This window comes from Lygodium microphyllum, chromosome 5 (assembly GCF_053477565.2).
Source record: "Lygodium microphyllum isolate KBCC chromosome 5, Lygodium_microphyllum_v1.1.10, whole genome shotgun sequence".
NCBI classification, from domain to species: Eukaryota; Viridiplantae; Streptophyta; class Polypodiopsida; order Schizaeales; family Lygodiaceae; genus Lygodium; species Lygodium microphyllum.
The window spans coordinates 27,331,397-27,475,575 of record NC_141139.1 but is presented as its reverse complement, the minus strand read 5'-3'; the positions used below and the strand labels follow the sequence as shown (position 1 = coordinate 27,475,575).

The following is a 144,179-nucleotide window of genomic DNA, read 5'->3' as shown; positions in this document are numbered from 1 at the left end:
AAAACCCAAACTTCCTACCTACCTCAAGCTCCGGTTCGGGGATGAATCCCTTACTTCGATGCTCATATGAGGCGCGCAAGTGCTCAAGCTTAAATCTGTTGGTCCCGGCAACAGAACCAAAATGTGGGAGCTCTCGCTCAACCGCCAAGACCCACAGACCACTTATTGCTTCAAGCATTCCAAGCGAGCTCTCATGGCTATCTCTCACCTAGCCGATGCGCCGTCGATCCTCTCGAGGCGTAGTGAGCTTACCTTGATGTCGAAATGAGTTGTCTCCTCCCTCACACAAGCCGATAGCTCCATGATCCTAGATGCTAGCTCAAGCATCCTCAAGCTTCCTCCATCTCTAAGCTCCATCCACCATAGCTGTGTGTGAGACAAGAAAAGAGAAGAGAAGAGAGAAGAAGAGAGAAGAGGAGATGGTGAAGAGCTTCACCCTCTTGATCCCTCACACTCTCACACTCCGTCCCTCAAGAGCACATGCACAAGCAAGATGAAAAGAAGAAGAGAGAACTCTTGTTAGCCTCACACCAAATAATGAGCTTCCATTCACTTTTTAAACTTTATATATACAAACCCTTAAACCCCCATGAGCGCCCATCCCTTTTTACATGACCGGCCATTGTGGTAAGGTCTCTTTTTCTAATTCCCTCTCCTTGCTTCATGCCCTAAGCCTATACCTGCCTATTCTTTTACAAGTGGCACAAGAGAGAGCTTGGAGCTCTTTTACAGGAGTTTTTAAAGTTTTTGAGGTGCATTTCCTTTAAATTTGCTCTTTTTGTCTCAGTTTAGCTTTAGAGGCCACCTCTATGCCTTTGCTCTTTTTCCATTCTTTTTCCTCTTTTTCCTTCATTTTTCTGCCATTTTGATTTGAGGTTAACAGATTGTTAGGTCTTTAGGAACCCTTTCAGGTCAATCCTCATGGGATGAGGCAATATGCTTTGCTGTGAGGTGGATCTAGGGTCATTTGGTCTGATAAAAGTCCAAATATTCCACTCAAGTATGGATTGTAGCTACGAAAAGTCCCTAGACGACAAACACTAAGCATTACCTTCTCCATAAGCGATGGGTACATCATACTATGCCAATTCTATGTAGGCGCAACAAACTAGATATAATGGGTCCGTCCTACAGAAGGGTGGTCCCGGTTAGGAGAGAACTTTTCTCAAAAGATGAGATAACGAGACTATGAAGACCTAGCGTCAGTAGAGTTAGAATCCCAATTTATGTTGTTTTGGGAGAAAGGAATGGGACTATGCCTTGTGGCAGAGAGGTTGAGCTTTGCATCCCTCTCATTTCCCATTCTCCATGAACCAAGTGCAGCATGAATCCGCTTTGATTCTGTTGTTCCTACACAAAGTGGTTCATCTGGAGCTCAACGCTAGCTACTTCCTAGAGACCTTGCTGATAGGAAAGGAACCCTGACTTCAGGTCGATCCCAAGAGGGAATAGCCGGACACTTCCTCTCGGGGCAGACTCGAGAAGTCCTAGATCGCAAACCCTGTGACATTCCTTATGAGTGCCAGGCGGAGCTTTCTAGACCCTCTTCACGATGGGCTACTAAGACGTGTCCCATAAGTGGATGAACGGACACGTTACAGTTGGTATCAGCTCTTAGTGCGGTACTATACAGAATTTTCCAATCAAGCTTACCCATCATGCACATGGTGCATTTAATATATTAGTACCTCCTAAACGACCTTTAATTCTCTTCATATGTGGCAACGAGTACTTAATCCTAATGCACCGGACCTCTTCCGTATATGAAAGTCTAGGTTTCTATCCATCGGTACAATTGCATCTTATGAACGGAAACTAACATTTCATGTGTTTATTTCAATCATGATTTCGAAGCATGAATTCTAGATGACTATTCATGCGCTGAACTGGTTTTAAAAATATTATTTTATGTGAAATAATGCAAAAACATTATCATTTTATGTGTGTAAAAGTTATCATTCTATGCATATAAACTTATCCGAACTCCATGCTCTACCGTTTCATGCATGCAACCTATCACTTGGAGTAGACAAAAATCCTAAGGCTCGTTCTTGTTCCATGCATGTAACTACCCCTTTTTTCTTCTTCTTGAAATAATACAGAATATGCTTAACCAAAATTAATTATAAAGCCTAGAATATCAAAAGAATCTGGGTTTGATTCGTGATCATAGGGGCATTTGTTGCGTTGGTCGCTTCGCTTGCCTCTCCCGCATTACCGGTACCATTGATAGCTCTGGCAATTACACTTCCCACAAATCTCTTTTTGGGAGCCATTTACCACGTGGAGTTTGGATAGTACAAGACCTTAATGGGCCTTCAAGATAACAGGCTTGGGAAGGAAAGGTCGTGAGTAAGGTGACCTTCGCCCATGAGGGGGTGGCTTGAAAAAAAATGGCTTCTCGAACCGGCTCCTCAAACACGGCCCTCGACACCTTCTCTACTCACCAACTCTCTCTCTCTCTCTCTCTCTCTCTCTCTCTCTCTCTCTCTCTCTCTCTCTCTCTCTCTCTCTCTCTCTCTCTCTCTCTCTCTCTCTCTCTCTCTCTCTCTCTCTCTCTCTCTCTCTCTCTCTACGAAGGGGGGGTTCTACCTACGGACAACCAGGGGGAGGGGTTCCTGACGAAAGCCCAGGGGGGTGCTGCTGCTGTTGCCGCAATGGGGGGGGGGGGATTTCCACCTGATGACGAGGAGGGGGGAGGTTCATGACGAAGCCTAGGGGGGCTGCTGCAGTCCGCAAACGGAGGGGGGAATGTGACGAAGCACAAGGGGGGGGAGGATTTGCCGTTCGATGCAAGGAGGGGGCGTTGTTTGACGCAGGGAGGGGGACACTTGGATGCCAGGGGAGGCTCTAACTGTAAATTCCTTGCCTCTGAATCCAACACAAGAGGCTGATGTGACTCGAGATGGGATCTCGAGGCCCATGTACTAGTCTACGGGCGAAACTTGGAGCAGCAATCCTGTAGGTTTCTGGGATAGCCTTCGGGCATGATACTTGATGTACTCCAAGATTATGATAAATAAAGATCAGATATTTGAGAAAAAATAAACTTGCTTGACATTGTTTTTGTGTCAGTGCCTAAGTTACGTGAAGGAACTAGTGATTAAATGGATTAATTAAGGAAACTACTTTTGCATGTCAAACGTAATGTGGTAAGTAATTAGATAACTAAGCAAACTGAGGAAAGTGCGGTGGATGTGACTTGGGTCCATCCTACAGAAGGGTGGTCCCGGTTAGCTGGGAACTTTTCTCAAAAGACGAGATAGCGAGACTATGAAGACCTAGCATCGGTAGATTTAGAATCCCGATTTACGCTGTTTTAGGGGAAAGGAATGGGACTATGCCCTATGGCAGAGAGGTTGAGCTTCGCATCCTTCTCATTTCCCATTCTCCATGAACCAAGTGCAGCATGAATCCGCTTCGACTCTGTTGTTCCCACGCAAAGTGGTTCATATCTGGAGCTCATTGCTAGCTACTTCTTGGAGACCTTACTGATAGGAAAGAAACCCTGACTTTAGGCCGATCCTAAGTGGGAACGGCCGGACACTTCCGCTCGGGGCAAACTCGGGAAGACCTAGATCGCAAACCCTGTGACATTCCTTGCGAGGCGGAGCTTTCTAGACCCTCTTCCTGATGGGCTGCTAAGACATGTCCCACAAGTGAATGAGCGGACACGTTACAGTTAGTAAGAAGTGATAAGTGAGTGGCCATGTGAGAATCTTCATGATCGCTGATATGCTAAGTATAGATGTGTGGACCCATCTAACCAGGTGGTCCATCATTAATGTTCGCAATGTTGAGCTTGCCATCTCAAAAATTTGTAGGCAAGCTACCTCACATGTTGCCACAACATCACACTTGTATTCTACCTTTGTACTTGACAATGCAAACAATGGGCTATTTCTAACTACTTCAAGTCATAGCCCTACTTCCAAAGGAAAATAGATAGCCACTAGTGGGTTTCCTGTTAAACACACTACTTGCCCAATCCACATTAGTATAATCAAATAATTGTACCACTAAATCAACTACATAAATAATCCAATATAGCATTAAGGTATCACAAGGTACGTCTCACAATATCCAAATGAGATGTACAAGGCACCTGCGTAAACTAACTCTCCAAATCAATTGTGCAGTTACCATCTAGCCCAGTGATATTAGTGAAGATTAAACTTTCCATCATCTTCTTGGGTGTTGTGAGATCCTCCAATATCTCACCCATATTAGCACTTAACTTCACATATTGATCTAATGGCACTAAGATTGGCTTATAATCAGTCATATCATACTCCATCAGCACATCTAAGATAGATTGTCTTTTTGAGTGCCATATCCCCTTTAATGTCCTAATCACCTCAATGCCAATAAAATTCTTTAGCTCATCCAAATATTTCACATTAAACTTGAGAAGACTCTTCACATGCTCCATCTATTGCACATTGTTACCCCCAACAATCAAATAATCCACATATAAGGTAATCATAATGATAGGCCTATCACTTTGATGCCCATACAGTGAGTGATATGCAATTCCAACCTGAAAACTAATAGATACGGCTCATAAGACATGTGAACATATAAAATGCATCTAGATACTTTAACATGTGACAAATTTTATTTCTTGCGAGTAAACTTCTCCTTTGGTGTCACATCATCCAATGTAGCAATGGGAGTCCTATTTATCATATACCAACTATAGAGAGAACTTTAGCCCAATAATAATAGGGCATGTTCCTTTTAGCCACCATCAAGGCCCATATCATTTATGCAATGTGCCTATTTTTCCTTTCAGCAATACCATTTTTTAAAGGAGTATACCTAATGTGAATATCTATGAACTCCATATTGTTTTAGATAATTATTGAATTCATTGGAGAGGTACTCTCCCCCTCCATCTCACCTTAGGTACTTACTCTATAGATTTTTTTAATTTGCAACAATATTTTTAAAAAATATTGAAAGTGAGAGAACATCTCACTTTTCTTCTTTATGAAATGCACCCATAGCTTCCTTGTATGATCATCAATAAAGGTTGCATAATACTTACATCCAGCCCTTGATGTTCTTCACTTTCACGCGTAACTAAATATTCTTCAACCACTACACATTTACATGGCCAATACATTTATATCAAATGTCAATATTAGTCACACCTCATGCACCTTATGCAAACATACCAGCCTTCAACTTGGGTACGTTTACATCTAAGGTAAACATTCTTCCAATTCCTTTTGCAACTAGTTTACATCCATTCTTGAAATCTTCTATAAAGCAACGATCCTAATCGAACTTTATTTGTAGTCTTGTCTCAACCATTTTCAATTTGGATATCTCTCTTTGTTCTCCACATTTTCTCTCTTTTTTGGAATGCTCAAGGCAAGGAACGGTCAAATTGGAGTAATTGATGTGGATTGAAGGACCCACTCTTGGATCCTAAGGTGCCATTGGACCTTTGTTGGTGTATGGAGGTGAGAGGATGAGCCTACTACAAGCTCCCATTGGTTTGCATTCTTGCTCGATTGGTAGAGTGAGAAGAGAGTAGACAATAGTGAGATTAGAGTGCGAACTACCATGTGAGAGGAAGCTAAGTCCATGAGTGTTGAATCTCCTAAAACAATAGGAATTCGGTCTAGTCAGTCATGTCGTGTGTGTAATGTGGTATACAAATTGGTTCTATTGGCTGGGCACAATGGGCAGAATAAATCACTCTAAGAGGCTTGTATTCCCATTTTACAATAAATAGGAGGCTTAAGCATTGAGTTTGCGATTGAAAGGTAACCATTGATTTCCAATCACCCAAAATCCTTGTAGCTAGGAGGGATAGAGTAGGAAGTTGGATTCTGAAGAAAATGATTAAAGATCAATTGTTGTCTTGAACGAGTCAAATTAATATTAGGTTTTAGTTCTTAGAAACCTTTGAAAAACCAAGAAAACAAAGAGAAATCATTGGTTTGTTGCAATAGAGAGCATGAAAAGGAGCCTAAGGATGATTAATATGGCAAATTGATTGTGCTTCATGGCTAACCTTTATTCCAACTAATGATCGGTGTAGTAGAGAAGGAAGAAAGTGGGCTCGAGTGCTCAATTTGTTCCCCTTGATCTCATGGCTCAAGCCACATCATTCTAAAGTAATAGTATAGTGCATCACTTGACCAAGTTGTGTCATCACTCTCACTTTGAGTCATTGACTTAAGTTAGTGTCATCCAACTTGGTATGCACATCCTCACCCAAGGGTCAAGAGCTCTACTAAACTAGCTAGCATAGCACGATTAAAATAACTCAGATGGGGTGAAGACTCGGCTCGGCCTATGACCCACTTGAGCTACCCCCTAAACATGCTCAGCACTCAAATGTAATAGTAAGCTCAAACTCAAATACAAGAAGCATGTAGTAGGGCTAAAGCATGTAGTAGGGCTAAAGGGTGTACATGCACTTTGAGTACAACTGGTCCATTACATGCTCTTAACTCTTCTTGTGCTAGCATGGGACTCCATGAAGCCATTAGAGTGTGATGATGACTATGTTTCTTGTTCAAAATATATATTTTTGTTTTGATTCCTAATCCTTATTTTGAAAAAATATTTTTTTGTTTTGATTCCCCGTTTTTATCTGAAAAAACTATTTTTTTGTTTTGATCCCTTGGATATAAGATAACTAGGGTAAACATGTATATATATATATATGCACTTTGATGATTGCAAGGAGGCAAGCTCATCAAATTATGGTCCACTATCAACAGTGATTCTTTAGGAGCCATCAAACCTAGGGTAACAAGTCCCATGATTATCTTCTATTAGTGGACGTCCAACCACTTATGGTGCCATAAATTTCTTCTTACTCAATGGTGCCACTAGATCTAGGTCAATAGGTCCCATGTTTATATTCTATGGTTGGACATCCAACCACCTATGGTGCCATTAGATTCTTATTCTATTTCAATGGTGTGCCACTTGAGTGTCATCTTTAGGGAAAGTATCCCAAATTTGTACACATTGGCTTTGTGTATATATACCACCTTCGAGGTGATGCAACTTGGGGGAACTTGTAGCCTTCATAGTGATAGCACTTGCACCATGGTTGAAGAGACATGCAAGTGGTCAAAGTCACTCAACATGCCCTTGTACCCCTTCATCAATAGCATGTTGCCTACCTTCATATCTTTGTGATAGCATTCACATTGTGGCCGATAAGACAATCTAGGTCAAAGTCACTCACAACATGGCCTTGTGCTCCTTCATTAGTAGCATGTTCCCTACCTCCACATCTTTGTGATGCCTTAAAGGAGCCTGATCATGATTGTAGATTACTAAGAACATCAAGCACAATGACAACATTGGACTCAATGATGTTGGCACATCATAAGGGATTGCTCAATGGTGGCAAAGGACCTCGTGGGCATGATCAAGGATATCCTTGGTACTTGTGTCTCTATTGGCTATAATATTGATGGTTTCTTATGGAAATTTCTTTCTCTATTGCTTACCCATCATAAAAGTTTTACATGATTCCTTCATTTTAGTTACAACAAGTATGAGCTTATGCATCTCCTTTAACACAAAAAAATCCAATCTGACCAAATCTTTCATGATAAAGTTTACTTGTGCCCACACTAGTAGTGGTTGTAAGAGCAAATAGGTCATACATGTGGTTCCTTCTTTCTCTTTTGTTGACAACTTTGCTAGTATTATGGAAAATTTATGAACATTTAAAAAGATCAATTTTCTCTTAATCTCTTGAGAATACAACACATCTTAAAAACCCCTTTGACTTCATCATTTGCAATAACAAAGGAAATAGTACATGTGCCCTCAATAAAGATTTCACATTGTTCCAATCATGATGATGATGGATTCTTGTTGAAGCTGCATAGAATTGTGTAGACCTTTCTTGTTGGTCATATGGTAAGAGGTGCTGTTATCCAATACCCATGAGTAAGTGGTATATACTTCTTGTGACAAGAAATGCATTTCCTCAATGGTTGCCATGAATAACTCCAACCATGCATCAATTGTATTGGCTCTCGCCTTCCCTTTACTCGAGGGTGCTATTATCTTCTTTTGCCTTCTTGACATGAGTATTTGTGAATTGCATGTCCTTTCTTCTTGTAGTAGAAGCACTCTCCTTGTGAAGCTTTTTCTAAACACTCTTTTTCTTTTTATCGCCATTAGTAGAGGAAACACCTTTGCCTTTTGCATTAGTAGAGAATGTAGCATCTCCATTGTTGCTACCTTCTTAGGGTTTAAGCAAGCAAGTAGAGGAGGGATGTAATTAATGGAGAACATTATATGGAGAGATTCCTATTCTAAGGTTAAAAACAACTACACATAAGAAAAAGATTTAAGACCAATTAGGCATTAAAGGGACAAAGGTGAGTACCACTAGTGGTGATGAGAACATTGCTATTATCAAGACTTCAAATTTATTACATTATAAACTATGTGCCTACATTAGATATATGAAAGTAGTGGGGATATCTAAAAGAGTTCATGGCATTGGATCCAAGTGTAGGTGTAAATGTGTAGGGGGGATCCATCTCTTTTGATATATTTGTTGAATTTGTAAACATGTTAAAAGACTAAAATTTTGAGAAATAAAGTACAGACAGGCATAAAAGTACCCACCTTGACCCGCATGTAGAGGGAAACCTAGGAGTAGGTAGGTGCCACATAAAGGGGCCTACCCATTGGCTAGGTCCCTTCTATGCGCATGTCGAAGGAGCGATCTTAGCTCTCGAAGATGTCAAACATAAGTCATGGGAAATCCTTTTTAATGAACAAAGTCATGAATCTCTATGTTTTTTCTTTTCCAAAACCGTTATTGCAAAAGATTTTTATTGTCAACTCAATAGAGGCTACAACTTCTCGAGCTAAGTTTGTTGAATATAGGCAAGAGTGAATTTGTGATAGAATAATATTATGCACCCAATTCAAAGGTCTACTACCACTTCTATGAATGAACCTTATTATGTCAAAGGCTCAACCAAAGGGGAGATTATTTCTCTTACTAAAAATTCTCAACAAATGATCATATTTACATATTGTTATTTCCAAATGGAGAAATGTCGTATAAACCAAAATGTGCTAGCTATCATTGATTATAATTTACTTATTGTCCGAATAGTCAAGAACAATGAGATCTTTTGGATAAATATAGAAAATAGAGTAATTGTTGTGGATTGTGGTATTGAAGAATATTTAGAGGATCAACGCATTGATGAGAATAAGATAGTCATAAAAATGGAAACAATATTGGAACCACTTTAGGATGTCCCATGTTTGTTGCCTAGCTAATCTTTGGCAAAATGTATATTCAAAGTAGAATAAATATAGATTGCACCATAGGGGTGAACAAGAGAAGCCCATAGGTATACAACAGGTTTGCTTGCTAATCTTCCCAATTAGTTGAATATAGGTATGGTCGATAAGCCAATTATCGATGATAATGACTTCTTGGAGGTTGAAGGAAAAAGATTTTCTATCATTACACCAAGATCCACATGAAAGATTTGTTGGAAATTTTTGAAATGAAATATAAGAGGCATTAGCAAATTGAAATGCCCAAGAGGTTAAACATGATAGCATATCCTTTAAACCTTCTAACCCTTCATGTAGGACAAATTCATAAAATTTCTTAATGTCAAGGGAGCATGAGGTAAAGGCATTCTTTTGAAGGTTTATAATAAGTCCAATTGCAAAGTAAACGATCCAAAATGATTGAATACAAAGGCCTAATGTCAAAAATATTTTTTGATTGAAGGTTCCACTCATTGCTTGAAGCTTTACCTTGCATGTATTTAACAATGTTGGACATAGAATAGTTATTTTAGAGTAGACTAAGGATAAACCATTCGTAAACCATTTCAACTCCACTTTTTGCATCTTGAGGTTGGCCATAAGAAAAGGTAGTGACATGGAAGAGGGTGTGAACTTGCCCGGCAATAAGTTCTTGTAGTGAAAATTAAATGTTCTCAAGAAAAAGATACATAAGAATGGAGAGAACTTTGCCTCTAAGCACTTTGTGAGAGGGGGATAGTTATAAGACAATCATGATAAAGGGGAGGCAATACATGCTTTGCTAGGTGAAGGGCAAGCTAGAGGGGTGGGTGGATGTGCGTGCGTGCATGTACATATTATCACATGCATATGTGCATGTTTGGCATCATATATGTATGTTCTTATATAGATTAAGAATGTATAAAATGTTACAAAGGTTAGTTAGGTAAATAAACGAGCTATATCTCATGTAGTTGAGGCAAGTGTGTGTGTTTCAATGGCTTAAGGATTGTTTCCTCTCAACTTCTACATGGATCTATGGCATTTGACATCCCTCGAGGTGGTGGGCTCCAAGTATTTGGGTGATTTCTAGTAATAAAGGCCATATGGCAACAAATTCCATAAACTTTTGTAGTAAAATGTAAATTAACATAAAACAGGCATGATATAGTATAATTAATAAAAGAAATATGGAGTATGATGCCTAAGAGAATGTAAAAATGTTTAGATATGGGATGTGTGCATATGTGCATTGTGTGTATGCACATGCATGGAGCATGTGTATATGAGAGAGAGAGAGAGAGAGAGAGAGAGAGAGGTGTAGATCGAGGATTTAAAGATGACGCCATGTATGTGAGTCATCATTACTATACCTTAAATTATCTAATCTATCAAGTTAATTAGATTTTTGAACTTTTTGTTTTTCTTTTTTTCAAGTTAAACCCAATGACCATGCCATAAAGTCTTTTGAAGCTACATGTGGAGGGAGCACACACACATTTGAGGATTATGATGGAGATGCATAGATGCATCTTAGTATTAGAATTCTAGCATATGGTCCTTATGCTAATTGCAAGTGTTAAGGTACTTTACATGGGTTGATATTGTGAACCCCCTATGAATAAAATCTTAGAGATCTAAAATTAAGGAGTGAATATTATTTCAATCATACTTAATTGCAAGTCTCCATGTGGCCAAAAAGGAATATCCTTCCAAGGTATACACAACATGTAATGAAGTCCAACCCTCCATGTGAAATGATTCCATAACATTTTCTAAATATTCATGCATAAATAAAAACACAGCTCGTTTGAGTAAAGCCTAAGATATTCCCTAAGAAAATGATAAGCTATTGTGATTAGCTGCTCATTTTTCCAATTTATAGTGGGAGGGATCAATAGCATTTATTCATATTCTTTCTCAATACATTTTCCAAAGTTAAGAAAAACTCCATTTCCATCCCCTTTCATACCTTTCAATGCTCAAGCACTCTATTTATTTACATTAAATCAAACTTGGGATCAATTATAGAGCTAACACTTTAGGAACAAGTACACCTTTGATACTTATCATCGACAAAACCCTTTGCACTTTTGAAAGATCCCATCCAAGCAAAGCCCTTAATTTATCCCACACTTTAAACTTGTTTGGGTACTTGGGTGTGCGCTAGCTAGATGACATTTTAATATGTTACTTTGTATGTATAATCTTGTAGGCCCTTATATCCAACATGACTTTAGTTGAGAGATTGAAAGAGAGTGAAGCAATTATGTGTAATACATTATCACCCTTATTCATTCATGCAGTGTAGTTTTGCTATTTTTTGGAATGATGCCATCTAGATCACAAAAGCTCATAGGTTTGAGTTTTGAACTTGTGATTTTCCAATCGAAAAGATATGTATTTGAGACACATAATCTTCCATAAATCAAATGCATGGAATATGCTATTTCTAAACAAGGTCTCACAAAAAAGTCTTCAAAACATTACAACATCTAGAACAATGAGCCATTGATTCTTAGAATATGTTGTAGTAACATTCTTTTTGAATAATACAAATAGAATCGTTATAAGATCATGAGTGGAAGTGGTTGAAATCATCTAGTGAACCAATAAAGGTCACACTTCACAATGGTCAATATCAATCCTACTAATATGATGCAAAAGGATGTGTGTTCCAAGCCTAGCTTTAAAAATGAGTGAACTTTGTAGGATTTTCATGGGTATGGATCTTTTGTACCTATAATTGTCTAATAGGTCCCTCTATGCTCAACCATCTTAATGAGAAAGACTTATCATCTTATTGGGCCACAAACTAATATGTACTTGCATGCTTGCTACATCATTGATAATCAAGGTTAAATGCTTTAGGAAAAGATACAAACTCAAGTTATTCTCTAACAAATATTTATAATATATACTTATCCTTTCAATATCATGTGTTGATTTGATTGAATTTTCAAGGCACATTAACACCACAATGCTCTATAACCTTTGAACTAGAGTGAGGCAAAGTTTAAGGGAGAGAGAGTTAAGAGATTGATATAATCTCATAATCACATTAAGGATCTACTTTTGCCTTTCAATATCAAAAACTTTCTAAAACAAAGGTGTTCAACTTAAAGTTGGAGATTTATCTAGGTTATTTGTAGCCATCTAGAGTGGACAATCCTTCCATTAAACAATGTTATGAGAAGGATGAGGAGGGAAGAAAGCCATGAATTTGAGACCTAAAACCATATTTAGCCATGTACATGATGTATGCACCAATTTCCTTTGCATTATGGTATGTATCATGCCTTACCAAGATTTTGATTGGAAACCTAAATTGTTGGCTTGGATTGTTATATTGCATCTACCTCTACATTACGAAGAAATATCAGATCTCAAAACTCCAGTTAACATCCCAAAGATTGCTTGCTATGATGCAATTGTCTCAATGATCAAAGTATAATGCATATCTATTATTCATCATACCTTTATCCGTCAATCCAATGTGTCTTTCTAGATTAAATTATAATGCATACCTCCCAAATTACCACTTCTCTACTATTCATAATAGCATTGTCCAAGTATCTAATGCCCCTTTTTTGCAATAACGATGCATTTTCACTAGTACATCCTCATTTTGGGGTCCCCTTTGTCCCCCTCTACACCTATTAAGGTTCCCTCTAAACCAAGTAGGTGTTTGTTGCTAATGCCACCCATTCTAGTTTTTGGCTACGACTTGATAAGACACCTCTAAAATTAAAGACCATGTCCACAAACACAATTGCAAATGGAGTAGTTAAGATAAATGGTCATTTATTCTTTCTCATTGAAATTGAATTTTATATTCTGATAACTTCTTACTCATTGTTAAGTCACATGAATTATCCAAATCGGAAATAGAGGTACATAAACAATGTATTGAGAAAGATATTATTTCAAATATTCAACAAAGGATTGCAATTTGCATGCATATAGTAAGTTTAACTTAAGCAAATAGGAAATAAATTATTCATCATTAAGAGGATTTTAGATTATCATGTGTAGTAGTACCATGTAGCCTATCACAAAATTGTTTTGAAATCTACAAATATATCTTACCTATACAACAGTACAATAATGAAATTTTCGTCATTAGAAACATGAGAAATTTGAATTTGTATGCAATCCATTTGAGATAGGTTCCAAAGACTTGGATTATGTGTATTAGCTTAATAATTTTGAAGAGCTATTATATAAGATCTTAAGGACACTCAAGATACAAGACTTTGAGTATTATTCATGGTGGATGAGGACAACACTAATGCATATGCTTATGGAATGAGGGTGGAGGATCACGAAGACAATGTATGAGGTCTCGAGAAAAAAAAGCTTATTTGAATGGCATGTAAGCATTGTGGATTGGGTATGCATGTCACAAGGGGTTAAGGACCTTAGCTCTGAAACTTTTAGTAAAAGCTAACTTAATAAAAGCTTATGCTTTTTACATGAAAATCTTGAGTAGCTCTCCATCACAAGGAATATGGAGCCTCCATTGATGGCGATGTTGAAAATAACAATGTCGAGTGCTTTTTGGTACCAATATGGTTGCTACTGAAAAATAAATGCTTTTGATGATGCTAAGGGACCTATATAGGTTGATAGGTTGATTATGAAGGGGAAGCTACCATTGTTGGTGACATGGATAATCATGGAGGTTGTGAATCATGGTCTAGATATTGGCTTAGAGCCATTGCTAGTCATTGCCCAAGAAGATATTGTTGTTGTTTGTGGCAAAGATTGAGAAGGTCATGTGCTTGTGGTGGCTGCCATCTTGTTGAAGGGGTTGGTGTTGGCAAGATTGAGAAGAAGGTCATGTGTTTGTGGTTGCCATCTTGTTGAAGGGGTTGGTGTTGGTGTTGCTTTTTGGAGTGCTTACGGAGATACAAGGTGTTCTTGCCAATTTCCATTTGAATAGAAGTCAGGAGTTCACTCTCCATTGTGGGAGTTAGAATCTAAGTGTGGTCATGGAGACATGGAGCCTACTTTTAGAATGTAATGTTGAGATATCGAGCTCCACTCGTGATATGCCAGGGTGACCGTTGTGCATTTATGTCATCGACTTGTTAGATGTAGATGCGGTTGGTACACCACCCATGAATAATAGCTAGATGACAGCTATCCTTATCTACTCTAGTTCGTGGCTCAGTTAGTATACCACCTTAGTTAGTTGAGTTTGGTTTGAGACCCATATATAGAGTTCTTCTATTTCTATGTACTAGAGTTCTTTTTGGCTTACACAACTAAGAAGAGGAAAACTATTTTCAGCCTCCACCTTTCTATGTATTCCCCCATTGTGCAAGTAAGAAAGCTACAAGTGAGAATCCTTCCTTCTCTCCCACAATCTTGACATGGTATCAGAGCCTTGTTCATGGTAAGGAGCTCAAGAAAGCAAACCCAGTTCACAGTGTTCTAGTAAGAGGACTAGTGTTGCTTTCATTTTTCTATTTTGGGAGCAAGTCTCTGTAGGTAGCACAGCCGAAAAGTGCAAGAGTGCATTGTCTCAGATTGAGACGCCCTTCGTGGTGTAGTAAGAGGGCAGTATATGTTGCGGGACGGGGCTTTAGCCTTTGGTTGCTCTGTTTTTTTTATTTGAGGCCATTTCGGGGCCTGTTTTGGAGGTGGAAGTTTTCTGCACGCACTCAGGAAAAGGCCCTGTTTTATGCTGTGCGACCACTGTTCTACAGGTTAGTGAAAAGTTACTATAGAAATTGCATCGTATACCTGTGCGCAGAGACATTGGGAGTTACAAAATCATTCTTGTTGCCTGTTGATGCAAAATCGTTACTAGGAAGTGACTGTGTGGTCACAGTTTTGCAGATTTGCCCTTGTGAGGCTGAAGCTGTGTTCTTTGCAGTGACAGAATTTTTTGCAGTGTTCTGTAATGGCGTCTGATTCTCTTTCACAGATTGTCCTCTCACTGAAAAGCTTGACAAGAACAACTTCCAAGCATGGAAGTTCAGAATGACGAATTTCCTTATGGGAAAAGGATATTGGGAGTTCGTTGCAGGAAATCAAGAAGAACTAGTTCTTTATGATGTTCCCAATCAACAGCAAATGCAAGCATTTAAAGCATGGCATGAGAGAGCCAGGAAAGGTATGTACTGGCTGTCTATCAGCATTTCAGACTCTATGATTGTGCATATTCAAGATGCAAGTACGCCAAAGGAGGCATGGGATACTTTGTCAAAAATGTATAGCACAAATACGCAAGCCAGGAAAATACAGCTCAAGCAAGAGTTGCAATATGTGCAAAGAGAAAGTATGAGCATCAATGACTACCACATGAAGGTGAAGAAGATTGCAAATGCACTTGCTTCCATTGGGTCGCCAGTGGAAGATGATGATTTAGTTTCTGTGACCTTGAATGGTCTAGAAAAGGATTATGCACAGTTCTAAACATCCATTTCTGTCCGTGAAAGATTTTCCGATTTTGAGGAGTTGATTGCTCTTCTAATTTCTGAGGAGCAGAGAAATGGTGGTGCATCTTCTTCAGGAGGAACTTCAAAAGAAGCTGTCTTCTACTCAAATGCTGGAAGAGGTAGAGGCAAAGGTAGAGGAGGCCGATCTAGAGGCCGTGGTAGAAATCAGAATATGCAACAAACTCAAGAAAACCAGTCCTATGGAGGAGGACGTGGTAACTCTAGAGGCAGGGGGAGCCAAAGAGGTCGTCGTGGATGGCAAAGAGGCCAAAATGCAAACAACAATGTTGAATGCTACTATTGTGGTAAAATGGGTCATATGGCTAAAGACTGCTATAAAAAGCAGAATGACATCATGAATGGAAAATTGCAACAAGGAAATTATGCATCTTCTAGTAGACAGGGTGATGACAGAAATGAGTATTTGTTTATGGTGCAGCACATGACCAATTCTATAACAAGTGTAGAAGAAAGCAATGATGTGTGGTATGTTGACTCAGGTGCATCAAACCACATGACAGGTCATGCAGAATGGATGCAAGATACAAGGAAAATGGAAAAACCAGGATTTGTGGAGACTGGTGATGATACTGCACATCTTATTGTGCAGATTGGAAAATTTCCTTTGTCTATGCAGGATGGGAAAAAGAAATACCTGTCGGATGTATTTCATGTCCCGAATATCACCAAGAACCTAGTTTCTGTTGGTCAAATGGTTGAGCAGGGCTTGCACGTCAGATTTAATTCTCATGGATGCTTTGTTGAGGATATGAAAAATAAAGGTCGCTTGATAGCAAAAGGAAAGAAGAAGGGCAGAATGTTTACGTTGAATGTAGACATGCCTGAATTGAGTGCAGCAATGTTTGCACATGGGACCGGTGTAGTTGCAGATATTGATATCTGGCATAAACGCATTGGTCATGTTAATTAATGTACAGCGACTTAAATCAATGCAAGCCCAAAATATTGTTGCAGGATTGCCTAAATTCAAGGTTGCAGAAATGCATAAGGTATATGAAGCCTGTCAGTTTGGAAAACAGGCAAGGAAACCATTTCCTAGACATGTTCAAGAGAGTAAGAAGCCATTGGAATTAATCCACTCTGATGTGTGAACTACTAAAGCTGCATCTCTTGGAGGCTATCATTATTTTGTCACTTTTATTGATGACTATAGCAGAAAAGTTTGGGTGTATTTTATGAAAAAGAAAAGTGAAGTTTTTGGGCATTTTAAAACTCTTAAAGCTATGGTTGAAAAAGAAACACGCCTGCAAATAAAATGCCTAAGGTCAGATGGAGGGGGAGAGTACCTCTCAAATGAGTTTGCAAGGTTCCTGCAGGAGCATGGCATAAAGTAGCAATATTCATGCAGTCATATCCCATAACAAAATGGAATTGCAGAAAGGAAAAATAGGCATATTGGAGAGGTATCTCGTGCCATGCTCAATGAAAAAGACCTGCCAGATTTTTACTGGGCTAAGGCAGTTGCTACAGCAGTCTACATAATGAACAGGACTCCCACTGCAGCAATACATGGCATGACTCCAGAGGAGAGGTATACTGGTAGGAAACCAGATATTTCTCATTTGAAAATTTTTGGTTGCATTGCCTATGTTTATGTGCCAGATGAGTTGAGATCCAAGTTGGATCCAAAAGCTGAGAAGTGCATCTTTATTGGTTATTCTCTGCAGCAAAAAGGGTATAGATGCTATAACACTTCTACTCGTAAGTTTACAGTGAGCAGAGATGTTATTTTTGATGAGATGAGTAGCTGGTATAAACCAGTAAATGTGATTGATAATGTAGATGCACAAAATGGTAATGCTGCATAGAATTCACAGCAACAGTCACAAGATATTAGTGGACCTGGAGCGTCCTCTAGCAGTGGTTCACATTCTTCACCATGGACAGGCAGATTGAGATCAGGAGAATCTTGTCAAAGCAATGAAGATAGTGGTATGCAGGTATCACGAAAAGGAAAAGAGAAGGTAGATCAGCCCATGTTTGATGTGAATGCAGGTCACTCTTATGTGGATGGTGAATCCAGTGGCTCAGAACAGAGCATTGATGATGAGTTGGGTATTCCTTCTATTGTTACACCTGGAGTAAGGAAGACCAGGGAAATTTTGAGAGCATCTGGGAGTGAATCTACTTTGTGTAGGTCTACTAGAGCTAGGTATCCTATGTATAGGCTGAAATATGATGGATTTATAGCCATTCACTATGCATATATGGTCAAAGTGATACAGGAACCAGAACCCACTTCTTTTGAGCAAGCCATGGGAAAAGAAAAATGGGAGAAAGCCATGGACGAAGAAATGGATGCTTTGGAAGCAAATGCTACATGGGAATTGATACCTTTCCCTAAAGATAAGAATGCAATTGGTTGTAAGTGGGTTTATAAGGTGAAGCACAATGCAGATGGCTCTGTGAACAGAAACAAGGCAAGATTAGTAGTCAAGGGGTATGCACAAACATATGGCATTGATTATGAAGAAACATTCAGTCCGGTTGCAAGGATGACAACCGTAAGAGCAGTCATTGCTATGGCTGCATCAAAGGAATGGTCTTTACATCAGATGGATGTAAAGAATACCTTCTTGCATGGTGATTTGCAAGAAGAGGTATATATGGAGCAACCACCAGGTTATGTGCATGTTGTTCATCCTGAGTTTGTTTGTAGGTTGAAGAAAGCATTGTATGGCTTGAAGCAAGCACCTAGAGCATGGTCTGACAAGATAGGACAGTATCTTGTCACTATTGGCTTTCAGATTTTCAAGGCAGATTTCTCACTTTATGTGAGAAAAACAGAGAAAGGTATTATGCTACTTGTCATTTATGTTGATGATTTGATTATGACAGGTGACAGTGATGAAGATATCATTCATGTGAAAATGCTATTGAAGTAGAAGTTTGAGATGAAGGATTTGGGAGAGCTGCGTTATTTCTTGGACATTGAGGTGATTAGATCACCAAGTGGGATACGACTCTTGCAAAGGCAGTATGGATTGGACATGCTGTCCAAATATGGGATGACAGGCTGTAAGCCTATTTCAATTCCTTTGGAGTAGAATGTGAAGCTGAGCGCAGATGCAGGTGAGCTTCTAGAAGACCCTACTATGTACAAACGCATAGTAGGAAGTTTGATTTATATGACTATTACCAGGCTAGATTTGAGTTATGCTGTTGGATTGGTAAGTCAGTTTATGCAGGCTCCAAGGAAACCGCACTTGGATGCGGCTAGATGCATACTCAGGTATGTGAAGTCCACATTGCAGTATGGGCTACTTTATGAGACTTGGGTTCAGATACAGTTGTATGGATACACTGATGCTGATTGGGCTGGTAGTATTTCTAATAAACGATCTACCAATGGATATGTGTTCTCTTTTGGGAGTGTTGCAGTCACTTGGAGCAGCAATAAACAGCCTACAGTTGCCTTGTCGAGCACAGAGGCTGAGTACAGGGGCACAGCAATGGCTGCATGCGAGGTGATATGCATCAGTCTATAGATGGGCCAGTTGTCATTTATTGTGACAACATGAGTAGTATACATTTGGCAAATAACCCAGTCTATCATGCTAAAACAAAGCACATTGAGGTGCATTATCACTATGTGCGGGAGAGGGTTTTACTAGGTCTTATTGATCTAATTTATGTCAGTACAGAGGATCAGGTAGTTGACATATTCACGAAGGCATTGGGCGTAGAGAAGCTATACAAGTTCAAAGACCTGCTTGGTGTCCAGGAATTGGGATTGAGCTCGAGGGGAAGTGTTGAGATATCGAGCTCCACTCGTGATATGCCAGGGTGACCGTTGTGCATTTATGTCACCGACTTGTTAGATGTAGATGCTGTTGGTACATCGCCCATGAATAATAGCTAGATGACAACTATCCTTATCTACTCTAGTTCATGGCTCAGTTAGTATGCCACCTTGGTTAGTTGAGTTTGGTTTGAGACCCATATATAGGGTTCTTCTATTTCTATGTACTAGAGTTCTTTTTGGCTTACACAACTAAAAAGAGGAAAACTGTTTTCAGCCTCCACCTTTGTGTGTATTCCCCCATTGTGCAAGCAAGAAAGCTACAAGTGAGAATCCTTCCTTCTCTCCCACAATCTTGACATGTAATTCCTTGTGGATAGGAATATTGTGGAGGAAGACATCCCCAAAGGTGCTTCTAGGAGTTCGACTTGCCTACATGATGCAGAGTTGTGTCCAAGGTAGTAATGCTAATGCTCTTGGTTTGTGAACTATGGGTAGAGAGTCTAGTATTTGTTGATAGAGAGTCTTGGAGTTGTGTGTATACATTTAGATCTATGAGCATTGACCTTATTCTTGTGTCTTGCAGTGGATTAGAGATCTCATTGATGTGTTGGTCTAAGGTAGTGTTCTCTTTTCTTGCTCTCATTTAGCCTCACACCATCCATTTTCTCCTCCTCAAATTCAATAATGACTTCTAACTAACTCATATTGTCCTTTGTAGGTCATGTTCTCTCCCAAGCCATTCACAAATCCAAGCAAGCTCCATTGGAAGGCTCTCAAAAGGGTCTTTCGTTACCTCAATAGCATAGACACTCTTGGTTTTATCAATAATGAGGTCAACTTGTATTAGGTCATAGGGGCTAATAAAGTGATGGCCACTAGAAGAGTGGCATTTTTAGATAACAATAAAGGATGAGTAGAGTTTCATTTTGAATTGTCCTACAACAATTTGTGCTCACTGAAATGGCTTCAAGGAGACTGATGTGCCACATGCTAACTTGACGTGGACATTGGTTCAAATGTCACTCTCATGGCTTCCCTTTATTTTTAAACCGTTGCTTGCACACATCCAGTTTTTGGCTCTTAAAAAGCTATATCATAGCACCAATCAAAGCCTATATTTGTGTTGATTTGAGTATTAAAATGCATTTTTTCCCCATTCAGCTTCAACTTTGAGCGATGAATCAAATGAGTTAAGAATCATAAAAAGTGGTAGAGAATTGAGTGAGCAAATAGAGATCAATTTTTTATGGCGCTCTATCAACCCTCTTACCCTAATAGGATATTTTGACTTTGATTGTCCATCAATGGGTTTTTAATATCCTTGCTCAAGCTTCAATGTGTTGGCAAGCTTCAATGGCTCTCTCCTCTTCCGAAGTAAGAGTAATTGACTTTTTTATTACCCATATAAGAATATGCTTGGCTCTAAAGGCTTATCTACGATTTCCATGCTATTAATTGTCATCGAGACTTTTATTCTACTATGATAATGTCTCAAGCATTTGTCTCTCTTCCAACCCTTGGATTAGCCAAAAGGCTAATATATAGATATCTATCATTACAATGTTTAAGAATTGATGGAAAAACATCACATTTCTCTTGCTCATATACCATAATTGAAAGCGTCACGAATATTCTTATTAAAAAAAGAACTCTAATTTGTAGGAGACTTTAACATTGTCTACAATAACAAGTCCCAAACAAAACTAATGGCAAATATGTTTATGAGATACAAAGTAAGATGACCCACACAACAACTGTTAACCCCAACATAAAGAAAGCAAAAGGAAATAAAAAAGATGCAGGTCAAAGGCGGAAAAAAGGTAGCCCGACTGAAGAAAGAAGAGGAGAAAAGGCCAGAAGTGTAAGGGCAACCTTAAAAGTCCAAGGGAAATGCAAAAGGGGAAAGGTGCATTTTAAAATATAAAGGTGCACCCTGAAATCTTGTAAAAGAGTGCCAGGCGGTGGAAAATCCGAAAAGCTAAAAATGGTTTAATTCAAGGAGCGCCACCCGTGCAATTTGTAAATGTAGACGGGCGGTGGAAAGGAAGCTAGGAAGATAAAAGGACAATGGGGAAAAGGGCCTAGGCTACGGCCGGCCATGTAAAAAATGGGAAAAGGGGATGACCGCCCAAAAGGGATTTAGGGTTTTGTATATAAAGTTGAAAAGTGAATGAGAAGCTCATTCTTGTGTGTGGCCAAAAGTAGCTCTCTTCTTCTTCTTGTTCTTGCTTGCTTGAGCTTGTGCTTGAGAGAGGGAGTGTGAGAGTGTGAGGGAGTGAGTGTGTGAGGGTGAGGGACCGAGGAGGAGAAGCTCTCCATCTTCTCCTCCCTTCTTCTTTTCTCTTCTCTTCTCTTGTCTTGCTCGCGGCAATAGAGCTTGGAGCGTGGAGCTTGAGGAGGATGGAGCTTGCTTGAAGCTTGCACTTGGATCGTGGAGCTACCAGAGTGCGCGGGAGAGGAGGTAACTCGAACGGCACGGAGGTAAGCTCACTACACTCGTAGATATGGATGGCGCGTCGGTTATGTGAGAGGTAGCCATTAGTGCTCGGCTTGGAACGCTTGAAACAATAAGCAGTCTGAGAGTCTCGGCGGTTGAGTGAAAGCTCCCACAACAACCCACAACAATATGTCAAACTCTAATATATTATATATGGACAAACATACCTTCACAAAAACTTATAACGAAAGCCACATTAGCCACATTAGGCTTTTGAAGAGATTATTGATCCACAAATATTCTAACACAACTCCTCTCCAACTCTTCTCCTACTTGAAAACAAAATCACAAATAAACATTGTAAGGTGTAAGAGCCACGCCATGCCTAGGTCTCAGGACCTAGGCGTGGTTATGGTGGTTAAGTCCTCAAATGTGGGGCCATGATTCCTCGACTCCATGCTCAGAATATCAGGACTTGGCATGGCCATCCAAGCTCCTCCACTAGGTCATGGTTGCAGTGGTCAAGTCCTCTAATGTGGGACCACGATGCCTTGACTCCATGCTCGGAATAGTAGGACTTCGCATGGTCATCCAAGCCACTCCACTAGGTCGTGATTGCAGTGGTTAAGTCCTCTAATGTGGGGCCATGATGCCTCGATTCCATGCTCGAAATATCAGGACTTGGCATGGTCATCCAAGCCGCTCCAAAAATGGAGTGACCTGTGATGCCTAGGTGACTCAACCACCACATTGAGGTCAAGCCCCACTCTTTTTCTAGTATAGTGGTCCCTTTTAGAAAGGGATCCCTGCATGTCAAGACTCTCTTCCTCCCACCACCTCCTTTCTCCCTAGTTTCGAGCTCATCTACTGCACAAAAAGAGAAAGCAAGAGAAACATCCTAGTGGAGAGGAGCGGCGCATAGTGCTTTGGGAGATGACCTTGCCAAATGAGTGCCTCCTTTGTAGCGGATCATGCTACTAGAAGTTCTGCCTCTTCACTGTGATTGCCCTATTTCGTCACTAATCATTACTCTCCAGGTATGCTATTATGAGACTAGTTTTCCCCCTCTATCTGCTGTCAACAAAAGTTTTCTCCTCCTTCCCATTTTTCAGTCCAATTAATTTTCATAACTCAAAGAAGCATTAATTATAATATTCAACATCCTTTTCATATCAAGGTCCTCCCTTATTCAAGATCTCAAACATGGCTTCCCCCCTCACCCACCACCCCACAAAAGCCCACACAATTTAACATGTTGCCATGGCTAGATTCAACTCACAATCTATTCTGAAAATATGCAACAACGGGTCTTAAATCTTGGTTTATGGTTTAAATTTCCTCCTTGCTACGGGTCATGGGTCTCATCAAATAGTGATAAATGTATTACTATTGTCCATTGTTTGTTGCAAACAATCTATCATTTTTTTGCTTTTCAGTAATTACAAAGTTATCACAACATTCAAATGCATCGATTATGTCTTGTGGTGCATTCAAACCATTAAGATAAATGATGATGCATGCTACTATTTTTCATTCACTGATTATTCTAAATGTCCCCAGCTTATCGCAAAACATTTTATTGCTCCTCGTGTTCACAAACAAGTTCTCATGGGATGAACAACATGTGTTTTTGGCTTATGCTTCTTTCTATATCTCACATGCATGTGATGGTGTGATGCATTTTCTGCAACTCAGAATTTTAGTTGTTCTTATTTCCTAAACACGTTCCTAAATGGAACACGCCTCTACATGCATGTTACTAGTTTGCAAATTTCTCGCTTGCAATGCATTATTATTTGTTTTCAATTGCTAATAACCACTGCATCATATATTCATATGCATTACTCATGAATCATACATTGCCTAGAGTTATATTCTTATTTGCATTAGGGATATCAAATTAGCTTCTCGACTGCTTGCATTGGACACATCTAACACACAAGGCTCTGGATTCTCCTATTATTGGGAAATGACTAAAATTTTTACTTTGCATTGCATTGATGAGTTGCTTGAAGATAGTTTGTGCTCTTATTCATATTATACTGCATCGTCACTTATCAATTGCAATGCTAACAGGAGATGGTTAGTGGTCATGGCCAACATTGAAAAGAAAGCTACATGGTAGCATCCATGATTAACATGTTTTGCAATTCAACATAGACTCATTGTCCTGATACTCAACAATGGAACTTGTCAAAGATATTGCTCTCACCTATAACATTTGTGATGTGTATTACATTATGGTCCAAAACACGATGCCTTTTGCCCACCTAAACATTGCAAAATATGTATGTGCTTCTAGTTATTAGGTGCATTGTTCCACTCATTACTAGTGTGTCATGTTATCAAATAGAAGAGTTCTGTTGCCTCTAAGAAGGTTAAGTGTTCAAGCATCTTTTATATGATCCATTGCATTCGCTTGAGTGAGATGTTGGCGTTAATGACATTTCAAGTAAGAAGTGCTAAATCTTTTAATGGTAAGCACTTTTGGAAATATTGATACATGATTCTATGATGAATGTCTTATCTCTATTATTCGTTATGCATTCGTCCAATACGGAGTGGTGTGGTGGTCATCACTGCATTGCAATTAATCTGGTAGCAAGTTATATGTGACCTTAAGTAATGAATATTGAAATTGGATGCTTTGTTGCCTTCTATTGTTATTGAATATTGCAACATCTTTGGTAAAAGGTTGTGCCCGACTTCGTCAACACAAATTGTGCTTGTAATGGGTACCTCGTTGCATGATTGAGATGTGTGCTCCATGAGTCTTGCAAGTAAACATAAATGTGGTATATTTTTGGTGTCTTGAGGTTTGCAAGTATCTAAACAATCGTATTGATATGTTTGCTTGTTATTTCTACTTTTTATAGGTAAGGAGATATGTTATGCAACTCTGGTACTTATTAGTATAACATTAATGCACAATCATGTTTCATTATTTGTTCTTAGGTCTATTTAACCACATAGCAAAATGTCCTTACGTCTCCCACTTGCAATTTCTTATAGGCCCCCAAATGGCACGACCCTCAAACATTGCATTGCTATGTCCTCCCGTGCAAGTGGAGCAATTCGACCAAATTCTCAAAAGTGAATCTGTAGACATTGTCCCTCTAACTCAAGATCTTGATGAGGCTTTAAAGAGTTTGAAAGGACCATCCTGAACTATCCATCATATAGGTCTCCTCTTTTGTCCCTTTTGTCTACCTCCCCAACATGTCAAATGACCACATTTCACCCACCATTGACATCACAAAAAAAAACCCCAACTCTCATTACACTAGTGCCTTTCTAGATGTATTGCCATCTTCTGCCCCTTTTGTGCACCCAACATGTCCATTGCTCATTTGACCTAGGCCAACGACCTAGGCCAATTCAATTTTCAGCCTCCTTTTAGGCAACAAATCTGAGTGGATCCCATGCCATTCCAAGTAGTATTCATGGTATTGCTACAGATTTGCCTCCGCACGTTCCCCCCCATCACATTGGTGCCTTTACCAACATATTTGCAAATGATAGTGCATTGGCCAACACTCCACACCCCATTTTCCTAGCCCATCTCCACCATTGACCAATCCTCGTTTCACCACTATAGTAGTTGCAACAACATATTTGTTGCCTACAGCTACGCTCGATGAAAGTAACACAACTACCTCTGCACCACTTGAAACAAGTGATGAGGAGAACACATAGTCTCTCTCTACCCTGAGGTTTAATTGGGATTTTAGATCCACATGTTGCTTGATTCAATGCAACGATGCATTCGACAATGCACGTGTACTTGGTGGTTTAAGGTAGAAAGTAAAAACTAGAAATGAGTAGTGGGAGGATGTTTCACACAAGTGTGCCGAGAAAGGTCTCATGGTCGGCTAGAAATGGGCCTTGTTAAAGCAGACGTGCCTTTGGCAAGCATACCAACAAATCTCAGATTGGGAGCATCACATCCCCAGTGGGAAGAACAACCATTGGATGATGACATTAGAAGAAAGGAAGAAGGAAAAATTTCACTACCTTTGTTTTGAGTGCCAACTATACCTATTCATGGAGCGGGAGTTTGGATGTGAGAGAGTCGTGGATCCTTTAGTAGCTGTAATTGACTCATGTGATCCTCCAAGTGCTAAATGTTCATTCGTGTGCATCTATACTTTAATTATATCATTTTTGTATCATGAATTGAATTTGTTGTTCTCCATTTACAAATGATGTGCAACCACCACCTTAGTCTCTCAAGGACCTTGATCCCAACTCTACAAGACCATCATTGAACACATCTGAAATAGGAGTACCAAAATGAGGATGCAAAAGGGTCCAAGAAGTGGATGTGGGACTGAAAGTTGTGACTACCAACATTATGCATGGGTTGGAGATGGTGGAGCAAGGATGGCATCGATAGGCAACTAGAGGTGATGGAGCAAGGCCAGTCTATACGTTACTCGTTGGTGTTCACATTGAGTCATTTGCAACCCTTTTATTGTCTAACTAAAGTGCTTGTATTATGGTTGCTTCATTTGAAGCATAAGTGCATATATGTTTTCATGGAATCATATACTTAGTACATTTTCCCATAGCATTTACATGATTGACATTAAATCTACTACCATCTAAGGCACATATTGTCTATGTATTTTTGCTACTAATGAAGTACATATGAAAATAAAAGGAATTTGCTACACAGGATGTTGTTGCTTTTATATTTGAACAACTAATCTATTTGAAGTTGCTTTGCAACTTAATAGGATTTGAGTGTCATGTGGTGATAGCTAACAAGTTTTCAACCATCGCTACCATTGTAAAAGTCTGCAGAGCAATATACGGACTGGAGACATTTGTATTTGAGCTTGCATGTAGACTACAAGAAAGACATATGCCTTATGTCTGAATGTTGTGGGGAATTGAGGTTGTATCCATGTACTTTCTAAAGCAAAGGTTTATTGATAAGGCCTTACTTCTTCTTCTTAAGAAGTCCCTATGCTTCAACAAGCAGTCCCTATGCTTTTTCTTGTAAGAAGGTCCCCTGCTTAAGCAGGACTTGAGCTTAAGCAAATCCCCAGCTTTTGACATCAATACATGAGACTAAATGGCTGGAACTTTGCTGCCATACATGATTTCCAGCCTCCTTTGGCCTCTAAAATGCATTCAAGGCAAGCATCAATGCTCAAAATCCAAGCTCCAAAGTCCAAAAAGCACTCTACCTTACGAGGAGACTGTCGATGCATGATTAATTGGGAAGTATGAAATCTTTAGGTTTGTTATCCAAGTTACAAACAAGTTTCAAGTTATCCTACTATTCCATGTACATAATATTTAATCATATAAACCCCTTTATTGATAACTTTTTCTCATCATTATTCCCATCACTACATTCTAGTTAGCATGTACAATGTTAGTAATTTTTGGTTTTGTAACACCAATAATACATTGACATCGTCTTTTGATGGCATTTTAGTTTCCTACTAGTGCAAAGTCATATTAGAGAAACATTCGAGAGTAGGTGCATGACTTAGAGGTTAGTATATATCCATGGACAACATTAAGAAGGAAGACTCAAGTTTTAAAAACAATAAATACAAAAGTCTTGGCAAAGATAACATCTTGACAAAGACTTAAAGAAATTTGTTTGCAACATTTATTAATGATAATCCTTGACTAGGATATTAGTAGGTTTACAAGGCTTATAGAAGGTGATGAGCCACAAAATTTCCCAAAAACCCTAGAAACACCAAAACTATTCAAGCACCTTTTTTTGCGTTTCTAAGACATCTACATTGTTCGTAGAAATCACACATACAATGCATTGGTACACCCACTAATCATTTGATTGTACTTGACCATTCATTTTATTTATGTGGTTGAATTGGTTCCTCTAAAATACACATGGGTATGTATGGGGTAGCTCCTAAACCAATTTTAGCCTCTTTAGGTTCACATCTAGTTAGTCAGTCAATAGGATCCACACCCACGAAGAATTAGATACATGATTGATACTTGTAGAAGAAGAACAACCTCAAACAAATTTGATTTCATTCCCAAACACGGAATTCACATTGCTATGTGCTTGCAATTCAATGATGAAGTAGTGATTATATTGGAGACAAAAAAAACTCAAAAATACATGCTACAAAGGGACAAATTAAAGAATGCAAGGCTCCTGAAACAAATGTTGTGAGCCACTGGTGCGAGTAAATTTTCTCAGCACAACAAATATTCTAAATATCAAAGTCAACCCTCATGATGTTGGCATACTGCATGAGGGTATTCCTAATTACCTTGCCCTCCTTGTGTTGCCTAGCCACCACGAATATCTCATCATCCCAATCGAAGTGGTAGAGATGGGGATTGTCAACTAGTGGATCATTCAAATCCATGTGCTCATTGCCTTCCACTTTTCATCATGGTCGATCAATATATTGTGAAGGATGCAACATGCATTTACAATATTGGGCAAGGACCGCAAGCTAGGGTTTGGAATGGTTTTTCCAAGGTAGAGCCAGAATTGCTTGAGCCTTCCAAAAGTGCGCTCCACCACAATCCTTGTGGAGGACTATGTTAGCCTGTCACGTTTGAAAGGTGTGATCAACCATGGAAGAAGGGGATACCCACCATCATCAACAATGTATTCCCTAATTTGAAGGTCCCCAAACTCAAAAGGAGAGCCAATCAATCTACTTTGGCTGTGGCAAAGCTTGAAAAAAGTGGAGTTCCTTAGCACTCTAGTGTCGTGTGCACATACTAGCCACCCAATGTTCACATTGAGAAAATGCATATTGGCATCCACAACGCCTTGCACAATCATGCTATAATATCCATAATGGTTGTACTAGTTGCCACCATTCTCAAGGGCAAGTAAGTCCAGCTTTAGATGAGTAGCATCAATAGCACTGTAGCAATTTGGAAACGAATGGAGGGCTTGAAACCTCTCCTTCACCTTAGTGAGCTTGGATTGTGTTTGAGGCCATTGTAGGCAATGCCTTCCATTATTTCCCAGGGAACATGCAAAGTCATTTACAATCTTGGAAACAATAGAGTGCTCTACAGCCAAAATGCTCAGAGACATATATGCATCTCATTCTAGATGACGGCCTAAGAATAGCAATGGCCACTTTTCACTGTATGGAAAATACCTTGCTTGGCACATTTTATAGATACTATGGAATCCTTCCTTGGCGTAAGTCATTGCGGACAAGAGAGCAGACCACATCAAACAATTCAATTGGAAGGTGAAAAACCTCTCGAAATTATGCGTCATCCACATGAGCAAAAGAAACATAATGATCCCACTAGTTAATCAAAGATCTAAGCTTAACATACCATGAAACAAGTGGCTATTCGCAGACATCAATGTCATTTATTGGCACCGGCACAATTGTCCATAAAGACAATAGTCGTTGTAGAAGAAAGGCATTGTCATCTTTGGTTTCTTGGTCTTTGGATGACATATGTGCATTTTGAACACATATGTCAAGAGCTTGGCCAAGCATTGTCAGCATTGTGAGAATGGTTTGCAGTAATTTAATAAGTGTCAAGCTTGTCCTTCGTGCCATTGCTGATAGACGGAGATCAACCTCTACAGACTGAAGGGGTGTGTTGTTCAAGCTACTGTTTGTGTCACTTGATATTGGTGAGTGGCTCTCCATCTTGGTAGAGTGGAGTGCATGTTTTGCAATGCAATATTTGTTTGAAAAGCAAAGGGTTTTGATGTGGACTATGGAAAATGGTCCATTTCACGTGGCCACGTAACTTCACGTGTAGGTGCTAAGAGCCCTAAGTGTGGCGTGGTTCTAAGTTCTAACTTGCACTTTCAAGCTACAAAAAAAAAAACAAACGTGAAACACAAACAGCATGACAGATTTCCTTAAAGAAATCACTATTAAATATTTTAAAAACAGGGTTAGGTCATATTTTTTGTTAAACGATAATTATTTTTTCTGAAGATGTTGGTATTAACGTTTTAGACTTAATGACGGCAAAAATCGTTCCGAGAGAAGAATTAGATCTCAGGGGGTGAAGAATCTCTCTACTGACAGACAGCGAGCGAGCGAGGATGCATCGACAGAAACAGCAGCAGCAACAACAGAAGAATTACACAAACGCTTGTATTACACTTCACCAGCCATGGGCGTCTCTGCTCGTTCATGGGATCAAGCGAGTGGAGGGCCGCTCCTGGCCTGCCCCTGCTGAAAGTAAGCTTGGTCCCTACTGATCTAATTACAGCTGATTTAACACTAAAGATCAGTCTTTTTTTCCCCCCTTTCGCGTTTACCCTGGCCCGAAAACAATAAATTTAAAAACACGCCACACACAGAGAGAGAGAGAGAGAGAGAGAGAGAGAGAGAGAGAGAGAGAGAGAGAGAGAGAGAGAGAGAGAGAGAGAGAGAGAGAGAGAGAGAGAGAGAGAGAGAGAGAGAGAGAGTGTGTGTGTGTGTGTGCGTGCGTGCGTGTGTCTTCATACACAAACTTTTCTCTGAAAAATTTGGAGGGATTTTTGAATCAAATTACCTGTGTTTAGCTAAAGATTTTGTAAAGCTCAAGGTTTTAAACCTTCTATTGTAAAATTTGAAGGCTTTTTTTGACATTTTTGCAATTCATCTGAGAGAGAGAGAGAGGTGTGCCTGAGCTAAACTCTTGGTCCAGTTCTCTCGGGCCGGTTATGGATTCATGCAGCAGCCAAAGTTCCTGACCCAAATACCATAGAAGCAATGGAGAATTTTTATCGGGAAGTTTATAAGGTTGATGGAGCGACCAATATAAAGTTTCCTGAGCACTACCCTGTGTCTGTGCTTTTAGGTGAGATGGTTCTTATGCCTGTACTTATAAATAATATATGCATTTGCAAGCTTCAGTTGTTAATAACATGTCCTTTTGAAGGTTGTGTACAGGTAGTTGGGTGTGTCAAACTAGAGGAGCTTGTATGCTGGGAAGACTTGTCACAAGGAGTAAGAATCAATCTATGTTTGTGGCATTATGTTTTTTGCATCTATAAATTACAAAACCTTCCATCCTATGCCAAGCTGCTGCTATGAATCTCTTAAATGAGCCATCTTGTACAGGTGCGTTTGGAGGGTCAAACAGACTTTTGTTGGCTCTGTGAGGACCCACAGGTTTTCAGTTTTGTTTTTATGGTTTCTCTCATATGTCAGCACTAAACACAAGTTTGTATTATGCTGCTAATGAAGTCAAGTGTTGATTTTGCCCATTATTGTCATCTTAAGCTGGTTTGTTTGCAGCTGGATCTGTATTGGTAATTTTTGAACTTTGATGAGGAGCTCATTCCCTTTTATAGACATTGGAGAGTTGGAAATGGCTCTCTGTGTTGATCAAGTAAAATTTAAGGCCTTAAATATCAGACAAATTATCATGCATTTTGGCCTAATTCAACTCCACAAAAACAGCCCCAAAAAAATCTTGCAAAGGTTAATTTATTTTATTCGGTAGTAGGATGTATGCCCAAAAATCTCCTATAAATGGACATGCTGTAGGCATACCCCACTGACTCACTTGATTGTTCCATTTCCTCACTTTCAGTACCAGATTTAATCTCCCCTTGCTGCCATGAGCCTCATCAGGACCTGCTGCTGATATTTTGGTGGCTCCACACTACCCAGCCAGTTACTGACCCTGCTGCTGGTACTGCTGCTCTGCTATTGGAAGCTGCTGCCCTTGCTGCTGGATTGCCCCCCGAGCTACATTTCATCTCTTCAAAGTTGATGACCTACTACTCCACTTCATAACTGGATGTGTTTTGATTGGGTACAGCTCTTGGTTTCTGTGTTTTTTCAAACTAGTTGCTGTCTTCTTCACCCAGAGGTTGTCGCCAAGTAGTACATTGCTGCATTCTTCTTGTTCAAGCCCTAGACACTACTGTCTTTCGACATTCAGCTCGCTGCCCTGGTTAGTCCTCTCCGTTAGATTCTTCATCAATGTTGGTGGATTGCTGCACTCAATGTCTGTCCCTCAGCCTGTTCTCTCAAGGGACACTGGTTGTTGGACAGTCTCTGCTCTTTCAACTACCCCATTGTATTTCATTCATTCTCTGACTTTCCTAGTTGTGGCTGTATATGTTTGTGTTTTCTCTCTGCAAGCCCTACCATTTTGTTGCATTGTATCAGAGTAGAGGTGGTCTTGAGGGAAAGATCATAGATTTTTTGTGATCAAACAAGGCATGGGAAGAGGACACAATCTAACTTCTAACTTCTCAGATTCCTAGGCTATTATGCCTCTTCCACACTTTCATTTGAGAGGGAACTTTAGTTTTTTTCTATTCCATCCTCCCATTTTAGATTTAATTATCGCAACACTAGTTTGTTTTATGGCTTCCTCACCGTAATTTGATTCCTTGACCATTTGTGTAAATGCCCGCAACAACGTAGTATGCTGAAAAATTATAATATTTGTTTGTTCTGGAGACTTAATATTTCAAGAAATGAACAAAACAAATAATTAAAGTTGAATATGACAATTATTCAGAAAATTACAGCCATGGAAACATAAAAGTAATGGAGACAAAATTTAGGGTTAAAGATGAGTAACCTCCCTGAAGGAATTCATTTTTGCTCAATCCAAGTGCTTTAAGAAAGAGCTCAATTGCAATTAGCTAGAACAAGAGGAGAAATAGTTCTCACTCTCACAAGATTATGTAAACATGTATATGCACACATGCATTACTTCCTATACAGAAAAAACAACTGATTTCTTTACAAGATGAGAATAGAAAGAGGAAAAATCAGCCTTTCTCCATTGATGAATAGAAATACATCCATATGGCTAGCTCTTGTTCTTAAAATGGAAGAAGAGCTTGAGAAAGAGGGGCTGTAATGAATGTTGTGGAGATATGCTCAGCCACATCGTGAGGAGTAGTAGTTCTCACTCTCACAAGATCATGTAAAGATGTATATGCATACATGTATTACTTCCTATACAGAAAAAACAACTGATTTCTTTACAAGATGAGAATAGAAAGAGGAAAAATCAGCCTTTCTCCATTGATGAATAGAAATACATCCATATGGCTAGTTCTTGTTCTTAAAATGGAAAAAGAGCTTGAGAAGGAGGGGTTGTAATGAATGTTGTGAAGATATGCTGAAAATGCAAGAGTATATGACCATGATTGAAATACAAATAACTTAAACATAAACGCAAAATGCAAAAATGCAAGACTCAAAATACAAAACACAAAAGGCAAAATGTAAAATGCAAAAAATACCAATACAAAAGAAAATGTACTCTAAAGTAAATGAATGAACATTGTCCATAAAGAAAGTAATGTACAAAATGCGCAAGGGCAGAGCTCTTGTGGAAGTGGGTCGAGGGAGTAGTCAGAGTGTGACATCCATCAGACACGGAGCCCAAGTACTTTAACCATAGTACTCGGAGTTGAGATTATATTGGAAGTGGAAGGCAACAGGTTGGAAACCAAAATGTAGTAGTCTTTGGGGTAGAATTGATAAACACAGCGATGTAACCGCTTGAAGGTAATGACAACTGATCATTGGAGGTTGTAGGAAGCTAGGCGACATCAGAGGAAGGTGAAGACAATGTTGACTGGGCCACCGCTGTAGTAAATGCAAGCTGCATCACACATTGGAAGTGGCTGGACAGCAGGGCGAATAGTTGGAAACAGTAGCTGGTAGTAGTGGATACCGTGCTAGGGGTTGTTGATAATGTAGCAGTAGTCGTGATGGGTTGGATAGCCAGTGGAGGAAAGATTGATGGTGGCTGGAACCCACAAGACAGGGGATAGGGCAAAATGGTGGGTAGCTTGTATATTTATAGATGAGTAGATTCTCCCAAATTAGGGTTTGGCTTATGGGACTGTTTTGGGGCTGTTTTAAAGAGATGCTATGACTAGGGATGATAGTCATAAGTGGAAGAAGGTTGTGTAGTCAAAGATGGATTTTTTGGTGAAAAATGCTACTCGGGAGCTAGTTCCTTTGCCTATGGGTGAGAGCTTCACGTCTTCATGAAATGGCGGAATGTTCTTGGATGTAAAGATAATCGTAGTAATCATACGCATCATAAGTGTCAACCATGAAGGCTTTTATCTTTTCACTACCACTTGGGTCAAATGAAAATACATGCATCACATGCATATAATAGCCATCTGGATCAAATGAAAAGAGTGTTTCCATAGGGCTGCGCAAATGAATGTTGACCACGATAGGATTGTCCATAGGAATATTGCTCACCATAGAATTGTCCACATGCATGTTGATAATCAAAATCATCTTTCATATCCATAGGTCTGTTTATATGAATGTGGCTCATAATAGAAAGGCTGTCCATACTTACATTGCCCAAAAGATGGCTGTTCATAAGAAGGATGACAATAAAAAGATCCATCCTCATAAGAGTGTTGCCTACAAGAAGTTTGAGACTCTGACCAAAAGAATTATGGCCATCATAACTATCTTTATAACCTTGTTGATTCACTTTTATCATATTGAAATCTTCCATATTCTTCATGAATGGGCTGACAACAACACTCCACTCTCTGTGGTATTAGAGTGGGTTGAGAATAGCATTCCTTGTAGAACGGACCATAACCATAGGGTTGTATCTAGGAAAAGGGTCATTGGTGGGCTGAGCACTTGACAATTGTACATCCCAATTATTAATTGTTGCTACCGCTCGGTCAAATTTGGACTCCATATGATTGAATTTGGATTTCATAGTTTGATTAGGCTGAAAAATTCTCATAATCATATGTGAGAGTTGAATATACTTGTAACCAGCCTTCCTTCCGTGGATTAGTGGTAAATCCTTGATTACAACTTAATTATAGCAGCAAATAGTTAATGCAAATCTGAAAATACAAATTTACCTATTGATCTTTGACAATGTACTCCTGATTGGCCCCAAAATTGGAGCTCCTTTCGGTATTTCTTTAGCTTTATTGAAGAAGAAGTTGATTTACAATGGGATTCTCCCAATCCCTTTCAGTATTCCAACTCCCCTTGTTGTGATGAATCAATCCGATTTGCCCCTTGATTCGGGCAATCAATTGGTCTTCACTTGCTTTGATGAAGATGGAAAATGCCCCAAATTCAATTATTTGCTAGTTCCTCCGCTTGAATAGGCTAAAAACAGCTTCAGTCCTGTTGAATCCAAGTCTTGCAGCTTCCATTTTTGGCACGCTTCTTGAGGCTAGTATTAAACTCTAATTTCTGTCACACAGATTATGGTTTACAGTAGAGAAATCTGAAATTTCTCAGCCTCCAAGGGTCCAAATGCTGAGATCTTCGGAACAAAGCTGTGAAATGGCTGGTAGATGAGAGGGAAAGCTGCAGAGAGAGAACATTTAGAGTTTTGTCGCGAAGAATAATTGAAAATCAGTCAAATGCAGTTGCTGCTCTGCCACAACAGCTTGTAGATGCAAAGAACTAAAGAAAATCAGTCATTTATTGCTGCTACCTTGTCTCAAGAGCTTGTAGATGCTGTTATCTGCTGTTGATTGGTCTTCTTTTGCCCCTGGCTGCCTCAGAAGGTCCTCCAATGGGTGCAAATTAGACTAACAGCCTCTCCTCCCTCTCTCTTGCAGGCTGAATTTATAAAAATGTCTCTCCAGCCTCTAAAGATTTTTTTCAGTCTCGCATGGGCATTTTTGACAAGTGGCAACCTTCCCAAATGGTTTTTCTAGCATGTTTCATAATTAAATATTAATTTTCAGCCTTTAAATACTGAAAATTAGTCTAATAATTATTTCGGTATCCTGAAAAATAATCTGACTGGCCAATAATTAAATTGGCTAGGCAACTTCCATTCCCAAGTGTCTCTGTGCCATCTTTGACCATCAGATTGGCGTTAGGTATCATTAAACGCCACTTCTTTAGTGTCACCAATTGATACTTATGGCCAAATGGATGACCTAGGCCAACAACTAGCACTAGATACCACCAAGTACTTGTGTGGCATATTTTATAGCAACTTTTACCTTTGACATCTCGTGATTTTTTCGAGTCTCCGACTCGTAAATTTACTTTACTACTAGTTGCTCCTCACATGTACAACATTTACTTAATCATGCGATTAAAATTTAATCCACATGTTAAGTGAGGTTTCAAAAATACATGTCCTCATGACAACCCTCCCTCTTGGAATCCTTGCAATCGTCCTTGATTGCACTGCCAAATGCATGAAAAGTAAAGTACTACACTGGAATTTTCATAGGGCATCATAGTCAACACAACATTGTGCACTGCTGTTCAACCATTCCTATGTCCAAAATATACTGAAAATTACCAACCAATATAAGATAGCATAAGACTCACAAATAATCTAAAAAAGATTGCCAGATTATCATGTGACATGTCCATTTTTCATGAGCTTAACTCATCTAGTAAAATCAAACCATAGTATAGCGAAAACCAAGAATAAACCATGGCTAAAACATCAATGGCATCATCACATATGCTGTTGTCCATGGAACTAGATGTAAACCATTGAAAACTGAGCATAATTTGATCATAAACCAATCACCTACTGATCTGAGAATTGATCACAAACTGGCGCAAATGTGACCCCAACTGATCACATACTCATTGCAAAAACTGACCAGCAATCAGTGCAAAAACTGATGCACAATTGATCCAAAAAGTGACCATAAACGGTTCTCAAGTTGATCAAAAACTTATCTGAAACTGATCAGAAATTTTATCTCAAAATTGAGGCAAAATTCATGCTAAATTGATCATAAGTTGATGCAAAAGTATAGTTCCAGTGTCGGGTGAAACTCATACTTATTTGCATACATCTCACAGTGACTAGTACACTAAGTAGTGATCTCATGGCAAACATATTGTCAGCACAATACCTTGGATGCGTGCTGAATACATTCGAGATTCACTACATACAAGAGCTGTCCATAACTGGAGGAGGGGAAGTGCTACCTCCCCCTTGAGCATCAGGCAATACTCCGGACCTTTGCTTTGTTGCTCCTAATGGAGCACGAACTAAAGTCGTCTTTAACTGATAGGCATCTAGGTAAAGCTGCAACAACTTAGGATGGTCTGCCAAGCCATCCTCTTCCATCCATTTGGCATCCATTGGTGAATAATTTTGAAATTTCACCAAGTATCTCTTGGAAACTTTACCTTTGACCTTTCTTTCCTTATGTGCCAAAATCTGCTCAAGTATCAAAATCTCATCTAGCTTATTAATCTCACGTTGAATTTCAGCAGATATATCCTTTGGCACATCACCATGAAAAGGCCTCAACAAACTAACATGGAAGGCATTGTGTATCCACCAATGTGGAGGTAATTTCAGCCGATATGCCACATCGCTGATCTTCTCCAACACCTGGAAGGGCCCATAGTATCTCATACTCAATTTCGGATACAATTTTTCTCTTTCTTTTGATCTTTTTTAGGCGTGCCTTTTCAAATCGCAGCAATACATAATCGCCCTTTGCAAAGTGCAAAGCACGCCTATGACGATCAGCTGCTCTCTTTTACTTATCCTGTGTTCTTTGAAGTGCATTAACCTTTTAATAAGGTGCATCCATGCTTTCCACACAGCGATCAAACTCAAAGATCTTATCTTTTGTGTTTAAAATAGGGGTACTTTCTTACCACCCTCTACCACCTTAAATGGAGCTTTGCCCGTAAAACTATGCATTGTGTTGTTGTAAGTAAACTCAACTAAGGGTAAATACTACTTCCACTGTGTCTTGTGGTTTGAAACATAGCAGCTCAAAAGATCTAACACTGTGGAATTCGCTTCCTGAGACTAACCATCTGTTTGCGGATGGAAGGATAATGAGAATTTCAGCATGGTATCCATATTCTCAAACAAGCCGTTTCAAAATAAACTGGTCATCCAGGGGTCTCGATCACTAACGATCGACTCTGGCATACCATGATACTTAAAGATGTGCTGCAAAAACAATGGTGCCATATGATTAACCTTTATTTTCTTCCTCATCAGAATGAAATGGGGTTGTTTGCTAAACTTGCAAATGATAGTCCATATCCCATCATTCCTTGTAGGTGTCGTAGGAAGCTCAAAAATAAAGTCCATTGCAATGCTCTGCCAAGGCGTATTTGGAATACGCAAGGGCTGCAACAAACCTAGCATCTTTTGCCTATCATGCTGTACGTTCTGGCATACGATGCATGTCTTAACAAACTGTTCTACATCATACCTCAAAGTTGGCCAATAAAAGAAATGCTGCATTGCCTTGACCATGGCATCAATACCTCTATGTCCTGCATACAGAGGAGCATGACTTTTAGTGATAACTCTAGGCCTTAATTGCTTTGTAACACATAGTCGTCCATGTATCATTAGAAATCCATCTCTTACACAAAGTGTCCATGCCTTTGGCCATTGCAAAGCTGATCATAAACATTAGCAAAGTTTGAATTAGCAACATATTGCTCTTTTATGGCATCCAACTCAGTGTGATAAACCATATTGATAGTCGACAACTGAGGTTTACGTGACAGTGCATCACTTTTTTCACTCTTTCTCTGCGATTTGTTTCTCTTTCTAGCCCTATTTTCATATCTACCATGATTTTGTGAGAGTGTGCTGCGAAAGAGGGAATACGAACACAGAGGGAGAGAGAGAGAGAAAGCAGAAAATAAGGAAGAGAAATCTGCACTCACTGAAATGAATGCTGAATACAAACGGGAAGACTGAAGGAGACTGATCGGTCCCTGCACGCAGCCCACAGCGTCAGTGAGGGCACCAGATCAAGCTGATGATGATGGCAGCACCACCACGGGGGAGGATTGTTGGAATCTGCAAGAAGACAAGTGATCAAGTGGGAGGGGGGTTGCCTATAAATAGGCAAAAGGACAAACCTTGACCCTAACCCTAAAATGGGCACAAACCCTAAAAATGCCCTAAAATGGGCGCCCCACATTAGTGACCAAAAAAGTAGCCGGGCAGCCAGTGGCTGCCCACTAAAAGAGGCCAAAAAGAAATACACATCCTAAGACAGCCAGTTGAGAGTGACTAGCCTCCCCCATCATAACACATGACAGACATGTCAGAGCTCCTAATGTCCTCGTTTGACTTAGACTGAGGTTCACAGGCAGGAGATGACAAGGCATGACAAACATGACTGCTAACACCTCCTCTCAGATCCTGGATGTGGCTGAAGGCCGAAGAAGAAATAGATCCTGGGGTGGCAAGAGGAATGCCAATGTCGATGAAGTCCGTCGATGTAGACTGCCGCTGAAGGAGCTCCTCACGATCCTGGGAATCCCCCTCTAAAACACTAGGGGCCAGGGAATCCATAGCCGCATCACCGATATCGTCCCCCTCTGAAAGGGATGGGGGTACGAGGGAACCACCGGAGGAGAAGGTGGGGGATGGGAAGGAACCTGTGGAATAGAAGGTGCACAAGCGGGAACGGGTGTAGCAATAGACTGCCTTGGAGGACCCTGCATCAAAGAAGGGGAATGGAGCTTGTAAAGCCCGCTATCCTACCAACGTGTAGATAAGACAGCTCTTATAAAAGAATCCTCAATAACAACGGCATGCTCGGTGAAGATCACTCGTGTGCCAAGCCTCGTAAGGCCATAAATTGAGAGGAGGGAAAGGCCCAATTTCGGAACATGTAGGGCCTGTGAAAAGGAGCTCGAAGGTCGGTCGGTAAACAAAGGCAATGTGCCAACACCACTAATAGGCATCGATAAAATGGCACCAACAATGACTGAACCCTCTGATGGACGGAGATCTTGTAACAAATCACCTCGGGGAGTCATATGACTCGAAGCACCATTGTCCACTAACCAAGGCTACGCAGAAGACACTACAACCACGGAAGAAGGATCCTCCTCCAAAGCATGGACATGAAGGAACACTGACTCATGGGTAACAGCTGGTGTAGAGGTAGAAGAAGGCTCCGATGTAGATCCACCCTTTGCTCCCGGACGAAGGTGAGGGTACTTTTTCCAACATTTCTCCTCGAGATGTGTCCCTTTTCCACAGTGTGGGCACTTCGGTCTCTCTGAATCTGAGTCAGAGCCTGAAGAATTGTCCTTCTTAGCCTTTGACTTCTTCTTCTTCTTCTGTCCTCCCGAACCTGCAATAAAGGCTCTAATGGAGTCGAATCCACTAGCACTGACCTCTTTGAGTTGCTCGTCATGCTCCAAGACAAGCGGGGATAGCTCCTCCCATAGAAGCTTCTCACGGGTCCTCGATGTAAGAAGGCTGGTGTAGAAGACATCAAACCGAGGTGATGGCAGTTGAGTCAAGAGAATCATAGCCATGTCTTCAGAAGATATCGTCCGACCGAGGGATGCAAGCTCATCCCTCATATCCTGTAATCTGTTGATGTGGTCCTTCATGGAAGGACTATCATCAATAGCGAGCATCCACAACTTCTTTTCGAGAGATATCCGGTGGGCAAACGTCTTCTGGTGATAGAGAGATGCGAGCTTTCTCCACACGTCTGCTGCAGTCTTCAACCTGTGAACATGAACAAGGACAGAATCCTGCAAACTCAGAAAGAGGAAAGATCTGGCTCTAGAATTGAGCCGATCCCATAAGGCTGCACGATCCATAGATGTCCCGTATGCGGGATCCACCCTAGGCCGGGGAATAGGAACAGAAACAAGCTCCCAAAGATCGAAGGAGTCCAAGATACACTCCACCTTGCAGGACCATAGAGAAAAGTTGGAGCCATCCAACCTGTCCTCTTTGGGCAGTTGAGGAAGTACGGGTACTTGTACAGGGGGTACCAAAGGCTGCATCTTTGGCCCACTGGAAGGGGCTCGCCGAGATACATGAATAGAAGGGGGACTGGAAAGAGCAATAGACTCCGGACGACGGTCCTCGTGATAGAAATCATGCCTCCGTTCAGATGAGTGTCGAGACAAAAGCTCGTCATCTAAGTCATCAAAGCCTGTAAACTGATGATAAGACATCTTCGATATCTGCAAACACCAAAACACAAGGGAAGGTTGCCGGTGCCGAAACACAAACACCAGAAGCTCCTGAGCTGGCCGCCTTGCACAGAACGCAAGGATGATGTCAAACGCAAGTGCCAATGATGCAATCACCACAAAAAACAACCTCCTGCCTCAAAACGCAAGTAGAAATGAGATCGCCAGCTTAGAGGAGTGCCGCCAGAGGTTGAACACAGCCACAGAAGCTGAAAACGCAGCTTGGTGGAGTGTCGCCCAGCTAGAGGAGGGCTGCCTAGGCTGAAAACGCAAGCAGGAAGAGGTTGTTGATGACGTGTCAGCCATTGGAGAAGGCGCCTACAGCAAATGCAAAGATTGGGACCTCTTGGAAGGGCCGCCTTTGCTGTTGGGGATGAGGCGGCAGCAGCAAACGCAAGTAGGTTAACACCAAAACAGGCCGCCTTGATTAAGGAGATGGTGCAGAAGGTAACGCCTCAGCTGTTGGAGACGTCTTGACCAGCAAACACAAGGTTGTGGGTGTTCTCCCGCGTAGATCTCAGCTCCGTGTACTCTCCTTTGGCTCTGATACCATGTGAGAGTGCACTGCAGAAGAGGGAATACGAACACGGAGGGGGAGAGAGAGAGAACAGAAAATAAGGAAGAGAAATCTGCACTGACTGAAATGAATGCTGAATACAAACGGGAAGGCAGAAGGAGACTGATCAGTCCTTGCACGCAGCCCACAGCGTCAGTGAGGGCACTAGATCAGGTTGATGATGATGGCAGCACCACCACGGGGGAGGAGGAGTGTCGGAATCTGCAAGAAGACAAATGATCAAGTGGGGAGGGGGGCTGCCTATAAATAGGCAAAAGGACAAACCCTAACCCTAACCCTAAAATGGGCGCAAACCCTAAAAATGCCCTAAAATGGGCACCCCACATCAATGACCAAAAAAGTGGCCGGGCAGCCAGTGGCTGCCCACTAAAAGAGGCCAAAAAGAAATACACATCCTAAGACAGCTAGTCGAGAGTGACTAGCCTCCCCCATCATAACACATGACAGACGTGTCAGAGCTCCTAATGTCCTCGTCTGACTTAGATTGAGGCTCACAGGTAGGAGATGACAAGGCATGAAAAACATGACTGCTAACAGATTTTCAGCTTTATTTTCAGATTTATCCTTTTTCTTAGCCTTTAACTCTTTGACATGTGACTTGGCATCATCATCGTGGAATCTTGCATTCTTTCCACGTGGCAATGTGTCGGTTGTAGTAGGAGTTTCTATAAGTTGAGACATGCTGGAAACAATGGACTTAATGCAAAAATCTTGAATACCCTTTGGCAAACCACAAATATACTTCTCCACTTGCTCATGGAGGGGTACTGTGCGATAAGAAGTAACTGGCATGAATGCATCCCAAAACTTCTTATTATACTAATTTAAGTTCTTGCAGTCTTTGGAATTCAACTGATTCCAAGTTGTCATAATGTCTACTTCAAAGGTACTTGTCAACCAATTTAAAGCAAACATTTGCTTGAACTAGACCCAAGTGGTAGGTGACTTTCCTTGAATAAAAAGTATAGACCACCACTGCAATGCTTTTCCCTTAAAAAATGTGGCTGTCTTGGGTATCTTAGATGCCTCTGTGAAGTTGCCTCCAGAATAGGTTGCATCAAATTGCTGAATAAAAACAAATGGTTTTAGCCTATCTTGTGCATCATTGAAAGGTTCAAACTTCACGCTTTTGCTACCCTCATCATAGTCTTTTGTTGCCCCTTTGGGTGTCAAGTTGTCATACATTGGCTATTGCAAAAAGGGTGCATTTGCTGAATTTACATCAAAACCAACGCCAAACGGAGCATTTGCATAATCAACGTTCATTCCTTGAGCCCTATAAGCATTCGGGGGTGCAAATGTAGTATCAAACATTCTACATTGTGTCCCAGGCATCAAGCCAATGCTGCCATACATAGAGTTTTGCATATTTCCAGCCATACCCGAATACATTGGGCCTTGCACTCCATGCATTGGTTGTTGCATACCATAGGGATTTGTGCCATACATTCCCATATGCGGTCCTTGTCCAACCATAGCACGAAAAATCGTGCTTCCACCAAAATATCCTGGCTGCCCCATCATAGCATGCACGCTTGGCAGTCCAAAATCCATTGGATTGGCACTTTCGTGATGGCCTTGCATTTGCATTCCTTGCCCTATAGGTATCAATTGTTTTATTTCATTAGCATCTTTGGGAGCTTCAAATCAAGGGTTTGGCATTATCTTCGGTGCATCTTGCTGTCCCGGAGGTGTAGAAGACGTCTTCTTATTCTTGGCTTTGTTGTCCTTCTTTGGAGCATTCAAAAATCGGGTAAATTGAGGATCCTTTGCCAATTCAGCAAAGAGATTTGCTACTGTCCTCGTCCAATTCTTGAACTGGTCATCAAATTCCTCTTCACTTTGTTGGTTATCAGTCTTCTTATGCCTTGAAGGTTGTGCATCTTGCCTAACAACAACATTTTCAACTTGCTGTCCATGGTCTGAGCCTTGTCCAAGGTCAGACATTGCATTTCCTTCATTCCCATGTGAACATTCATACTAAGAGGGATCATCCTTGCTTGAATCCATCTCATTGTATGAAGACATATTGCTGTAATTTCTCAGCTGAGAGTAAAAATCAGCACTAGCACAAAGCTTTGGCTTGCAAGCAAGTGCCTTCGGCCCACCTAATCAAGGGATTGAGTGGTGTCCCGGCAACGGAACCATGTAACCAGCCTTCCTTCCGCGGATGGGTGGTAAATCCCTGATTACAACTTAGTTACAGCAGCAAACAGTTAATGCAAATCTGAAAATACAAATTTACCTATTGATCTTGGACAATGCACACCCGATTAGCCCCAAAATTGGCGCTCCTTTCGGTATTTCTTTAGCTTTATTAAAGAAGAAGTTGATTTACAATGGGATTCTTCCAATCCCTGTCAGTATTCCAACTCCCCTTGTTGTGAGGAATCACCAACAAGTCTTTAATCTGATTTGCCCCTTGATTCGGGCAATCAATTGGCCTTCACCTACTTTGATGGAGATGAAAAATGTCCAAAATTCAATTATTTGCTAGTTCCTCCGCTTGAATAGGCTAAAAACAGCTTCAGCCTTGTTGAATCCAAGTCTTGCAGGTTCGAATTTTTGGCATGCTTCTCGAGGTTGGTGTTAAACCCTAATTTCTGTTACAGATTGTGGTTTACAGCAGAGAAATCTGAAATTTCTCAGCCTCCAAGGGTCCAAATGCTGAGATCTTGGGAGCAAAGCTGTGAAATGGCTGGGAGATGAGAGGGAAAGGTGTAGAGAGAGAAAATTTAGAGTTTTGTCGCGAAGAATGATTGAAAATTAGTCAAATGCAGTTGCTTCCCTGCCACAACAGCTTGTAGATGCAAAGAACTAAAGAAAATCAGTCATTTACTGCTGCTACCCTGTCTCAACAGCCTATAGATGCTGTTACTGTTGATTGGTCTTCTTTTGCCCTTGGCTGCCTCAGAAGGTCCTCCAATGGGTGCAAATTAGACCAGCAGCCTCTCCTCTCTCTCTCTTGCAGACTGAATTTATAAAAATGCCTCTCTTCAGCCTCTAAAGACGTTTTTTAGTTTCCCATGGGCATTTTTGAAAGTGGCAGCCTTCCAAAGTGGTTTTTCCAGCATTTTTTATAATTAAATATTAATTTTTAGCCTTTAAATACTGAAAATTAATCTAGTAATTATTTCGGTGTCTTGAAAAATAATCTGACTAGCCAATAATTAAATTGGCTAGGCAACTTCCATTCCCGAGTGTCTCTGTGTCATCTTTGACCATCAAATTGGCATTAGGTACCATTAAACGCCACTTCTCTAGTGTCACCAATTGACACTTATGGCCAAATGGATGGACCTAGGCCAACAACTGGCACCAGATACCACCAAGTACATGTGCGTCATAACTTATAGCAACTTTTGCCTTTGACATCTCGTGATTTCTTGGAGTCCCGAGCTTGTAAATTTACTTTAACCCTAGCACCAGATACCACCAAGTACATGTGCGTCATAACTTATAGCAACTTTTGCCTTTGACATCTCGTGATTTCTTGGAGTCCCGAGCTTGTAAATTTACTTTAACCCTAGACCCAGTTGCACCTTACATGTGCAACATTTACTTAATCATGTGATTAAAAATTATTCCACATGTTAAGTGAGGTTTCGAAAATACATGTCCTCATGACAATACTCCTTAGAACCATGGAATATATTTGTGTTAGTCATATGCTCAGTCAAATGCTCATAGATGAATAGGTGCAGTTGTGTGAGAGTTGTGTGGATAGGAATCAGTTGAAGGTCAAGTGTATAACTGAATATTCCTCCAAACCAAGAGTTGTATAGCGCTTCAAACAAAGCTTATGAGGTGGGGGAAAGGCAGATATGACTGTCTTTCAGATTGGATATTGGTTGTTGGGTGAAACATATGAAAATAGTAGCCCCCATCTATGCTGCCCAAGTGTTGTCCATGGCAAAAATTGATAGTAAAACTGGAATAACTCTCTCAATACTGATGCAAATAAGCTGGAGACAAAATCTAACACTCCATATTCCTGTTCCCAAAAAAGATTGAGTTTTGCTGCCTGAAATATGATAAAAACCAGGTCTGTCCTGTTATCACAGCAAGCAGTATACCACACTGTTTTGGCCTTACATCCCCAAATCTTATTCCACAATCGTCCCTGCAGATTATCAATCAATGTACCTCAGCCTGTTATTGATCACGGATTTAGCCTGCATGCTGCCTCAAAATGGTTGCTATTCAACCTAGCTAAACAAGTTATAATAGGGAGAAAAAACTTGCCAAATAGTCGGATGCCTTTCAATGATTCATGGAGTAATAGTGAAGATGAACCCTGCTGTATCAGTACCTTCATAGCATGAAGTTTAGGCCTGCTGGGATCTGTGTTTGAATCTTCTTTAAGGAACACGTGCAACTGCTGCCTTAATACACATGCTAGTGCCTTAGAAGTATGCTTTATAGTAGTAAAAGCTCTCAAATGAAAGATTATGTTTGTTGGATGATCTGACTATTCCTAAATTTGAATGGTCAGAGCTGAGAACGCGTTGCCTAAATCACATTGTGTTCCATCATAGTAATGATGCCTGCTGGAAGGCGTGGCTTGCCTACTGGTATATTATCAGTAACAATACCTGGAACTGCTGTCCTGAAGGCATGATCTACCTTTTCTGAAACAATGCCTGGAGCTGCTGTAATTTGCTTTGAATAGAGAGAACAAACTGCTATCAGACATCACGATTTGTCCCTGTTTCCCTTCTGCCAATCAGAATACAACCTCCATGAAGTTATTTTATATAGGTAGTAGGCTGGTACTAATACAGTGTTATCAGTCCAGATGAAGTATCGGTTGTATGCCACTGAAAAACCACACTAGGACTGGAAACATGCTGGTGTTGTCACTGAAAACACCACACTGCCTGAGAACTGGAAACACACATTCCACGATGCTAATGTTATGCCACACTGCCTGAGATCACATGCTAAAAAATGCAGAGCTTGCTGGTCAAAATAGGCCTATCTTCACACTGTCAGTACTCCCTAAAAGCATGCATGTTGCCCTGGGAGTTATGACATTGGTCTGATTAACTGACCAAGCGCTGATGCTGGATTAAGATCTGACTAACTAACCAATCTTTGAATTGTGGAGGACTGAGCAGTCCTTGAATCAGCCTTGTCAAGCTTGCAAACATAGCTGCCTGAAAGAATGCTTGAACCATGAGGATGAAGCTTGGATGTATCCAATATATTGCCAATGGAGCGAGTATGACCAAGAATAGTTATAACAGAAGATTAATCCCTGCAGTACCCTCTTGTCCTGCTGTTGTATGTCAAGGTCTTTGTTGATGAATGCCGAGAAGGAAGAAAGATCAAGCCCCCGTAGAGTAGTGTGATCTAGCCATTGATTAATTGAATCATAGAGCTTGTTATGTAGTAATTTGCTGCTGTATGTTGCTTGTAACGGTGTCATGCACTGCTAAACCAGGTTCATTTCTAGCTCCAAGCCACATGACATTAGTAGTCATATCCTAAGTAATCTCTTGTAAGACATATGTGCTTTAGAAGAAGGAATGAAGAGAGAGAGAGTTGGAATAGTCCATGGTAGCATGAGAAGCTTGAAGAAGAGGAAAAAGAAGCCTGTAAATATTCTTCTCTATAATGCCTCCCTTGAGTCATAGTAATGTATTCCTGTCCTGTGAGCTGCCCCTAGATTCAAGTCAGACCTGCCTGTGTGAACTTCACCCTCCAATGATCAGGATGTGATAAAAAACATGGCTTTCCATTGCTCATTCCAAGCCAAACAAGCTTCACAACCTCAAGCTTTGATATTTGAGGAATTTCGTGCACTACTAATGGAGGAGGAGTTACAACTTAAAGCTTGAGAAGGAAGCAACAATGGAGATGTGACATTTTCCACCAATGCAAATTGGAAAAGTGGTTCCTCCACCAAAAGTGATGGTGACAAAAAGAAGGGTAGTAATAAATTTTTTAAGGAGAGTGCTTCTAGTGTAAGAAGAAAGGACATGCTGTGTCAGGAAGGTAGATGAAAAAGATGGCTAATACAGTTGAAGCAGAGGTGAAGTCATTTGGGATGACCATTAAGCAAGTGTATTCCTTGGTATAAGAAGCATTTACCACTAACTCATTGGTATTGTGTAGTGGTGCCTCTTATCACATGACCAATAAGAAATGTCTATATGGTTCTATGTAGTCTCTACAAGAATGCGTCATTGTGATGGTTGGAAACCATGTGGCTGTCCATTGCTTCTTCTAGGCCAGATAGGCTGCATAGTTAAAAAATGTGACTGTATTATATTAGTTGCTTCCTTCATTAGACATGGCATTCCTTGGTATAAAAAACATCTACTACTGACTCATGGGTATTGTATAGCAGTGTCTCTTGTCATGTAACCAGCCTTCCTCCTCGAATAGGGTGGTAAATAACCTCATTAAGCACTATTTACAGCAATTAACAAATTCACAAAACTGAAAAGTACGCTTTACCATATAATTTTGAACATTGGACACCCTGTTGGCCCCAAAATTGGTGCCCCTTTCGGTATGTATTTAACTTAATTGAAGAAGAAGTTGATGTATAATGGGATTTTTCCAATCCCTTTTGGTATTCCAACTCTCCTTGCTATTCAAAATGATTGGCAAGTCTTTAATCTGATTTGCCCCTTGATTTCGGCAATCAATTCACCTTCACTTGCTTTGATGAAGATGGAAAATGCCCCAAATTCAATTATTTGCTAGTCTCTCCACTTGAATAGGCTAAAAACAGCTTCAGCCCTGTTAAATCCAAGTCTTGGAGCTTTCAATTTTTGGCATGCTTTCCGAGGCTGTTGCTAAACCCTAATTTCTGTTGCAGATTAGGGTTTACAGTAGAGAAATCTGAAATTTTCAGTCTTTGGTGATTTCAATGCTACAATCTTTGGAGCAAGGCCGTAGAAAGGTTGGGAGATGAGAGAGAATGTTGAGAAGAAAGTAAATTTAGACTTTCTTTTCGTGAAGAACTAAAGAAAATTTGCCCTTTACTGCTGCTGCACTATCTCAGATGCAAAGAATTGAAGAAAATCAGTCCTTTACTGCTGTTGCTTTGTCTCAACAGCCTGTAGATGTTGTCAGATGCTGTTGATTGGTTTTCTCTTGTACCTAGCTGTCTCAGAAGGTCCTCCAATGGCTACAAATTAGACCAGCAACATCTCCTCTCTCTCTCTTGCAGGTTGAATATACTAAAAATGCTTGTTTTTAATCTCTAAAGACGTTTTTCAGTCTTGCATGGGCATTTTTCGACAAGTGGTATCGGTTTTCTCTTGTCCCTAGTTGCCTCAAAAGGTTTTCCAATGGCTATAAATCAGACAAGCAACATCTCCTCTCTCTCTCTCTCTCTCTTGCAAGTTGATTATATTAAAAATGTTTCTTTTCAGCTTCTAAAGACGTTTTTCAGTCTTGCATGGGCATTTTTCGACAAGTGGTAGCCTTCCCAAATGGTTTCTCCAACATTATCCATAATTAAATATTAATTTTCAGTCTTCAAATACTAAAAAAAATCTAATAATTATTTCAGTGCCATAGAGTTTTGGAAGTTTAGGCACTTCACAGAACAACAAGTAGGGGGATACGCAAGCCAAGAATGACAATTGCCATTATTGTAAATCTCCTTCCTCTCTCTTGTAGGTTGAATATACTAAAAATGCTTCTTTCCAACCTCTAAAGACGTTTTTCAGTCTTGCATGGGATTTTTCGACAAGTGGTATCGGTTTTCTCTTGTCCCTAGTTGCCTCAAAAGGTGTCCTCCAATGGCTATAAATCAGACTAGTGACATCTCCTTCCTCTCTCTTGCAGGTTGAATATACTAAAAATGCTTCTTTTCAGCTTCTAAAGACGTTTTTCATTCTTGCATGGGCATTTTTTGACAAGTGGTAGCCTTTCCAAATGGCTTCTCTAACATTATCCATAATTAAATATTAATTTTCGGTCTTTGAATACTAAAAAATAATTTAATAATTATTTCAGTGCCACAGAGTTCTGGAAGTTTAGGCACTTCACAGAACAACAAGTAGGGGGATACGTAAGCCAAGAATGATAATTGCCATTATTGTAAAAAGATAGGTCACTCCATCATAGAATGCAAGAAACACATGGCCAAGGAAAAGGAGGAGGAGTTTGGGATGTCTGTTTCTAATACACCTATTGCTACTGCTATAAAGTCCGTGCCGTTTGTTGTTGACCGTGTACTATTTTACACTTGGAGTTATGATTCTTTTTAGGTAGATAGAGCATTTAGCTCTATAGAGAATACTAGTGCTTGGTTCTTCAACAGTGGTGCTTCTAAGCACATTACATCTCGTAGGGATTTGTTTACCTTTGTTGTTGCAGCTCCTGTCGGTAATGTTGTGCAATGTGCCAATAACGTATCTTATCTTGTTAGAGATGTTGGAGAGAATGTCTTGAAAGCCATTGATGGCTCTATTCATCGTTTGCAGGATGTATTATATGTATCAAGAATAAAGAAGAATTTGTCGTCCATTTCTTCTTTAGTAAAATGTGGAATGCAACTCACATTTGATGATGACAAATTCTTGACTTTGGGACTTACTAGCACATTATGTCACAGACTCTTATGAGTTAGATGCTCATTTGATTGATCAGTCAGTCTATTTAGCATCTACTATTACTCTTGCTATGTTATAGGTTGAGTTATGGCATGTTTTCATGGGGCATGCTAACTATGGTAGTTTGATGCTTATGCAACGCACTTAAGATGTTAGATGGTTTACCTCTCTTAGAGAGACCTCCTGAGTATATTTGTGAGGGATGCATTTTGGGAAAAATGCATTGGTTCTCTTTTCCTCGTGATGTTGCTTTTAAGGCAATGATCAGGTTGCAGATTATGCATTTGGATGTATGTTGATCTATGCAGACAAAGTCACTGGGTGGATGTTGTTATTTTGTCACCTTCATTGATGACTTTACTTGCTTTTGTTGGGTCTATGCATTGGTGAAAAAGCTAGAGGTGTATGATGGATTTTTGGCTCTTATTGCACTTGTGGAAAATCAATCTAGTTGTCGGATTAAGACTCTTTGTGCGGAACAAGGGGGGGAATACATGTCTTCTTTATTGAATAATTTTTTGAAGCCAAAAGGCATTGTACACTAGTATACTACTGTATATACTCCATAGTAGAATGGGATTGTAGAAAGGAAGAATCGGTTACTCTTGGAGATGGTCAAGCTCAAAATTTGCCACATGGTTTTTGAATGGAAGCAATTATGTGTGCTTGTCATATTTTGAACTGATGTTCTACCAAGGCATTGAAAAATGTCTTGTCTTTTGAGGCTTGGAATAGTTGTACACCTTCAGGTGGTAACTTTCATACTTTTGGGTGTTTTGCATATGCTCATATTCCCAAAGTATTGAGAAAGAAGTTGGACAATAAGGCTGTGAAGTGCATATTTGTTCACGTGTTTGAAGGGCTGTTGCCTATTTCTTTCGGTGATATAGTTGGAGCTTCATTAAATGAACAAATGTTCAGCCAATTGCTCCATTAAACAATGTAGAAATTAAGCCTATGGCTGATCTGAATATTTTGCAAGATTTTGAACTCAAGATTCATCAAGAGCATGTACATAATCAGGAGGCTAGACAAATGTCTAGATGGTACTTGCAAACTTTAAAAGACAGTCATTTGGATGCTTCTCTTGCTGGTCATACTAGAAGACAAGCACATTTGCATGATCATGCTAACACAATGGAGTTTGTTATGGTAGCAAACAACACTGATTGTTTTGAGGATGTACAACAGAGTGTGCATTGGATGGCTTGCAATGCAAGCTGAATTTGATTCTATCATGAAGAATCAAACATGGGATTTAGTTACATTGCCTCTTGGAAAGAAAGCCATTGGTATTAAATGGGTTTATAAGCTGAAAAGAAAAGTGGGTGGATCCATGACAAAGCCAAGCTGGTGGTAAAAGGCTATGCGCAAAAGAAGGGCATTGATTATGAGGAGACATTTGCTTCTATATCCCGTATGACCAGCATTAGGTGTATGGTTGCTTTGGCTACCCATTATGATTGGATTGTGCACTAGCTTGATATGAAAACTACATTTTTACATGGGAAACTTAAGGAAGAAGTGTATGCTCACCAGTCCATGGGTTTTGCAGTTGAAGGATTCGAACACTTGGTATGCAAGCTGAAAAAGGTTTTGTATGGTTTGAAGCAGGCTCCACGAGCTTGGTATGCCAAAATTGATTCCTTTTTTCTCAGTCAAGGGTTCATTAACAACCCATCAAAGTCTACTCTTAATGCATGCAAAGAGGGGGGATCCTTGCTGGTCATTTGTCTTTATGTGGGTGATCTTTTGCTCTCAGGGATACATGCTGATCAAATTTCAGCATTTAAGAAAAATTTGCAGCAAACTATTGAAATGTCAGATTTGGGGCCTTTGTATTACTATTTCGGGATTCAATTTATTCATGATGCTATAGGCATTGGATTGTCATGCGAGAGATGAGAGAATACACAAAGATCGAAGCTTAGTTGAGAGTATAGTTGACAGTGAAGAGAGAGTGTGAATGAAGACATGACTCCCAATGAAATAATCAAAGAGTGTATGGTGCAATTGTTAAGTACAATCCTTAAATCTTAGGGTTACTAAAGTGTGTTCATACGCGAAAGATGTAAAACACGATAAGTGCCCAAACTGCATAACAGAGGCACATAAAATAAAAGAGAATAAAGCTAGGGGGAAAAACCTCTTGTAAGGAGAGTCAAAAGTATCCCAGCGTCTTACCGAGGATCACCAACACTCCTCTCTGAGCATAGGTGTGAGTCAAACCCAACAAACCCCCTTGGAGTGAAGAGTGATCAATATACAAGGATCATCTACCAAAGGAGATCAAATTTAAAGCATTGCGGAATGCTTCAAATTTATCATGAGGAAGAGCTTTGGTGAAGATGTCTGTCACATTACTGGTGGTAGGATAGTAGACAAGGCTGATATCTCTTGCATGTAGCCTCTCATTGACAAAGTGATAATGGATCTCTGTGTGTTTTGTGCGTGTATGAAACACTGGGTTTTATGCCATCACAATGGTACTTTGACTGTCAGGAAACAAAGGAGTAGGTTTTGTGATAGATACACCAAGATCAGCCCAATAAGTGTCTAAGCCATACATATTCAATTGTGGCCGTGAAAGCTACCTTGTATTTAGCTTCACATGATGATGTGGCAATAGTAGATTGTTTCTTGCTAAGCCAAGAGATGCAAGATGAGCCAAGAAAGAAACAATTACCACTCGTAGAGTGATGTGAATCAAATCACGAGTCCAATCTAAATCACTATAAGCATATAGTTGCAGTGGCCTCCCCTTGGCATAAAGCAATCCAAGAGTCCTAGCACCCTGCAAGTAAGGAAAAACATGCTTCACAGCTTGCCAATGTGATATGCGTCTTTGGTGCATATATTTGCTCAAGGATGAAACTGTAAATTGAATGTTTGGCCTTGTGTTGCATAAGTAAATGAGACATCCAACTGTTGGAGCATAAGTATGGATATTAATTAAATCACTGTCATCATGCAAGGACAGCTTGAGTCCAATCTCCATTGGTGTACAAACTGGTTTTCAATCCTGTAAGCCAAACCTCTCAAGAAGTCTACCAATGTATCTAGACTACGACAATCCAATGTCTCTAGCATCATGAATGAATTGAATGCTCAAATAATAGTGCAAAGGCCCTAAGTGTGACATCTCAAAAGTTTGTTGCAGACTTTGTTTGAATGCTGAAATCTGATTAGCATCATGTGTCCTTGTAAGCAAAAGATCATCAATATAAAGACATATGACCAGCAAGGATCCCCCCTCTTTATATACGTAAAATGTAGACTCTGATGAGCTATTAATGAACCCCTGGCTGAGTAAAAAGGTGTCAATTTTCGCATACCAAGCTCAGGGATCTTGTTTTAAACCATACAAAGCCTTTTTTAGCTTGCACACCAAGTGTTCGGATCTCACAATTGCAAAACCAATGGATTGTGGTACATACACTTCTTCTTGAAGTTCCTCATGTTAGTCCATCCATAATGGGCAGCCAAAGTAACCATAGACTGAATGGTAGTCACGTGGGACGTAGGAGCAAATGTCTCCTCATAGTCAATGCCTTTCTTTTGTGCGTAGCCTTTGGCCATAACCCTAGCCTTATATTTGTCAATGGATCCATTTGCATTCCTTTTCAGCTTACAGAACCACTTTGTACCAATGGCTTTTTTTCCCAATAGGCAAGGACACAAAATCCCACGTTTGATTCTCTATGATAGAATCAAACTTAGCTTGCATTGCTACCATCCAATGCACACTATATTGTGTATCCTCAAAACATTCAGGCTTCTCATCATCAAGTGTATGTGTTGCCATAACAACTCCATTGTATGTGCACCATCATGCAAATGAGCTTGTCTTTTAGTATGATGTCACAACTCTATAGAAACAGAATTTGTATCTTTTTTTATTAATTTGTCTATATAATGATTTATTAAATTTGTTTCCTTTGCACTAATTAGATGTAAAGAAAAGTGCATTGGAGTTGGCCACTGATGAGTGGTCACAGGTTATGGTGGACCCATGCGGTGGGTTAGAGAAAAGATAGTTCACACTTCCACCTATATGGCCCGATTGGACGCCTGTGACCAGAATTCACGCATATTAGGGTTAGACTTGCACACAGAAAGGATTGATGCCTTGAAGTGTGGGCTAGATCCGCCAGAACAGACAGTTACAATCAACAAGATGGCATGATTCTCCATGATAGAATCAAACTTAGCTTGCATTGCTACCATCCAATGCACACTACATTGTGCATCCTCAAAACATTCAGGCTCCTCATCATCAAGTGTATGTGTTGCCATAACAACTCCATTGTATGTGCACCATCATGCAAATGAGCTTGTCTTCTAGTATGATATCACAACTCTATAGAAACAGAATTTGTATCTTTTTTGATTAATTTGTCTATATAATGATTTATTAAATTTGTTTCCTTTGCACTAATTAGATATAAAGAAAAGTGCATTGGAGCTGGCCACTGATGAGTGGTCACAGGTTATGGTGGACCCATGCGGTGGGTTAGAGAAAAGATAGTTCACACTTCCACCTATATGGCCCGATTGGGCGCCTGTGACTAGAACTCACGCATATCAGGGTTCGACTCGCACACAGAAAGGATTGATGCCTTGAAGTGTGGGCTAGATCCGCTAGAACAAACAGTTACAATCAACAAGATGGCATGATCATGAAATGCTTGTACAATGTGCATGTGTGGGCTGAAAGCTTGAAATGAACATTAGGACCTTCTGAGACAGCTAGGGGCAAGAGAAGACCAATCAACAACAGGTGCCCGATGATACGGAGTGAAGGACTAGTGTACCAGCCCTGCCTTATCATTGCCATGGCTTCTTTGCAGCCATGAAATCGATTTTTGGGGGGGGAGGCACCGTTTTTTTCCTGCGCAATCTGCTCCACGACATGCCGCCCTCCTTTTTCGTTGAATTTTGGGGGTGGGGGTCCCAAGAGGCACCCCCCCACTAGCCACTTGATTCATGCCTCTTCAAATTTGGCCAAATTTTGGCACCTCCCACGTCCGGCGTTCGATATGCGTTTTGAAAAATCATGGGTGTCCGTCTCGGCATCATGGACTGGCCGGCAGCTCCGCTGACTTGCACAGGCACATGAAAAAATTACTAAAAATCCGGAAGTGTCGCACGGGTGCCCTTAAAGCACTTGATGCTTAAAATCGTCCTAGCTGGAGCCACCGCTGCAGGCTGTTGAGACAATGCAGCAGCAGTAAAAGACTGATTTTCTTCAATTCTTTGCATCTATGAGCTGTTGAGACAGTGTAGCAACAATGAATGACATTTTTTTTTAGTTCTTCGTGAAGAAAGTCTGAATTTTCTCTCTCAGTATTCTCTCTCATCTCCTATACTTACTACAACCTTGCTCGAAAGATTACAGTATTGAGATCGTCAAAGGCTGAGAAATTTCAGATTTCTCTGCTGTAAACCCTAATATGCAGTAGAAATTAGGTTTTAGCAACAACCTTGGGAATCGTGTCAGAAATTGGAAGCTCCAAACTTGGATTCAACGGGGCTGAAGCTGTTTTTAGTCAAATTCAAGTGGAGGGACCAACAAATCAATGAATTTAGGGGATTTTCCATCTCTATCAAAGCAAGTGAAGGCCAGTTGATTGCCTGAATCAAGGGGTAAATCAAATTAAAAACTTGCTGGTCGTTTTGGACAGCAAGGGAAGTTGGAGTACCAAAAGGGATTGGGAGAATCCCATTGTATATCAATTTGTTCTTCAATTAAGTTAAGTAAATACCTAAAGGGGCCCCAGTTTTGGAGGCAACAGGGTGTCCACTGTCCAAGATTATATGGTAAAGTGTGCATTTTAGTTTTATGAATTTGTTAATTGCTGTAAACAGTGCTTAATCAGGTTATTTACCACCCTATTCGAGGAGGAAAACAGGTTACAGCCAATTTATCAAATGGACGTTAAAAGTGTTATTTGAACGATTATTGGGAGAAAGTCTATCTGGAGCAGCCACCTAGGTTTGATAACTAGAAATGCTTCAAATTGATGGTGAGGAACAGCTTTGGTGAAGATGTTTGCCACATTGTTGTTGGTAGGATAGTAGACAAGATTGATATCCCCTACATGTAACCTCTCTTTTACAAATTGATTGTGGATCTTTGTGTGCTTTGTGTGTGCATGAAATACTGGGTTCCGTGCCACTGCAATGACACTCTAATTATCAGTAAATGAAGGAGTAGTCTCCATGATAGATACATCAAGATCAGCTAACAAACGTCTCAGCCATACACATTCAACTGTAGTAGTGAAAGCTGCCTTGTATTCAAATTTACAAGACGATGTGGCAACAATGGATTGTTTCTTCCTAAGCCAAGAAATACAAGTGGAGCCAAGAAAGAAACAATTTCCACTTGTAGAGTGACATGAATTAAAATCACCAGCCCAATTGGAATCATTATAGGCATGTAATTGACGTGATCCCCCCTTGGCATAAAGCAATCCAAGGATCCTAGTACCCTGCAAGTAACTGAAAACACGCTTCACAACTTGCCAATGTAACATATGTGAGCTGTGTATATATCTGCTCAAGGTTGAAACTGCAAATTGAATATTTGGCCTTGTGTTGCATAAATAAATGAGACATCCAATTACTGTAGCATATGTATGAATATCAAATAGATCACAATCATCATGCAAAGCCAACTTGAGTCTAGTCTCCATTAGTGCGGTGACTGACTTGCAATCTTAGAAGCAAAATCTCTCTAGGAGTTTACTAATATATTTGGACTGTGACATGTTGGATTTGACTCACACCTACGCTCACAGAGGAGTATCGGTGATCCTCGATAAAACACTGGGGTACTTTTTACTCTCCTTACGAGAGATTTTTTCTCCCAGCTTTATTCTCTTTTTTTTAAATGTGTCTATATTACACAAATTGGGCACTTATGTGTGTGAGGTGATATCTTGGGTATCTCCTCTTCAAGTCATTGAGAAAGAAAGATATACATAAGTCTGTTACCACTTGAAGTGATATGTTGGATCATAAGGCTCTTGATATTAGGTATCAAACTAGGAGATCCTATCAAGTAGTCTCATGTGCTAGCACCTCTTGGACACTCAAACTTGGCCAATGTAATAGGCAAGAAAAGATAACCAGCCCACGGGTGTTCCCTAGTGTTAAGAAGTGAATTCTAAATTTTGTTACACATTGGTCCTATCATGTGAGGTCCTTTGCATGCAAAAACAAATGCAAATAATGCAAAACTTGAATCAATGATGAAGAGGAGATGACATACAATATTGAAGGAGATGACAAATTGGGCCTCTATATCAATGCTAATATGAGGGTAGGTAGGTGAGGGCATTGAATGGATGTCCTCAAGTATCCATTGTATTTCACCTAGCATACTTGGTTTGCTAACTGAATTTCATTTTTCATTCACTCTCTTTTCTCCTTTTCTGTTTTCCGAACTTGTTAGTTGTGTTTACAACTTCATCTCTAGTCACAAGTGATGGTGGATAAGGAGAGGTGATAAGGATGGGGATCTGATAAGGATGGCCAAAAGTAGGGATGGATAGAGATGACACTAAAATGTACGTAGTAATTAAACTTATAACCTTGAACTTTGGAATTCAAAACATGGAACATCAACACATAAAGGCTAGTAGGGCATGGAAAGTAGCTTAATTGCTAATACTAAGGTAGACAATTTGGCAAAGGTAAACAATTGAATGCCAAAAGTAGGGATGCAAAGACAACACTAAAAAACATGTAGTAACCAAACTTTTAATATTAAACTTTGATATTTAAAATGTGAAACATGAAGTCATAAAAGGCTAGTAGGGCATGGATAGTGGCTTTAACAACTAATACTAATACTAATACTATGGTAGACAATTTGGCAAAAGTAAACAATTGAAGGTTGAAGCCTAACAAGCTGCAAATCAAATTAGTAAATGCCAAGATACTTGGGCCGAAACAATAGGAGCTAAGGGATGAGAAGACAAAGTGTAATTGTGAGAGTGTGGAGACTAGGGCAAAACACAAGTGAGTGCCCGGTGCTCCATAAGGACCAGAAGTAGTCAACTAGTGTGAACATTTATGAGGTACCAAAGTAACCTCTAACAATATAGACTGAATACAAACTTGATAGCATGAGCCCACATCCAGCTTGTTAGCTATCATCATGGATTACTTTCTTCGACATGAAACTTGGCGAGTGCACAAGGATCCCCACCTCCAACCTACACATGAAACATGACGCAAGCTATACTCACAATGAAAGGGACTGGACATCAAACTTATCTTCTAGCCATAGAGCCAAACATGCTTTTCCCTGAGCTTGGGAGCTAGCAGCACTCTAGGTCACGACCACATCCCAAGGGTTGGTATGCCATACCACCTGTCACGAGGATGTGATAGTTTATTGCTTTTGCTTAGCATTTGATTAAAAGTTAATCAAATGTGCTAATGTCACTTGTACATGTGAGATACAAGTTAATTATTTCATAGTGTGGGACCCAATTTATTGGTCACTAATGTCAGTGGGTGACATTAGAGACTAGGCATTAATTAATCAAGTAATTTTGGGCCTAAGGGCTAATAATTGCTCAAGGATACATAGAAGACAAATTGGCCTAGCCAATTTAATTATTGGCTTGTGGAATTATTTTTTTGAGCAGTAGCATAATTATTAAATTAAATTTCAGAATTACTATTTTAAAAATTAATTTAATAAGCTAGATAATGCTGGAAAATAGGGTTACAAAGCTGCCACTTGGCAAAACTTCCCATGCAAGTGAGAAAAACATTTTTAGGGGTTGGTGGAAGTATATTCCAACCATTGTGAGAGAGAAGGAGGCTATTAGAGAGCAAGGAGAGACTGCTGGTGTGATTTACAACCACCAGGGTTCAGTCCTATAGCATGTGACAGCAATTTGGAGCCCTCTAGGAGTAGCCGACAATAGCTTAAGGTCCTTTTGGTGCAGATGACAGCATACATGAGGGGGCAATAATCTTTTTGGTGGTCCTAAGTTGCAAGTGATAGGTTCCATGGCTGTTTGAGTAGGGCGGTAGTAGCGTTTTAACGTTAATTGGGATGAAACTCTAAAATTTATCTCTCTATAGCATTCTCTCTCATCCCCCAGCCATTTCTCAAGTTATCTCAGTATTTCCTAACAGTTTGAGCCATCATAGGAAGAGATTTGAGTCAATCTTTGCTGTAAACCCTAATTTACAACAGAAATAAGGGTTTTGATAGTCTCCTCGAGATGTGTGTGCAAAATCAAGGGTCTAGGACCTACATTCGAGCAGCTGAAATTGAGGAATTCTAGGGAGATTCAAGAGGCAACCAACCAATATTAGAGTTGGGGCTGAATTTGTCTTTAAGGAGTAGGGTGAAGGCCAATCCCCAAGCAAACCAAGGGGCAAATTGGTTTGGTGGCCAATCCCCAAGTAGACCAAGGGTGAATGCTATTTTAGAGTAAAACCCTAAAACGGAGAGCGGTTCGAGAGAGTTCAATGGAAACCCTAAAACAGGGAGCAGTTTGAGAGAGCTCAGTGGAAACCCTAATCTTTGCTGTAAACCCTAATTTACAATAGAAATTAGGGTTTCGATAGTCGCCTCTGGATATGTGTGCAAAATCAAGGGTCTAGGACCTACATTCGAGCAGCTGAAATTGAGGAATTCTAGGGAGATTCAAGAGGCAACCAACCAATATTAGAGTTGGGGCTGAATTTGTCGTTCAAGGAGTAGGGTGAAGGCTAATCCCCAAGCAAACCAAGGGGCAAATTGGTTTGGCGGCCAATCCCCAAGTAATCCAAGGGTGAATTTTATTTTAGAGTAAAACCCTAAAACGGGGAGTGGTTCGAGAGAGTTCAATAGAAACCCTAAAACAGGGAGCAGTTCGGGAGAGCTCAGTGGAAACCCTAATCTTTGCTGTAAACCCTAATTTACAATAGAAATTAGGGTTTTGATAGTCGCCTCGGGATGTGTGTGCAAAATCAAGGGTCTAGGATCTACATTCCAACAGCTGAAATTGAGGAATTCTAGGGAGATTCAAGAGGCAACCAACCAATATTAGAGTTGGGGCTGAATTTGTCGTTCAAGGAGTAGGGTGAAGGCTAATCCCCAAGCAAACCAAGGGGCAAATTGGTTTGGCGGTCAATCCCCAAGTAAACCAAGGGTGAATGCTATTTTAGAGTAAAACCCTAAAATGGGGAGTGGTTCGAGAGAGTTCAATGGAAACCCTAAAACAGGGAGCAGTTTGAGAGAGCTCAGTGGAAACCCTAATTTTGGGGGCGCCCTTCCACATCTATAAATAGACAGGCTACCCCCATTCAGCCTTATTCCGTCTGTGCAGGTTTCTCACTCCGCGTGCAGATTTTAGCCATCAGCCTCCTCCCATGTGGTTGTCCAGCCCTCGAGACTACTGCCACTATATTCGTGTTTGCTTTTGTTGCTGGCGTCTTCATCCATGTTGACGTCAATTGTTGCTGGCGACATCATCATTTGCTGCGATTTGATCATCCAGTCATCGCCAGCCACATCAAACAGTGCTGTTTATAACAGACTATGCATAGTTTCCAGCCTCCGATCGGTGGTACACTGTTGCGTTTACCAGTTTCGATCCTCCAGATTATTGCGTTTTGGTGACCAGCTTGTTGCCATTCACTATTCAGCACTCCTACACTCCGATTGGTGGTCACAGACTTGGGATTCGTCTCCGGTGGACGTCATAGTTGGACATTGCTCTACCCTTGAGCACACTGCACACTCTTACATTCATTTACAATATTCATTTACTTCAGAGTTACGTTCTCTCTCCCCCTTCTTCTGTTTGTGTTTGAGGTTCTGTGTTTGAGTTTTGAGTTTTGTGTTTAGGGTTTGAGTTTTGAGTTTTGCATTTAGGGTTTGAGTTTTGCCCTCTATGTCTGTGTCTGTGTCTGTCTCTCTTTGTGTTTCTGTTGTGGTCGTACACTCTTTGTGTCCTTAGTGCAAACCCTAGCATTTTTCTACACATGGTATCAGAGCCGGTGCTCTTGTAAGGAGTATCTTGCGGATATTGTGGAGAGCTAGTATTTGTGGGAGGCACACAATACAACCGAATCTCAATGTCATAGACACCTTCTTCTCCAGTTGCTATGATGTCTTATCAGGCTTCTCCATCATTGGAGGCCTTGAGACGACACTATGGACTCGGTGAGGAGGACGACACTCCACCTTCACCAGATTTCACTAACATGACAGAGGAGGACTGTGGAGTACTATCGCAACAAGTACACTGATATTTACATCCCTCCTATCAGTTTTGCTACCACATTCGGACCGGTTGGTGAGGCTGGCCACCTCTATGATCATGGAGAACATACGGCATTCGGAACGTCTGGTGATCCATCTTCATCATCTCAGCTAGGTTTGATGTTAGGTTTGTACAAATTTTTTTTGTTGCATAAATCAAAATTCTCGCATGTTTTTTCTTTTGAGGTATAGGATCCGGACGACTTTACTTATGTGAACTTCAATAGAGGGGGCTCACGAAGTAGACGAAATTCAGGTACATCTACAACTTCTGTTTCATTTGAGCATGTCACACACACTTTTCACTTTCCTCCCATTCCACTCTCTTCTATATCACACCTTGATCACCTCTCATCATATTTCCAAAACCTTGGATTACACTCCACATCTGCATCACATACCCTAGGGGTTGGATCTTCCATCTCCGCTCCTAGCACCTTTTCCTTCTCCAGTCCTTTCTTTGCACCATGGTACTTCGTTAGGGGGAATGTCACCCTTTAACATAAGGCCTCTTACCTTTTAGCAAAGGAGCGCACCCATAACTCCTGGGTTGACTGTGATGGGCATTCCCCTCACTATCCTCAGCTTCACATCTCACATGACCACTCATACGCAGGGGTTTTCATCCTCAGCTTATGGTGTGTCTTCACACTCTCCTTGGGTTATACCGACACAAGGATTCCCATCTTGTGCTCCCCGTGTTTCCATCCCACTTCCTTGGGTTCCTCATGTGGCTACCATGCCCATACCTAGTCACCCCATCCCTACCTATCGATCTACCTTGTACACTACCCGCATGCCCCTGGTGGACACTTTGGGGCCCATTCCCAAGTGTACTCCACTCCCCCATCCTACCCCCTCTATAGTTTTTTCACACTATCCATCTCCGAGCACTCCCACCCTTGTTGCAACGGCCAAGAATGCCTTTAGGTCAAATTTCACTAGTTGGTCTACTTTCATGCTACAAGTGCTTGAGTCTTAGGGTCTTTGGGATCTCGTCATTGGTCTAGAGCCTATGCTAGACCCTCGACTAGCTCACCCTAATTACATTTGTCAATGGAGAGCCCGCAATGCCACAGCCAATGTTGAGTTGATGTAGGGATTGCTTCTTGAGTTTCACTCTTAGTTGCAGCACTTTCCGCTCGCGTCAGAGCATTGGAGTCACCTTCTCGACCGCTATGTGGCTCATGATCGTACTCGGCGCATCAATCTCGACTTTGAGCTTCAAGAGTTCTCTATTAAGCAAGGGGATGATCTGAAAGTCAAGCTGGCTGAATATAGGCGCTTACTTGCCGAGTTTGCCACTACTGGCTATCCAAAATCAAATGACAATCAGGTTACATTCTTTTTGAAGAAGTACTTCAATTCCATTCAACACATCATCTCCCAACCTCGATTGCCAACTTTCTATGAGTTTGAGTGCCAAATCTTGCGTTACATAAGGCTGCATGATCAAGTCCACAAGAAATCCTCATCACAGCCTTATTCAGAGTAGAGGGGGTTGGTTGTCTCTTCTTCGGGAGGAAAAGTCACCAGTAGCAAGAACTCGCAAGATGCGAAGGCAAGCCAATCAAAGGGTGACTCCTCTTACTTAGATTGAACCAAAGAATCTAGACCTATCTGGCAACAACTCCTTAAGAAAACCGGAGTTGCACACACTGCCAGAGAGCGGGCCATGTGGATGAGAAGTGTCGCTCCAAGGCCAAGGTCTTTCACCTAAAGTGCCTCAGCAGACCGCTACAACTGCACAATCCAGTGGCGCTACATCTTTCGCTCTTGCTTTATCTGCTTCTTCAGTATCCGCCGTTGCTGCTGGACATGTGGCTCGAGTATAGCCTCAGCAGCCCATCTGTTTTATTACCCGTGAGGGACTGGCTGATTGGTTTGTAGGTTCCGATCCCGTTGTACTTCATGTATCTATCTCACCCGTGAGGGACGTACGCGATGGTGGCCACCTTCTTAGATTAGCATGTCTCTAGGTCCTTTCGGATACCCTAGGTCAGTCTAGCATTCATTTTTTTCACTCTACGAGCTGGGCCTCTAGGAGTCATTATCCTTAGCTTTTCCATTCTTTTGATTTCCGTTGCATTTACTCACTCACATACACATTCATTGCATTTATTTTGAGTTAGATTTCCTTTTTGTTATGATTTGCTTTGGAGCATCTCACTACTAACCTCTGTGTTTGCAGATTCTCATCTCTTTTGTAGGGTTTTGTCTTTGAGTGTAGGGCTAACTTGTAGATTGCTTTGGTTCTCCTTGGGCTAGAGACGAGGGGATGTGTACCATTCCTTTCATGGTTTCATCATCCTAGGAGTGCTTGCTCTTCTTCCAGCGTGGCGGTTTTCCCTCGCGAGGCGGATCGTGTAGCATCTCTGTTGATGCTATCATGGCGGTGATTTCTACCTTGCTCTTCTAGCGGGGTGCTTCATCCACTTCCTCTGCTTTCATTCCTTATGGTTCTCAGTATCATCCAAAGGCCTACATTAGGCTTCTCTTCCTTCTTTGGCATCTACATCTAAGTTGAGATGGGGTTCCTATCCTTCTTGGTATTCTACAGGCTTCAACACTTTGTCTTCGATATCGGCTTTTTCCCCTGTTGTACCTTACTCTTTGCATTGCATGATTTTATCATCTTTGTACTAGGACGCTTGGGCAAGTGAACAATTTTTCCATGAGGGACACTTTCCACGTGGGACCTGTTGCATGAGCATTCTTCAGCATGTAGTATACTTTGCATCTCATTGTGCAGAGTACTACTTGAGTGGATCCTAAGGTGTTTCCACCGGCAGCTGTTGTTACCTCAGCACCATCCTCCTTCATCACATGGATACCTTATCACCTATTTTTCCTCGTCATCAACACCTCGAGTGGATGGGTTAGCTTATATTGTTTTGTGATGTGTTGGGTGTACCCTTTTTGCTCCCGTCTTTTGGGTCACTATTACTCAATCGGCCACATTCCATAAACTTTATCTCACTTATTAAAAAAAAAAAGTTATGTGTAGTTCCATCCGCCTTTGTAGGACCATTGGGCAGTTGACGTGTACCCTTTGTCTAATGCCTTGTCCTCTCAGGGGTGACTACTTGGATTCCCTTTGTAAGATGACCATCGCCTCTGTAGTCTTTGTAGGCCACTAGGCAGTCGACATACACCCTTTGTTCGATGCCGTGACTGCTTTGGGGTGGAACGCCTTGGGTTAAGTAAACATCACAATTGCTAGCCTTACCTTTCGGCTCAGTTTTGGGCCTGAGAGGGGGGTGTTGAGCTAAAACATGTATTACCCGCTTATTAGCCTCTTAAACAGCCCCAGAAACACACTAAAAAATGCTCTTTTAGAGTAAAACCCTAAAACGGAGAGTGGTTCGAGAGAGTTCAATGGAAACCCTAAAACGGGGAGCGGTTCGAGAGAGCTCAGTGGAAACCCTAATTTTTGGGGCGCCCTTCCACATCTATAAATAGACAAGTGCCCCCATTCAGCCTTATTTCGTCTGTGCATGTTTCTCACTCCACTTGCAGATTTCAGCCATCAGCCTCCTTCCATGTGGTTGTCCAGCCCTCGAGACTGCTGCCACTATATCCATGTTTGGTCATGCTACTGGCGCCTTCATCCATGCTGACGTTAGCTACTGGTGACATCATCATTTGCTGCGATCTGATCATCCAATCATCGCCAGCCACATCAGACATTGTTTTAGCCTGCTGTTTACAGCAAATTATGCACAGTTTCCAGCCTCCGATCGGTGGTACACTGCTGTGTTTACTAGTTTCGAGCCTCCAGATTGTTGCGTTTTGGTGACCAGCTTGTTGCCATTCACTATTCAGCACTTCTACACTCCGATTGGTGGTCACAGACTTGGGATTCATCTTCAGTGGACGTCATAGTCAGACATGGCTCTACCCTTGAGCACACTGCACACTCTTACATTCATTTACAGCATTCATTCACTTCAGAGTTGCGTTCTCTCTCTCTTTTCTTCTGTTTGTGTTTGAGTTTTGAGTTTTGTGTTTAGGGTTTGAGTTTTGAGTTTTGCGTTTTGCATTCAGGGTTTGAGTTTTGCCCTCTGTGTTTGTCTTTGTCTCTTTGTGTTTCTGTCGTGGTCGTACACTTTGTGTGTCTTCAGTGCAAACCCTATCAGTTTTCTTCACAGAAGGTTAGTTTCACCACCAGCCCACACCATCTTGGTTTTCGGATGTGTCAGCCAATATACTAAGAGTCTAAGAGTGGTAATTACACTGTGAATGTGCATAAGAGGGACTTGAGTCCTATAAATAGGACTCGATTGTTCTAACCTCAAAGTGCACTAACTCATTTCACGAGGGTTGTGACCAATGCTACTAGCACCCATTTAGATGTCGAGGGACATAACACTTTTTCCCTTATGACTAATTGCTATTCTCGGCAGTATTTGTAGGGACAAAGTAAGAAAAACAACTCTTCGATGAACATATAGACTCCCAAGTAGCCTCTGCCTCTAGGTGGTTGAAACCAACCTTTCGTCTCGGCATAGTTGTCAGGTATAAAAGGTATGATACAATACGGTATGATAAATTATGATACTAAATGGAATCTTGAGATTTTAAGGTACGGTACGATATTAGAATGAAAAAAATTTTAACATGATTATTTTGGACTAAAGATAATAGAATAGATGTTTCAAGTCTAAATAGCAATGCTATTAGAGTATATAAGATGAATACTTGAGGGTAACATGCCAAAATCTGATGCTGCATGCACAACATGTGCTATTGCTACCTACAATTTAGAACTACATAGATGGGAGTGGATACATCATGCATGAATGATCATACAAATAAGAGAAGTGTAGGCTTGAGAGAGAAGGTTGAGAGAAATTGTTTGAATCTCAAATAACCTAATCTCATGGGAGAAACATATTAGTACAAGAAGCATTTAGCTCATCCCAAAGTTTAGTTTAAATAGGAAAAGATGTTTCCATTAAATTGGTACCTTATGGTAATAATATGTAAGGTACGGTACCTAAAGTATGGTATAGTATGAAACCTTTTGTACGTGGTACTAGTGCAACTATGGAGAGAGAGAGAGAGAGAGAGAGAGAGAGAGAGAGAGAAAGAGAGAGAGAGTGTGTGTGTGCGTGTCTGTGTGTGAGGGAGAGAGAGAGACTTGGGGAAGAGAGGAAAAAAAAAAAGAAAGGAGAAAAAAAAAAGTTGTAGGCTTGAAGGAGAGTGGCGAAAAAGTGTTTATTCTTTCGTACTAAATCGTACGGATACATACTGCATGGATCAGTTTGTACTATGTATGGAGATAATCCTATGCCTCAGATAGGGTGATAAATAACCTGATTAAGCACTAATTACAACAAGCATAAAATTCACATAAACTAAAAATGCACACTTTACCACTTTAATCTTGGACAATGGACAACCTATTGGTCCCAAAATTGGTGCCTCTTGTGGTATTTCTTTAACTTTTATTGCAAATGGATGGAGTACAACTGAGATCCTCTGAGATCATCTACTTATCCAAATGCTTCTTGTTGTCATAAATGGTTAGCAAGCCTCCAAATCAATTTGCTCCTTGGTTTGCTTGGGAATTGATCTTCAACTCTAAATGTTGGTTTCAAGAGAAATTCAACTCTAAATGTGATATTGGTTGGTTGGTCTCTTGACTCTCTGTGAAATTTCTCAATTTTAACTGTTGGAATTCAAATCCTAGGCCCTTGATTTTAATTACACATTTTGAGGTGGTTGTTAAAATCTTAAATTTTGCTATAAATTAGTGTTTAAAGTAGAGATTGATTGAAATCTCTTCTCATGATGGCTCGAATAGTTGGAAGATGCTAAGATAACTTAAGAGATGTCTTGGGGATAAGAGAAAATGTTGTATAGAGAGAGATTTTAGAGTTCCATCATGAGAAATGCTGAAAAGCTGCTATTGATTTGTTCAAACAGCCACGGAAGTGTTCAGGTATAGCTTAGGACTACTAGAAATACTCTTGCCCCCTCTTGTATGTTGTCATGTGCGCGAGGAGGACCTTAGGCTGCTCTCACCTGCTTCTGGATGGCTCCAAACTACTGCCACTTGTTGTAGGAATGATCTTGGCGTCTGCAAATGACATCAATAGCCTCTCCTTGATCTCTAATAGCCTGTTTCTCTCTCACAATGGCTAGAATAGACTTCTACTAGCCCCTAGAAACGTTTTTTTCACTTGCATGGGCAAGTTTTACCGAGTGGCAGCCTTCTAATCCCATTTTTCAGCATTATTCAGGTTATTAAATTATTTTTTAGAATAGTAATTTTGAAAATTAATTTAATAATTATTCTAGTGCTCAAAACATTAATTCGACAAATCAATAATTAAATTGGCTAGGACAATCTGTCTTCCAAGTATCTCTTAGCAGTTATAGATTCTTAGACTAGCATTAATTAATTAATTAATGCTTAATCTCTAATGTCACCATCGATGTTAGTGGCTAATAAATTGGTCCAAGCCTAAATCTGACTCTGGGTACCACCTAGTACTTGTCAGACATACCTTGTTACAACTTTTATCTTTAACACCTATTGATATCTTGGGGTCTTGGATCTTATATTGTGAAATAATTAACTTACACCGCATGTGCAAGTCACATTAGCACATTTGATTAACTTTTAATCAAATGGTAAGAAAAGCAATAAAATTTCATGTCCTTGTGACATCGGTTTTTCCACTTAACTAAATACTCGGGATAAATGATCCGGTAGGATCGTTTAGTTCTAAGTTTAAGAACTAATTTGGGTTTGAGTGGAACATAACAAGTAGTATCCTCAAGCCACTAAACTTTCTCTATAGGAATAATTAGTTCACCTTGTTTCTATCATTTTTTCAAATGATTCACATGGAACATAGGTGAACTCGGATTTTTGAAGGTAAATTTGCAAGAGTGCTCAATGTAAGAGGAACATGAATGTAGAGAGAAAGAAAGAGAGACATCAAGAAAAGGAAAAAAGAAATCTGCACTACATGAACACTAAGAGAAAGAAAGAGAGAAAGCAGGAAAAGGAAGAAAGAAATCTGCAATGAATGAAGATGAATGCTGAATACAATAGTGCAGATTGATTAGTCTTTGCATGGAGCTCGAAGTGTTAGTGAGAGCACTAGATCAGGTTGAGAATGATAGCAACAACACTGGAGATGAAGGGGAATGTTGGAGATGAAGTGTGCTCTTGAAATTTGTAGAAGAAAAATGAATTTACCTAGTGTGGGAGGCAGCTATAAATAGCTAAAAAGCCCCGAATCTGGCCGATTGCTGTCCATGTGGTGCTAGAGACTATTTGACTTGCAGTAAATGCAGTCGACAACAATAAAGAAAGCCTTATCGAAGATCACATCCTTGCTCACCTTGATCTTGTAAGTCTTTGGGTTGTAGAGCTGACAGTCATGTTGTAGCCCTTAAAAGATAAGCTTCTTTGACTTGGGGTCAAGTTTGCTTCCTCTTTTCTTCTTACCTACATGGACATATGCTTCGCGCTGAAAAATTTAAAAATGAGGTATAAAAGGCTTCTCCGCAAAGAAAGCCTCATAGGGAGTCATATCCTTCAATGCTGCCGAAGTAGAGGGCCTATTGCGGATATGTATCATGGTAGGTGCTACCTCATGTCTAAGGGAATGGAGGAGACTTCTATGCTCCAACATTGATTGGGCCATTTCGAGCATGTTTTGATTGGCATGCTCCACCACATCATTCTTGGATGATGTGTTTGGATGGGAATATTCGAGTTGAATACCGTGATCCGTGCAAAACTATAAAAATATATTAGAACAAAACTCTCTGCTGTGGTTTGTTCGTACACCACAAACTTTGAAAGAAGTTTGCATTTTTGCAAATACCTTCACTCGCAGAAGTGGGAGTACACCTCACTCTTATACTCCTAAAAGTAGAGCCACACACCGCTTAAAAGTCATCAACAATCAGTATGAAATACTTGCCCTTCCCAAGGGAGGCCATGCCCATAGGTCTGCAAAGGTTGGTATGAATAAAGACGAGTGGTGTGGAAGCCCTCCAAATAGCAATTCGTGGTTAATGCTGTCTATGGCACTTGCCCCTCAAGCAATTGGGACAAAGAGTGTGAACGGGAGGGAAATTTGGAGAGAAGCACACCTAATAGTATCAAGGCTTAAATGCCCATAATGAGTATGCCAAAGCAGTCCAAGCTCATGTGAAGACCGCGGAACAAGGGTTGTAAGTGTGTAAAGTCCACCCTGTTTGTTCCTGTCTAAAGAGCAACTCTGGTAGATGCATCCTCCATGATGATTGCATCTTGGGTGAAAATAACTCGGGTACCTAGTTGTGTAAGACCATAAATAGACAAGAGGTTAAAGCCTAAATTTGGTACTCAAAGGACATTGACCGAAGAAGTATGCCGATCCGACAGTAGGGAAATTGTCCCCATTCCTTGGATAGGGGTGAGAGAGTTGTTACCAATGGTGATGGGTCCCCCTCTAGATCTCATATCTTGAAGCCAATTTTGGCGGTAAGTCATGTGGGAAGAGGCCTCACTATCCATGAACCAAGGCTTCTCTTTAGAAGAAGCAAGAGTTGTATATGCTACCTTGAACAAGTTTATGAAGGTGGACTCAATGATAGCAGGTGTAACCTTCAAATTTTTGGACCCGTCCTTGGGCTTCAAATGGGGGTACCTTTGCTAGGAGTTGTCTTTTAGATGAGTATCCTTGCCGCAATGGGGGCACTTAGGCTTCTTCTTGGAATCCTTTGAATCATCCTTCTTATCCTCTTGTTTCTTGGCCTTGGGCTTCTCCTTCCTCTTCCCTCCTCCCAAACATCCTATAAAGCCTTCATGGAGTTCAATCTAGTGGCACTTATATCTCTTAGTTGCTTGTCATGCTCCAAAACTTGTGGGGCAAGGTCCTCCTAAAGAAGAGTAACTCGGGTTCTCAAAGTCAGAAGGTTGGTACAGAATACATCGAACTTAGGAAATGGAGGCTGAGTCAAAAGAATCATGGTCCATGTCCTTGGAAGATATAGTCCGTTTGAGAGATGCAAGCTCATCTCTCATGTCGTCGAATTTGTTGATGTGGTTCTTCATGGAAGGAAAATCATTGACACTGAGTAGCCAAAGCTTCTTCTAAAGGGGTATGCAATGGTTAAATGTCTTCTGATGGTACGGAGATGCTAGCTTCTTCACACCTTTGTGGCAATCTTCAATTTGCAAACATGCACTAGAACAGAATCTTGTAAGCTCATAAAAAGAAAGGATCTAGCTTGGGAGTTCAGCTGATCCCATAGGGTTGTGTGGTTTATTGTTGATCTCACTTTGGGATCTTCCATGGGACATGCTACAAGATAGGAAACCAACTCCCAAATGTCAAATGTGTTGAGAATGCACTCCACCTTACGCGACCACAATGAATAGTTAGAACCATCCAAGTGGTCCTCTTTGGGCAAAGAAGGAAATTCGAGCACCTACACTGAGGGTGCCATAGGAGGCATCTTAAGACTAGGGCAATGGGTCTTTTGGGAAACATGGAGGGAGGGGAGAGGAGAGGGCTGCCGTACAAATGGACTTGGCGACCTTCATTCTTCTTGGTCTTTGTGAGAATCATCACGATAATCTCGCCGCCGTTCGAAGGATTGATGAGAACACTCATCCTCTAAATCATCTAAGCTCGTAAACCGGTGATAAGACATCTTCTGTGACTTGCAAAATACCCAAAAAAATCTGTGTTTGCAATAGATAGCCCCTCGAATAGTGGAAATCAGCTACATGCTTGCAAGAAAATCAATGTAGATGGTTCGTCTAGAGGTGATCAGCTGTCACCTACAACAAAGACTACTGTGTTTGCATAAAAAAACGCTGATGTAGATTGTTGCCATGATGATTTAGGCTGTCGCTTGTACCAAAAAGCAGCTGCGTTTGCTGATGAGATTGTTGCTTACAGGAGAACATTTGTGTTTCAGCAAAACACTGAGGTGGATGGCTGTGATTGCAGTTTGGGAGGGTTGCCTTAACTCTAGACAACCTTATGTCCTCTCGTTTGGTGGTGATACCATGTGAGAGTACGCAATGGAAGAGGAACACAAACATAGAGAGAGAAAAGAGGGACAACAAGAAAATGAAGAAAGAAATCGGCACTGATTTAAGATGAATGTTGAATACAATAGTGTGGACTGATTAGTCCTTGCATGTAGCTTGAGGCATCGGAGAGGGCACCAGATTAGGCTAAGAATGATAGCAGCACCGGAGACAAAGGGCAATTTGCACTGATTGAAGATGAATGCTGAATACAACAGTGAAGACTAATTAGTCCTTGCATGCAGCCTAAGGCATAACAGAGGGCACCGGAGATGAAGGGGAATGTTAGAGACGAAGTGTACTCCTGAAACTTGCAGAGGAAGAATGATTAGGCTAAGAATGACATCAGCAGCACCAGAGATGAAGGGGAATGTTAGAGACGAAGTGTACTCCTGAAACTTGCAGAAGAAGAACCTACAAAAATGCAGTTGGTAGCAATAAACAAAGTGAAAAATGTTGTGACTGTCTAGGCAAAATCAGAGCATCTTGGAGCAAGGCAAATCACTGATAACAACACTAATTGACACTTCATTGGCAAACAAAAGAAATGTACAATAAGCTGTGCACAAATTAAGAAATACATACTAAGCTGTTAGAGCTCCAATGTCTCCATTAGAAGCTGATAGGAGCTCACAACTAGGAGATTATAGATTAACAAATCCTAAAATAGGTAGGCTAATGAAATCTAGCTCATAGGGTATGCTACTTGTCTTCTTGGTAATCTAGGAAAGATCACAATACTTCGAAGACAATTTATAGCACTTGTAGGGAGTCATCGAATTGGAGTCCTTTGGGACTTCAAAGTAGATCCACATGCCCGTCTAGAGGTCGAGAGAAGTACGGTGTCAGCTGGCATAAAATGTGGCACGGTCCTAGGTTGTTTTAATGCTTTCTATGGCAATCTTTAACATCTCTTGCATATCATGCCAGAAATCAATTATGGATTGCATTTTCATCCCCCTAAGCTTTGTGGCAATTGGTGGTTTTGGCTCATAACTGTATAAGCATAAAGGGGATAAAACCAAGAGTCAAATGCTTAGCCCTTTTATAGGCAAACTTAATCTGAGAAAGATATTGGTCCCAATTAGATTGCCTATGGGAAACACATGTATGCAACATATCCTCCATGGTTTGATTTGTTCTTTTGGTCTGTTCGTTTCAAGATGTTTTGGGGACAACATGGATAATCGAGTTTTTTGTTTTTAGAGAACCATTTTTTAGAAATGGCCAATGAATTTAGAATCTTGGTCACAGACTATTTTGTTGGGCAAACCATAAAGTCTATAAAGATGTTCGACAAAGAGATCAGCCAACTCATGGATTTTCGTGGTCGTCTTTGTAGGAATGAATTGAGTGATTTTCTTCAATCAGTTGATCACAACCCAGATTGCATCACGACCTCGATTTGTACGGGGTCACAAAATCCATAGAAATGCTACTCCACTTTCTATTGGGAATCGACCAAAGTCTGGTGTATGCCAGAGTGTCTAGCACTTGGTGCATCATGACACAAGATTTTCTTATGGATATCTTGATTATTAGGCACACACACTTTGCCTTGTTTAAAAAGCAATCCATTACGAATGAATTGCTTTTCTGCCATTATTCTCTCAGTAACCAGCTTTCGAGTGTTCGAACCGCCAAAGTGTCTCGGGCTACTAGGTTCCTCTTGAACATGTTGCCAGATCTTACTAAAGTGAAGATCGTTTTGGCAAATACCGTTTGAGAGAATGATAGAAATTAATCGAAATGTTAGAGAAGGATAAACTTGCATAGTTCTATTTGTACTACGTATGGACTTGTTCATTCCATACGGTTTGCATTGTACCATACGGTATGTGTCCATATCAAGTCCTATAAACAAAGGGTTATTTTTTGCCCATGAAGATTTAGACCATATAATATCTTCCTACTTCCAAGCCTTACGTTTATTATCATAATTTCAAGCCTCTCTCACTTTCTCTCTTTCAACTTTCAAGATGAATATACAATTCCAAGCCTCTCTCTCTCTCTCTCTCTCTCTCTCTCTTTCTCTCCTTCTCTCTATTTATCTCTATTGTTATGTGTGTGTGTTTCCCCATAGCTGTTGCCGCCTGCCCTCCCTCCCTCCAAAAAAAAAAAACACACCCAAAACCCAAAAAAATTGCTAAGCCTCACACGCATGTACACACACACACACACACACACAAGAATAAAGAACCTTTTTGTCCATCCACCCTACACTTTTCTTTTCTGTATGATGTATTGTATATTATGTATACACTTCCATCTATCTACTTGTAGCATGTTGCGCATGAGGTTTTATCTTGTTACCCTTGTGTATCCATCTTATTTACTCGAGTGACATTACTATTTTAGCTCTAAACATGTGTTTTATTATTTGTAGTTAGAAATAATCAAGTTAATTTTTTTAAATACTAATATCGTACCGTATCTTCTAAAATCTTAAGGTACCAATTAGTATCATATTTTATCGTACCGTGTTATATGATACCTTTCGTACGTGACAACCTTGGGATAAAGTATTAACATTAGGAATTCGACTAAGAGGATTGGAAACCGTATTAGTTTTGTTCTTTCTATAGAAAAATTTGAAGTCAAACTCTTACACGAGCTTGACTCATCTCGCCTTGTGGCCACAAAGATCGGGCTCATCATCACAGTGGTATTTTAGTGAATGGTGATTCGTCCAAATAAGAAACTGGGTGCCACACAAATCATGATGCTATACTTTAAGCATATGGATGACTGCCAATAATTTTCTCTTTTGGGTAGTATAATGTCTTTGGCATCATGAAGCTTATGGCTCTCGAATGCAATATGTCCTCTATCTTGATAAATGACAGCACATAAAGCATAGTTGCTCGCATATGTATGAACGTGAAAAGGTTTATTCAAATCGATAATTTCCAAGATCGGTGAAGTCGGAACCAACCATTTTAATGTTTGAAAACATTGATTGAGCTCACTAGTCCAAATAAGTGGCGGACTAACGTTCTTCTTGCTTCGGATACCCTTAAGTAAATGTATCAAGGATTAAACTAAATAAGCATAATCCTTTATGAATTTTCGAAAAAACCTAGTAAACCTAAAAAAGATTTTACTTACCTTATGGTACCTAGACTAGGCCGATCAGGAGTTACTAGAATCTTTTCAGGATCAATCTGAATGCCATCATTTGAGATGATGTGACTAAGATATAACAGCTCCATGCGAAAAGATTACGGTGTACATCATCGGATCTTGCATCCAATTGTAGGTTGATACTATGATACCAATGAAATTTCCCTCTAGGATTTAACCTACACATGAGACATGATGCAAGCCATACTCACAATGAAAGGGACTGGACATCATACTTGTCTCCCAACCATAGAGCCAAACGGGCTTTCCTCCAAGCTTGGAAGCTAGCAGCACTTCAGGTTACGGCCACATCCTAAGGGTTGACGTTTCATACCACTAGCCCAACCATGCTAGTGTTTGGATGTGTTGGCCAACGGGCCAAGAGCCCAAGAGTGGTGATGACACAATTAATGTGCACAATAGGGCCTTGAGTCCTATAAATAGGACTCAACTACCGTAATTGTGATGTGCCCTTACTCAATTTTTACTAAGTCACTTTATGAAACTAGCACGGATGTGGATGTCCAGGGACGTAACACCACCAGCCACCACACATCCACTTCACCCACCACACACACATACCCCCCACCAACCACTATCAAAAAAAGGGAAAAAAAAAAGAAACAAAAAAACCCACTAGGCTAAGCCTCAAAAGGTTGTAAAGCATCACTTGGAATTTTAAGACCTTGCATCATGATCAAGACTGGGATCCTCCTCCTCTCTCATCCTACTATGAGTGTTGCTACTCTTCCGCCTATTGTGTTTCCTTTTCCATAAAGGAATAGACATAAAAAATTAAAGCCAACTTTATTAGCAGTCACATGAATTCAATTCACAAATGAGCCCAATGCAAAGAGTCAACAATCAAACTATCACCATATATAGGCATGAGCGGTAAAACACAAGTTATTTTCAGATGTTTGTAGCCAACATGCATGGCACTTGTAGTAGTGATGACAATCGGCTAGGATGCTTGGGTTAGCAATACCAGCCTCTTATTGACAAATATGTCAATGAGCCTCAGTGCTAGAAGCTGCTCAAGCTGAAGGCAATTGCTATGTGGGATGGCTGAGCAAAAGGGTCTCAAAACATAGTTTTCTTGGGTTGACAAAGACAATGCAAGCCTCCCCACAAGTACTTGGGCAAAACACAAAGGTTTGTAGAATAGGACTAAGGAAAAATCTAAGCTTAGAGAGTGTGTGAAGGGAGACACATTTGTGACGCGTACTTGAGGTTGCTAGAAAGATCATCAATAGAGCCAATATATTTTTGAAGAGAGACACAATCATGAAGCATACTTGGAATTGCTAGAAAGATCATCAATGGAGCCAAGATCATGACGTGAGCACAATCTAAATGTTTGATATCAATTTAGAATGAGTTTTGAAAAAGTTTCTTATAATATTAATTATTAGAAAATGTTAGAAAAACCTATTCTTAATAGAGCTTGTATACATAAAAAAGTAGATAAATAAACATAATTATTTATTGTGTACATAACCAATGATTAAATTCTACAATATAAACCTCCAAGCAATGTCAACTCTTGAAGAATATAAGTATTGCTTGTCATTTCTCAACCACGTAATTATTTGTAATGTGGTTAAAGAAAGATCATCCATATTCTTATTAATAACGACAAGGAAAGAATTTAAAAGTAAAGTCATAAATATCAAAGATTAAGTTAAAGCAAAGACATATCATATATCTAATAAAAGTAACAAACATGAACATATCTAGTAAAGTTGTCAAACAAGACCCATGGATATTATACTTAAATGTTTATTACATAAATGAAAAGTACTAAAAAGTCATTCATGAATCCTAGAGATATATCTTGACTCACTCTTCACATCCTCCTAAATCTCCTTATCCTCACTTACACTACAAAAGTAAAGGTCTCATGATGTAGTAATAATCTATTTATTGAGAGAGAGAGAGAGAGAGAGAGAGAGAGAGAGAGAGAGAGAGAGAGAGAGAGAGAGAATTATTAACATCTGCTAAAGTCTAGATCAAGCTATTAGACATATCCATGTATGAAAGAATATCCTCATGGTAATCATGAAATTGAAAAGTGAAAAACCCTATCTAATGTGCAATGAGTGCGTGTCTCATCATTTAGGTGAGCCATCCTCATATAAAAGTATATCCATGTGGGGATGTGAGACTATATTTATGTGAGATTATTTTTTTGGACACTAGAATAAAATGGGATTAGAAGGTTGCCACTTGGCAAAACTTGTCCATGCAAGTGGGAAAAACGTTTTTGGGGGTTGGTAGAAGTCTATTCCAGCTATTGTGAGAGAGAAGGAGACTGTTAGAGAACAAGGAGATATTGTTGATGTGATTTGCAGCTAAAACTAGCTTTCCTTCTTGGAAAGGGTGGTAATTTCTTGATTAAGCTCTTAATTACAACAATTAGCAAATGAAAATAACTTGAAATCCACAAATTATCTTAATAATCTTGCACATTGGATATCTTGTTGGCTCCAAAACTAGCGCCCCTTTCAAGTATTTTTTTAGCTTGATTGCTAATGGAATGAGTAGAAGCTAAGATTCACAATCTCCTTTGTTGTTCCAAAAGCCCCTTTGCTGTAGCAACAATCAGCAATCAATTCGGGCCAATTGCCCCTTGTTTTTTTACCCAGGACTTGCACAAATGGAACCTCCAAGTGGCCAAATGTTGCCCCAAATTACAATGAATGGGTTGGTATATGAATTCCTTGACAATTACACAAATTTTAGGTGGTGAATTCAATGTACGATGTCTTCACCAATTGGCACATGTCCCAAAGTGGCTGTCACACTCTAATTTCGGTAGAATTTTAGGATTTGTAGTAGAGATCTCTCTGTTGTCCCTTCAAATTTGATTGAAATTTGATCCAAAAGGACAAGAAATGTTGAGAATGATTGAGCAAAAGCTTGAGAATGTGAGAGAATGCCAAAAGAGAAATTTTTGATTTTCATGCAAGAAAGGCTTAAAATTTGATTGTTGCCTGTACTAGACGGCATTAAATATAGTTGCCAGTTACCAAGAGGCCTCAAACTGTTGTTGCTTGCCTCAATTAGCTGTTGCTAGCTCTTGAAGATTCTAGAATTATTATTGTGTGCATCAGATGGCTTTGATTATTGTTGCTTCTGTCTCTATAAGGTCCTCCATAGCAAAAACTCAGACCAACAGCTTGTTCTCTCTCTTTTCCAAGCTAGTATAACTGAATTTCTCTCTAGCCTCCAGAAACGTTTTTTCAGTCTTGCATGGGCATTTTTGCTAAGTGGCAGCCTTCTAAATCCATTTTTCAACATTATATAGCCACTTAATCAAATTTTAAAATTAAATAAATTTAAAAATTAAATTTATCCCTTCTCCTTTAAAAAATTAAATGTGTCCATCCATAATTAAATTGGCTAGGCCATTTGCAACCTAAGGTGGTCTCCAACCTTTGTTGATTCTCTATTGGCATTAATTAATTAATTGATGTTAGTCCTTAGTGTCACCACTGACACTTATTGGCCACACCATTGCCTTGGGGCTGAATCTTATTTCAATTGACTAACAAAATCCAATTGGCATAATTTATCACAACTTTTGCCTTTGACATCCACTGCATTCTTAGGGTCCTTGGCCTGTAACTATGGAATATCTGCTATGTGCATCACATGTGCTTAAATAACCTTGCACATTTGATTAATAGCGAGATTAAAGTATCTGAAAATCTCACGTCTCCATGATAGCAGCCACCAAACCACTCCTATAGTAGGCAATAATAGTTTGGAGCAATCTAGGTGTAGGTTCTTTTGGTGTAGGTGATAGTAGAAAGGAGGGGCAGTAGCCTTTTTGGTGGTTGTAAGTTGTATATGATAGCTTCCATGGCTGTTTGAGTAGGACGACAATAGTTTTTCAACCTTTCTCACAATGAAACTCTGAAATTTCTCTCTACAATATTCTTTCTCATCCTACAGCCATCTCTCAAGTTATCTCAACAAAATCTAGCCTTTTGAGTCATCAAAGGTGGGAGATAGTGGTGAATCTCTGCTAGCAGGTACACCCTACCTTACAGTAGAAATTATGGTTTGACAGCCGCCTCAAGATGCTTACTCAGAATTGAAGGTCGAGGACTTGAATTCTAGCTATTGAAATTGAGAAATTTCAAGGAGATTCAAGAGACTAGCCAACCAATGTAGATTTGGGCCTTAATTTGTCTCAAGAGTAGGGTGAAGGTCACTCCTTGAGAAAACCAAGGGGAAAATTGGTTTGAAGGCTTGCTAGTTAGTTTTGATAGTAAGAGGCACTTGGATTAGTGGAGGAGATCATAGAAGCTCAATTGTACTTTATTCATTTGCAATAAAAGCTAAAGGAATATTGCAAGGGGTGTCATTTTTTAGGCCAATAGTGTCCATAATCCAAGATTAAAGTGTTAAAGTGTGCATTTTAGTTTACATGAATTTTATGCTTGTTGTAATTAAGTGTCCATCATCCAAGATTAAAGTGCTAAAGTGTGCATTTCAATTTACATGAATTTTACGCTTGTTGTAATTAGTGTTAAATTAGGTTAGTACCACCCTATTCGAGAAGGAAGGTGGCTTTCAGATGGAAGAGGGGGGTTTCATGGAATAGGATCCACAAAGAGAGAGAGAGAGAGAGAGAGAGAGAGAGAGAGGGTTCACATGCAAATGTTCTTACTATTGGGTAGTGTATACAATAGTGAAGTAAATACACTAAGTTGTATATAATGTAGTTAAATATATACCAATGCAATAAGATGTCTATACAAACAAAGGAATATATACTTATGCATTAAATGAGGTAGAGAAGGAGGTCATGAGCTATCTCGATTCTGAAGGTGCCTTATCAACACGATTTCCAAGGCAAAAAGTAAAAAAGCTCTGTCATATTTTTTGGAATCAAATTTTTTTTGCATGATATGAAAAGCCGTAAATTTGTAAGAAATGTTTATACAAGTTTCCTAAGTTTTGTAGTTTCCCATCCATGCCAAGGACAATGGCTCTCACATCCAAGGTCTCCAAGATGAGATGCTAAAGTATAATTGACAATAGCTCTCATATCCCAAGTCTCCAAGTTGAGATGCCAAAGTGTAATTTTGGAAGTGTGGAGGCTAAGTAGGTAAAACACAAATGAGTGTTCAGGGCCCCACAAGGACCAAAAGTAGTCACAACCAGTGTAAACATTTATGAGGTACCAAAGTAACCTCTAACAATATAGGCTGAATACAAAACAACACTAGTACGTGGTCCACCTTAGCTCGTCGGTCATCATTGTGGATCGCTTGTTCCTATCATGAGCATTTGCGTGTGCATAAAAAACACAACCCCAACAATCAATCAATCCCTCCCCCCCTCCTCCTTTCCTTTAATTAAAATTAAAAGAAAAAACCAAAACCCCCAAAACCAACATATCCATCCACCTACCTCCCCACATATCCATCCACTCACCCCCACCACATACCACTACCACCATCACCCACCTCCCACTCTCTCACACTGAAACCAGTCCTCCTCCTCGGAAAGAGTGGTAATTTCCTGATCAAGTACTTAGTTACATCAATCAACAAATGAACATAACTTAAATTGCACACAAATTACCTTAATAATCTTGTACATTGGATACTTTGTTGGCCCCAAAACTGACATCTCTTTCGGTATTTCTTTAACTTAATTGCTAATGAAATGAGTACAAGCTGAGATTCACAATCTCCTTAGTTGTTCCAAAAGCCGCTTTGCTGTAGCAACAATCAGCAATCAATTCGACCAATTGCCCCTTGTTTTTTTACCAGGACTTGTACAAATGAAACTACCAACTAGCCAAATGCTGTCTCAAATTACAATGAATGGGTTGGCATATGAATCCCCTGAGAATTACACAAATTTCAGTTGCTGAATTTAATGTATGATAGCTTCACCAATGGGCACCAGTGGTCCCGAGGTGGCTGTCAAACCCTAATTTTTGCAGAAATTTAGGGTTTATAGCAGAGATTTCTTTGCTTTCCACCAAAGTCGACTGAGATCTACTCAAAATGGCAGAGAAGTGTTGAGATCTCGTGAGAATGGGTTGGGGAAGGTGAGAGAGATTTGTTTTTCTTCATTTATCTAAATTCTGCATGTTGCCTACTCCAGTTTGCATTTAATGCAGCTACTTGTTGCTAGCCACCTCCAAAATGCTGTCATATGATCAGCAATGCTGTTGCTAACTCTTGGAAGGTGACTTCCTACTATCTCGTGTCTGTTGAGGCCCCCAAAGTCTTCTGTAGCGAATTGTTGTTCTTTGATTAGAAAATGGACCAGCAGCTCTCGCTCTCTTGCTCCCCCCAGGCTATAATCTAACTGAATGGTTGAGATTCGGCTCCCAAAAGTATTTTCTTAGTTTCTATAAACTAACTGAATGGCTGAGATTCAGCTCCCAAAAATATTTTCTTAGTTTTCATGGGTATTTTTGTCAAGTAGCAGCCTTTGCATTTTTCAACATTATCGAATCATTAAATTAATTTTTAGGATTAAATAATCTTGAAAATTAATTCCAACCTTTTTGAACCTACCCAAAATTAATAGTGTCCATCCATAATTAAATTGGCTAGGCCATTTGCAACCTGGAGTGGTTCCCAATCTTTGTTATCCCTTAGATTGACATTAATTAATTAATTAATAATAATCTCTAGTATCACCATCGACACATTGTCAAAATAATTGTCCTAGGGTTAAAACTGACTCCAATTGACCCCCAAAGTCTAGTTTGCAAAACTTGTCATAACTTTTACCTTTGACACCCACGTGCATCACATTGCTAAACAACCTTGCACATTTGATTAATAACTTAATCAAATGTTATCAGCAAGATTAAAGCATCTGAAAAATTCACGTCCTTGTGATAGACCTCCCTCTTGAAATCCTTGCAATCGTCCTCGACTGGATTGCATTACGCCAAAGGAAAAGCATATTACATTGGGATTTCCATAAGGTATCATAGTCACAACATTGGCCACTGTTGTCCAACCATGCTATATGTCTCGAGCCTTGCTGAAAATTTCCAGCCAATATAAATAATCTAGAACTGTTCCAAGAAACCCATTGGATACCTCCATAGCTCACGTTTCTCAACAATTTTTACTTTCAACGATAGAAAAGTATTAATTCAACATAAACCATGGCTAAAACTCTCAATGGTATTTACTAAGATGGTGCTGTCCATGGAACCAATTGGAAACCATTGAAACCAAGCATAAGTGATCACTTGTTGATTTGAGAACTGATAAACTAATCCCAAAAGTGACCATTAATGGTTCTTAAACTGATCAAATACTGAGCTAAAATTGACCAGCATTTTTTCTCAAAGTGAAGCAAAAACTCATGTCAAATCGATCATCAACTGATGCAAAAGTATAGTTTTAGTGCATGGATGAAACTCATGCTTATGTGCATACATCTCACAGCGACTAGTACACTAAGTAGTGACCTCATGGTAGATATACTAGCAACACAATACCTTGGATGCTGAATACATCTGAGATCCACCACATATGAGAGTTGTCCAAAATTGGTGGAGTCGAAGTGCTACCTTCTCCTTGAGCATCGGGCAATCCTCTAGACCCTTGCTCTACTGAATCTGATTGAGCCCCGAACCAAAGTTAGCTTCAATTGAGAGGCATCTCGGTAAAGTCGCAACAATTGAGGATGGTCTACCAAGTCATCCTCTTCCATCCACTCTGCATTTATTGGTGAAACAATGCTGAAGCTTTACCAAGAAGCATATGGAAACTTTGTTAGTGAGTCATTCCTTGGCCACGTTAGCAGTACGTATAGCAGAAGTGCCACGTCAGCAGAGCAGGTCACAGTAGGAGCCACATTAGCTGACACGTGGCAGCAGACTTTGCAGTCGGTTAGCAGTTTGTGTAGTCGGATAGTTTTATTATTATTTTATGCAGTCAATTGCATTTACTATAGCCGACTTAATACTGGGCACTATTCTTTTCCGGCTATTTATAGTCAGTTGGTGGCACACTCTCCTATATTCTGATCTGACATCTGAGACAGAGTTGGTCTGCTGAGACTGACAGTGCGCGGACTGACGAAGATTGAGGTTCTTAAGATGGAGACACACGCAGATATTTTCTCTGCACCCATGTATATTTCTGCACTCCTATACAACATACTACATTGCAGATTTTCTGCATTACACTGTCTCCTTTTCTCTCTCTCTCTCTCTCTCTCCTCTCTGTGTTCACTCTCTCTCAGTCTTTGTCCTATGCTTGTGCATTCTGCACTTTGACATGATATCAGAGCGGTGAAATCGGACGGGCTGATTGAAGAACTTACGTGATGAGGAGATTTTAGTGCGACACAAGGTTGTGTTTTCAGCATTCGAGGGCGAGTGGGAGGGCTGCGCATGAGAACAAGGTTGAAGCGAGTGTAGGCGTGCGGAAAAGGAATCCAGCTGATGAATTTGTTGCAAGTTAAGGCTGTGTTTTAGGCCTTCCAATGCAGATATTACATTTTTATTGGCTCCGGCGGCTGAAGAAGGTTCGGGAAGCAGAGGCAATGGAGCCCCGAGAGGAACACCAAGGAAAAGGGAATTCTCTTGCAAGAAAATCTATCTTGTAACATCAACAAGCTTGTTTATCATGTTTCATATGATCACAATGAAGAAAAGAACACCAGGCACAACAAATCTTCATGCAGCATCATGAAGATCTCCCACGGATTTGATAGAATCAACCATATTCTTCAATATCTTCACAAAATCCATCAATAGAACAAAGAAAGCAAAGGAATACATCATCTTTGAATGGAAATACATCACATAGTATTCATCTTCAATATCTTCATAGTCTTCTCTCTCTATCTCTCATATACAATCACTCTATTTCAGTAGAATTGGCTATCTCTGACTCTCTCTCTCTCTCTCCATCAATAATACATCATATCCTCACTACAATACTCTCATAATAATCCTCAATAATCCTTCTTAGGTCGTGGATACCCCTCCCAAGAGGTATGTCTGATATGAAGAGTCCCCAGAGCCACTACAGTGTCCTTTCATAGCTCACTACTGTCACTTCACTCTAGTCTTCACTTGAGTCTTCAGCAGCTACTTCTTCCACTTCTTTCAGCTCTTTTGCACTTGTATTCACCTCTTTCCAAGGCTAGAAAACTTTCCTAAGCTACACTCTCATCCATCAGAACACATACAGAAGCATACAAAACAGTCACAGAACAGTACCAGAACAGCTACAGTACAGAACAGAACAGAGACAGAAGCTCTACAGAAGACTTACAGAAGGTTACAGAAGGTCATCAAAACCACATAACTCATTCTCAAACCATTCCAAACTCTCACAAACCATTCAATAAGCTTTCACAACATCTCATTCTTCATCAATCAATACTCCATCCCTCCTTACAGAAGACAATCAGAACAAAACAGACCAAAAGAGAACAAAACAGAAGAAAACAGAAGGTATACAGAACCAATCAGAACCTATCAGAACATCACAGAACCACTAATAAACATCATGAACTTCCAAAACACAATCAATATCATCCAAAACACTCTCAAACCACTTCCAAACCAATCAATCATCTCATAAAATCAACCATTCAGCTCTCAAAAACAACAAAAATCAGCCAAAAAACAAGTCATTTCAACACTCAACAGGCAACAACCCTAACATACTGCGTTTACATTGTCAGAGGGGGCTGATTTTGCATTTGTACAGGCATTGCAGGTGAACATGTCTACAAAGAGTGATTTGGAGTTTTAGGCGATCATGAATAGGAAGATGCATGTTCTACCAGCTCTTCCATCAGATTAGAAGCTTGATGGTGACAATTATTGCATCTGGCGGGTGATGATGTTGGCCATTCTGGAGTCTTATGATTTGGTGGAGCTTGTGATGGAGGAGATTACTAGGCCCGCGGTAAGAGATGAGTCCAAACTCTCTTCCATTGCTCGTGCGGAGTTGACCAAGGCCCAGTCTCATTGGGACAAATTGATTCATCTTTTTCTTTTTCGGTCTTGCACTACAGCCGTAATAGCTCACATCGAGCACTTGGTGGTTGCATGAGAGATATGGCTGGAGCTTGACCAGATGTATAACCGGATGATCTTGATGAAGAGGATTTCTTTGGAGGTGCAGATGCAAGCCTTGTTCGTGAATAAGTCTTCTTCGCTTCGGGAACACATCAACAAGCTTCGGCAGCTTCAGATGCAGGTTCAGAATGCGGGAAAGTATATGTCCTTTGAAGACATGGCAATCACTTTGTTGTCCTAGTTACCGCCACGATTCGGTACCTTTTATTCCGCTCTTATTGCATCAAGGCGGGATTCGACTCTTTAGGGGAAGAGTTGGTTCCTATGATCTTGGACCAAGAGAAACAGTTGAAGGGATAGAATGCTTCCAAGTCGGAGGCATTGGTTGGCCAAGCCTCTTAGAAGAAGGGGAAGGACCAAAAGAAGAAGAAGGGCATTGGTTGGCCAAGCCTCTTAGAAGAAGGGGAAGGACCAAAAGAAGAAGAAGGAAGACAATAAATCCAAGAAGGACAAGGAGAAGATATCGACTTGCCATATTTATGGTAAGACCTGTCATTGGAAGAATGATTGGCTTGACAAAGACAAGAAGGACACCAAGAAGGACACGAAGAATTCTGGAGCGGTGGCTACACCCTCATCAACTGCTTTTTTACACTTAGCTGTCATTGAGGACTCTACACCGAAGACTTTTGATGTTGCGATGACAGCTCTCCAGACTGGAGAGTGGATTGTGGACAGTCACAGCACATGACTCCTTCTCCTGTTGGTGTTGGCCATTTGCGACCTTCATATGGGCAGATTCTCATTGGAGACAGCTCTTTTGGGTCTATTGCCGCGCAAGGTGAGATGTAGGTGATTCCTATCACAAGACTGTGACAACTATTACCTTTCTGCTGATTTTTTTATTACTACTTTATTTGGTTTTTCTTTTTGGAAGGATTCCTCTTCAAATCTAAACGCTTGAGTTGCATGGCTAGTATGTGAAACGGACAGGAATGTCTAGTGAGTCAAGACTGGACAGTTAAGGTCCAGTACAAGTCTGGAAGAGACTGATGGCACTGTAGATTGACAAGCCTGGAAGAGACTTGTGAAAGTGTATATGGACAAGTGTGTTGAAGAACTAGCCTGAAAGAGACTAGTTCAAAGTGAAGATGGACAAATCTCAAAGAGATTAGTCCATGTGGGGTCATGAGTGGAAATTCACTTTCAGTTGAGCTACATTGCAAATTTGGATGTCCAGTACAAGTCTGGAAGAGATTGATGGCACTGTAGATTGACAAGCCTGGAAGAGACTTGTGAAAGTGTATATGGACAAGTGTGTTGAAGAACTAGCCTGAAAGAGACTAGTTCAAAGTGAAGATAGACAAATCTCAAAGAGATTAGTCCATGTGGGGTCATCAGTGGAAATTCACTTTCAGTTGAGCTACATTGCAAATTTGGATGTAGCCGTAGTCTGCAAAGATGATCAGAAGACTAGTGGGGATGCAATGGAAGTAGCTCCTAAAATTTAGGGAGCTACTATTTTTGGACACCAGAATTTGTTCGCGTCATTATCTTCATTTTTGCACGAGGATTAATCCTCTGGTCTGTGCCAAGGTTAAATTTTGCACCGATTAAGGAGAAATTTAGACCGGAAGGCTAGAACGGGAAACACCTTCCAGTGTTGCCATTTGGCACAAATTTGTGCACTTTCCTCTTTAAAGAGGGGCTGGTGTGCAGTTTTTTGGTTATTAGGGGCTCATTTGTGAAAGGGAAGATGGATAGCTGCAGATGGAGAGCTATTGAGAGCTGGCCTACCTTGTCTATGATGCATAGAGGGTTGAGCTTGCTTCCTACTCTCTCTCTCTCCCTGACAGTTATGGTTATGCCCCAGTCGAGGGCCTTTCTTCTGATTCATGTACAGCTGTGTGGGAATATGCTGTTTTTGCATGAGGCAAGAGTCTCCTTTCTCCAGGAACAGGAGCAATTGTTTGCTGCCTACTAGCAGGAACAGGTGAGGGTGGTAACCTCACCAAGCAAGTGTCTGAAACAGCACTAAATCAGTACTGATTCTGGACTGTTCAGAGGTTATTTCAGAGCCCAATTGATGTCAGAATTAAGGGCCACTTGGCACAGATGATGCAGAACAATACAGGGAACAATATGAGCTGAAAACAGGTTTCAAAACAGGTCTGAACCAGTAATTACAGCAGGCTGAAATGGTCAATTCTGCACTCCAACCAGAAGTTTCAGACTTGGGCAGAGTTTCCCCTCCTGGTCAGCTTGTTTTGGGTTAGTAATTGTATTGTTATGTTGCCAAATTTTACCCAGAATAGGTGAAAGACAGCCCATTATACTTTCTCTCTTTTTAAAAATAAAGGAATACTGCAAGGGGCGCCTGACTTAGGGGCCAATAGGGTGTCTATGTCACAACAGGAGCATTCTAGCTCCCTGTATGTCTTCTTGATTCTGTGTCTTTAAGTTCAGGTAAAGTGGGCGACTGTGAATTGGGTGAAAGCATTTATGTATTTTGGTTGTACACTACCGCCCTTTCCAGTGAACAGGCCGGTTTCAATTCCAGATAGACATGGTGGTACCCACACTTCTGAGGTGTTGCATGTTCCAGGCTTGGGGTATCATTTACTTTCGGTCCATAAGATTTGTTCTCTTGGTCTCTTGGTGGAGCTTGATAGTGATGCTGTTTGAGTCCTTGATCGTGGATCGAGGAAGGTTCTCTCTACAAGGTATGAGGAGAATGACATCTACAAATTGAAGTCTTCTACAGCTCTTACCTCTCAAACACAGTCTGAGCTATGGCAATGCTCGGTTTGGTTACCTGAACTATAAGTACCTTCGGAAGGCATTTCAAGGATCGTTTGTCCGAGGTTTGCCGGACATAGTAGTGAGCCAATATCCATGTGTCTCTTGCATTCATGGGAAACTACATCGGGATGCGACTCCCAACAAAGCTTTGAGACGGTCTACCTCACCTATGGAGCTTGTATCTACGGATCTGTGGCTCGATGAGGACCGAGTCCCTGAAGGGAAGCTTGTACTTCATGTTGATGGTAGATGACTACAATAGGATGACTCTGGCCTATTTTATGAGATTGAAGTCGGAGGCTTTCTCTCACTTCAAGGATTGGCTTTTCTTTGAGGAGAACCGATTTGGTCGGCGACTGAAGACCTTGCGTTTAGACAAGGGCGGTGAATTTATGTCTAATAAGTTTGCTCGTTTTTGTGTAGATAGGAGCATTCATCGGGAGTTTGCTAACACCAACACTCCTCAAGAGAATGACATTTTGAAGTGGAAGAACATAAATGTGATCGAGATGGTGCGCACCATGATGGAGCATTGACAGACACCTGAATTTCTATGAGCCAAGGCAGTGGCTACCGTAGTTCACATTCTTAATCGATCTTCCACTTCGGCTGCTGACAGGTTGACACCTTTTTTGGCTTACTTTGGGACTAAGCCAGATGCCTCTTATTTTTGAAACTTTGGGTGTGATGCTTATATGCACATCCCAAAGACGCAGTGTGACAAGTTCGAGGTGGCTTCTCGAGGATAGGTTTTTGTTGGCTACAACTCTCAGTCCCAAGGTTATCATTTGTTTGATCTTGTCAAGCAGGATGTCTACACGAGCCGAGATGTACGGTTCGTGGAAGTTCCGGCCACAGAGGGCGGTGAGGAGGATCGTGTCCTTGGAGATCCAGGGGAGAGTTGGGCTCCCAAGACAGTTTCTTATAACACCTAAGTGATCAGACCAAGTGCAATCACATTTAGTTTTGAAGACTTCTCTTTTAATTCTAAAAGTCCATAGGTTGGAGTCTACTCTTATTTATTCGATCACTCGATCGTGTGTGCCATACTCTATTGTCTCAGGCTCTTCTTCACTTTTCTCATTTGAGGAGTAGCAGTCCTCATACTCATCATCCAAACCACTACATTTTAACTGCTCATCGTTGTCTAGGTCTCTATTTTCAACTCTCTTTTCATTCGTGATCAGTGCCCAATTGTACATAAGGTTTAGGTCATGCACCTTGGTCCATTGCCATTTTGGCTGTGGCTTGAGATTTTGGCAGCTAGGTTACTAGCTAGCTTCCTCATCCAGTATTCAAGAATCCCTTGGAGCTCAAGTTTGTTAGAAGGAAAATGGAAAGGGGCAAGAGTTTGTCGTCTGCTAGGGCTTCTAGCCATCATGCAAAGTGGCACTAAAGGTGGGGTTTTATCCTTTGGTAGCTCGAATGTGGTGGCTTTATGGGACTCACATTCTATCCTTGTAGCTTGCTTATAATCCTTTTTTTTGTCCAAAAATGGTAGGTCATGGTGACTATGACATGCATCTAGTCCCGCTCGTCTTTTCAGGACAAGAAATATACCTCATTAATGGCCCGTATGAATTCCTAGCCTATGAGTCTCCCATTAAGATAGAGGAGATGGCATCCAAGTTGACCAGCGTTGTCGGAGCATTTGGGGTCGAAAGTCTATTGCAAGGATAATAGACAGCAAGGTGAAGGGAGATTTAGGGAGAGGAGTAGACGCAAGAGAAGGGGTTGAAAGAAATAAAAGATGTAGAAGAATACTCACAGGGTTGAAGCTTGCCAGGTTATTTCTGCTTTATGAGAAGACAAATCTCTTTTAGACAAAAACATACATAAAAGGCTCGGCTACTAGTGTCTTAGAGCCAGTATTGGGCTCGTTTTAGATTCCAATAGGTGATGCCTAGTATGTGTGCTCAATCTCATAGATGAATCCAATATTTTATAGTTTATCAATCTCTTCCTTAAGTCGACATGAGTATGCTTTGGATTCATCGGATAAGGTTGCTGCTTTACTGGTGTTGCATTTGGAGTCATTGGAATGTTATGCATTACGAGTCTCAGATTGACTCCTTTGAGTCCATTTAAGGACCAGGCAAACACGTCTATGTAGTCTCGCAAGAGAGCAATGAAATTAGCCTCCTCTTGCTCGATCAGGTCGTCAGCTATATAAACACGGGTCGAGGCTTCTTTCCTTCCCTTCCCTTCCTAAGTTGACTTCCTTGAATTTGGCAGGTCCTTCTATCACTTCGCTTGCCTGTCTTGCCTCTTCGCTCCTAGCAAGATCACTATCCTATCTCCCTTCTTGAATTTAGTGAAGCACCCTCCTCCTTGTTGGGCCCGTGATACACTTTGAGTCATGGATCGAGGGGGTCCCTGAGGAGTGGGAACCGAAGGATGGACCTCGGAGGTCACGGCAGATCCAGACACATTCTAGGGAGCTTGTTTTCTCTAACTATTGTTTCATGACTCATGTTATGTAAGATTGAGAGCCCACTTCAGTGCATGAAGCTTTGTAGTCAGATCATTGGCGGAATGCTATGGAAGCCGAGATGGAGGCTATTGAGTGGAATGACACTTGGTCTCTTGTGCTGTAGTGATGGGTTAGGCACGAAGATCGAGACAGTCAGTTGTTATGCGCAGCGAGAGACAGAGAGAGTGAGAGAGAGCAGAGCAGAGAGTGTACACGTTTTTTTTTTGGTACAATGACAAGTGTGTACCTCTAGGCTTTTAGATATATATATATATATGTGTGTGTGTGTGTGTGTGTGTGTGTGTGTAAGTACAAGTGCTAAGCCTGTGTTCACACCCGAGCACATTTAAAGGCACGAGGCCTTTATTCCTAACAACCTCCCACCTAAAGGCAATGTTCCTTAAGAGGAGAAAAGAATGAGCTAAGTATAGGTACGTACAAAGTTGAAATACGTATATCTATCCAACTCCCATCATTTGTCGGCAATGAACAAACCGCTCTGCTGGAAAATCCTTCGTGAGAAGGTGTGCAGGACTATCATCTGTATGCACTTTGAAAAGCTCAATGCTCTTGTTGTGAAGTACATCTCTAATGAAGTGGTACTTCACTTGTATGTGCTTTGTCTTTGCATGAAAGACAGGATTTTATGCTAGCATGACAGCACTCTGACTATCACAATGGAGAACAGGTAACTCTGTGATGCCAAGCTCTCCCACTAGACGTGAAAGTCATAAAGCCTCCTTCCATGCCTCAGTGGCAACCACATACTCTGCCTCTGTAGTAGACAACACAACACACTTTTGTAGCCTAGAGATCCAAGAGACTGCTCCTCCTATGAAAGTAAACACATACCTGGAAGTGGATTTTCTGCAATCGGCATGATCAGCATAGTCTGCATAAAGCCAACAACAGATGCCTTATGCTTCCCAAAGTAGATGCACATCTCCTTTGTGCCTTTGAGGTATCTCATAATACCTTTCACTGCTTCCCAATGCTTCTTTCCAGGGGTTGCCATGTATTTGCTAACCACTCCCACTGCAAAGGCAATGTCAAGATGTGTAGAAACCATAGCATACATCAAACTGCCAACAATTGAAGCATATGGTATCTCGGTCATTTCAACCTTCTCATCATCAGATGTAGAGCTGTCCTCTGCACCGAGTTTCACATATGGAGGCAATGGAACCTTGCACATTGAATTTCAGCCTTCACATATTGAAACGCTACAAAACCTTGGAGATATACTCATGTTGAGATAGATAGAGTAATCCTTTCGACGTATCTTTGAGTATTCGTATGCCGAGAATGTGATTTCCATCACCAAGATCCTTCATGTCAAAGCTGCCATGAAGACTTTGCTTCAGTGAATCGAAGGCATGAGTATTCCTGCCAGCAATCACCGTGTCATTAACATACAAAACCAAGATAATCAGGCTACCATCTACTGCTTTCTTGGTGTACAAGCAGTGATCCACTTGATTTCTATGAAAGCCTTGAGACTGCATGAATGTATCAAACTTATGATACCATTCTCTTGGTGCTTGTTTCAGCCCATACAAACTCCTGTTGTGTTTACATACCATCTTTTCTTTCCCTTGTTCAACAAACCCTTGAGGCTTCTGCATATATATGTCCTCATGTAGATCACCATGTAAAAATGCAGTCTTTGCATCCATCTGTATGAGTTCCATATCTTCAGCTACAATCAAGCCAAAATGGTTCTCAATGTAGTCATCTTGACTACACGAGAGAAAATCTCATCAAAGTCAATTCCTTGCCCTTGCTTGTATCCCTTTGCAACCAATCTTGCTTTGTACTTTGGTGAGGAACTAGAAGTGACCTTCATCTTATAACCCATTTGCATGGAAGTATTTTCTGCCCTTTAGGCAACTGCACCAAGTCCCAAGTGCCATTTTTCTCAAGAGATTCCATCTCTGACAACATGGCTTTATACCATTTCTTGCTGTCCTATCTGTCCATTGCTTCCTTGAAGCAAAGACGGTTCACCGCAGTCTGTCAACATGACATAATCAGCCACATAATTTGCACCAGGAACAAATCTGTCAGGTTGTCTAGTAGCCCTAGATGATCTCCTAACCCAATGGTCATTGTTTGCTGGCTGTTCTTGCCATTTTCAGCATGATGTCCTGGCATTTCATCCTGCAAATCAGCATTAACAGCTTGCTGTTCTTGCTTTTCTTGCACATGTAGTGGCTCATTATCATGGATAATAGCTGGCTGATTATTTCGAGCATTATTTTTTGCATTTACAGGTTCATTTATAGTAGGTATTTGCCATTGTACAGTGGGCACATTTTACTGTCTAAAAGGTATTTCTTCCCGGAATACAACTCTCGGACCTCCTCAGTCTTTTCGACTGTTTATGCATGTGATTTTCCCGGAAGATAACATCATTGGTGCGTACTACTTTCCTTTTCTCGGGATCCCACAATTATACCCCATTTCACCCTCGTCACCATATGCTAGGAAAATGCATTTACAGGACTTTGGCTCAAGTTTGCTACGTTTTTCTTTACGAATGTGCACAATTTAAACTGAGCATATGAAGGTGGCTTGCCCGACCACGCTTCTTGGGGAACCAATCCCCCCCTTCCCCTCCAAAGACTTGTTTAGTAACCGATTAATTAAGTGAACGGCTGTTATAATAGCCTTTGCCAAAAAATCATGGGTAATACAACATCGACGGACTTCATTCTGTATGGTCCGATTCATACACTCTGCAACTGCATTTTGGGGTGGATTATGAGGGGCAGTGAGCTTCCTCTTTATTCCTTTGCTATCACAAAATGCTTGAAAGGCCTTGGAGACATATTTCCCACCATTTTCAGAGCGAAGACACTTAAGTGTCATATCAATCTAATTTTCAACCAATGCCAAGAATTTTTTGAATTTATCAAGCACTTCATCCCTGCTGTGAATAGGATAAACCCATACCTTCCTTGTAGCATCATCAACAAAGGTGACAAAATATTTCTTTCCCCCTAGAGATAATCTTGGCATCTGACATATATCTGAATATACTAACTCTAGAGGAGAAGATTTCAAAGAAAGAGACTTTTTATGAGACATCTGTGCATGTTTACCATAAATACAATGATCACAATGCTCAAAATATGCATAACGAATACAAGGCAAGTAACCCAATCGAGAAAGCACTTTCATTCCTGTTTGACTCATGTGTCCCGACTGGTCATGCCACAAAGAAATGCTTGGCTGCTCGGTCATGGCAACATGGTCACACATACTAGATACATGAAGTGGATACAAAGTATTACTTTTGCAACCTCTGGCAATCAGTCTAGAACCTCTGGCAATCAGTCTAGATCCCTTACAAATCTTTCATTTTCCATCACCAAAGGTGGTATGAAAACCATCATCATCTAGCTGCCGAGTGCTAATCAAGCTCTTCTTGATTGAGGTACGTGCCGTACATGCTAAAGTGTAAAGACAGAGCCCTGCTGAAACTGTAATTGTACATTGCCAATACCTGCAATCTCACATGCATAGTTGTTCCCAAGATGGAAAACACCATGTCGACCCCCTGTATAGGCAGAGAACCACTCACTATGAGGGGTGACATGAAAGAAAGCACTTGAATCGAGAATCTATGTATTCATGCCATCATTTGTATGTGCAAGTAAAGCATGCACACCAAAGTGTGAAGAGACAAAGAGTACGCTACTCCCACTATCACTGTCATGAGTGACTACATTCACCTCTTCAATTTTAACAATGCTCTTCTTAGACTGACTGTCCTTCTTCTCTTCCTTGCTATCATCTGTCTTCTTGTCCTTTCCTTTCTCTTTCTTCCATTTGTGGTAGTCATGTTTAACGTGACCCTTCTTGCCACAATGATGGCATTCAACATCTTTGCCACGTGATTTATTGCGTCCCTTGCTATCAAATTTGCCTTTCTGCTATGATTTTTCCCTAGTATGCAAAGCACTAGAAGACTTACTGGATGCATTATTATGCCGATTCATTTCTTCCATGAATAGAGTACTCTCTACATCGGCATATAAAAGAATCACATTCGAATTGCTCATAGCAGTCCTGAATGTATCCCAGCTCTCTGGTAGAGCCCAAAGTAGAAACATAGCCTTAAATTCTTCATCAATCAAGAACTTGCAGGGAACCAGCTGGCTGAAAATAGAGTTAAACTCACTCAGGTGAGTAGACATTGCTGTACCCTCTTTCATATGCAAATCCATAAGCTTTTTGAGCCAATACACTTTGCTTGCAACACTTTTCTGTGCATACATTTCTTCCAATCAAGTCCATATAGCATGTGTAGAATCCAAACCTTCAATGTTAAACAGCAAGGCATCAGAAATCGATGGCTCAATGGTTGAGCGTGCAAGCTCATTTAACTCATCCCAATCTTTATATTCCATGTCCGCGGGCTTTGCCCCTTTGGTTTTGATTGGCTTTGTCTGCTTTTTTTGCAGCAGGATATTGTAGCACTGCTTTTGCCTAACTGCAAAGTTATGTGCTCCTTCAAGCTTCTTTATGTTCATGAGACTACTGCTATCAGTGCTGCCAGCCATGATTTTCAGCCCAAATATGACCAAAGAATCAGCAAATGCAGGCTCAAACTGTCATCCAAGTGACCAAGGTACAAACAAGTACCAAGAAGTACAAACAAGTCCCAAGCGCGCCTTGCCTTACACGTGCCGTCCGTTGGTCCTCATTGCAAGCTATCCGCTGGTCGTTGCACCTATTGCACGCCCACTGAACCACGCTAGTCCCGTTGGTTAGCAGTTTGTTGAATCCAACTTAAGTTTGGTCAGGAACTCCAGCCGACACTCTGCTTGACACGAACTCCAGTTGTCTACAGGCCTAATGATCATCTGCACCATATGCTTTGATACTAGTTTGTAGTGACGGGTTAGGCATGAAGATCGAGACAATCAGTCGTTATGCGGAGAGAGAGAGAGAGAGAGAGAGAGAGAGAGAGAGAGAGAGAGAGAGAGAGAGAGAGAGAGAGAGAGAGAGAGAGAGAGAGAGAGAGAGAGAGCACATTTTTTTTAAGGTACAATGACGAGTGTGTATCTCTAGGTTTTTAGATATATATATATGTGTGTGTGTAAGTACAAGTGCTAAGGGTGTGTTCACACCAGAGTACATTTAAAGGAACGAGGCCTTTATTCCCAACATGTGTCTCATTCCTCTTACAAGAAGGTGACTGGCGTCAAGTGGGCCTTCAAGACCAAGTACCTTAGCGATGGTTCTTTGGACAAGCACAAGGCTCGACTTGTTGCTAAAGGTTTTGCTCAGCACCCAGGCATTGACTTCCATGATACTTTTGTCCCCACTGCTTGTATGGCGACTATTCGCGCTGTTCCCAACATGTGTCTCATTCCTCTTACAAGAAGGTGACTGGCGTCAAGTGGGCCTTCAAGACCAAGTACCTTAGTGATGGTTCTTTGGACAAGCACAAGGCTCGACTTGTTGCTAAAGGTTTTGCTCAGCACCCAGGCATTGACTTCCATGATACTTTTGTCCTCACTGCTCGTATGGCGACTATTCTTGCCTTGGCTAGCCATAGGAGATGACTTGTCTATCAGTTGGATGTGAAGTTGGCCTTTCTCAATGGTGACTTGCAGGAGGAGATCTATGTTGAGTAGCCTCTTGGCTTTGGATCCTCGGATGGGAAAGTTTATAGATTGAAGAGGGCCTTGTATGGCCTCAAGTAGGCTCTGTGTGCATGGAACGAGAAGATCAACTCGTTTCTTTAGTCGAAGTTGGAATATCGGCGCTCCAAGGCCGATCCACAGCTTTATGTGCACACTTTCAAGGCTCGTTGTGTGTTGTTTGTGTCGTATGTTGATGATTTGATTATGATAGGGGATCATGCACAGAAGATCCGAGTGACCAAGACAGCTTTCCATCAGACATTCGAGATGACGGATTTGGGGCTTCTTCATTTCTTCTTGGGTCACGAGATTTATCAATCTCAGAGGGAGATTTTCGTCTCTCAATAGCGATACATTCAAGAGCTCTTGGTGACTTTTGAGATGGAGACTTGTCGGCCCATTTCTACTCCTATGGATCCGAACTAGAAGGCCACTTCATACTCCGATTCTCCCGTGACGGATGCTTCTCACTACTGTCAGTTGATTGGATCCTTGATTTGGCTACTCAACACTCGTGTTGATCTTTGTTTTGGTGTGGGTCTTTTAGCGAGGTTCATAAGTGAACCCAAGTAGGTGCATTGGCAGGCTGCCCTGAGGATTCTTCAGTATTTGAGGGGGAGGGGGACCTTTGACTTAGGTATTTCTTATCTAGCAGGTATTGATCCGCAAGATTATCCTCCATCTTGCAGTACTCCATATCAATGGTCCCATCCAGAATCTTCTCCCAAATGAAGTGATACAGGATCTCAATGTGCTCCGTCGGGGCATGAAATACAAGATTCTGAACCAAGGCTATGCAACTCTCATTGTTGCACCGTAAAAGAGTAGGGTGAGGTTGAGGGCAGCCAAGCTCCTCCAACAATCGTTGAAGCCACACAACCTCACATGTGGTGGAAGACGCGGCCTGATACTCCACCGCAGTAGAAAAAAGGGCTACCGTGGGCTGCTTCTTGCTACTCCAGGAGATAACACTTGTACCCAAGGTAAAATAGTAACCCATAGTAGACCGCTGGGCACTTCCCTAGGCTCTTCTTTGGAGACATGCCCGATCCTGTAGTCTTTTGACCTGTCCAGGATTTGACAAGGGGTGTTAGCAAGTCATTTCGTGGCCATGTCAGCAGTACGGACAGCAGAGGTGCTACGTCAGCAGAGCAGGTCACAGCAGGAGGCAAGTCAGCTGCCACATGGCAGCAGACTGTGCAGTCGGTCAGCAGTTTGTGCAGTCGGGCAGTTTTATTATTATTTTATGCAGTCGGCTGCATTTATTGCTGTTGATGTGGTGCTGGGCACTATTCTTTTCCGGCTATTTATAGTAAGTTAGTTGCACACTCTCCTATATTCTGATCTGACATCTGACAGAGTTGGTCTGCTGAGACTAACAGTGTGCGGGCTGACGGAGATTGAGGTTCTCAAGGTGGAGACACACACAGATATTTTCTCTGCACCCGTGTATATTTCTGCACTGCTATACAACATACTACACTGCAGATTTTCTGCGTTACACTGTCTCCTTTTTCTCTATCTCTTCTCTTTGTGTTCACTCTCTCACAGTCTTTGTCCTATGCTTCTGCATCGCTACACTCTAACAAACTTTACCTCTAACTTTACTTGCCTCAAGTCTTCACTAGGTTATAGGTCTTTCTTCCCCTTCAGCATTGCGATGCTTTATACTTTCACATTGCTACAACTTAACTAATATGCAACATTGCATCTAGTTGACTAGCCCCTCATGTGTACTTGATATTCTAGGAGCACCAAATGCATTAGGAAACATTCTTGTTTGCATACTTTGGACCATTGCAATGTGACTGTACATGAGAATTTGCATACTACTAGCCATACTAAGATACATTTTCCCATACATTGCATGCGTTACTAGCTGCATTTTTCCTCATGACCAACACTATACGGAGCATTTGCATGACCAACATTAATACTATGAGTCCTAAACACAGTGAGCTGTATATATACATTGCCAAACTTGCCACCTTGTGCCCCACCAACATCATGCCAACATTGTTATACATGGGGTTATGCATATTACCAGCCATACCTAGATACATTGGGCCTTGCATGTCACCCATTGGTTGCTGCATATGATAAGGAGTTGTGTCATACATTCTTGTATGCGGTCCCTGACCCACCATAGCATGGAATCTAGTATCACCATAAAAGTACTTTGATCCATAATTGCATGCATGCCTTGCTGTCCTAAAAACTTTGGATTGGCACTTCCAAGTTGGCCTTGCAATAACAATCATTTGCCCCACTAGCATCATTTGCTTATACCTACTACCCACGTTTGGAACATGCTACTGTATTGGCTCTTTCTTCGGTGCATCTTGCTATCCCGAACCTCTTTAAGGTGATTTTCTCTTCTTGCCTTTACTATCTACCTTTAAGGGATTCAAAAAGTGCATGAACGCATGATAATTTACAATTACACACATTTTAGGTGTTGTCACTAGCTAATCTTTAAAATAGTCATCAAATTCCTCTTGTTCTTGCTGGTCATCAGATTTTGAAGGCCTAGAAGGACCCACATTTTGATCTAAACCAACATTATCATCTTGCTGTTCATGTTGTGCGCCTTGATCAAGCATTGCATTTTCCCGAACACTTTGTGAATTCTCAGATTGAGAGGCATCATCTTTGCTTGATCCCATCTCACTATTTAAAGACATTCTCACTCTAATGCTTACCTGAATATAATTTCAGTACTAGACAAAGCTTCTAATATTCAATTAGGTACCTCTAGCCCACCAATTCGAGGGAATTGATGGTTTCCTAGCATCGGAACCATGTAACCAGCCTTTCTCCTTGGATAGGGTGGTAAATAACCAGATTAAGCACTAATTACAGCAATTAACAAATTCACAAAACTGAAATGCATACTTTACCATACAATCTTGGACATTGGATAACTTGTTGGTCCCAAAACCGGCACCCCTTTGGGTATTTCTTTAACTTATATTTTAATTGAATGTAGTATAATTGAGATTCCTTAATCTCCTTCGCTAATCTTAATGTCCCTTGTTACCACAAATAATTAGCAAGCCTTCAAACCAATTTGCTCCTTGGTTTGCTTGGGGATTGGTTTTCACGGTGCTCCTTGCAAGACTGGTTGGCCTTTTGAATCTTTGGGAAATTCCCTAATTTCCGCTATTGAAATTCAAGTCCTAGGTCCTCAATTCTGAGCACACATCCTGATGTGGCTGTCAAAACCCTAAATTTTGTTGCAAAAAAAGGGTTTAAAATGGAGATTTACTAAAATCTCTTTCTTTGATGGCTCAAAATATTGGAAAATATTGAGATAACTATTAGCAGTCATGTTTGTCATGCCTAGTTATCTCTTGTTGGTGAGCCTTAGTCTGAGTTAGACAAGGACTTTAGGAGCTCTGACTTTTTTCTCACTTGTTTTGACCGAGGAGGTAGCTCATTTTAGAGCACTCAGTTTATTGCATTTCAGTGCATTTTTCCTCTCTAGTCGGGATTTTTTGTGCATTTTCCGGGGCATTTTTTGCATTCTTCAGCTTGCCTCACCTGTTATCTCCTACGTGTGAGCCTTAGTCTGAGTCAGACGAGGACTTTAGGAGTTCTGACTTGTTTATCACTTGTTTTGATGGAGGAGGTAGCTCATTCTAGAGCACTCAGTTTATTGCATTTCAGTGCATTTTTCCTCTCTAGTTGGGATTTTATGTGTATTTCCCAAGGCAATTTTTGCATTCTTCAGCTTGCCTCACCTGTCGGACATTATCCACCCATTTCGGGATTTTTCTGAGCATTCTTGGCATTTTTGCTAGTATTAAATGCTGGTCGGATATATTTATGACCTCAAATTTCAGGTCAGCCAGTTTTTGGGCTTTTTGGCTATTTATAGCCATTATCCACTTGGCAATCTGTTGTATTATCATCTTCCCTCTTTCCTTGGTAGGTGCACACTCCGACTCCTTCGTCTTCCTCCCTCTTCTGTGTTGCCGTCATCATCAGCTTGATGTGATGCCCTCACTGATGCTCCAGGCTGCGTGCAAGGACTGATCAGTCCATAGCTTTGTATTCAGCATTCATTTCAATTAGTGCAGTATTTCTTTCTTCATTTTCTACTTCCTTTCTCTCTCTCTCTCTCTCTCTCTCTCTCTCTTTCTGTGTTCGTGTTCCTTCTTTCGTTGCGCACTCTCACAATAACTTGAGAGATGGCTGAGAGATGAGAAAGAATGCTATAGAGAGACATTTCAGAGCTTTATCGCGAGAAACACTGAAAAACTATTGCTGCCTTGCTCAAACAGCCATGGAAGATGTCACCTACAGCTTAGGATGACCAGAACGACTGTTGCCCCCTCTTGTATACTGTCATCTGTGCCACTACAATAGAATCCACCAGCCCCTAAAAACGTTTTTTGTGTTTGCATGGGTTTTTTGCTCAGTGGCAGCCTTCTAAACCCATTTTTTAGCATTATCCAGCCATTTAATTAATTTTCAGAACTAAATAATCTTGAAAATTAAATCCAGCTCTTCTGACCTTGCCCAAAATTAAATGTTCCCATTCATAATTAAAATGGCTAGGTCATTTGCAACTTGGAGTGGTCCCCAACCTCTCTTGACCTTTAGACTGTCATTCTCTAATGTCATCACAAACACTAATTGGCCAAATAACTATCCTAGGGTCAAAAATGGCACCAATTGACCCCCAAAGCTTAGTTGGCATAACTTATCACAACTTTTGCCTTTGACATCCACTGCATTCTCGGGGTCCTTGGCGTGTTAGCCTAGTTGACATAACTTATCACAAGTTTTGCCTTTGACATCCACTGAATCCTGGGGGTCCTTGGCTTGTTACCATGAAATAAAACTTCCATGTGCATCACATGTGCTAAACAACCTTGCAAATTTGATCAGATATACGACCCCTCCCCCCTCCATGGTTTTCCGTTCAATGCTACCTCACCTTTTTGGCAAATTAGTAGCTTGCCACATTAAGCCATTGCCTTCACCATTACTCTCCCCTAACATAAGAGGGGGAGAAGCCACAAGAAGCATATTTGTATCACATAGTAATAATTTGGGATGGTCATTTTCAGATGTCTGAACTGTGGGACTTCTCTTTCTTGTTTCCTTTTGTCTAGCAAAGCTGTTTTCTGAACTGTGGGGACTTCTTCTGGTTCCTGTTTCCTTTTGTCTAGCAAAGCTGTTTTCATCTCTATAGACACATTGAGCTTCTGCCTAGTACCATAGCTACATATGATTATAATCATCATCTTTTACTCTTAACATGCACTTCTATTCTGGATTTATCATCTCTATGCCTCATACACTTTGTACTTGAGCAGTGAGGACATCTTTCTCATTTTGCATTGTCTTCTTTAGCTTTGTTGTTGCCGTTGTGATTTTCTTTGTGACAATTGTCATGCTCTTGTAGAAGGGAGTAAGGCAATTGGTGATGTTTAGGGTGGAGATGGTACTTAACTTTCGAGGTGTGTTACTTTCTTGTATTGTGTTTTCTGTTTTTCAGGCTGCTTCTATGCACTACTCTGGAGCACTTAGTTAGGCATGCTCTTTCCTGCTTCCTGATTTGCCTAATGATGCTGATTTGAGTTTCTCAACAGTCTACGAACCCTAATCTGAAATCCAGCAACCTGCAGTCTGTTGAAGGAACCTGTTGGCTTATTTTAAATCATGAAACCAGTTTTGTCCTAACATGTCGTGGAATCTTCTTGAACAATCTTTCAATTGTTTTTTGAAAAATCTTCATGCATCACATCCTTGCCCAAGTTTGTGCATGTTACTGATTGTTTTTCTAAGTGTCTCTACTGTTCTGATTTGATCTCGGCCTTTAGGCTCACCTTGTGTAGGATACTTGTCATAGTTTATGCACTCTTGTGGGCATGCACGTTGCAACCACCCAATTATGATGACCTGAGGCATGTAGGTGGGAAACATGTGGACATAATGTACTGTTGTGTGCATACTTAGGCCCTTCACATAAGGTATTGATGCTTAATCTTCTGTTACTCTGTTGTTAATCTTGTAGGGCCATCTTGTCTAAACCTCATAGATGCTTTCTGTTATCTGGTTGTGCACTCGTTTGTATGTGCATGGGCGTGTTTGTTATGGACAGTGCAATAAAGTTTTTCCTTTGTTCTTGCAGAAATTGGTGGTGCCCTTCGAAATGCGAGGCTGGTTAGGCGTCTATAACTTGGAGAAACGAGTGGGTATCAGTACAACATGACTATGTTTGCATGAATTAATTTCTTGTGACGTAGGTAGTGAACATAGCCATAAGGCATAAATTTTAACAAGGGTGTCTCCTTCTGTATCTTCCTTTTAAAAATGTCCACTATGGCTGGTTACCTCAGATGGCAGCTGATGCAGCTAGGGCTCTAAGACCAGTCAGGGGACCTGCTCCAGTGAAGTTTCCTCTACCTGATCCTGCAGATATTCGGTCATTGAGACCCGGGGTTCTGATTTCAGGATCAAATAAACAGTCAGAGCTTGTGAACACGCCATCACTGAATGCATCGATAGTGGGAGCTCGAGAAGCAGCTAATCAGTACAAGAAGCAGCAGCATCCTGAAAGTTCGGCAGTCATTTCAGCTCTCTCTGGAAATTGTTCTTACCCCTCACCACGAAGCAAACCTGCACGTTTTGAGTATAGAAAGAAAGAGGAACCAAATCCTACAGTAGGAAGGACTACCAATTCATAGATCTCAAGCAGGCAGCAGATGACGTACTGAAAGTATGCCCATCTATCTTTACTGGTCTACCTTTACTGGAAACTTGGAATCAGGGGCTTTGTGCCTTACAGGTGCAGTACCTTTTCCAGGTCCAGAAAGAAATCTTGGGCATTTCAGGGGCCTTGTGCCTTGCAGGTGTAGTACCTTTTCCAGGTCCACAGACAGAGCTTGGGCATTTCAGCTGGTGAATTTAAAGCTTCTCCTGCTGGAAAACATTGTACTAAAAATTTCACTTTACTTTCGGGTCGTTGAGATGCACCTGCACCTTGTTGCCTTCCGAACCATTCAGATGGCAGCAGCACTGCAGAATCCAGTACCCAGTATCCACCCAGTGCTTTGGTACTAGGGTAAGCTTCTCACAGTTCTCAACTACGGCAGATACTATAGGCTTTCTGTGTTACACATCTAGTAAGCAAATGTGTAATTCACCTCCGGAAAAGTTTTTGGAGTTGAAAAGCTATCTTGATGCACCCGTTGCTAGAAGCCTTGGTCTTATGGAGTGATAGATTGAGTACATAGCAAATGGGTTGATTTTGGGCTTCCAAAACATGCAAAGCATTTATGGGTTACTTGTATATTTCTGTCTTCAATTTAATTGGGGTTTCTAGGATATAGTGAAAGAAACACATTTCAAGTTTTCATAGAAAGTTGCAATATTTTTTCGCGGACCCTTTTGCAATCATGGTGGTATGTTCCACCTAATTGATGTAATAAAATTATTAAGTGATATAAAGGTTGCTGCTAACAGCTTGGGAGTTGTGCAATATGAGAAGATGTCCATGTGTCTTGGCAAGTGGACTCATTGTAACATCAAGCTATACCATGATCTCAAAGATTGGAAGAGATTACAGTGAATGAAGTTTAAGGTTCGGCTTTGTGCTCAGCAGAAATCGATGGTTGTTAGGACCAAAGGTTGGCCTTAAGCTTAGTCACCAGCAAGATAGGGATGTTAAAAGTATTTGAGTCATATTTCAAGGCATGCAGTAGGAATACCTAATGGTATAGAAATGGTTTTGAAGGGAGTGCGACAATGATTTTCAAGGATTAAGAATTGTGCACAATTTATAACCTCGATGTAATATCTAGAAGCTACTAGTGAAAGAGAGTGCAATTACCTGAATACGAAGGCCTATCTAAGGGCCCTTGAAGTAATATGCTTGTAATTAAGTTTTTAAAAAAAGAATTTGCTTCATTTGGGCCTTAGGGTGTTCCACATGGGGATCAGAGTTTTATGTTGACTGAGGGTGTAAGAATATCTGATATTAAGGTTGCACCATAGAGAGATTATGGAGATTCGAGATCCACTAGTGGCATGAACAGCAGTTGGTAGCCCAGAGAGAACAGGACACCATCTTATCAAGGATGTATGATTTCCTATACCTATTGATCTTGATTGGATGGAGTTAAATAGGATTGCCCCAGATGGAGATCATAGCTGCATGTTGACTGAGGGTGTAAGAGTATATGATATGAAGGTTGGACCATAGAGAGATCATGGAGATTTGAGATGGCATGAACAGCAGTTGGTAGCCCTGAGAGACCAGGACACCATCTCATCAAGGATGTATGGTACCCTATACCCATTGATCTTTGATCGGATGGAGTCAGATAACATTGTGCCACATGGTTGTATCCTTGACACGTAGTAGTTTATCACCCAATCACATAGCCAATCATTTAGTGCTCCTGATATCCACTCCTCGTATTCCAACATTGATATTGTGTTATATATCAATTTGTACTGTTATCACATATCACATTTTGGCATGATATGCTTTGATATTCGGTGATTATCACCCATTGTGAATGGTTGTCCCATAGGCTGCTCTTAGTCTCAATAGATGTTTCTCATAGGCTGTTCTCACCTGTAGTAGATGTTGCATCTACCTCTCTCTCTCTCTCTCTCTCTCTCTCTCTCTCTCTCTCTCTCATCTTTGCATTTTGTTTGGTATTTCTTTTGTGCGTGTGCACATTTTTTTGTGTGTGTGTATGTGTGCGTCTCTCTCTCTCTCTCTCTCTCTCTCTCTCTCTCTCTCTCTCTCTCTCTCTCTCCCCATATTGAGAGGGAAGCAATGGTGGGATGCGAGAGAGACTGAACTGCAAGAGGGTTGAGAGAGAAACACAAGAGAGTTTTGGGGATACAATGAATGGTACACTCAATTCTTTGTTATCTTCATGTATGTATAATTATACAATGTGTCCTTATATAAGGGGTGCTCGTTGTATTACTGAAAGGCCAATGGCTTTTTATGGAAGTACTATAAGAAAGTGAAGATACTATCCAATGCCCATCAACATTGTAGTGTGTAAAAATGCACAGAAGATAAAGCTCTTCGTGAGATTTGCAGGGTTATCACTCATATGGACCTTGAAGTGATCGTGATGGGTGCTCGTCACTCGAATATAGGTGTGTGGGTATGATGTACAATGAGTAAATGTGGGGGGCTAGATACCAGGTGTCTTTATTCCCAACCTCTTGTTGAAAGGTGAATGTGCCTTAGTGAGGAGTAAAAGGGGATTAAGAAAAAGAAGTAGAAGATGTATATAGGGTATGACAGGATGATGAAAAACATCATCTCATTCTACGCCCATTAACCTCCTAAGGAAGGCATATTGTTTTATTGGGAGACTTTTAGTGAATGGATTTGTAGGATTCATATCCGTAGGAATCTTAACAAGCACAATGGATTTGTCTTCTATCATTGCTTCAATGAAGTGACAGTGTACCTCAATATGTTGTTCTCGTATAAAAGACTAGATTATGGGTCAATTGAATGGTACTCATTGAATCTAAATATAGTATATGAGTCATCGTTATACCAAGATTTGCAAGTAGATTGCCTAACCATAGGGTTTTCTTGCAAGCCTAAATGGTTGTAATGTACTCCGCCTTGATAGTAGACAAGGCCATGTATTTACATGCTATGGACATTCAAGAGATGGCACCTCCAATATAGGTAAAGACATATTCAGAGGTAAGCTTCCTATTGTTTGCATGTCTCGTATAATTTGAGTAAGTGTGACTCATGACTCTTGGATCTTGGCTACCATAGTAAATGCACATTTTTTATGTGCTATTCAGGTATCTCATGATACCTTTCACGGCATCCCAATGTTAGGTGTAACCATATAATGTGTCACAACTTTCATTGTAAATGCTATGCTAGGATGAATAGCTATCATGGCGTATGTCAAACTACCCACTGTGAATGCATGTGGAACATTGGCCATCTTGGTCCTCTCATCGTTTGATTACGTAAAATTGGTTTGACTAACCTTAACATGAGAAGATAAAGGATAACCAATAGGCTCATTATCATGTATATGAAGCTGCTCAAGTACTTTGTGTATATACTCATTCTAGAATAAGTAGAGATATTCCTTAGAGCGATTGTGCATAATGCGTATACCAAGTATGTGTTAGGTCTGTTCCATATCCTTCATCTTAAATTTCTTGAGCTGAGTCTTTAGATCATCCACCTCAACATGAATACTCCTAGCTGTAAGCATATCATCAACATAAAGCACCAAAATAATAAGGCTACCATCACAGGTCTTCTTCATGTATAAACAAGGATCCATATCATCGTGGAAATATCCTTGCCAATGTATAAAAACATCAAACTTATGGCACTACTCCTAGGTGCTTGCTTAAGCCCATTAATACTTTTTTTAAATTTGCACATTGGGTGTTTTCTACCTTTCTCTGCAAAGCTCTTAGGCCAATACATATAAATCTCACCATGCAAATTTCCATGTAAGAAAGCCATTTCAACATCCATATGATAAAGATCCAGATTTAATTGAGCAACTAAGGCTAAGACCAACTATCATGCAAGGAAATGAAGTTTCATGTACGATTTCTTTGCAGCGACTCAAACTTAGACTACATAGCTCTCTCCCAAGAATGAGAATGACCTTTGCACATAGCCTCCTCATAGGTAAGTGGCTTAGTAGAGTTTGTCACCACGATATAATCCATAGACGCCTTGCTCATAGCGATCAGGATGACATGAAGCTCTTGGAAGCAGAGTGTCTCAAAGATGGCTATGGGACTTGTATGATATGTCCTCTCTATCTAATGATATGATTATATACTGGTGGATCTTGGGCCACTACATCGTCAATTGTAAGTTATGTAACTGGCTATATTGTAATAGGAAGCTCCTCCTAAAAGACAACCGTTTCTACCTTAACTACCAACATGCTATTTATGCACCTTCTCGCGGAAAATCACATCATGGCTATAGATAACCTTCGAAACCTGTGAATCCCAACTTCGATAGCCCATCTCACTTATATCACCATATCCAAGGAATATGCATTTGATAGACTTTAGATCTAGCTTGTTGCGCTTGTCCTTGGGAACATGGTAGAAAGTCTCACATTCAAGGACCCTCAAATGAGTATATAACGGAGGTTTCCCATATCATACATCTTTTGCAACTTGCCAACCAAGAGCAGTGTATGTGGATCTATTAATGAGATGTATGACAATAGTAACTGCCTCATCCCAAAAGTACCACGGCAAGTCTATTGACAAAGCATACTGTAGACTCTTTCTTGAATGGTTATATTCATGCACTTTGTAATACCATTCTGGGGTGGGGTGTATGGGACAGTCAATTGACAATTTATATACTGTTCACCTTGCAAGACTGCTCAAATGCCTTAGAGACATTTATCTCCATTGTTATACCTTAGGCATTTGAATTTATACTCGTACCCATATTGGTTCTCAATAAGAGCAACAAAGCACTAAAATGTAGCTAGAACATCCAATTTCTACTTAATAGGATAAGCCCAGAGATTATGTAAATAATCATTAATAAATATCACAAAGCACTTCATGTCATCCAATGATAGATAGGGCATGGGATCACATACATTGGAATCACATACTTTGCATTATTCTTTGCACTTTTCCCTTGCTTTTCTCATTGCACCTATCACTGCACATTTTATGGCAATGCGGCCTAATATGATCGTGCTATCTACAATAATGACATGTTTAAGAGGATTTACATCCATATGACTTGCCGCGAGTTTTTCCACAAGATTAAGACTTGCTCCTATTGGGTAGTGAGTCTCTAACATGGTTATTATTGCCATTGCCACCATTTGTGCCTCTAACAATCAATGCATGAGAAGTGCGAATTGCATCAATGTTCTTCATGTTTACCTCTTTTATTAGTACAACACTCTCTACATCATTACATTTAAAACCACCATCAAGGGGATGAACACTCATAGTAGTACGAAAGTTGTCCCATGACTCAAGTAGTGCAACAAGCAAGAACATAGACTTGTTATTATCTTCAAATTGAATGCCTTGTGATACAACTTGACTAAAAATGGAATGAATCTCATTCAAAATAGTAGACATAGTTGTACCCTCCTTCATGCAAAGGTCCATAAGCTTCTTCAGCCAACTAGTACAACTAAGATGCAAGACTTTCCTTGTCGCAAAGAGCATAAATCTTTTTTCATAATACATAAGCACTACCCTGAGTGTTAATGATATTAGATTACACCTACTTTGATAATGATAGAATGATAGTGGACTTGCATAGCTCATTAAGTTTTTTCCAATCCTTTGCATTATAAAGCTTAGGCTTCGTGCATGTCCTCTAGCTTTAATGATTTAACTTGCCTCTTCTGCACCAAAACTTGCCATATCTATGTCTTCTGATATTGGAAGTTATTGCCATCGAGCTTTTCAATGTTGAAAATAGCACTATTTGTCGATGAACATGCCATAATTATTGCAAATGTCTATAAATGACATGAGGATGGGATACTGTAAATCCAACAAAACAGTCCCAAAATTGATGCAAAAGGATGGGAGCAAGCGAGGGTATAGTTATCCACAAAGTGCAATAAATAGAGTGCTAAGACAAACTCTCCTCTCCAAAAGAATGTTGAAACCTGTAATTATAGCAATACTAAAATAAAGATAGTAGTGTATGTCAATTCAATTATGGGAAAATAACCAAGAAAGAAGCAAGCTTCCATTGCCAAGGATATCAGGGTAGCAATCGAGATACAAAGAATCCAACTAGTAGTGACTGAGCATAGACCATTGGTACCAAAGACTACCATGGAGTCAAAGTGTTAGTAAACCATGTATCCCATAACCATATATATGATGCATATAGAAGATCTCAAGTGCAACTGTAGCGATCAATTAAATGCACAACTACTTGAGCAAAGAGCAATGGTCCTCAATACATAACCAATATGCATGTATACATCATTGACAAACTATTGATAAAGGTCAATACAGATGTCCAAAGTAGACGAATCAAATCATCCCATAAGTGGAGGTAACTACATCCAATAGCATATAAGAGAGCATATAGAAGAACCAAGAGTTCTACTATTTCAAAGAATCAAGCTCTGCTACATGTAAGTACAATAATCTCCAACTAAAAGTGAATTTAGAATACAAAGGGAGCAAGCAAAGCTCAAAACATATATATAAAAGCATTCGAGAAGCCCAAGCGCATCACAAATATATCTAGAAGCATAAGTGTCCAATGAAGCTTCAATGCCCATAAGTGAGCAAGCAGGAAAGATCAAAGAAACTTATCAAAGTCCAATTACATCAAATGAAGCTCAAATCCAAGTGATAAAGCATGTCATAACCATATTCGGTCTCATACATCAATATTAGACATCATCAAGATATATAGTATATGCAAAATACCATGTAAGCACAATAGGCATTCAAAGCATGAAGCTCATTGTTGTATGCTTGATGCCAAATTATTAATATATCAATAAATACTTCAACGATTGATCTAATCAATGTCTAATTAGCCCAAAATCCTTTTCAAAGCATCAGTGCATTGTCCATGCATTGCAAATATTTTTCATAAGCATAAGTGATGTATAAACCAATCAAATGCTTCCTATCCAAACCAAAATAGTTCTATTTTGTGTAAAATAGAGAATTAAAAACTACAAAAAATCAATGCCATGAGTGCTAACTCTATATCTCTTATAGTGCTCTTCGTTTCTAGCTATAGAACACCCAAATCTGATATTGTATGCAAAATTTATTGCCAAAATACAATAGTGCTATCAAGTTGCGAAAAGGCAATCATTGTTTCATTGCATCCATATTTGAAATGTATCCAAGAGAATATCGCCAAGTCAATTGAGTAAAAGGTTGAAATGGCCAAGGTTCCTTATGCATCCATAGTTTATAGCTTGATGCACACTAGGGAAGCTACATGTCCAGACATTGCCTACATAGTTGGAGTGGTTAGTAGATATATGGAAAAACCCTGGGAAGAAGCATTGGGAGGTAGTAAAGAGAATCGTGAAATACTTGAATGACATGAGAGCTATGTGCATATGCTTGAAAGAAATGACATATCTATTCTTGAATATGTCGATGCTAATTTTGCAGGAAATGTAGATTCTAAAAGGTATAATACAAGTTTATCTTTACTTTCACAAATGGTGCAATCTCTTGGATCACTTGATTACAACCAGATTACAACCATGTACTATTTATCTACCACTAAGATTGAGCACATTGCAACCACCCAGGCCTACAATGAAGCTATATGGCCTATTTATCTAGTGGAAAACTTGGGCATTATAAGACAAATGCCTACATTCCACTTCTTGGGGGTAAAGGTGTATATACCTAGCTGCCCACATGTACTCATTGTACACTATACCCACATACCTATAAACTATAGGTGTCGGACGCCCATCATTGTCACTTCATTCTTTACTGTTTTAGTGACTATTGAATAAGGGAAGGTAAATTAGCCATTATGATTGTTGGAGTTCCCAAATATAGTGTCTCTTTCTCTTGCTCTCTTGTTCCATTTGCCATAGCTCTTGCTTGACTCTTGCTTCCACTTGTGTGCTTCCACTCCTGATCTACCTTTCAACTAGTATCAAAGCTTTGACTCAAGGAGCTTCACTGATGATCATTTTGCTTTAGCTTGAGAAGAAGCTTCAAGTCAAGCTTTCATGGTAGCCATTTTTTCTTTCTCTCGAGGTATTAAGTCTTCCCTTCTCCCAACTTGTTCCAACCATCTTATTCCTGGCTTATCGAGAAGCTTCCCAAGCTTAATTGAGCCTTGTTGAGTGCTTGTTGAGCTGAGAAGATTCCACAAAAAACCCTTCAGTTTGCTGCATATAAATGTTTTTATGCAAATCTCCATACAAGAAGCATGTTTATATCCATATGAACAAGCTCTATGTTTTCCTTGGCAACCAATGCATGCATTGTAGGAAGGGTGGTCATCTTAACTATTGGTGAGTTATCTCAAAGTCAATTCCCTTGTCTTGCTTGAATTTCTTGGCCACCAATCTTACATTGTACCTAGGCAATGCATAAAAGATGATGATATCTTCAACTTATAGACCCACTTGCATGGTAGTGCATGTTTACCCTTAGGCAAAGGAAATAACTCCCAAGTAGCATTTTCAACAAAAAATGCTACTTTGACTGCATAGCTCTTTCTAGTTATAACTATCATCCCTACAAGGAAACTCATCATAATCCGTAACCATTACATTCTCTAGATACTGAGTGTATCTATTTGGTGGTCTAAAACCCTCATATCATTTTGTAAAACTAGCTCAACAGGAGCCTATGGCAGTCTCATCTATCTATCTTGTAAAACATGAGGTATCCACCTATTTGTGGTACTTCCACCTTAGCATTAGTTGGTTTGTCAAAGCCTTGCATCATGTGAATAGGCTGTACATGTTGCTAATGTGGTGGTTGTCCACCTCTTAGAACACTAGCTTGTGGATCTTAAGTGTTTTAATGAGTTGCCTATGCATCTTATCTTCATTAAAAGTGACATCATGACTGTATACTACCTTCTTAGGCTTAGTATTCCTTAAGTGATAGCCCATTTCTCTTGAATTTCCATATCTAAGAAATATACACTTCTTGGACTTAGAATCAGGCTTACTATGCTTGTCCTTAGGCACATGCATACATTGTTAACATTAAAAGATACATTCTCAATCATAACTAGGCCTTCTTCTAGACAGTAACTCCTCTAGAATTCTTTTATCCAATGGATTACTAGGAGACCTATCAATCAAATGCATAATTGCCTTTATAGATGTAGCCCAAAACCTAGTAGTGAGATCAATATTAGAGAGCATACCGTAGACCCTTTTGTGAATGGTCCTATTCATCTTCTCAATGATATCATTTTGAGAATGATTATGAGAAGCTATTGGCTCTCTTTTGATACCATGGATTGTATAAATAAAAGTTTGTAAAGGCATCAAAAGTGTATCCAACATTAGTGTTAGCTTTTAATCACTTACACTTTTTGCCTAATCGATTCTTTGCAAATGCTAAGAACTTTTGAAATGCATCTAGCACATCACTCTTTCTACAAAGAGACCAAGCCCAAACCTTCTTGGTGGCATCATCCATGAAAGTGACAAAATATGAAGCTTTACCTACTAAGACCATGGGCATAGGCCCACACAAATCACTATGAACCAAATCCAAACACTTGATATTCTAGTGTAAGTACCTCTCTTATGTGATAATGTAGTTTGTTTATGAAAAATATAATGCTCATAAGAACCAAGATCAGAGAAGTTCAAACTTGGAAGATAATTCAAATGACACAAAGCTTTCATTCTAGTAACTAAAATGTGTCCCAAACAGTGATGCCATAAAGAAAATGATGGCTACTTGGTGATAGTTACATCATGATCTGTAATCCCTAAAGCATGTGAATGATAAAATATCAAATTTATGTCATTTGGTGAAAATGAGAGATCCTTTGCAAAATTTCCATACACGATCTTCAACACAATAACCAAATTCATCAAGCTGTCCAATACTAATTAGACTCTTAGTCAAGTTTGGAACATACTATGTATTTTACAAGTCAAAAGAAGATCCATCAAGTAGTGAAAAATGTATATCCCCTATACCAACAATGTCACATGCATAGTTATTACCAAGACAGGTGCATTTTCATCTCTTAGTGTCATAAGTAGTTAACTAATCTTTATGTGGAGCAACATGGAATGATGCTTTTGAGTTCAAAAGCCAATTTTGTGACATGCCATTGTTCATGGCAACTAAGAATGCATCAATAAAAGAGGAAACATATAAGACATCTCCATTACCATTGTTTGCTACAAGGATTAATCTCTTCTATCTTTGCCTTCTTCCTTGTGCAATCATTCTCATTATGCTTTTTGCCTTTTTGCTTGTTCTTTCACTTGTAGCAATTTTTCTTTATATGTCATTTTTATTACAAAACAAATATTCTACATCCTTCTTATTACTGTGAGACTTACACCTTGACTTGCGCATTTCGAGAGTTTTCCCTACTATTTGATTTTCCTCTCTTAATGGGTACACTAGAGTGCGTGACTTTGCATTATTCTTTCTATTCACCTCCTTAGTGAGCAAGCTGCTCTCAACATTACTCATAAGACCACTTGGCAGGTGGAGAGTCGCTAATGGCTATTCTAAAAGTGTCCAATAAGAACATAGTCAACTTGGGGCAAGATGACCAACCATGAGATAGCCTTCAATGAAAAGTGATCTTTTGTGATATCAAGTAGTTGAAAATAGTATTAAAATCATTGAGATGGTTGGACATAGACATCCCCTTCCCATGTAAAGATCAATGAGTTTCTTCAACCATTATACCCATTCAACAACACTTTTTTTCTCTTGTAGATCATGTAGATTATTCCATTTACTAAATGCACTACCTATTGTGTTGGTAAAAGGATAGAAAGACATTAGTATTTTTGGAGAAAAATAGGGGCAAAATACTAGCTACACTGTAAAGATACTCATTTTTTAAATCATAGAAATAATTAAAAGTATTTTTCATCTTTACTTTCTTGCACAACTATCATGGATGTTCTCACCTTGTCTCTCTTCTTTGTGCCTTTCTCTCTCTTATGCGGTCTTTTATCCTTCTCTTTTATTTCTAATTCCTTTTTTTCTTGTCACTCATAAGGTAATTTTAGCACCAAAAGGTTTCTTCTTGAAAATGTTATTTTTCAACTCATTTTTCTTGCTTTTAGCACCTTGGTGTGACTTTTTTAAGGAGTAGGTTCTTTTAAGTCACCTTAAAAGTAAAAGACCAAAGACTTTTATGTTGCAGTCTTTTCTCTCTTCTCTTTCCTCTGTAATTCCTTTTTTTATTGACACTCACAAGGTAATTATAGTAACCAAAAGACTTGTCCTTGATAATGTTTTTTTAAGCTCATTTTTCTTGCTTTTAGCACCTTGATGTGACTTTTTGAAGAAGTCGGGTTATTTTAAGTCACCTTAAAATTAAAAAACCAAAAACTTTTATGTTAAGAGACATTTCAAAATTTTTTGTAGTTTACACCCTTTTGTGTGCATTCGTCTTGTAACTCTCATTGCTTTGGCATCTTAGATCCTCCAAACATGTCTACAAAGGATCTTCACTTATTAGTACCTTCTAGCTGCAGCACTTCCTACTTCATTGTAAGACAATGAAATTTGCATTTTAATGAATTATAATATTCACACATTTTTATTTAGTTAGATTAAATGTAGAACCTTTTTATTTTAGGTCTTGTATGTTTCATTTCTTTTTAATACCTCAAACTTCTTCCATGGATTTATAGCTCTATATTAGTATACATGTCACAATACAAAAGAGGATAATGTATGCTATCCAACAATCTAGAAGATCCATGATTGGAAAACACTGATCCTCTCTTACAAATATCCTAAAAAAATTAACAAATTAAAAAGAGGAAATGTTTATTTCTACAAGAAAGGATGGATTCCACACTTCAAATTGCAAGATAAACAAGGGTATGCAAAATTTATATGTTCTACAAAAGATGTTCATCTAACACTTTTTATTTAGTAGTAACTTTTGTCCTCTTGTAAGATAATGATTGTGTTAGTTAATTACATTACTATTATTTAAAGTAAAATTTAGGTGTAACAATGAAAAATTTGTGCAGATGTAGTCTTTTCAAGAGGGATGGAGTAGAAAATATTAAAGTCATTGACAAGTGTATGAAGCATCATGCATGCAGAATTTGGCTATCTATCTTATTTACCCTTGCTATAATTCATCATTCTTTAACAAAAAAGAATTGATTTTTTAGTCTATAACATACATCATTCCAATACATTAGGGGAGTTTTGAGGTCTTGAAAATGCCTTTTAAGAGATATAGAGAGAGTGCTCTAGATTAGTAGGAGCAAAGCCTCTGGTAATGAAACTTCTATTTCAAAAAATGCAAAAAATTATTTTACAAAAAGATATATACATGATAGTATTACAAATTTGTATTATCAATATCTATTTTTAGCCTCTTATATTTGTGATTATAAGTTTTTTTACATTAATGGCATATGGTATTGGTCACTTTTATTTAATGATATATTTGAATTAATGATAATGACAAGTTTAATCTAAATTCAACTTAGTAAAAAGATTGGCATTCATTTTTTTTTCTCCTTTCTTTTATTCCTCTCGTGTTTTTCCCTCCTTTGTGGTAGCCTAGTCATCTCTGTGTGTGTGTGTGTGTGTGTGTGTGTGTGTGTGTGCCATGGATACAGAAATACAACCTTCAATAGGGCATCCAAGCTCCCAAATCACATTCATATCAGTGTTTAATTCATTCCAAATATATGGAAGATGGATTCCTACTATCATTAGCAAAGGCAGTTGGATTACCATGTAGTAGGCAAAACGTGAGAAAGGATGAAGATATGAGAGCTTGTTCATCTATGCTTGGAAGCATAGAATCCAAGATTTCAAGCTTGGAGTAAATAAGAATAGCATAAAAGAGGTACTTGTGCAATATGTGTTTATGGATAAAGAGCTATAATTTGGAACCTTGAACTTAAAATCTTCCAATGCATAGATCGAATATTATAAGAATTTGATTCTTAAAGTCGTTCTTTTCTTGAACTTGGTTTAAGATTTTTAATTATAATATTTGTTTGTCTTGTAGATATTTACCTCTCTAATCTTGAGGAATATCAACTGGTCGAGTCTATCATTGATGTTATGCATGGTTCGATTGGAGAAGAAATGTACAAAGGTAGAAAGAAGACAAAGCTTGAAGAGAATTGAATATTCTCTTATGACCATTCTTATATTGTCTCCATGCAACACAGTCAATGGGGATCAATATCCCCCCTTTCTTTGCCATATTTTTCAATCTTCAAGTCCCCTTTACCAAGTCTGGCTATTAGTGAGGACTATAGATGTAAAACATTTTCAGAGACACAGAGAGCATTAAAACCTAATATTTCAAGTAGGCTAAGCAAAGTTACTTTGTTTATGTCTATTAATATATTTGTTGATTTCTTTTCTAATGCTGAGATAAGAAGATCAAAGGCCATGCTTTCAGTGAAGAGACTAACATATGATCATGTTACACAATTTGTTGATGAATGATGGGATACTAGGACAAAATGAAAAATTATATGTAAGATAGATCAAGACTCTATAGCTTGTAAAGATATGGTTGCTACTCAAAATTTTATCCTTAGCTTCTATTATAGTACATGGCATTATGTTGGTGATAGTTTGGTTGCTTCAGACCCAAATTTGGATAATTTTAGCAAAGATCCTATAGTGGATCTTGATGTTTGGCTCAATGAGGTCATTATTGAAATCCTAAAGGTTAGATCATCATGTATGCTACATTAAGTGAGGATGGATTTATAAAATGAAGATATTGAACTACCCTACTCATTTGTGTTTCAACTTAATAACAAATGAGTAGGTTTTTATATCATATTATATCCACGTATATATATATATATATATATATATATATATATATATATATATATAATTTCATTTTTTGATTAACAAACATTTATAACATATTCTTTATAGACATTAGTGAGAGGAGAGAGAAGAATATACAATGTAAAGATATTGAAGAAAAGATCTCTTTACTATTAATACAAAATACATGCACAAATTTTGTGGCAAATTTTTGTTAGCCATCTCCATGACTTATGCACACAAGGGCTTACAAGCAATGAGGCAAAGCTACTTCTTTTTTCAAGGACTTTTCTTAAGAGAAGGGACATCCTTTCTAGGAGTCCTTTTGCCTTTCTTTTTGATGCTTTGGTTGCCTTAGGTGTTGAAGGCATAGCTTCACCTACTGCAGTTACATGCATCTCCTCTACTTTATTATCCAAGCCTCCACTATTGTCTATTCTTGGTTTCATCTAATTGACCATTTTGTACTTCATGACCTTTGCTCTTATATACCAAATATGCTCACTCGTATAGCAATCCTTTGAAAACTGTCATACATTTGTAAGAAAAGATCTTTATTTCATTGTTATTTTAAAAAATAGACTATATTATTATCATCAATGGACTATTTTGCAATGAAACTTTATTTTAAAATTTAGTATCTTTCACATTACCTTAGTGATTTTATCATCACAGAGATAAATAAACTTAACTAATCTTCTGGCATTTGCAGTTACTCTCCAGTCACATAAAAGTGACTATCATCTTGATGAGGACACATCAACCAATAATATAAAGTAAAACTACGAAACTTGTTTATGGTAGTTTATAGAATAAATTTCCTTATTATATTCCAACCATATTAATTAAGACCTTACCACAACTTGTCTATATTGCATTATTGCAAGTAATTTGGAAGGCATGGGAGGCACTTCAATCAATCTTTTTAATACTCTATATGAAAAAGACAATAAAATTTAGTGTACTTGCAAAAAAAAAGAGATCAAAATATCAAGGAGACCCTGGATTATATAACTTTCAACTTAACTTTTTCATGGTTTCCTTTCAAAGAATTGATGAGGAAATATTGCTTATCCACACAGTCTATTTCAATTAGGCTCTAATGACAAATGAAAACAATCATACTTTAATAATTTAGCAAAACAAAATCTCATAAATTCTAACAGAATATCAAATTACTTACTTTTCATTGTATGGAATTAAAAGGAGCTCCAAAGTGTCAAAGTCAATTGGATTGAACCAATGATTAAGTGCACTTGCAGTAAGCTCACTCCTCATATAATATGAGATAGATGGATCAAGATGTAACAAGTGGGATACATAGGACTAAGGGTTAAATACCTAGTCACACTGACTGGGTTATACAAGGTGTAAGAGTCCCAGTTTAGGGCAACTATTGATTATCAAGAACTTACTCTTCACCTTCATCTTCAGCTTCCATGGCTTCCTCCTTCTTTCTCCCCTCTTTTATGTATTTCTCTCTCTTCCTCTAGTCTTTCTTTATCTTCTTGCTCTCTTACTCTCTCTTCAGCTCATTCTCCTCTCAACTTCATTCATTACAAGTGGTATAAGAGCATTAGGCTTTGGTCCTTTTATTATTTCATCTTTCTCCCTTTTCAAATCCCAAAACCCTAGTTACTCAGGTTACAAGTACATGTAGAATAGGAAGAACCACAGTTAGTCTCAGCTTTTTAGAGCAAGCAAGAGCTATGGTTGGAGACTCAGACATATATGGAGGTAAAATGGCTAACTTTGTAGGTCATCACTCATTTTCATGTAACTTTTAGGGGCTACATGCCAATTTTAGAGCCACAGGTGTTAGAAGAGTGGAAAAACTTAGTTACTTTTTGCTTCAGTTCTTTCTTCCTCCTCCAAGGAAAGCTACCATAAATGTGCCCAGCTGAGACCACATGAGTCTTTCCCACCCTTTTTCCCCCCAGAGAGAGCAACCATGAATGTGCCCTAGTGAGACCACATTAGTCTTTCCCACCCTCCCCGGACCAAGTGCAATATCCTTGTGAAGGGTTATTGCCAAAAAGCTTCCCAAGGAACTATCCACAATTTGTGATGTATTTTGCGCTGTTATTCCCTACTTTATTTGCTCCTCCTCCCAACTCTACCCAGCCCTCTTGTGCTCCCCCATGGCATTGGAAGCCCTCTTGCACATCCTTGATAAAATCTTGGCCCTCATGCTTCAACATTTGAGTTCCTAGCTTCAACAAGGCTCAATTTACTATTGTACCTTACCCTAAACTGTCATTGAAGCTTAGCCCAACCTCTTAATTCAGCCCACAACCTATGGAAGCTCAGCCCTCAAGATCCTTTACCCCCTTTTGCTTCCTCTTACATGGATTAAAGACATGGAGCTCAGTATGCATGGGATTCTTGTGGCAGCCATGAAAGCTCCATTTGAAGCTTTCCATCCTTGAAGTTCAAGCTTAGGAACAAACACAAGAGCCCATTATTAGTGAAAGCATTTGAATGCTTGAAGTTTTCATCCATTGGAGTGCTCCAACCAATCGGGCTTGCTTGATGGAGCAATTGGCATCATAATGGGTTATGCTTCAACTATCTTCCCCAAACACTAAAGAAGTATGTCAATCTAATCTTAATCTCTCATCTTAATCCATTTGTTGAGCTTAATCCTTTTTGTTAGAGAGATTAAGGTTGCATAGGTTTTACTAGTTCAATGCCTCATTGTATGCATGTGTCCACTAAAAATCAATACCCCGTTTGCCTCCTAATGCATCATAACTAATCCTAAATCAATTTTATTTGCTGACATTAACCCCCTTTTTATCTTGTGTGCCTTGGATTAATCTCAAGTGAGTAATAGATCTTTCTAAATGGGTAAGTAGCACCCAGTGAGTCACTAGATTGCCAAGGTAATCCCTCTATCCAAGCTCTTGATCATCCTTGCATCTCATGAAACGACTCAATGCTTCCTTTTCAATGCATCTCATGATGTTGATTGCCTAATAAAAATGTCTACCATGTAAACTCTGGTTGAGGAAAAGGCTGATGCTAGGTGAGGTGGTAAGCCAAAAGAGATGTGACCCTCCCTTACCACTTAAGTCCTTGAAGGGATACACAACTTGGCTAGGGGAGAACTTTGCCCACTTCTTGGTGATTTGGAGCCCGATACTTATATGAAGCTATAGGTAGTCTCCTATGATCACCACCTCTCCCAATGAAATGATCCCCCTTGGATGTCCTTTCAATGCTTATGGTACCCATGTATGACACTTGAATTGTATGCAATTAGAAAGAGATGTATGACATTAAGCTTGACTTATGCAATGAGATGACAGAGTAGATGGACATGAAAATGTCCTTGGGATGGTGATCAATATGCTCAGGATGTTATTTATGATGTTGCTTAGGCCTCTCAATATATGAACCATTCATATAGTGCTTTTGCATTAAGGGACATACAATGTTTTTAGTCACAGTCAGTCATAAAGATTCAATTACAAAAATTGTTGTATTACACTTGGGAGTAAACCCTATAACTCATCTCAAAGAGGGCTTTGTACCCTCCAATTTAAGTCAAAAATCTTCCCAATTGGAGCTAGTTTTGAAAGTTATGGCCATTTTCTGCACTGAGGTTACTGTGGATAGGGTGCAGACCACTCTATGACAGACATAGAAATCCCATTGTGGAATATTCTAATCATTTTATGTCACAAATCTTAATAGCTCATCTCAATGAGGGCTTTGTCTACTCTGATTTGAATAAAAAATCTCACCAATTGGAGTTTCCCACCAAAAGTTACACCCCATTTACTAATAGTGGGTCTTGTGGACTGTATGTAGATGGATGGCTAAAGGCAAAAGTAAGGCCCATCAAGAACTCCAAAGGGAGATTAGAGACTCCAGGACCTCCATGAATGATGAACCTATCTTTGCACAAGATTACCATGGTGATACACATGAGGAAATGTCCGATACAGATCTCTACATCCTGCTTAACCACACCTTATGTCAGCATGAGCTTCATCACATGGAGAGGCATAACGGCATGGTCACCAACCATCCCCAAATGATGTTCAAGTTTGATGAAGCAATTGAGAAAATGACACTCTCAAACTCTAGGATTCATCATACCTTAGAGCACCTCACCACTCTTGTTGCTCAGCTAACTACAACCTCCTCCCAAGAGAAGGCAAATGAATCCAAGTGCGAATCTAGACGCCCTCCACCACTGGAGCCACTGCATGGCACATAGGTCATCCTTGGATCTAAGGATATTCCTCCTTCTACCTATGAGGTTGGTGAACCCTCTCATGCTCATGATGAGCCCTTGTTGAGCTCCCTCATCAATCATGTAGCCAACCCCCAATTGAGGCCCTCTCCCACTATTGGTAGAAGCTCCCCCACTCTCCGTCGAAGCCCCAATGAAACTTATATGAATTAGCCCCATCATGGATAGTATGGTATTAATGGCCAACATGGCAATCATGGGCAGCATGGCAATAATGGATAGCATATCTATAATGGGAAGCATGGTATAAATGCACCACATGGTATGTATGGGTAGCAAGGTATGTATGGATATCATGGGATGTATGGACAACCTGGGTTTCATGGGAAGCAAGGCCCTCATGATCTATGTGACAAGATTCTTCTCACTAAGTACAATGGGAAATCTCCCTCACCATTAGACTTGGAGGAATGGACTTCCACGTTAGAGTGCTACTTCAATATCTACCCCTGCACTAATGATTAGAAAGTTATCTTTGCCTCTCACCACTTGGAAGGATTTTCCCACACATATGGTGGTGCTATATTAATTGAGAGAATCATCAGTTCATTGATTGGGAAGACTTTAAAATGCATATGGTTTAAGTATTTATATCCCTTGTGGAAAAAGAGTGGTTGGTAAGATGATGGTACACTCTTGACCAACGTAATCTCATTGTATGCAAGTACACAATTCAGTTTATGAACTTGACCATGTATGTGGAGAACATTAGCGATGATGCCAAATTGCATAAGTATATCTATGGGTTGGAACAGAGCCTATCAGTGGATGTCATGGCCCAAAATCCTACCAAACTATTTGATACAATTGAATTGGCTGAAAGATATACAAGGAAGTATCGTTAGAATGAAAATTTTCAGCAAGGTTATGGACAACCCTGTATCCCTTCAATATTAGCCCCTTATGGAAGTAGTTTTTGAGGCAATTCCATGCCAAATAATAACCCCAAAATACCCACTTATCCCACCTTCCATGCTAAAAGAAAACATGGCACTTTTGGGATAACATTTGGCTCTAATGCTTAGAGTAAGTATACTGAAAATAAATAGTCCACTGCATCACCCTCTAATGGCTCCAGTGGCCAACGGTTCATTTCACTGGATGTTGTGAAGAAACATAAGGAAAAATGCCAATGTTTTAAATATGTGGGGATAAGCACATTGCCAACCATGTCTCCAAGTGCCCTTATAAGACAGCCAAGGTCAAGGTTCATAGCATGTATGTCATGGGAGATTGGCACATATAAGGATCACTTACATATTGATGATGTTGAGCATGTGGATCATGAGTAGTTCTATGACCTAGAGGATGGGTTCCCTTTTGACCCGGGTGGTTGTTCATCCCAGGCACTTGATCTAACATCTCACATGATTACAACCTCCCTTTGCTCCATCTCCTTGGATGCTTGGACGGGGTCTTGGAGCCCCAGTACCCTGTGCATTCAAGGCAATCTTCATGTGAAGCATGTCTTTATCCTTGTGGATAGTGGTAGTACTCACAGTTTTGTTAATAAATTAGCCATTGACTAGTCGAAATGCACCCCTATGGAAACACAATAGCCCTTGAAAGTTCAAGTGGCAAATGGAGAGGAAGAAATCAGCACACATGTATGTCTTGTAGTTCCCCTATGCTTGGCTGAAATTATGTGGCATTGCTTGACCTAATTGCCCTAAATATGGCCCCAATTGATGTTTTCTTCGGTTGTGATTAGTTTAAAAAATAGGAAAAATTTTCTATGGACTTCTCTTAGATCTACTTGGAGTTTATGATGCATGGATAGCTTATCCGCTTCTGAGAGGGAATCAACTCAAATGGGAGGTTAAGAAATGCTCACAGATCTTTGTCTTGCAATAAGAAAAATTCAGGCTTGGAGCCCCAAGAGGAACACCAAGAAAATGGGGAATCTACTGCAAGAAAATCTATCTTCTTGTATAATCAACAAACATCTTTTTCATATTTGGTATGATCACAACAAGAAAAAGAACACCAGGAACAAGAAATCTTCACATAGCTTCATAGAAACAATTCTCCCATGGCTTAACTTGAACCAAATTGATTGTGCTCTTCATATTCTTCATAGAATTCATCAAGAAACCTCAAAGAAAAAAAATGATACACCATTTTGAATGGAAATCATCACATAGTATTCTTCTTCAAAAGTTCCATAGCTTTCTCTCACAATCTCTCACTCATAGATACATTGTTTTTCATAAATTTGACTATCTCTCACTCATTCACTCTCTCATACATGCTCTATCCCAACAGTACGATGGAATAATCAAGAATAATCATTCTTCATAACTCGTCTTAGGTCATGGATAACCCTCCCAAGAAGTATATCTGATATAAAAGGTCATCAGAGCCAGTACAATAGTATCTCTTTGTAGTTCCATAGTGTCACTGTCACTTCAATCTTTACTTCAAGTCTTTAACAGCTACTTCTTCCATTTATTTGAGCTATTTTGAACTTATATTCATCTCTTTCCATGGTTGAAAAACTTCCCTAAGCTATACATTCATCCATCATCACACTTACAGAGGCATACAAAACATAACAGAACAGAGACAAAGACCTACAGAAGCTCAATAGAGGGTTTATAGAACCATATAGAAGGTCATCAGAAAGCCTTGAGCTCACTTAAATCACTCAAAACCATCAAGAATCAACCAATAAGCTTCAAAACACTCTCAAACTTTATCAATGAACATTCTAATCCCTCATACATAAGGAAAATAGAGCAAAACAAAAGGTCAACAGACTCAAATAGAACCAATTAGACACTAATAAGACATCAACAGAATTTGCCAGAACATCATATCTCCACTATAAACCATTATGAGCTTTTAAAACATAATCAACCTCATCCAAAACACTCCAAAACACTTCTAAAACAACTAAACATAATAGAAAATCCATCAAAGATCAACCATTCAGTCCACAAAAACAACAAAAAATCAACCAAAAAATCAAATCATTTCAACCCTCAACATATCCCCACACTTAATCAAGGAGCATCCTTGCGACCTAGGAAAAAGAGAATACAAGTTCAAAATATAGCTCATCTCAATCATCTTTAGCATCTTCAAGAAACACCATCCAAACACGGCCCCAACTTATAAGCTGTATCTAATAAAGAATTACAATGAAAGGAAAACACCTTTATCACTTATCATAACTTTGAAAGATAAAAGCAACACAAACTGTTAAAGGATATAAGAGGTTCTGCATCTTTGCATCTTGAGCTATCCATTCAACATTATCATCGCCACGAATCTTCAAAATGACATCTTCTTGAAGAGTGTTGAATCTCCAACCACCACGACCCTATCATAAAACAAAATAACCATCACACACATACACACACGTAACACAAAATAACCATTTGAATGGCACCTCCAAAAGAGATATCATTATGAATCATAAAAAAGTACATTCATGGGTATTAATGAAGATGATCCCTTTTGAAGGCTTGGTGACTATAGAAGCGATCTATAGATAAGGATTCGTCTACAAAAGTTTTGGGAGGATTTTGAAAAAATTACAAACAACACATTCTCTATAGATAAGGATTCGTCTACAAAAGTTTTGGGATGATTTTGGTGACTACGAAAGTGATCTTTAGATAAGGATTTGTCTACAAAATTTTTGGGAGGATTTTGGAAAAATTACAAATAACACATTCTCTTCACGAAGACAAAATAACTGCTAGGTAAACAAAGAGCATGAAAGGACAAGATATCTAGCTGTTGAAGATCAATAGTCACATTCACATTTATGCATAGCTTTGGTATTGATTTCTACTCATTATGTGAACGCCTATGCATATATGCCATATACCAAGCTAAGTGAGCAGTCAATCTCACTGAAGGATTTTGAAGACTGTGAATGTTGTTGAGCAAAATAAAGATAGTTCTGAAAAGCCTGGCTAGCAGTCTTCCATTCTCTAGGAATGAATGGACAATTGATCTAAGGTTTGGTAAGTGAATCTCCTACACTCTATCCTTGTCTTCTAGGAATCTTTTGATCAAAGCATGCATACCCACTAAACAACTGAGGAGGCTGAGGGATAGAAGTAGTAGGAGAGGGAAGAGGAACTAGTAAAAGAGGATGAAGGGATGGGTAAGAAAAATTATAAAAGGAAGAATGTGCTAAAGAGGAATTAGCTGAGAACTTAGGAGAATTTGTTAAAAAGGATGTTAATAAATAGGTTGGAAAAGTGGAAGGAATATTTATAGATGAGGAAGGACAAGAAGGAGGAGGGAAAAATACTTGATCCTCAATAAGAGAATACTAAGTGAAAAAAGGAACTTGAGGAGCACCTTCAGAAGAGGTAAAATAACTGGTGAGTTAGATTTAGAAAGGGAAAGATAAGTATCATATCTATGAGCCATCTGTTGATAATAAGATAAGCTAGGAACCGATGGACCTAAAACAGAGCACCAATGATAAGCATCAAAGAAAGATGAATCGAAAGGAGGTTGTTTTGAATTGTATGCTAAGAGGTCCACCCTCAATTGGTTAGTGTTCTTCACATGAACAGAGGCTTTATTTTGTCGTTGATTCAGGATGATATAGTCAATCATTGTATGCCAAGAGGTTTCAGGGAAACTAGCCACTTTAGAAGAATAGGCTTGGAACGTCTGATCAATCTACAACTCCAAATATCTGACATACAATGTAGCTTCTTGTAATATCACATCCTCTACATACCAAGCTAAATCTTCATCATTTGGGATTAATAAATCACATCTCAAGTATATATAAGACATCAGCATTGTATCTATAATCATAGAGTCTTCAAAAACCTTTCTAGCCACTTCAGCCAATAAATCAGTAGACTAAACTCCACTCCAACCATCCTCTGGAAGAGGAAAATCCATAGTTGAAAGCTTGATATAGAAGGCCAGCTTGTGTTGCTGATAATGAACAAAGAAAGAGTGGCATGGAGAAACAAACTCTTGAAACTGCTCAAATGAAGTCCACAATAAATCCACTCTAGACTAAAGTCTTTCCTACTACTTGGCTTGGAATAAGGTACATAAGGTAGCATTCCTTTGAAGGATTGCAAAATCCATAGGGGATAAGGAAGGAACTAACTGTATAGTAGGACTCTACAAAGTAGAACGGGACTGAGCCAACTATTTCTTAAGTTGTTGAATTTGAATGTTGCTCTGTTTGAGGGTGGTACTAGCTGATTTAAGCTCGTCTGTTTGGGTAGCTATCAAAGCTTTAAGCTCTTGAGATTCTTGCAACAATCTATTCCTCTCCTTAGTCATAGTAACCACTTGGGATTTAGTGTCAGCCAACTGAGTTTGCAAACTAGAAATCTCCCATTTTTGAGCATCAATAATCTTAGTTTGCTGCTCCATCTGGGTACAAAGATAAGAAAACCTTTCTTGAATAGAAGCTAGCTCATTATTTGCTTTATTCAATTCTTTTTTGATATGTTGAACTTATTCATAACAAGAAGAATAGAGTTGCTGGATACATATAGTAATCGAGAGTTCAATAGAACTCTGAATATCTTTACATAAGAAAGGAATTGTGTCTCCTATTACCAAGCGTTGTATAGAGGGAATCGAAATCTCTAGATTACCCTCTCGATGTGCTTTGAAAAGATTCGGCATTGTGAGGAAAATTGGCAGTAGTAGATGACTACTAGACTGAACAAGAATGGAGACTGGAGGAGAAGCTGGGGTTGGTTAGCCACTCATTTGAGTTGATTCCTCTGAATTACCATAGGTGGGAGGGGATCGAGATCCTCAACAACAACATCAGTGCTTTCAGTAGGAGGAAGATGAACCTCTAAAGGATCAATTGGTAAGGTAGGAACTTCCTTTACAGGGGCAGCATATGCCAAGAAAATAGAAAGATAGGATCCAAATGTGACATTAGTCACATTACTCCTTGTGGCTTTGACAAAATGTTGATCCATCTTTGACAAGAGATAGGAACTCCAATCAATAGTAATTCCTTTCAACACCATTTGGGAAGTTGTGAATAACTCCTTTGAAAGGTAGTTAAAATGTGTTTTGGTAGGCATAAACATATCTTGAAGAAATTTGCATAATTGCTTCCAGATAGGATTAGAGATCATGGAGACACTAATGATTGAAGTAGTAATAACTCTCTTAGGGTCCAATACATCCTAGGTTTGCTTCTACAACAACTTGAGGATATCCTCATTAGAGAACAAATTTCAAACAGTAGGAAAAGGATCTCCTTGATAGGATAAAGACAAAGCTTTGCCCAAGATTTTAGGTGTCATATGGATAACTATTCCTCTTAAAGGACCAAACCTCTTATTGTAAGAGGCTAAAAACTGACATCAGTATCCTCTGGGATAAGTGGTAAGAAAACTGTCACAAACTTGGCTAAACCTACCTTACTGATAATATCCAAATCTAGCAAATAATGAGTAGTCCTGAGACAGCAAAGGAACATACTGGACTAGGGGAGGAGTACAAGGCACCATTTAGATGGTTTACACATAGACAATCACAAAGAATGCTTGCAAAACAACCAAAATAACAGGAAATAAGATATCAGCCACAAAAACTCTCACAGACTTGACCAATTCACTGACCACCCCAAGCAATCCACATCCTAGAAAAACTTCGGCATGACCTGTATAGTTATGCGACCGAAAGCTTCATGTGATGCATATATACAAGCACCCAATATCCCTATATCAGGCAGAAAAGAAAAAGAACTTGTGTTGAATTTGTTTGTACTATGTGTGTTTCCGTTGGTTTGGTCAAATTGGGATTTTTTTGTGAGTTTTTGTCTTTCTTCTTAATTGGTTTTGATATGGATGTGTGATTAATAAAAATTTCCTTTCTTTTTTCATTTAGTACGATAGGTTGAAAGCTAATCACAAAAGTCCAATAAATTTTTTTAAAAGTCAAATTTTTTCTAGCCATTTTTCGGGATTGAAAAAGAATTTTCCAAGAATATACACGTTTAACAAGGGTTTATTATTCAATTAATTGGTTACCAATTACTTTTGATAATTTCAACATATGTGAATGATCCAAAAATGTAAAGAAAATTTAGTGTGATTTTTTTAAATTTTGGGAAATTTTTTATTTTAAATTAAATTTTCAAGCATTTTTAGGTAAAATTTCATGGAATTGAAGATTTTTAATTGTTTTCTATTTTTTTGGATGACATTTTCAGCTAATAAAAATTTTGAAAATGTTTAAAAAGAGTAAAAATATTTAATTTTTTAAAAGATTTTTTTTCATATTTATTTGTATTTTTAATGGTTGTTTATGGGTTTTTGTAAATTTTAATATCCAGCCTTAATGTTATTGGGGAGGTATCTAAGAATGAAGAAGCTTACAAATAATTATCAAAAGATGTGTTACATTGGCACCCTCTTTCCTTTTATACCCTAGCTTAAAATAAGCTAATTAACCAAAGTAATGGGCATGAAATTTGCTTAATTACAATCCATCCCTACCCAAAAGTTTTTTCCTCAAAACTTGAAAGATTGAAATGGTAAATGGATGGTAGATATGAAGAAATCAGAGGCCAATGTTGAAATATCATTGTATAATTTATCCATCAAAGAATGAAAAAGAATCTTCCATTGAAAGGAGCACCATCAAGAGTTCAAAATAGTGGTTTAAAAAAAGTACCCGAAAATGGGTTGTGAGTCGGCTATGTGTGAACTATAATAGCGAGCTCGCCACCCCATTGAAAAAATGGCATGCGCATCCTTGCGCATGAACAATTCAAACACGAACACGTGCAAGGAGGTCAAAAACCCTGCATGGGAACAAGACCTGAAAGGGGGAAACACATGAACGATACATTGGAAAAGGGGATGGTAACGTACGAAAAGAATGAAAGAAACGAGAGTAGGGGAACAAAGGTTTGTGGTGGGTGGTATTAAGGTGGGTTTTGTATGGTGTATTTGTTATATGGTTGTCATGTTTTGTGTTATTTTTGTGGGTTGGTGTGTTTTTGTTGTTTGGGAATTTAAAGTAAGAAAGTATATAAAGATATTGTAATATAATTTTTTTAAAATGTGGGCCTTAGGGTGTTTTGTGTGTGTGTATTTTTTTTTGGATTTTTTGAATGGATAATATTGGTTTTATTATTAGTATTATATATATATATATATATATATATATATATATATATATGTACGAGGGTGGAGGTGGTTTTTGCTTTGTGATTTTGTATGAAAAAAATAAGTGAATGGTTAAGTGAGTTGTACTTTTTAAGAAAAAATGAAATTTGCATTTAGTTGTATGTGTGTGTGTTTTTTTTTTCAAAATAAATAAATAAGAGGGGGAGGGGGGGGGGGGGGGGGGGGGGGGGGTCGGGCTAGGGGATGGGTGGGTTGTTGTGGGGGGTGGGTTTAATGATGGGCGCGGTAGGGGGGCCATTTAGGGTGGGTGAGGGTGCTTTTGGGGGGGTAGTGGTGGCGGTTACATCAATCGTGCAGACGGGCAGCTGGCGGGGTCCAGGGGGTGAGCGGCGATCACAGGACGGGGCGAGGCGGCCGTTTCATGGGCAGTAGCGTTGTCACCACATCAACGATCACTAGTTGCAGGTGGTGACCACAGAAGGGATAGGGCGATCATAGGAGTGGCAGGGCGGTGCTGTTGCGGTGGCAACGGTCACAAGTGGTAAATAGCAACCAGAGGTGTTGTGGGGGGACTGTAAGAGTGGCAGGGTGGTGCTGTTGCGGCACCAACGGTCGCCAGTGGCGGGCAGCAACCACATGAGGGATGAGGCAGTTGTAGGAGTGGCGGGGCAATGCTTCCGAGGAGGAAAGGGGGAGAGGAGAGGCGGGAGAGGAGAGAGGGGAGGAGGGAAGAGTAGGAGGTGGGGGAAGGAGAGGAGGCAAAGGAAGAGGGTGGGGGAAGGAGGAAGGGAGATGGAGGATACGCGGGTGGGGGAAGAGAGAGAAAGAGAGAGTGAGGAAAGGAGAGTGGAGGGTTGGGAGGGGATGGTTGGGGGAAGGAAGGTTTTTGGTTTTTTTGGGGTGTTTTTTAAAATTAAAAAATTAACAATAAAACATGAGGATCGCCCCCATAGTTTGCGCATGCACGATCGTGGGCGAGGGGTAAAAAAATTTGCAGTAGCGAGTTTGACACAATGATGTGCTTTTGAGAAGGATGTCAGCATGATGTGATGATGTGTGGAAAATTGTGGGTGTTTGCGTAGAATCACGTGAAATGGCAAAAATGCTAATTACGAAAAAATTAATAACAATTAGACCAAGCACCGAATGGACGAATAACAAATAGGAAAAATATGCCACATGATGAGAGGAAGAGGGCAGAAAAATAGAATGGATGTCTTGGGAAATTTAAGGGCATTCGCATGGAAAAAAGGCAAAAATCAGGCTTGCAAACATACACAGAAATGAATATCGGCAAATCCATTGGTCAAAACGGAGGGTAGTCAAAAGGAAAAATGTCCGAGATGATGCAACGGATTGTCCTATCACCTCTCAACGCGGTTCCAATAGGGATAAGACCCGTTCACATGGAAAAAACAGATAAAATACACCAGAAAAAAGGAATAAAAATTAATACAAAAAATTTGGCTATCGAAACAAGGAGGAATGAAAGAAAAAAATGTTAGCAAGAAAGTAAAAGATAGGAGGGTAAGGTAAAATGTGGTTCCGGGGGTGGTAGGGCACGTTCACGTGGGAAAAATAACAAAAACACAAATAAAAATGAAGTAAAAAATTAATACAAGAAAATTCTTACATTGGAATGAATTGCAATAAAAAGTGAAAATGTCAGGGAAAACCTGTGGGACCAGGCTTTGAGGTCAAACTGCAGTTTTGATGGTATTAGGGGGCATTCAAATGGAAAAAATAGGAAGAAATAACATGAAAATACACAAAAAAATTAACAAAATAAAATTGATGGGATGGAGCAAGATGAGGGAAAAAGAAAAATTATGCATGAGAGCAAGCCAAACAGGGCTATCAAATGACATTTGAATTTTGAGGTGGTTAAGGCAGCCTCACATGGAAAAATAGCCGAAAATATATGAAAATACGAAAAAATTAATCATGGACAAACTATACATTGAAATCATGGATAGTAAAAACAAAAAATTGTCAAGGGGAAGGTGTAGGTCAAGGCTGTATCATTAGATTATTGTTTCAAAGTGAAAAATATGCATTCACATGGAAATACGTGAAATTGATAGAATTTTTTTAAAAAATTAATAACTCATGATCTGTGGCTCGAAACTAAGGGATGTAGGAAGGAAAAGTGGGCAGTTCAAAGGGAAGAAAAAGGTTGTAGGGTAAATGACAAAACAAAGGATAAAGCCACACTAACAAAAAATGACCCCAAGACGGGGTGAAAATAGGATGAATGTGTGGGGAAGGGACCCCATCAGGGCAGGAATCAGGGCAAGACTGGGAAATGGTATGCTCAAATCATTTCATAAGGAGGTTTCCAACAGGATATGCAAAGCAGACGTGTAGGGACGTGTCCCCACACTTAAGATCTTAATAGATTGGATTTACTAATTAACAGGACCTAACACTTGATCACATTGCATACCCGTATGTCCCCACACTTAAAACATGACTGACTCGTGCAATAAAAAGGGGTAGGATTAGAAAAACTTGGCCCAATTTGTAGATGGTTAAGGTGAACCGTTGCGGATGCGTGCAGAGTTGTAGTCCTTGACAAGAGGTACCACAGCTTGCCACATCACACTCATCCATCATAGTAGGGACCACGTAATAGCACCCATGTAGGTAGCATTATTGATGAAATGTTGGTTAGGTTGTCAGTTGTTGCAAGGTATCAATCACTCGATCTCAATAGTCACTCATGTTGAAATGATAGATCAGTCGCTCGCCCTAGGACTCACATCACTCAAAAAATAATAACTGAAACCCATAACTCACATTCAGTTGAGAGATCAGCAAGAAGAATGGGCCCAGAGAGAGTATGCCAATGTATACAGTTGATGGTGCATCAATGTGTCCCAACCCATTTGGCATAGGTGCAAGAAGCAAGGCTAGGGAGCCTTATCGGATAGTGTGCCAAACAGAATGAAGTATATAGGGATGGCAGAGGAGGCTGGGCTCATGTGTGCATAGGGAAATGAGTACGTACCTGTCTCCAAGTGTCGGAACATCCCTTAATCCTCACCTCTCAAAACGATAAAGGGAAAATCAATCATGCTCAGCCCCCCCTCTGTCTCACGCTCTGTTGATGATTGTAGGAGGGCAACCGAGTTCCTCACATCCCATTGATTGAATCCTCATTGCCACTTGTGCAAAGGTTGTATGCCTTGTATGCCTTGTACGCAATTGATGGTAAAATGGTGCATCCTGTCCTGTGCTAGCATACGATGTGAGAAGGAAGGCTAGGGAGCCTTATAGTGCTATGCACATGAACAAATTTGTGCTTTGTTCATTGAGAGGTCCATCTTGAGCGTGCAATGCTCCATTCACACATTTCACCTCTCTATTGAATATAAAGGGTAAAGACTAGTCACTCACTCCACCCTTTGTCCTCACGCTCTTTTAATGATTACAAAGGACAACCCATACTCACATCCCCATCCAGTAAGGCTAAAAGCTCACATCGCTCAAGGTTTGTCGATGAAGACCGGCTTCGTTTGGTTGATGATGTCAACTTTTATTGGTTGATAAAGAGGCATACCCCTAGGGAGGTAGCCAATAAGTTTAGTACTTGAATTGCATATTGAAAACATCACTTGTTGGAGGAGTTAGAAGCACTGATGGGGTTGCAGGATTTAGTGCCCCAAGGGAGGTAGCTTTGGAATATTTAGCTATCCTGGACTAGAGGGTGTTGCCACCCTTTCCATAGCTAGCCTTCTATCCAAGAATATGTGCCATCTTTTCTTAGAATGAGGCCTGTTATGACAGGGAATTTCTTTCTTTTCTCCCATAACAATTTTGATTTTAATTGTTGTTTTCTTTTCTTTTATTTTCTTTTCATTTGCCCTACTCCCGAGGGTGTTTCCACTTTTCTTGAAGAATAGGTGGGCATGACAAGGACCGAAGTCCTTTTCTCCCATGATCGATATATATATATTGTCTTTTTCTTCTTTTGAAAGAGGAGAATGGGATGAACACCATGTATCAAAACCATCCTTGCCACCTCTGCTGGATCAAATGGAAATAAAGCCATGTTGGGGTGGAAGGTAGCTATTAGGGGTTATTAGAATGATGCCACCTCATGAGGATTAGCAAGAGGGCTATCAAGAGCAATAGGTAAAGCTGTACCGACTGACATGCAAAGAATGAAGGAGCTATCGGCAGTGATTGTCAAGATCCACAGGGAAGGTAATACGTCTTGAGGCAATAGCCATTAATATAGAAGGGATAATCAGAAGCATTGATTATCTACACTCGGACAGAGCCATTAGGGTTGACGGCAAGTATCTTATAGGGGCCCATCCATCATTGTTGAAGCTTTCCAGGAAACTTGCCAAATTGTGAATCATAAGCAATGACTAAGTCTCCTTCCTTGAACTCTTGCTTAATGAAGCTATCATGGTAGGCCTTTTTGTGAGCTTGTGTGGCTTCCATGCATTGTAGGGCCATCTTGCGAGTCTCATCTAGACGTTTGAGGTGCAAGAGATGATATTGTAGGGACTCGTTATTTCCCAAGCATTCTTTGATAGCCATGTGCAAAGAGGGTAGCTCTAACTCAATAGGGAAGATAGCTTTTGTACCATACACCAACTAGAAAGAGGTTTGTCCTGTAATAGTCTTATGGGAGGTTCTATACACCCAGAGGGCCTTTGTAAGTTGATCGTCCCAATCATGACGACAATGTGTGGCAATCATCTTGATCAGGATAGAGCAGAGGATGTGATTGGTAACTTTGACTTGGTCGTTAGCTCTGGTAATAGGGTGTGGACTTATGATGGCGTAACTTGTACAACTCTATCAATTCTTCAATAATCTTGTTGAGAAAGTGAGTATCTCTATCACTTACAAGCTCTAGAGAACTTATAAAATGCATGATGATGTTCTCGTACAGGAACAGGGCTACCCTGTTGCCATCATCCCACTTGAGAGCTTTGGCTTCACACCACTTTGTCATGTAGTCCGTACATACCAATATGTATTTTTAATTATGTTTCCTTCTGGTTGGCAAATCAATAGGGCTCACGAAGTCAAATTCCCATTTCTCGAATGGCATTAGGGAAAGGATGGGTTGTAGTGGTATGGCATTCGATTTGGTAGCTTTTCCATTCGTTGACAAGCATCACAACCTTATGGAGGGTTGGCCACCAATATCCTACGAGCAAGGCCTTCTTGGCTATCACTTCTCCTGCAAAATATCCTCCACAGAGCTCGTCGTGGCATGCTTGAATGATCCCAATCTTCCCTCCTCCAAATACATATGCGCAATACTTCGTCTTTGCCTTTCTTGTACAGGGCACCACCTAACAGGGTGTAGGGGGCTGATTCCAATAGAAGCTTCTTCTTCTCATGGGGCTAGAGATACCAGGGGGATATTATTGCATTGCCAAGAGGTTAATATGTTTGTGTACCATGGGGTAATAGTTTCGACTAGAAAAGGGAAGCATCAGGAAGGTCTAGATCATCCTGCTTATCTTTATCACTCTCAAGGATTCACAATAAATGATCAGCCATGACATGGGAGCGACTAGGTTTGGTAACCACTTCAAAGTCAAAATCCTAAAACAAAAGGAGCCATCTCATCATTCTTGCCTTCACATACGCCTTGTTCATCATGAAGGATAGGGCCTCATGGTCCACATAGAATTTGAAGTGCATTGATAGCAAGTAGTGTCAAAACTTATCCAAGGCAAACACCATTGCTAGGCACTCTAGCTCCGTCACTGTATAGTTCCTATCTCTATGGGTTAATTTTGGCTCGCATAATAGATAGGTTGATCTAACTTCTAGGGGCCCTTTTGGCATAAGACTACACTTAGGCCTTCGACTGATGCATTAGTGTGCACATGAAACTCCTTTACCCAATCAGGAGGTTGCAAGATGGGTGCTTCAATCAGGCATTGTTTGAATGCCTTGTCACAATCAGTGAGCCATGTAAACTCTGCATCTTTTTTGAGGAGCTTATGCAGGGGAGCTACCTTTGTCACAAAGTGTGCAATGAACCTTCTGTAATAGCCCACATGGCCAAGGAATCCCCTCAATTGTTTGAGGTTGGTTGGCGCTATTAAGGCTGCGATCTTCTCAATCTTGGTGGGGTCTATTGCTATCCCCTATGCATAGACAATGTGGCCTAGAATAACTCCTGACGAGACTATGTAGACACATTTGTCAGGGTTGAGACAGATCCCATTCTTTCGACATTTGTCAAAACATTGCTCTAGGTGTCCCCAATGCTTACAAATTAGGCTATAGACACAGAAGTCATCTAGATACACCTCAATGAAGTCATGTAGATGGTTTTGGAATGTGACCATCATCACTTGTTGGAAGGTAGTAGGGGTGCTATAGAGCCCAAAAAACATCACTCTATAAGTATAGGTTCTCCATTCTGTTGTGAAGGTCGTTTTGGATTGATCTTCTTCTGCAAATTGGACTTGATTGTATTCAGTGAATCTATCCAAGAGGGAATAAAGTTTATGGGGCTTGCCCCACCAATGTGTCCAATAGTTGGTTTGTGAAAGGGATAGGGAAATGCTCCTTCTTAGTCTTGGAGTTTAGCTTTCAGAAGTCCACACATATTCGTAGCTTTTCATTCTTCTTGGGTTCTACCACAATGGGCGAAACATTCACTATTTGCCACTGGATAGATAAACTGAGCTTCAAGGAGCTTTAGTAATTCGGCCTTCACTAGGGTAGAGGAATTTGGATTCATTCGCCTCTGTCTTTGCCTCAGAGGGTTGGCATTAGGCTCTAGGTCGATGTGGTGTTGGCTAACTGTGCAATCAATCCCCTTTAGATCTTTGTATGACCATGCAAACACGTCCAAGTTCTCCTTCAATAGGTCATGCAAGACCAATAGTTCTTCTTCTAGAAGATTGATACCCACCTTCAGGTGACGTTCGATACTATCTACATCCATGAATGTTAAGTTCTTTTTACCTTCCTCTTTACGAATGAAGGTACCAGGGACTACTTTTTGCGTATAGATCCTACTCCTTCAAGGGGGTAGTCTCCTCTTTTGATGATCCATTGGAACCAACTTCCTCTTTCAATGAGGGCTCTTCTTGCTCCTTGGGATAATGGAAGGGTATCATTGTTGTTTTGGGTTTGGTTTGGGGATTAGTTACTTCTTGGCTTGAGGATCCATCTTCCGAGGATGCATCCAAGAATGTCACATAACAGGAACCTTGTGCATTTTGTTTGAGTTGCCGAACTAGTGGTTGTTGGCAAGGTGCATCATCATCATCTTCTCGTGAGAAGGGTGGATTAGGGTGGCAAGAACCGCTGTTGAAGGAAGGCTTATTCTTCTTAATCTATTTCTTATGGATATTTTGCACATGATGTGACTCATTAGTCAGTCCAAAAGGTATAGAGTTATTCTGTCTAAAAACATAGGGTTTTCTAATCCTGGAGTTTCTAAAAATTTTTCCTCATCTATGCTTTCTGTGAGTAGGATAGACTCTTCTAGCTTGCTTTCATAATCTTCTTCTTCACTGTCATCTTCATCATCTTCAGATTTTGTTTCTTCCTCTATGGGGGATTTGTAAGAGAAGAATAGATTCTCGATTGTGTCCTTTGCTTCTACTTTTGCATTTGTCTCTACTTCTACTTCTACTTCTGTCTCCTATGACCATGTAACAAGGAGAACAATATATCCATGCTTCTATCTCAGTGTTAGAGGTGATTTCACAAGTCAATTTGGGTTCAAGCCCAGGAGGTATTCACCCATTGACAAAGACTTTGCTTCTTTGGGCAGTTGGCTTATAGTGTCCACTATCAGGGATTGTGCCTCTTTTTTCTCAGGAAAGATATATTTGATGGCCTCTTCATCTCCCGATGTGCTATTTGTTACTTTAGTGGAGGAGTCTGTTATGACTTCGATGGAAGTGGATCCATTTCCTTTTTGCTATCCATACAACTTCAACACCACTTTGTTAGGGGTTCTTTGCCTAGTATTAGGGTTCCTTTGAACCAATCCGTCCATTCCCTTGCTTCAAAAAGCCATGGTCTTACTAGCATAGGGTATAAGGTCGCGTAGGAATTTGGTTTGACCACCAGATATATCGATCAATAATCCTTTCCTGTGAGTGCTTTCTTCACGTATGGGAGAACTCCCAAAGGCTTAATTCTGCTTTAGTCTACTAATTTGATAATCGACTACATAGGCTACATTCCTTGCAAGCCTTGATCCTTCATTGTCACATCCGTCATTATGTTCACGGATGAACCTCCATCAATCAATACATACGCTATACATCATTCTTCAATCCACACACCGATCTTGGGGGTACCAGGATCCAAGAAGACATTAACCACATCCAGTTCTTTAACATGCTCTAGTATTGGACTTGGTTACCTTTGAGGGAGCAATCCTTAGGCCTCTTCTTCTTGTCAGTATGTTTTTGAATTTCTTTCGATAGCTAGGATACAACATCAGCATAATTGTCAGAATGTTAGGTTAGGTTTAAAGGTATCTAGGTCTTTAACCAAGTCATATTCTTTAATGGGATCCACAGACTTCTCCAATTGGCTAGGGAATGGGGCCACGCCTACTTTTATCTTCCCTTTTTCTTCCAGGAGTGGCAACATCTGCACTTCTTCTCCTTTAGGAGGTACTTCAGCATAATCTATCTCTTGGACCTCTTGTCTTGTCTTTGCTACTGTCTCTGTAGCTCTCTCTGCTCTACTAAAGGAATTTATACTACATTGTTTTGTGATGCACTATTCTGTTTCTCTTTGGGAAGATTAAACTTCACCGATCTAGCAGAGGGAATTTCCTCTTTTAGAACGATAGGTTCTCCTTTCTTAGCACGCTTTATTGCAGCAACTTCCAATTCATTAGGAGTAGCTTTCACAGGAGCTGGGGACTTGGACTGCAGTCTTTTGCTATGTGGCTCTCTCCTTTGCATCAATTGCATAAGGGCTTGTAGTCCATGGACCTTCTCAGGTTTGGACAGTTTGGCAAGATATGCCCCTTTTCTCCACATTTGTAACACTCCACCTCTGATCTCTGGCCACCACCACTGGCCACCACTAGTAGACTGTCATCCTCTGTAACTTTGAGAGGGAAACCTCATTGGGCCGAAATTAGGACAAAATTCCCTAGGATTTGGTCCAATGTCTTGCATTGTCATTTTGGACTCCAACAAGTTGAGTCTTTCTTCTTCATCTTTCTTTCTTCTTTCGTGCATCTCCTTCAGAGAGCAAATATCCTCTATATGGTTCTTCCTTAAAGAGTACGAATAGAAGGCTCCACAGATAGTTGGTTTTTGGGTACATTTAGTGGCCAAATGTCTCTCTTGATGGCGCTTTCCACACCATGTATTAGATTGTATCACATCTCTTCCACCTCCTATAGGAGTAGATATGTTGGCGGTATTCACCTTCAATGTCTATAGTTGTTCTGTAATCACATCCATCAATTCCTTCTTTATGTTTGCGACTGACTTGGACATGTACTCCTTCAAATTTTCACCTCTTGAAGTACTTGTAGTAGGGTTTTGGGTGATCACCGTATAAATTGGTTGGGTTGATCCAGAGGGTCCTCTGTTCTGGTTCTGATTCAAATCTCCCATTGAGACTCAGGGTTGTTGGTTCCAGTTGGTAGGGTTCCACTATTGTTATTGAGTCACCATTGAGGGAACTATTTGAGGCCATTGTCATTGTGATTGAACCATCATTCGAGGCATTTTTTTCTATGGCCACTGTGGATTTGGTGCACTGTACTGCGACACTATTTGCATTTGAGGATAAGGGTAGAGAGCTGTTCATGGCATTACATTTGGTGGGTATACCATTCCTGGCATGGGAGGAGGTAGGACTCCTCTTCCTGAGGTCATATTGCCTTGCTTTAACTTCATCATACAGTCTTGCACCTTCTAGTGCAACTTGCAGATTGACTAGTCTTCTGAGTTTCATAAACTTGTGAACTTCTAGTTGTAGGCCTCTAAGGAAAACTCCCTTCTGGATGCCTTCATCCAAATGATGGTTGGTCCATCTCTTCAGTATGGATTCCATTCTAGAGGCATATGCTTCCACCCCTTCACCAGAGGACTGCCTTAGGTTCATAAACTCCTATCCATTCAATCTTCAAACCTTTACGCATGAATTTAGTGAGGAAGACTAACTTCAGGTCGTCCCATGTACCAAAAGTTCCTACTGCTTATCCCTCATACCACTGAAGCACTGTGTAGGCCTTTGAATGTGGCAGGGAATATTGCCAACCAATGCTTGGGGGTTCTAGCACTGTTAGCCACACATGCTACCTCCCTCAACATCTAGACTTGCTAGCAATTCCTATTCATAACCTATAAAATTCTTGCCATTTTGGACTTATCTTACAAGGATTGCTAAGTAATAATCTTCTCTAAGATAAAAAAGGTGTTAAATATCATTTAGCAATACATATCTCTTTTTATTCATAAGATAAGTGAAAATTTTTGGGACACAATCAAGAGGACCTTCTTCAATCTCTACACTCAACTCTATCTCAATTTCTTCCACTTTTATAATATTTTCACTTTTAAACAAAGCAACATAAAATCCATGCACTAGTTGGTTCTCAACATTCTCGTGAAATATTTTCCCCTTCTCTTCAACCTCTTTATCTTTACTTGCAATATCCTCTGTCTTCTTCTCTTGTATTGTGTCTAAAGAATAACTGCTCATATACTGAAAATATATAAGAAATCCAACATCCTTGTGGACAAGAAGACATTGATGGTAATTCTGATGAAAAGGGCAATCTACTTTCTACTTGTTGAATTCCTCATCAATAAGGCTAAACCTTGTTTGCAAAGTTGTTCTAGCTGCATTGGTAGCTTCCACTGCATCACTATAATGGACAAATCCCTCAATCTCTAGGCCCTGCACATGTCTATCATAACACTTCCTATAATCCTTTAGTTTGTCTTCAAGATCCTTCAAGAGCTCTTGCAAATCATAGGAAACATTGAGCATATCTTTGATGTAGTTGAATCTAGATGAATTTCCACTTGCATGGAGGAAATCAAAGAGATTCTCATCACATGTATCCTCCATATCCTCTTCCTCCATTTCCTCTAGAGAAATCTTCATTTACTCATCCTAATTACTCACATTACCAATCCACATTTGTTTACATCCAAATAAGCAATTTAGATTTGTATAAGTCCTAATTACCTTCAAAATGACTCAACAAAAAGAGACAATACATTTTTCAATGTACATCACTTGGAATATGCTCTTAATATGGAGATTTATGAGTTTAGGACTTATGAAATGTGAGTTTAGTAGCGAAGTAGCAAATAATGGCATCATCTTTCATGTTTCATTCGATATCTGCGATTTATGAGTTGATGACTTATGAAACACAATTATGGATGTTAGAGGAGCTTTATGGAGTCTTATCGCATTTCATTGAATAAAATATATTGTTCAGCAAAATAGGAAAAATCAACACAAAGTAAAGATGAACTCCTTACCTACACGTCTTTAAAATAAATTATTTAATCATTTCTATTTCTCTCAATGAAATTAAGAATAAATCACAATGCTTGTACATAAGAGAAATAACAAAAAGAAGTTTGTTACCTTAGAAATGTATCACTTTGTATAAGTATGAATTAGTTTCCTCAACACCACGCATATCCTTGGCTTAGATGTGCAAGGTGTATGGTTGTGGAAGAGAAAAAAAATGCATAGAAGAAAAGTTTGTGTTGACTTGGATTCACAATGTGTATTTATTTATAAACAGTCAAACTCGCTCAAAAGGTGCCACACACCAATTAAAAAAGGCTATATCTAAACTAGAAAAAGAAGGCTAAAAAATCTTTCCTTTTACCCAAAAAAGAATGCCATAAAAGTGCCATATCATTTGAAAAAGTCAGTGACATGTGACACAAGTTTGGAGGCAACAACGGTATACTTGCCACATCTGTGGAGTAAATTGCTCATTATACTTTGAGGAAAAGTTCTTTCAAAAAGAATTTTTGAACCATTAAGCTCTTTTCTTGCTCCGACTTTACCAATGCAAGGCAGCTTCATCACAACTCAAAATTTTACAATACCTAGCACACAAGGTAAGATTTCATCACACACAAGGTCCCCTAATGCATAGTATTTTATATAGTCTTAGGCTAAAAGGAAGACATTTTCTCTATAGTATCCTAGCTAGTTGTTATTTCTCTATAGTGATGTAATTTTGTTTGACAGATCCTAGCTAGTTTTATATCATTTTTCCTTTATTAATTTTCTTTGAAATAAAACCAAAATTTATTTTTTGATGTATGAAATGCGAAACGGTGGCTCTCTTTCATGCATAGGTTTGTATTTTGCATTTCATATGTCAGATGATGCAAGTGTGTTATCATGCACTTTGAAGCAATGCACTAGTGTCATTCAAGTATATCATGATACTCTATATTGCCTTCTTATGCTTTTTGCCAAGGTTTCTCAAATACATGCTAACCACTTCTGTTTGTACAGGCAATGTAAAGATGTGTAGCAACTATGGTATACATTATGCTAACAACTATGGATGCATAAGATCCTTGGCTATGTTAAACTTTTGCTTATTTACTTGGGGTTGTCCTAATTTTGAGTTTTTTTAAAATTTTCTAGAGATTTTAGATGGTTAGAACTAAGGCTACTCCAAGATTGTAGAAAGTTGATCCTAGAGGCGTTGCTTCAAAGATTTATCAGTCCTCTAAGCCTTCTAAATTTCCAAGGAAATTAAAGCCAAGGATACAGTTTTTGCAACATGTTAGATGCCTGAAGGAGATTAGAAGTGCAATGAAGGCTCTAGACAATGCAATTCCAAAATTGTATTTCAAAGGCTTGTTATAGAAATTTGTGACAAGCATAGTCTTGATAGTTTTAGATGGACAAGGATATCTCTCAATTGCATCCACGAGGTTGCAGAAGATTTTTGATTGAGTTTTTTCAATGTTCCTATATCTGTGCTACTCATGCACATATAGGCTTACACTTATGGACAAAGATATTATAATTATTAAAAGGTTGAGATATAGATTTTCAAAGGTCCTTCAGCGAGTTTCCCTTCTGATGATAAGACTTTCAATATTTTAAATGTGCCTCCATATAGGAAAAAAAAAGGGTGATCCAAGCTCTAAGGTTGAAGATATCACCTAAGAAAAAGTCACACGATAACATGATAAAGAGGAAAAGATCATAGAAAATGATGGGACCTAAAATGGGCTGGCACTAGCTATGGCACTAGGCAAACCTCATGCACAAAACAGACAACCCCACCACATGGCCTCGCAGGCCAGGAGTGTCTGTGTAATATACCGATGTACACTAGATGGACTTAATTATGCATTTGTACTTGATATGTAGTCCAACGTTTACCTTCCCTTCTCCTCAGAGGGAGATTCCATAACATATATGCATAGTGTCTCATAACATAAACATAAGGAAGCTCCCCTCGGCTGATCGCCGTGGCTTCACTATGACTCTCCTACACCTCAGGGATTGGCCCCAAGATGCGTCGCTCCAACATATAAAACATAACACACAAACTCCACTCTTTTTTTTTTTGTTTTGTACGATCCAGGAATATATAGATCCTCAACAAAAAGTCCCAAGGAAAGCATACAACTGACCTACAGCAAAGGCTCCTTTCCACTCCACGTATAAGTCATATCCTAGAAATACAATTGCTATGCAATCCAATATTGATACTATGCCATGCGTCATACATGCATAGTGCATATGATCTTAGTGCACAAACAATATTCATCAAAACAACACTTTGTGATGTGGAAAAACTTCCCTTTCATGATTTTCACTAAACATATGCTTCAATGTATGGAGACTAGCATTGATTTCTGGTGCTACTAGCCTCTTAAACTAAAATATCACAATTCTAAATGAAATGCACAATCCAATATTTCAAAGATTCAAAACCCTCTTAGCCCTCTTAACCTATTAACATCACCCTTTCCCTCTAACGTTTAGGTTATGCTGCATTGCATAAGTGTAGGGTTTTATTTTGTATGTATTTTTTGCATAAAAGGGAAAAACCATGAACACATAAAAAATCCAAATAGAAGCCAAAATTCATGCCTTTGATTTTTTATACAACCACAACCACGAATCATAATTTTCTAGATTTATTTGTGCATAAAATAGTTTATTTTCTTGATTTATGATTAGTGACTGATTATGACAGCTAAAAAATGATTTGTCTCAGAATTTTATCCCAAGTGCATCTCTTTTTCCCACCTGAAACCAATAAAACCTTAATTTTTATACTAAAAAGGCACTTTTCAGGCTATAATTTAATTATTACGACCATTTATCATTATAGATCTGAATTTCTTTTATGCAAAGCCCTTAATAATAATGCAAAAAATATCCAAACAAAATTTTGTTCCATATGAATTCCATTTCAACCATCAAACATAAAAAAGAAGCAAATTCCTTTGTAAAAATGATGCATACCGCTTACTTGTGTGTTGTGGAGTATTTGATTATTTTTTAAGGTTGCCAACGGACCAACCAGCAGCAAATCTTCAATGTTGAATTTCTCCCCTCAGTCTCCTCTTGATCTTGGAGCAATCCAATTCATGCTGCTGTCAACCGGTCTTCATTCTTCTTCATGTGCATGAACTGCCCCTTGAGGGGAGAGAGGGAGGAGAGAGAAAGACTGAAACTGGTTCTCTTCATTTGGGCATCCATTGGACATGTGAAGATTGGTGATGGAGAGCGTGGGAAGCAAGAAAATCATCTGTGTGATGAGATTAGGGGGTTTTATTGACCCTAGGGTATGGCTTATAGGCGCCCCCCCCCCCCCAATTTTTCGCTTACGCTACTACCATGTACTCTTCTTTTCTTTTTGTAAAAAAAACACCCCCCCTCCCCCCCCCCTGTGGGTCCCTGGTCGTGTGAAAGTTGGGGGGGTGGAGGCCCCAAAGGTCACACCCCCCAACTATTAAGGCCCATTTCCATTGCTTCCTTTTTGGCCCTCCGCTTCGGGCATGTTCGACCTCTGTTTAATGCTCTGGAAATTTCTACCTGATCGACTCGAAGTCCCCCACTTCCGACCACTTCCAAAATGCTTATTCGTCATCCCCAAGAATTATTAAAATTTCCCAACCGTGGCTCGATGGGTCTTTAAAGCACTTTTGGGGCTTGCCGCTTAAAATCGTACTAATTGCAATTGCCGCTTTTGATGAAGTCTATTTTTTCCTTGAAATCCAAAATTTTTGGCTATTTTTAAGCACTTCTTGGAGTAAAAAATCACAGCTTATTGGTGACCACCGGATAGGGCAACTTAGTCCCTAGAATCCCACGAACAGATCTGCACATAAACACAACCACAAAGAGTATCAAGCTGATAAAAAATAGATACAAAACAAAACACATCCTAGCTCTCACCCTATCCCCTGACAAAACCAAGGCATGAAATCCATGAGGAGTAGGCCTAGAATAACTTGATAGAAAGCCCAAAGCTAGTCGAACCGGCTACTCCAACATAGTCAACCCAAAAAGACCTATCAAAGAGGTCATCCTAAGTGGTCGTTTGAACTACCTACCTAACTAAGGACCACTCAACGAGGAGTTCCTCCTAGGCGAGGACTCCTATAGCTTGATAAAAAAGTATTACCATTTTTAAGGTACATCTTTCTTTAGATTTTCATACTTGGGCGTGTAAAAAGGGGGGAATTGAGCATAGTGACCCAAGGAGAATAAGGCATCAGCCTCAGGTCCTATCTCAGTATCCAAGAATCTACCAAGCCCTCGCAAGGAGATACTTAATCCTTTTCTAACACTCACTTTTGTTTTAACTCCAACCTTCTTTTATTTGCTTTGCTTTTCAGCTAGTTGCCACCCCTAGGAAGACAAGGCATCGACCTCGGGTCTTGGCTCGTCCTGAGGAACCT

At 39.8% G+C, this 144,179-nt stretch overlaps 1 protein-coding gene across 3 annotated transcripts; it reads left to right on the top strand.

Moving 5' to 3' along the window:
* The first annotated feature begins 29,877 nt into the window (after positions 1-29,877).
* On the top strand, positions 29,878-102,905 carry LOC148035637 (RNA-binding ASCH domain protein). Of its 3 annotated transcripts, none has more exons than XM_087677630.1 (6): positions 29,878-30,111; positions 30,593-30,715; positions 30,797-30,864; positions 30,979-31,029; positions 101,555-101,614; positions 101,763-102,905. In XM_087677630.1, exons 1-6 carry the CDS (start codon positions 29,973-29,975, stop codon positions 102,108-102,110), a joined length of 789 nt encoding a protein of 262 aa, XP_087533756.1. In that variant the 5' UTR covers positions 29,878-29,972; the 3' UTR covers positions 102,111-102,905. The 3 variants fall into 3 exon arrangements, with proteins under 3 accessions (XP_087533756.1, XP_087533757.1, XP_087533755.1); XM_087677629.1 differs by having other exon boundaries at positions 29,882-30,111; positions 30,563-30,715; positions 101,763-102,902; XM_087677631.1 differs by lacking the exon at positions 30,979-31,029 and having other exon boundaries at positions 29,881-30,111; positions 30,563-30,715; positions 101,763-102,904.
* Positions 102,906-144,179: the final 41,274 nt, after the last annotated feature.

Coding starts and splice junctions, on each gene's coding strand:
- LOC148035637 (XM_087677629.1), top strand. CDS start 29,973: ATGCATCGACAGAAACAGCAGCAGCAACAACAGAAGAATTACACAAAC. Junction 30,865..30,978: donor GGGAAGACTTGTCACAAGGA/GTAAGAATCAAT, acceptor CATCTTGTACAG/GTGCGTTTGGAGGGTCAAAC. Junction 101,615..101,762: donor TCTATAACTTGGAGAAACGA/GTGGGTATCAGT, acceptor TGGTTACCTCAG/ATGGCAGCTGATGCAGCTAG.